The sequence below is a fragment of the Oncorhynchus mykiss genome, chromosome 10, assembly GCF_013265735.2.
Source record: "Oncorhynchus mykiss isolate Arlee chromosome 10, USDA_OmykA_1.1, whole genome shotgun sequence".
NCBI classification, from domain to species: Eukaryota; Metazoa; Chordata; class Actinopteri; order Salmoniformes; family Salmonidae; genus Oncorhynchus; species Oncorhynchus mykiss.
Genome location: NC_048574.1, coordinates 71,052,511 through 71,171,300, shown reverse-complemented (window position 1 = coordinate 71,171,300; position 118,790 = coordinate 71,052,511). Strand labels below are relative to the sequence as shown.

General features: G+C 40.7%; 2 protein-coding genes and 1 non-coding gene across 4 annotated transcripts; 2 read left to right on the top strand and 1 right to left on the bottom strand.

The window, feature by feature from the left end:
* Positions 1-49,547: 49,547 nt before the first annotated feature.
* Positions 49,548-106,602, top strand: LOC110533203 (methylcytosine dioxygenase TET2). Its single transcript, XM_036933838.1, has 10 exons — positions 49,548-50,384; positions 88,033-91,188; positions 91,288-91,378; positions 92,537-92,630; positions 93,227-93,435; positions 100,694-100,844; positions 100,964-101,053; positions 101,581-101,718; positions 101,934-102,291; positions 102,724-106,602. Exons 2-10 carry the CDS (start codon positions 88,077-88,079, stop codon positions 104,142-104,144), a joined length of 5,664 nt encoding a protein of 1,887 aa, XP_036789733.1. The 5' UTR covers positions 49,548-50,384; positions 88,033-88,076; the 3' UTR covers positions 104,145-106,602.
* Positions 106,603-108,867: 2,265 nt separating this feature from the next.
* On the bottom strand, positions 108,868-117,135 carry LOC110497315 (inorganic pyrophosphatase). Of its 2 annotated transcripts, none has more exons than XM_036933837.1 (12): positions 116,992-117,135; positions 113,777-113,841; positions 113,036-113,080; positions 112,865-112,918; positions 112,164-112,283; positions 111,503-111,589; positions 110,854-110,980; positions 110,234-110,361; positions 109,934-110,019; positions 109,635-109,704; positions 109,455-109,494; positions 108,868-109,297 (listed from the first exon to the last, which is right to left on the bottom strand). In XM_036933837.1, exons 1-12 carry the CDS (start codon positions 117,110-117,112, stop codon positions 109,269-109,271), a joined length of 972 nt encoding a protein of 323 aa, XP_036789732.1. In that variant the 5' UTR covers positions 117,113-117,135; the 3' UTR covers positions 108,868-109,268. The 2 variants fall into 2 exon arrangements, with proteins under 2 accessions (XP_036789732.1, XP_036789731.1); XM_036933836.1 differs by lacking the exon at positions 116,992-117,135 and adding an exon at positions 116,312-116,560.
* On the top strand, positions 110,407-110,482 carry trnaa-ugc. The gene has a single exon. It is a non-coding gene; the product is annotated as a tRNA-Ala (tRNA).
* Positions 117,136-118,790: the final 1,655 nt, after the last annotated feature.

Below are 118,790 nucleotides of genomic sequence, written 5' to 3'. Positions count from 1 at the left end.
ACACACACACACACACACACACACACACACACACACACCACCCTGTCATAGTACATACACACATGCACACACAGTTCTCCCCTAAAAATCATGGATGGATGAAGCATCTCTGAAGCAGACATGTCGGCAGCCCATAAAACAAACATGGGCAAAATGGAGGAGAGACTTGCTTGCTGCTCACGCACACTGCCGCATGTCACAGTTCTCTAATGAGAGGGCCTCCCTTTCCCCTCTTTGGAGAGCGCCGAGAGAGGTGCGAGGAGAAGCGAGAATTAATTGTGAGGGGCGATGCTGGCAAGCGAGGAGCAGATCATTACCACACGCCTCCTACCGGAGCGCCGCGGGCAGAGCACACAATTCCCATGATCCTACAGGAGGGATAGGATAGGGGGAGAGAGGGGGGGGGGGGGGGGGGGGGGAAGGGGGGAAGGGAAACAGAGAGAGAAATATACTGAACAAGAATATAAAAGAAACACACAACAATTTGAAAGGTTTTTCTGAGTTACAATTCATGTAAGGAAATCAGTCAATTGAAATAAAAAAATTAGGCCCTAATCTACGGATTTCAGATGACTGGGAATACAGATATGCGTTTGTTGGTCACAAATACCTTTAAGAAAAGGTAGGGGCGTGGATCAGCAAACCAGTCAGTATCAGGTGTGACCACCATTTGCCTCATGCAGCACGACACATCTCCTTCACATAGAGTTGATCAGGCTGTTGATTGTGGCCCGTGGAATGTTATCCCACTCCTCTTCAGTGGCTGTGCGAAGTTGCTGGATATTTTGGAGGGAACTGGAATACACTGTCGTACTCGTCGATCAAGAGCATCCCGAACATGCTCAATGGGTGAGTATGCAGGCCATGGAAGAACAGGGCCATTTTCAGTTTTGTGTACAGATCCTTGCGACATGGGGCCATGCATTATCATGCTGAAACATGAGGTGATGGCAGCGGATGTATGGCACTACAATGGGCCTCTGGATCTCGTCACAGTATCTCTGTGCTTTCAAATGACCATCAATGAGATGCAATTATGTTCATTGTCCATAGCTTAAGCTTGTCCCTACCATAACCCCACCGCCACCATTGGGCACTGTTCACAACGTTGACATCAGAAAACCGCTTGCCTACACGATACCATACACGCTGTCTGACATCTGTCAGGTACAGTTGAAACCGGGATTCATCCGTGAAGAGCACACAGCGTGCCAGTGGCCAACGAAGGTGAACATTTGCCAACTGAAGTCGGTTACAACGCCGAACTGCAGTCAGGTGAAGACCCTGGTGAGGACGACAGAAACGCAGATGAGCTTCCCTGAGACGTTTCTGACAGTTTGTTTTGTGCAGAAATGATTTGGTTGTGCAAACCCACAGTTTCATCAGCTGTCCGAGTGGCTGGTCTCAGACGATCCCGCAGGTGAAGAAGCCGGATGTGGAGGTCCTGGGGGTGTGGTTACATGTGGTCTGTGGTTGTGAGGCCGGTTGGACGTACTGACAAATTCTCTAAAACAGCTTATGGTAGAGAAATTAAAATTCAATTCTCTGGCAATAGCTCTCATGGACATTCATGCAGTCAGCATGACAATTGCACGCTCCCTCAAAACTTGAGACATCTGTGGCATTGTGTTGTGGGACAAAACTGCACATTTTAGAATCGCCTTTTATCGTATTTTTCCCAGCACAAGGTGCACCTTTGTCATGATCATGCTGTTTAGTCAGCTTCTTGATATACCACACATGTCAGGTGGATGAGTTGTCTTGGCAAGGGAGTCATGCTCACTAACAGGGATTTAAACATATAATTTGAGCACATCACTTGAGATAAATACGCTTTTTTTGTGCATATGGAACATTTCTGCGATATTTTATATCATCTCATGAAACATGGGACCAACACTTTACATGTTGCGTTTTATATTTTTGTTCCGTGTAGATAGAGAGAGCGAGACGAGGAGGTAAGCTCTCCCCTCTATGTGAGGGTAAATGGATGCTAAACTTCTTCAATGCTGAAATGAAGAAGTGAATAGTTAAACCATTATACTCTCCTTTGGACATGGAGAGAAGGTCCTAGAGACACAGTATAAGACATTAGGACACCCTGTCATTATACTCTCCTTTTGACACGGAGAGAAGGTCCTAGAGACACAGTATAAGACATTAGGACACCCTGTCATTATACTCTCCTTTTGACACGGAGAGAAGGTCCTAGAGATACAGTATAAGACATTAGGACACCCTGTCATTATACTCTCCTTTTGACACGGAGAGAAGGTCCTAGAGATACAGTATAAGACATTAGGACACCCTGTCATTATACTCTCCTTTGGACATGGAGAGAAGGTCCTAGAGATACAGTATAAGACATTAGGACACCCTGTCATTATACTCTCCTTTGGACACGGAGAGAAGGTCCTAGAGATACAGTATAAGACATTAGGACACCCTGTCATTATACTCTCCTTTGGACACGGAGAGAAGGTCCTAGAGACACAGTATAAGACATTAGGACACCCTGTCATTATACTCTCCTTTTGACACGGAGAGAAGGTCCTAGAGATACAGTATAAGACATTAGGACACCCTGTCATTATACTCTCCTTTTGACACGGAGAGAAGGTCCTAGAGATACAGTATAAGACATTAGGACACCCTGTCATTATACTCTCCTTTGGACATGGAGAGAAGGTCCTAGAGATACAGTATAAGACATTGGGACACCCTGTCATTATACTCTCCTTTGGACACGGAGAGAAGGTCCTAGAGATACAGTATAAGACATTAGGACACCCTGTCATTATACTCTCCTTTGGACATGGAGAGAAGGTCCTAGAGATACAGTATAAGACATTAGGACACCCTGTCATTATACTCTCCTTTGGACATGGAGAGAAGGTCCTAGAGATACAGTATAAGACATTAGGACGCCCTGTCATTATACTCTCCTTTGGAATTGGAGAGAAGGTCCTAGAGATACAGTATAAGACATTAGGACACCCTGTCATTATACTCTCCTTTGGACACGGAGAGAAGGTCCTAGAGATACAGTATAAGACATTAGGACACCCTGTCATTATACTCTCCTTTGGACATGGAGAGAAGGTCCTAGAGATACAGTATAAGACATTAGGACACCCTGTCATTATACTCTCCTTTGGACACGGAGAGAAGGTCCTAGAGATACAGTATAAGACATTAGGACACCCTGTCATTATACTCTCCTTTGGACACGGAGAGAAGGTCCTAGAGACACAGTATAAGACATTAGGACACCCTGTCATTATACTCTCCTTTTGACACGGAGAGAAGGTCCTAGAGATACAGTATAAGACATTAGGACACCCTGTCATTATACTCTCCTTTTGACACGGAGAGAAGGTCCTAGAGATACAGTATAAGACATTAGGACACCCTGTCATTATACTCTCCTTTGGACATGGAGAGAAGGTCCTAGAGATACAGTATAAGACATTGGGACACCCTGTCATTATACTCTCCTTTGGACACGGAGAGAAGGTCCTAGAGATACAGTATAAGACATTAGGACACCCTGTCATTATACTCTCCTTTGGACATGGAGAGAAGGTCCTAGAGATACAGTATAAGACATTAGGACACCCTGTCATTATACTCTCCTTTGGACATGGAGAGAAGGTCCTAGAGATACAGTATAAGACATTAGGACGCCCTGTCATTATACTCTCCTTTGGAATTGGAGAGAAGGTCCTAGAGATACAGTATAAGACATTAGGACACCCTGTCATTATACTCTCCTTTGGACACGGAGAGAAGGTCCTAGAGATACAGTATAAGACATTAGGACACCCTGTCATTATACTCTCCTTTGGACATGGAGAGAAGGTCCTAGAGATACAGTATAAGACATTAGGACACCCTGTCATTATACTCTCCTTTGGACACGGAGAGAAGGTCCTAGAGATACAGTATAAGACATTAGGACACCCTGTCATTATACTCTCCTTTGGACATGGAGAGAAGGTCCTAGAGATACAGTATAAGACATTAGGACACCCTGTCATTATACTCTCCTTTTGACACGGAGAGAAGGTCCTAGAGATACAGTATAAGACATTAGGACACCCTGTCATTATACTCTCCTTTGGACATGGAGAGAAGGTCCTAGAGATACAGTATAAGACATTAGGACACCCTGTCATTATACTCTCCTTTGGACATGGAGAGAAGGTCCTGGTGGTTGTGTATTAGTGGTTCTGGGCTGCTTATGAAACTACAGGAACAGACTATTAGATGACGGTGGATATGAGGCTGGATATTGGATTTGAACACTGTAATGGAGATGTAATACGCTATTAAGGAACACACACGCACACATTTTTCCTGCGTGGTTGAGTTTCATGGACGACCCTTAAAAAACCTCTCGGTACGTGACATCAGGTTGAATACATTGGACACATTGCCCTCTGGTGGCGTGTTGACACATTACTAATTCCTACACAACAGGATTCGGGAGCAGTTCCTATTCCTTGTGTAACTGCAAAAAGCACTCAACTCTATTCCCAAGCAATGGAAATGCAATTGACTCATACAATGCAGCATGTTGTTACTAGTGTAATACCAGTGTTAGTACATACAGCATGTTGTTACTAGTGTAATACCAGTGTTACTACATACAGCATGTTGTTACTAGTGTAATACCAGTGTTAGTACATACAGCATGTTGTTACTAGTGTAATACCAGTGTTACTACATACAGCATGTTGTTACTAGTGTAATACCAGTGTTAGTACATACAGCATGTTGTTACTAGTGTAATACCAGTGTTACTACATACAGCATGTTGTTACTAGTGTAATACCAGTGTTAGTACATACAGCATGTTGTTACTAGTGTAATACCAGTGTTACTACATACAGCATGTTGTTACTAGTGTAATACCAGTGTTACTACATACAGCATGTTGTTACTAGTGTAATACCAGTGTTAGTACATACAGCATGTTGTTACTAGTGTAATACCAGTGTTACTACATACAGCATGTTGTTACTAGTGTAATACCAGTGTTAGTACATACAGCATGTTGTTACTAGTGTAATACCAGTGTTACTACATACAGCATGTTGTTACTAGTGTAATACCAGTGTTAGTACATACAGCATGTTGTTACTAGTGTAATACCAGTGTTACTACATACAGCATGTTGTTACTAGTGTAATACCAGTGTTAGTACATACAGCATGTTGTTACTAGTGTAATAACAGTGTTAGTACATACAGCATGTTGTTACTAGTGTAATACCAGTGTTACTACATACAGCATGTTGTTACTAGTGTAATACCAGTGTTACTACATACAGCATGTTGTTACTAGTGTAATACCAGTGTTACTACATACAGCATGTTGATCTCAAACACTGAGCTGAAGCATTCAAGTTCATTGTAATGAACTTCCCACAGTAATTCATTTCATGCAGAGGACATATTGTTTCACACAGTATAAACACAAACTCACTTCAGGTGGACATTTGGCAAAAGTAGAAATGTTGCCATTAGAAATGGAAAGTTTGTTCCAAGTCAATCCAACGCACCTGCTGTTATTAGCAACAAATGCAATTCAAATTTTAATTGGGACCTATCTGTTACCACAAACCCAGTAACACATGACTCAGCAAAGACCGAACTCAGACATATGGCTACTAAAATGTAATTCCTAAAATAATAACTGTCAACACTTTACAACACATGTCATATTTGAGCGTTACACCATATTTCATAGAATTTCCCCCTTCTTAATATGAACCCCAGGTACATTTTGTTGAGCATTAAAGAAAACAAAAAAGAAAACAAATGAAGGAGAGAAAAAAATTATGGATGAGAGCCACACCTCTTTGATGGTGGGTTTAATGGCCCCATTCAGTGCTTTGCCTTTCTCAGGACTCTGCCAATTAGAGCTTCTAATGAGACGGGTTTCTGCTAGACCCCAGGGGAGGGTGGCAGGTCCAGGCCCATCACATTTGCACATGAAATCACTTAGGCCATGTCTCACTGAATAAAATATCCTTATGTTGGAGATCCGTCTCTCTCTCGGTTGGTCTCGCTCTCTCTTCCCGGTCGATCTCTCTTTCTCCCCCTGTCTCTCTTTCTCCCCCTGTCTCCCCCTGTATCTCTCTCTCTCTCTCTCTCTCTCTCTCTCTCTCTCTCTCTCTCTCTCTCTCTCTCTCTCTCTCTCTCTCTCTCTCTCTCTCTCTCTCTCTCTCTCTCTCTCTCTCTCTCTCTCTCTCTCTCTCTCTCTCTCTCTCTCTCTCTCTCTCTCTCTCTCTCTCTCTCTCTCTCTCTCTCTCTCTCTCTCATAAAAAAGCCCAACATTAGATGGGTGATTTGTTCGTTAAGCCAGGCAGTGACAGCGTTCACATCACATGCCCTTGCCTCCCTCGGCATAAAGACATTAGGCTAAAACGTTCCCTCTTTGCCAACAATCTCGTTCTGTGTTTTGAGCTCTCAGATGCATTCACTGAGTCAGGAAGTAAACAATCAACATGTATGTTCATTTTGAGACTTCTCATGTCACATATTCATGTTGTGTGGTTAAAGTCAGTGTATTAGGCATTGCCATATCGTGAATGTCTGTGATCACAAATCATCATCATTTACACTACCAGTCAAAAGTTTTAGAACACCTACTCATTCAAGGGTTTTTATACATTTTTACTAATTCCTACATTGTAGAATAATAGTGAAGACATCAAACTATGAAATAACATATATGGAATCATGTAGTAACCAAAAAAGTGTTAAATAAATCAAAATATATTTTATAATTGAGATTCTTCCAATAGCCACCCTTTGCATTCTCTCAAGCAGCTTCACCTGGAATGATATACCAACAGTCTTGAAGGAGTTCCCACATATGCTGAGCACTTGGTGGCTGCTTTTCCTTCACTCTGTGGCCAGACTCACCCCAAACAATCTCAATTTGGTTGAGGCCGGGGGATTGTGGAGGCCAGGTCATCTGATGCAGCACTCCATCACGCCCCTTGGTAAAATAGCCCTTACACAGTCTGGAGGTGTGTTGGGTCATTGTCCTGTTGAAAAACAAATGATAGTCCCACTAAGCCTAAACCAGGTGGAATAGCGTATCACTGCAGAATGCTGTAGTAGCCATGCTGGTTAAGTGTGCCTTGAATTCTAAATAAATCACAGACAGTGTCACCAGCAAAGCGCCCCCACACAATAACACATTACTACAGGATTCCATATGTGTTATTTCATAGTTTTGATGTCTTCACTGTTATTCTACAATGTAGAAAATAGTTAAAATGAAGAAAAACCCTTGAATGAGTAGGTGTTCTAAAACGTTTGACCGGTAGTGTATGTAAATTATAATTTGTGTGTTTGAGGATAAATGAGGGGAAGGGGGAGGTTGCATGAGTGAGTGTGTGTATGTGCCTAAATCATGCCTAACCACGTACCATTCTCCCCTGCGTTGCACACACACCTGAAATTGATCGTCAACTACTTTTCTCACAACATGTAGCCAACATGGGAAGCAGGAGCAAGGTCACATCCAAGGTCACACCACCATCAGCGCTGGGGTTTGGAGAGGGCTTTTGACATCAACATTCAGCTTCCTGTAGCGACACACACTGAATCACCAACCAACATACTTCTTCACCTCCTAAAGTGGCCTGTGACCTTAATTACTTAAAGCTACAATCCGGGACATGATCAGAATCCCAGATTGTACCTTTCACGCTGTACACGTCTACAGTGCCTTGTGAAAGTATTCGGCCCCCTTGAACTTTGCGACCTTTTGCCACATTTCAGGCTTCAAACATAAAGATATAAAACTGTATTTTTTTGTGAAGAATCAACAACAAGTGGGACACAATCATGAAGTGGAACGACATTTATTGGATATTTCAAACTTTTTTAACAAATCAAAAACTGAAAAATTGGGCGTGCAAAATTATTCAGCCCCCTTAAGTTAATACTTTGTAGCGCCACCTTTTGCTGCGATTACAGCTGTAAGTCGCTTGGGGTATGTCTCTATCAGTTTTGCACATCGAGAGACTGAAATTTTTTCCCATTCCTCCTTGCAAAACAGCTCGAGCTCAGTGAGGTTGGATGGAGAGCATTTGTGAACAGCAGTTTTCAGTTCTTTCCACAGATTCTCGATTGGATTCAGGTCTGGACTTTGACTTGGCCATTCTAACACCTGGATATGTTTATTTTTGAACCATTCCATTGTAGATTTTGCTTTATGTTTTGGATCATTGTCTTGTTGGAAGACAAATCTCCGTCCCAGTCTCAGGTCTTTTGCAGACTACATCAGGTTTTCTTCCAGAATGGTCCTGTATTTGGCTCCATCCATCTCCCCATCAATTTTAACCATCTTCCCTGTCCCTGCTGAAGAAAAGCAGGCCCAAACCATGATGCTGCAACCACCATGTTTGACAGTGGGGATGGTGTGTTCAGCTGTGTTGCTTTTACGCCAAACATAACGTTTTGCATTGTTGCCAAAAAGTTCAATTTTGGTTTCATCTGACCAGAGCACCTTCTTCCACATGTTTGGTGTGTCTCCCAGGTGGCTTGTGGCAAACATTAAACAACACTTTTTATGGATATCTTTAAGAAATGGCTTTCTTCTTGCCACTCTTCCATAAAGGCCAGATTTGTGCAATATACGACTGATTGTTGTCCTATGGACAGAGTCTCCCACCTCAGCTGTAGATCTCTGCAGTTCATCCAGAGTGATCATGGGCCTCTTGGCTGCATCTCTGATCAGTCTTCTCCTTGTATGAGCTGAAAGTTTAGAGGGATGGCCAGATCTTGGTAGATTTGCAGTGGTCTGATACTCCTTCCATTTCAATATTATCGCTTGCACAATGCTCCTTGGGATGTTTAAAGCTTGGGAAATCTTTTTGTATCCAAATCCGGCTTTAAACTTCTTCACAACAGTATCTCGGACCTGCCTGGTGTGTTCCTTGTTCTTCATGATGCTCTCTGCGCTTTTAACGGACCTCTGAGACTGTCACAGTGCAGGTGCATTTATACGGAGACTTGATTACACACAGGTGGATTGTATTTATCATCATTAGTCATTTAGGTCAACATTGGATCATTCAGAGATCCTCACTGAACTTCTGGAGAGAGTTTGCTGCACTGAAAGTAAAGGGGCTGAATAATTTTGCACGCCCAATTTTTCAGTTTTTGATTTGTTAAAAAAGTTTGAAATATCCAATAAATATTGTTCCACTTCATGATTGTGTCCCACTTGTTGTTGATTCTTCACAAAAAAATACAGTTTTATATCTTTATGTCTGAAGCCTGAAATGTGGCAAAAGGTCGCAAAGTTCAAGGGGGCCGAATACTTTCGCAAGGCACTGTATCTCCTGTCCTGATTAATCCTAGCCTTAAACTAGATCACCTGGTTTAACAAGGCTAGCAGAAGGCTGCTCTGATAGCTGATATCTATCCTCTAGTCTCCAAGATGATTCCAATAGGGGGTCGGGTGAAACCTTCCAGTTGTGCCCTGCTTGCTTCTGCCTGACAGGGTTAAGTGCCGTGGCCCATGTTGGTTCAGCAGTCCGTTCGGAGGGGGGGAGGAGGAGGGGGGGATGTGTTGACTGGTGAAAACAACATGCCTTGGAGCGTGTGTCGTGTGTGTCATGCTGGGCCAGGCCTGTATCAGGTGACGGGATGATTTCATGTCAGTGCTATCTGGTAAGACTGCCTCAGCTGTCACACACACACTCGCTAGTGGTGCAACGGATCACAAAACTCACGGTTCGGATCACGGTTTCGAGTCACGGATTGGATCATTTTTCGGATCAGCAAAACAAAAGAGAGACAAATATAATTTGCCTTCCATTTATTACGTAAAGAACACTTAAAGCAAGGACCTTTCAATGTTTAAATAACATCTTTAAATAAAATATTCAATACTCAATTGTTCAATTAAAGTGCAATATGCGGTGTGATACCTTCTTCCTCTGAACAAATAGCCTGTGTCCAACGTCATCAAACAAAAGTAAAGAAAAGAAAGCAAAGCAGACCTGAGTTTGAAACTTCAAATGATTATTCAAAAACATGACGATGTCTACATTGTCTGGGGAGAGGGTCGACCTCTTTGCAGTCACTATGTCTCCTGCCGTGGAGGACACCCTCTCACTAGGAACTGAAGTGTCAGGCACAGCCAGGTAGCGTCTTGTCATCATGGCAATGTGAGGGTATTTACACTCATTGTTTTTCCACCATGTTAGTGGATCACCCTCCAGTGGAACGCCAACCTTGCTGCCTTGTAGGATGACACCTCCTCTTTGATGGTGTTGGCAAACGTCTTGCCTGTGTCCTTTCCCGCAAAGGTCTAGGTGAGACAGGGACTTGAACCTTGGATCCAGTGCAGTAGATCTATGAAGGTAGTCCTGTCCGTTAGGGTGGTATCTGGGGGTTCAGGTCCTCTCTAATGGCAGCCTTGACATCTCTAGTGATGGTGCTGTCTTCCTCACTTGGGGCCATGGATTGTAAAATCCTTGAATCCTTGTTTTCACCCCATACTGAAGTGGGTGCGCGAGGGGATTTCCTAGCGTGGCTAAAGCACTTTCACCATATTTTTAACCCTTTGTTTTCCACAACAGAGTACGACCTCATGTCTGCAGTGATAAACATCCCAATATATTTGGTGATGGCTTTAGCCCGGTCTGATTCTGCTGCAAAGGGCTTAAATGCCGCGGTGAGAAGTTGTTGTCTCTTGGCTGAGTTGGCTCCCGTCACTGACACACCAGGGTGATGACGCTTTAAATGTGTGGCCATGCTCGATGTATTTCCATGATCATACCTAAACACCATAATACTGTTGTCCACCACCCTTCTCCCATCATCATATTTGACAGGGAAGCCAACATGCTCCCATACGAGAGACTTAAATGAAGCGGGAGGCTTTTCCAGTTGTTCAGCTCCTCCGCTAGCTCCATGTCTGTCACTGCTCTTTAGTCTTCTTTGCTTTTTGCTACGTGAGCATCCAGGATTGATTCGTTGGGATTCAACAGGCCCCGTTCACGTGAACAGTACACACAACTGCTGACATTTGTTTGTCTTTATCTTTTCACTGCAACTCTGCATCCAGATTTAGGGAATTGTTACCTTAAAAAGTAAATGTGGCAGTAGAACTGCATTTCACACTATGATTAAACTTTGCAATTGATCCGCGGTTCACATGCGTGCCGAACCGTGGGGATCGCAGATCAACTACGGTCTGTTACACCGCTAATGCTCGCACACAGACACTGACACACACACACACACACACACACACACACACACACACACACACACACACACACACACACACACACACACACACACACACACACACACACACACCAATATTGACACAGACACACATACACACACACCAGGCTACACCAGCTATAAGACATCTGCTGTAACCGACCAACAGCTCTGTTGCAGGCTGTTGCGGCAAGCATTCCAGACGGACCAACGTGATGAGCAACACTAGCCCAGTCATTGTTCTCGCTCACACAGAGAGGGTCTCTATTGTGTCTCTGTCTGAGCTGGGAACATTGGAAAGGTTTCTCAATATTTGAAGGTTCCTCAAAAGAGCAGAGGTCCCCTTATCGGAGTTATCATCACTAGGTATCGAACAGTAAATCTTTCAGAATAAAATACAATAAAATAGAATTCCTATTTTCTAGGTCCATAGAAATACAATTAAATTAATGGGAATGTATTTTCTAGGACTTATATTTCTATGGTCTAGCCTACCTATGAAGGGACTTACATTTTTTTTTCAATTGCTAACAAGCATCGGTCAATACTGAAGCCACTTTTTCAAAACTCTTCACACAGTCTGTATTACCAACATGCATCCTGGCCGAACAGATGATCTCACCTCCAAAACTCACTCAAACCACCAAAACACTTCATACATGTCTCAAAATAAGCTTGTTCGACCAGAACACAGGCCACAAATCTCACTCAGAAAGCAGACATTGTCACTCACAACACACTGACCTAAAAAACACAACAGGGAGCCTTACATGAATTATTAACTTTTCTCTTTGAAGTTAGAATGACTTTTCACATAGATCAGTATTTCATTATTGTGCCAATGTTGCGTCTAGGTGGTAGGTGTAGGAGTCAGGCGCAGGAGAGCAAGGATGTCTGAGAAGCGTGTTTTAATAAGAAAGCCTACCAACACAGGAATGGCACAATCAAAAGGTACAACACCTTCGACCACAGAGAACCCGTACAAACGCACAGAGGAACAAACACAGTTCCGACACTCACATACTTCAGAACCCATGAAAACAAATAACAGGAATACCGAACCGAGCACCTCACAATAAAAGACTAATCCCGCACAAACTTAGGCAGGCAACAGGTTACCATTATACATACAGAAATGAACCCAAATGAAACCAGGTGTAAAACAGAACCAACAACAAAACACACAGACAAGGAAAAAGGGATCGGTGGCGGCTAGTAGACAGGCGACGCCAACCGCCGAGCGCCGCCCGAACAGGGAGAGGAGTTACCTTCGGTAGAAGTCGTGACAATTACAGAATAAGAACAACACCTTTTCACTTTATTGACTGTACTAAACAGGAATGAATCAGAAATGTAGCAATTTGCTTCAATAGTCGTTATTTTTTCGATATCTTTGCATATAGTAATTTACTTGTGAAAAATTAAAAGTTCAAACAAAAGCAAATTCCTGAAATTCCAAGGCTGCAATAATAATGACAAGAAAAACATCAACAACATGTATAATATAACACTCCTACTGTACAGTACTGTGAGGGTTCTAGTTCTCATCAACATGTATAATATAACACTCCTACTGTACAATACTGTGAGGCTTCTAGTTCTCATCAACATGTATAATATAACACTCCTACTGTACAGTACTGTGAGGGTTCTAGTTCTCATCAACATGTATAATATAACACTCCTACTGTACAGTACTGTGAGGGTTCTAGTTCTCATCAACATGTATAGTATAACACTCCTACTGTACAGTACTGTGAGGGTTCTAGTTCTCATCAACATGTATAATATAACACTCATAATGCACAGTACTGTGAGGGTTCTAGTTCTCATCAACATGTATAATATAACACTCATACTGTACAGTACTGTGAGGGTTCTAGTTCTCATCAACATGTATAATATAACACTCATACTGTACAGTACTGTGAGGGTTCTAGTTCTCATCAACATGTATAATATAACACTCATACTGTACAGTACTGTGAGTGTTCTAGTTCTCATCTACATGTATAGTATAACACTCATAATGTACAGTACTGTGAGGGTTCTAGTTCTCATCAACATGTATAATATAACACTCTTACTGTACAGTACTGTGAGGGTTCTAGTTCTCATCAACATGTATAATATAACACTCTTACTGTACAGTACTGTGAGGGTTCTAGTTCTCATCAACATGTATAGTATAATCACTCATACTGTACAGTACTGTGAGGGTTCTAGTTCTCATCAACATGTATAGTATAACACTCCTACTGTACAGTACTGTGAGGTTTCTAGTTCTCATCAACATGTATAGTATAACACTCCTACTGTACAGTACTGTGAGGGTTCTACTTCTCATCAACATGTACAGTATAACACTCATAATGCACAGTACTGTGAGGGTTCTAGTTCTCATCAACATGTATAGTATAACACTCCTACTGTACAGTACTGTGAGGGTTCTAGTTCTCATCAACATGTATAATATAACACTCCTACTGTACAGTACTGTGAGGGTTCTAGTTCTCATCAACATGTATAATATAACACTCATACTGTACAGTACTGTGAGGGTTCTAGTTCTCATCAACATGTATAATATAACACTCATACTGTACAGTACTGTGAGTGTTCTAGTTCTCATCTACATGTATAGTATAACACTCATAATGTACAGTACTGTGAGGGTTCTAGTTCTCATCAACATGTATAGCATAACACTCCTACTGTACAGTACTGTGAGGGTTCTAGTTCTCATCTACATGTATAGTATAACACTCATAATGTACAGTAATGTGAGGGTTCTAGTTCTCATCAACATGTATAGTATAACACTCATACTGTACAGTACTGTGAGGGATCTAGTTCTCATCAACATGTATAATATAACACTCCTACTGTACAGTACTGTGAGGGATCTAGTTCTCATCAACATGTATAATATAACACTCATACTGTACAGTACTGTGAGTGTTCTAGTTCTCATCTACATGTATAGTATAACACTCATAATGTACAGTACTGTGAGGGTTCTAGTTCTCATCAACATGTATAGCATAACACTCCTACTGTACAGTACTGTGAGGGTTCTAGTTCTCATCTACATGTATAGTATAACACTCATAATGTACAGTAATGTGAGGGTTCTAGTTCTCATCAACATGTATAGTATAACACTCATACTGTACAGTACTGTGAGGGATCTAGTTCTCATCAACATGTATAATATAACACTCCTACTGTACAGTACTGTGAGGGTTCTAGTTCTCATCAACATGTATAGTATAACACTCCTACTGTACAGTACTGTGAGGGTTCTAGTTCTCATCAACATGTATAATATAACACTCATACTGCACAGTACTGTGAGGGTTCTAGTTCTCATCAACATGTATAATATAACACTCATAATGCACAGTACTGTGAGGGTTCTAGTTCTCATCAAAATGTATAGTATAACACTCATACTGTACAGTACTGTGAGGGATCTAGTTCTCATCAACATGTATAATATAACACTCCTACTGTACAGTACTGTGAGGGTTCTAGTTCTCATCAACATGTATAGTATAACACTCCTACTGTACAGTACTGTGAGGGTTCTAGTTCTCATCAACATGTATAATATAACACTCATACTGCACAGTACTGTGAGGGTTCTAGTTCTCATCAACATGTATAATATAACACTCATAATGCACAGTACTGTGAGGGTTCTAGTTCTCATCAACATGTATAATATAACACTCATACTGCACAGTACTGTGAGGGTTCTAGTTCTCATCAACATGTATAGTATAATCACTCATACTGTACAGTACTGTGAGGGTTCTAGTTCTCATCAACATGTATAGTATAACACTCCTACTGTACAGTACTGTGAGGGTTCTAGTTCTCATCAACATGTATAATATAACACTCATACTGCACAGTACTGTGAGGGTTCTAGTTCTCATCAACATGTATAGTATAACACTCCTACTGTACAGTACTGTGAGGGTTCTAGTTCTCATCAACATGTATAATATAACACTCATAATGCACAGTACTGTGAGGGTTCTAGTTCTCATCAACATGTATAATATAACACTCATACTGCACAGTACTGTGAGGGTTCTAGTTCTCATCAACATGTATAATATAACACTCATACTGTACAGTACTGTGAGGGTTCTAGTTCTCATCAACATGTATAATATAACACTCCTACTGTACAGTACTGTGAGGGTTCTAGTTCTCATCAACATGTATAGTATAACACTCCTACTGTACAGTACTGTGAGGGTTCTAGTTCTCATCAACATGTATAATATAACACTCATACTGCACAGTACTGTGAGGGTTCTAGTTCTCATCAACATGTATAGTATAATCACTCATAATGTACAGTACTGTGAGGGTTCTAGTTCTCATCAACATGTATAATATAACACTCTTACTGTACAGTACTGTGAGGGTTCTAGTTCTCATCAACATGTATAGTATAATCACTCATACTGTACAGTACTGTGAGGGTTCTAGTTCTCATCAACATGTATAGTATAACACTCATACTGTACAGTACTGTGAGGTTTCTAGTTCTCATCAACATGTATAGTATAACACTCCTACTGTACAGTACTGTGAGGGTTCTACTTCTCATCAACATGTACAGTATAACACTCATAATGCACAGTACTGTGAGGGTTCTAGTTCTCATCAACATGTATAGTATAACACTCATACTGTACAGTACTGTGAGGTTTCTAGTTCTCATCAACATGTATAATATAACACTCATACTGTACAGTACTGTGAGGGTTCTAGTTCTCATTAACATGTATAGTATAACACTCCTACTGTACAGTACTGTGAGGGTTCTAGTTCTCATCAACATGTATAGTATAACACTCATACTGTACAGTACTGTGAGGTTTCTAGTTCTCATCAACATGTATAATATAACACTCATACTGTACAGTACTGTGAGGGTTCTAGTTCTCATCAACATGTATAGTATAACATTCCTACTGTACAGTACTGTGAGGGTTCTAGTTCTCATCAACATGTATAGTATAACACTCATACTGTACAGTACTGTGAGGTTTCTAGTTCTCATCAACATGTATAATATAACACTCATACTGTACAGTACTGTGAGGGTTCTAGTTCTCATCAACATGTATAGTATAACACTCCTATTGTACAGTACTGTGAGGGTTCTAGTTCTCATCAACATGTATAGTTTAACACTCCTACTGTACAGTACTGTGCGGTTTCTCGTTCTCATCAACATGTATAATATAACACTCCTACTGTACAGTACTGTGAGGGTTCTAGTTCTCATCAACATGTATAATATAACACTCATACTGTACAGTACTGTGAGGGTTCTAGTTGTCACTCTCTCCTGCATTTGACCACAAGTTCTCATCAACATCACATCTTATTTCTTCTCTGGTGATGCATCTTGGAAAGTATCTTCTGGAATGTCTAAAACCAACCTGCAGTCTTCAGGAGAAGTGTCTCCACCCCCTGGCAGTCTTCAGGAGAAGTGTATCCACCCCCTGGCAGTCTTCAGGAGAAGTGTCTCCACCCCCTGGCAGTCCTCAGGAGAAGTGTCTACACACCCTGCCAGTAACTGAGCCTCTCTGTATTGTAGGGGCCAATGAGTGGTTTGTGTAACAGCAAACCATCCTTGGACAGTGCTGCACACATTATGATGTTAACTCCTCTCTGGCCTGGGACATCCACTCTCTGTCCAATCACATTTCTTCCCCTGCGGCGTGTTTTTGCCAGGTTTAATCCAGCTTCATCCACAAAGATGAATGTATGTTCAGTTTGCCTGGCTTCCATCTCCATTACTCTCTAAAATACAGTAAATCCATAGTTTTACAGTACTTTTAATTATGCATAGCTGTGTATGTACCCTGTTGGGTTATTGAACAGACATCTTACCTGGACATATTGATACCTGAATTCTTTCACACGTTCACCATTTCTCTCAAAGGGTGCAGTGTACAACTCCTCCCTCCTTATTTTATGTTTCTCTAGGACTCTGGCAACTGTTGTTGTGCTGACCATATTCACATTCCCAACAGTGATATTGTCTGCCAGCACTCTGTCCCGAATTTCCTGCAGTTTTATTGCATTGTTACCAATTACCATGTAAACAATGGCAATTTCCTGCACATCTGATAATATTCTGCCTCTCCCTCCTGTGGGAGGAAACATTGGGATCATACTGAAAAACACAAAACAATCAATATATTTCAAAATGTCAGTACATGTAGAAATGTGAACATACTGTATTGTACTGTAATATGTAGTTCAATTATCATTGAAGGATGCACATCTCACTGGGAAATTCATACTATTGATGAAACTGTTGAACGCTGCAGATTTGGTTACACTCTTCAACTGGCCTCTCTCAAAGAGAGACCATGGTTTACAACATGGTCAATAATTGTGGCCCTTGTCTCATCAGAGACCACCGCTCTTAGTCTTCCTCTCCTTTGTCCTCTATGCATTCTCCCTCTCCCTGTCACACTTCTCTCCCCACCAACCTGTCTCCCTCTCCCTGCCACTCTTCTATCCCCACCAACCTGTCTCCCTCTCCCTGCCACTCTTCTCTCCCCACCAACCTGTCTCCCTCTCCCTGCCACTCTTCTCTCCCCACCAACCTGTCTCCCTCTCCCTGCCACTCTTCTCTCCCCACCAACCTGTCTTCCTCTCCCTGCCACTCTTCTCTCCCCACCAACCTGTCTCCCTCTCCCTGCCACTCTTCTATCCCCACCAACGTGTCTCCCTCTCCCTGCCACTCTTCTCTCCCCACCAACCTGTCTCCCTCTCCCTGCCACTCTTCTATCCCCACCAACCTGTCTCCCTCTCCCTGCCACTCTTCTCTCCCCACCAACCTGTCTCCCTCTCCCTGCCACTCTTCTCTCCCCACCAACCTGTCTCCCTCTCCCTGCTACTCTTCTATCCCCACCAACCTGTCTCCCTCTCCCTGCCACTCTTCTCTCCCCACCAACCTGTCTCCCTCTCCCTGCCACTCTTCTCTCCCCACCAACCTGTCTCCCTCTCCCTGCCACTCTTCTCTCCCCACCAACCTGTCTCCCTCTCCCTGCCACTCTTCTCTCCCCACCAACCTGTCTCCCTCTCCCTGCCACTCTTCTCTCCCCACCAACCTGTCTCCCTCTCCCTGCCACTCTTCTCTCCCCACCAACCTGTCTCCCTCTCCCTGCTACTCTTCTCTCCCCACCAACCTGTCTCCCTCTCCCTGCCACTCTTCTCTCCCCACCAACCTGTCTCCCTCTCCCTGCCACTCTTCTCTCCCCACCAACCTGTCTCCCTCTCCCTGCCACTCTTCTCTCCCCACCAACCTGTCTTCCTTGATCCATGTTTCCAAAATAAATCATTCCGATGCCGTCCTCTTTTGTCTGTTTGGTAACGAGAATAAAAACAGGACATTTGGGTCGGCTTTCAGCTGAAACTGCAATCAGGTGTGTTTAGAATTATTAAATATTCTGCTGAGATTTTCCATATGTTTCAATCTGCTTACTGCAGAAATGCACGACATTTGCCATCGTTCTGTTTAGAATGTGTTTTTAACAGTTGTGGAAACTGGAGTATGAATGAGAAAAGAGTTGATGGATTTCGGAGAATGTGGTCATTGATGCATTTTGTGTGAAAGCAATGAAAAATTATTCCCAGTTTGGTCCACATACACTTCTGTTTTGCTGACTGTGTGAAGAGTTTTGACAATGTGACTTCAGTTTTGACTAATGTATGTTAGCAATTGAAAAACAACTGTGGTGATGGGTGTGATAGTGGTGGGTTTAGGACTGCCTGCTGTAGGGACAGTTGTTGGAGTGTGTGTGTGTGTGTGTGTGTGTGTGTGTGTGTGTGTGTGTGTGTGTGTGTGTGTGTGTGTGTGTGTGTGTGTGTGTGTGTGTGTGTGTGTGTGTGTGTGTGTGTGTGTGTGTGTGTGTCTGTGTGTGTGTGTGTCTGTGTGTGTGTGTGTGTGTGTGTCTGTGTGTGCGTGTGTGTGTGTGTGTGTGTGTGGTAACCTGGATGGTAATGTTGAATTAGGTTGTTGTTTGGTTGTTGTTTGGTCGGTATGGGGACCATGTAGGCTACACAGGGCTGCCGTGAGGAGATGTTGAATTAGTGTTGGGGCACAGACAGATGTCCAGGGCCAGCTGTCTGACTACTGCAGCACAGGGACACACTGTTTCCCTCTCTCTAGTCGGTTGAGATTTACACTCACAGATACTGTAGAGCAGGAATCCCCACCTGCCGGCCCGCGGGCTGAATTTGGCCTGCAGAGGATTTTATTTGGCCCTCTAAAATGTATATTTTTTATTATTTAATTGTTGAACATAAAAAACTGTAAAAACACCAGCAAATCAGCTCTAAGTGATTTTAATTTTGTAAATGTGTTCCAAAGTATTCCCACCTGTATTAAAGAGATATTTGTGTGTACAAATATTTGACCTAGAGATGTTGTGTGTACATGTGAAGTTTTACATGTATGTAGTTCTGTCATTGAGCTGTTCTTGTCAATGAATGTTCTGTAGTATTTCATGATTCATGATGTGTGGACCCCAGGAAGAGTAGCTGCTGCTATCACAACAGCTAATGGGGATCCTAATACAATACCAAATATATGTGATCGTATGCAAATGTGAGGTAGGTCTGATTTTTTTTTTGGCAAATATTATATCTGTTTGGGCCTAGAGGTCAATCTGCAGTCTACACATTTCTTGTAATTATGTTCCCGGCGCCCTGACCATCCGCTCAAGAAAAAAATCAGCCAGCGGCTGAATGTAGTTGATGATCCCTGCTGTAGAGAGACTCAAAAGATCTGGCGTTCTGTTCTTGAGCAAGCCACTTAACCCTACTTTCGCCAGGGTCATCGTCATTAGTGGCTGATCCCCTGGCCGTGATCCCACTCTCCGAAGGTATCTCAGGGGGAGTGAGATATGCAAAAAGACATTTCCATTTCACACTTCACACCTGTACAGGTTACCCACTTGTACATATAGTGAAACAGGACGATATAAGCACCCCTAATTATTATTCATATTATTATGACTATTATATACAGCACATAGCCAACATTGGAGCAATACCCTGACCGTGACTAAATCTGTCTCTGTTTTCAGTCTATTTGGTTGAACCCGTAGTCTCTCTCATGTGCATGTCAGGAGGGTTGGGAATACCATCAGACAAATAAACTAAATATTTTCCATTCACATCAAACAATAATGTTGTATTTGAGGTACAGATCCTTGAATTTCAAGGATCTAAATGGGAAATTTGTCCGACAGCCGTGGGGAAATGTCTATTTTTACATTTCCTGTGTGAAATTGGATGCATAACTATAAATATGGCTTTTTGGAATGAACTTTTTCAAAAGAAACGTTTTTTCCAGGAAAATCTCTCAAAAACAAAAACATAACATGACTCTATTACCTCAATCGACCTCGAACACACAAACATTTGTCAGGTCATTGTTATTGTTATTTATGGTCATCTGGAAACAGTAGGTCTGAGTTGAAATTATTGGTGAATATAACTGTTTACTAGAATCACAAGTCCACTATGTTGACATGCATAGTGGGAAGGAACATCTTGGATAGTGGATTGCTTGATATAATTAATATTACGCTAGGAAACCATGCAGAAACCACAGCCTGGGAATCTAAACGGTTTCACGATTGTTTCACCATTTCGTAGATTATAAACCACAGCTCAGGCATTTCACTTTGATGGACTGAAGGCTTTCATTATCTTGTTCGGCCAGTAGGGGGCGTCCATCCCTCCATTTCACATGACCATCTTGTCCCCAGTGATTGGCATGGATACCGTTCCCATAGTGCTGTTTGACATGACATGTCAACATATGGTCCTCATTAACTCCTGGGACCCTTGGAAATTCCCATGGTAACAAGCTATGCTGAAGAGCATTCTGGGAATTATCTGCAGTATTCTGAAAAAAGAAAGACAGCATCAGGTTTCTCTTCAGGGCAGAACTGTCCAAACCTAAATTGATTGGCTACTTGTATACCTAGCTAGCTTCCCTGATAATCTAGACTAGAGTTGACCAACAAAAGTGGAATGCGCTTTGATTAACTAATACAGTGACTGGCCAAACAAAGACAAATAACAGTCAATTATAATCAGCATACCAGCAGTGTGACATCTGGGCGGTGGGACCAGGAAGTGCCCCTCACGCTGTAATTTCAGCCATATAAGGAGTAGAAACAGTGCGGCTGGACTAATGAGCTAACTGACTGCAGGTGCCCACTAGGGACCCACTTATACCCAGTATTGACTGACTAAACCCCTCTCACTCTACCCAGCTTGCAGGTGCATTTGGATGGGATCGGGGCTAGAAGCTAAGGAATGGATCCGCCCGTGCCCATCTGCAAGGAATCCCAGAAGAGGTCCACACAGCCAGGCAACCAGCCTACAACCAACGCTCCCCCTACGACCCAGGTATGAGAACCACTAACTTCAGTAATCTACAGCCAGTTACATATGACATTTTAGTCATTTACCAGACGCTCTTATCCAGAGTGACTTACAGTAGTGAGAGCATACATTTAAATATTCTTTCATACTAATTCCCCGTGGGAATCGAACCCACAACCCTGGTGCCATTCTCTACCAACTGAGCTACGCGAGACCATAGGGGGCTTGCTCAACCGCTACCTGAATGTTGTGCTCCTAAACCCTGAATAGCTGCCTGCTTCTGGATAATTTGGCTTGGGGCTGTTGTGAAGGGTTTGAGTGGGATGTATGGAGGCATCATCGCGGGAACCGGCTCTAAATCCCTATTTGGAAGCAGCAGGTTGCCACGGGAACTCATTCCTGATCGGCCTCATCCCAACCCTGCTGTGCCCAATAGGGAACTCTGTCAATTATTAGATGACACACACCGCAGACAGCAAGGTGGTATAGATAGACAAAGACAAAAGGTGGAAAAACAACAACAAAACGAGAATGGCCACTAGCCAATTTCTTGATGAAAACATACTCAAAATGGAAAAGTGGCACTAGGTTCATTTGATCAACATTGATCAACATTGCTAGGGACAGATCAGAAATATAGCTGCAAAATAGCTCAATAAGATTAAACCCCCCCCCCCCCAGCTCCTTACACCCCTTACTGTGACTTAAGAAATTAGGCCATGCGAGATACACACTAACGACTCACCCTGGTCTTTTAAGATAACTGGAGGGAGGGATGGAAGAGAGGGAGGGAGGAGGGGACAGTAGGTGACATGTTGTCAGAGGGGATGCAGCAATCGGTCAGTTGTGTATTGGCTCAGGGGGAGCCTGACGTTGGGGAAGTGTGTGTATGTGTGTGTGTGTGTGTGTGTGTGTGTGTGTGTGTGTGTGTGTGTGTCTGAACACTCTAGGTGATTGTGTGAACTTCCACTGATGGCCTCTGAGAGCTGTCAGCTTCGGAGGCAATGACAGCACCTCTGAGGCCAAGTAGCACTTCTAGAGACACCCTAACCCCCTGCCTCGCTGGCTCAAGGAATTGTCCCTCACAGATCAACTCCTTGTAATGGCCTCCTTGGAGACTGCAGTTGTCTTACCCGTAGGTGCATGATCTTTAATATATTTATACGTGAGATATTGCTTTTCAACAGGAAAAGTTCAAAAATCAGTGGAGGACGTATTTAAGTCATTGTGGTACAGGCCGATTCCAGCTACTAACAAACATGGTTCAATTCACATGATCCACACACAACGTAGAGGTAGACTGTGAGAATAACTTCATACTAACCAACATCAACGGATGAGGTTTTGTTAAGTGTGAGTATATAACAAACTTGAGCTTTTCTTTACTCACAACAATCAAATTAGCAACATAATAATAAACCCTAACCCAATTCAACAACATAAAAGCCACAAAAACTCCATTCGGGGTGTTATGTCAACTCCCTTTAACCCCAGTATCCAGTAGCTCCAGTCCCCTCTGTAGAGGGCCTGTATGTGTGTGTCTGTGTGTGTCTGTGTGTGCCTTTATTTTGCTAAGCGGCGGTATAAAAATCAGCAGGACCACTGAGCTCTGAGTGCTGACCCCTTCATCCCTTCCCCCCTGTCCAACCCCTTCCACCCCCTTCCACCCCTCCACCCTGTCCAACCCCTTCCACCCTTCCACCCCTCCACCCTGTCCAACCTCTTCCACCCCGTCCACCCCTCCACCCTGTCCAACCTCTTCCATCCCCTCCACCCCTCCACCCTGTCCAACCCCTTCCACCCTTCCACCCCTCCACCCTGTCCAACCTCTTCCACCCCGTCCACCCCTCCACCCTGTCCAACCTCTTCCATCCCCTCCACCCCTCCACCCTGTCCAACCTCTTCCACCCCGTCCACCCCTCCACCCTGTCCAACCTCTTCCATCCCCTCCACCCCTCCACCCTGTCCAACCTCTTCCATCCCCTCCACCCCTCCACCCTGTCCAACCTCTTCCACCCCGTCCACCCCTCCACCCTGTCCAACCTCTTCCATCCCCTCCACCCCTCCACCCTGTCCAACCTCTTCCATCCCCTCCACCCTTTCCACTTTAGAAAAATGTTAGTTCTAATCCCACTCACCCATCTCCAACCTAATACCCACACAGTGAAGTTGAGGTGTGAATTCTCTCTGACAAGTGTGTCCATATCCCGATTGCCCCCCGGCGGCACGGGGTTGTTCACTTCACTCCTCCCTGTTTACGGATGAGGTGAGAGGTTTCCCCACTTCCAAAAAGGAGAAAAGAGGGAGGTAAAGGGGAATGGCAGTAGGGTAATCTGATGTTTATGATGCATTTACTGTAGCAGTAGGGTATTCTAATGCTTACTGTAGTAGTTGAGGGAATGAGCACAACATGCAGCTAGCTCTTTCTGGCCTCAGCGATGACAACTCACAACAAGCCTCAAACAGTAGGCCTACATAGATAATAGATAATTGGCTATATAGACGGGTGTTTTTTGTTGTTGCAGCAAACCGATGCAAGGCGTGCGCAACTTGGGGCAAAACAGACAGCTTTGGTTTAATATATTTCCTCTCCAAATGTTTCTTAAAAACATACACTTAACAAAAATATAAACACAACATGTAAAGTGTTGGTCCCATGTTTCATGAGCTGAAATAAAAGATCCCAGAAATGTTACACATGCACAAAAGCTTATTTCTCTCAAATATTGTCCACAAATTTGTTTACATACCTGTTAGTGAGCATTTATCCTTTGACAAGATAATCCATCCACCTGACAGGTGTGGCATATCAGGAAGCTGATTAAACAGCATGATCATTACATAGGTGCACCTTGTGCTGGGGACAATTTAAGGCCACTCTAGAATGTGCAGTTTTGTCCCACAACACAACACCACAGATGTCTCAAGTTTTGAGGGAGTGTGCAATTGGCATGCTGACTGCAGGAATGTCCACCAGAGCTGTTGCCAAATAATTTAATGTTCATGTCTCTACCATAAGCCGCCTCAAAGTCGTTTTAGAGAATTCGGCAGTACCTCCAACCGGCCTCACAACTGCAGACCACGTGTATGGTGTTGTTTTGCTGATGTCAACGTTGTGAACAGAGTGCCCCATGGAAGTGGTGGGGTTATGGTATGAGCAGGCATAATCAAAGTTGGTATGGTATGAGCAGGCATGATCAAAGTTGCAGGCAAAAACAAAGTTGCATTTTAATGATGGCAATTTGAATGCAAAGAGATACTGTGACGAGACCCTGAGGCACATTGACGTGCCATTCATCCGACACCATCACCTATTTTTTCAGCGTGATAATGCAAGAATTAACTAAAAAAAGCAGTGAAACTGGTTTTGAGGTCCAGAATTTGAGGGGTCGAACGAAGTACCATGAACTGGTCACTCAAACTTTCTCTGACCCGTGTGACCTGCCCCTGATTGGTTGCTAGTCACGTTGTTAGGGGGCAGGGCAGCCCCTCTGACTGTGCAGGCCTCTGTCTCCTCACGCCTCCTCTGAGTGGACTTCTGAGATGGAGTGCGTGCATAAGTGAGTTAATATTGTTTTTGTAACTTGTGTCCGTTTACAATTTACTGTTGGTAGCAGTTACTGATAATTGTTATCTTATCTAGCCTTGATCTATACAGTCTTAATGCAGCCATTTATATTTCTACAGTCCTTACAAATGGTATCATTGCTCTTGCATTGCTACTGCATTGGATGATTGCTCATGTAATGCTAGTTGTGTACAGCCTATTCATGACTGTTTATCTCCTGTATTACAGAACCAAATCCTTCCCACGTTTATTCCCTGTCTGTTGTGCGTGTATATGGGGAAATTCCACGGTGACAGAATAATGCTGCAACTCCGATTTTTCACTTTATAAACTCTGCGAGATTGCCACATTCCCCTCTGACCGGGGGAGGTGCTAGCAGATCACAGATCAGCCCAAATGGAGAGTTGATACCTTCAGTTACAGTTGTTGGTTCGCTGGCTAGTGAATATTTGCCATATTTGCGTAGGACGTACACTACATGACATAAAGTATGTGGACGCCTGCTCGTCGAACACCTCATTCCAAAATCATGGGCATTAATATGGAGTTGGTCCGTCCTCTGCTGCTACATCAGCCTCCACTCTTCTGGGAAGGCTTTCCACTAGATGTCGGAACATTGCTGCTGGGACTTGCTTCCATTCAACCATAAGAGCATTGGTGAGGTCGGTCACTGATGTTGGGCGATTAGGCCTGGCTCGCAGTCGGCGTTCCAATTCATCCCAAAGGTGTTCGATGGGGTTGAGGTCAGGGCTCTGTGCATGTCAGTTAAGTTCTTCCACACCGACCTCGACAACTCATTTCTGTATGGATCTCGCTTTGTTCACAGGGGCATATTATTAATGCGTTTCCACTGCTCCAGAGTCCAATGGCGGCAAGAACCATTTCATGAAGTTCCCTGACGAACAGTTATTGTGCTGACTTTGCTTCCAGAGGCAGTTTGGAATTCGGTAGTGAGTTTTGCAACCGAGGACAGGTGATTTTTTACTCGTTACGTGCTTCAGCACTCGGTGGTCCCGTTCTGTGAGCTTGTGTGGCCTACCAGTTTGCGGCTGAGCCGTTGCTCCTGGACGTTTCTATTTCACTTACAGTTGACCGGGGCAGCTCCAACAGGGCAGAAATTTGACGAACGGACGTGTTGGAAAGGTGGTATCATATGACAGTGCCACATTGAAAGTGACTGAGCTCTTCAGTAAGGACATTCTACTGCCAATGTCTGTCTATGGGGATCGCGGGACTGTGTGCTCGATTGTATACACCTGTCAGCAACGGGTGTGGCTGAAATAGCCATATTCACTCATTTGAAGGGGTGTCCACATACACAATACATACACATTGCATTCGGGAAAGTTTCAGACACCTTGACTTTTTCCACTTTACTCAGTACTTTGTTGAAGCAGCGATCACAGCCTCCAGTCTTCTTAGGTATGATGCTACAAGCTTGGCACACCTGTATTTGGGGAGTTTCTCCCATTCTTCTCTGCAGATCCTCTCAAGCTCTGTCAGGTTGGATGGGGAGAGTTGCTGCATAACTATTTTCAAGTCACTCCAGAGATGTTTGATCTGATTCAAGTCCGGGCTCTGGCTGGGCCACTAAAGGACATTTCGAGATTTGTCCCAAAGCTACTCCTGTGTTGGCTTGGCTGTGTGCTTAAGGTCGTTGTCCTGTTGGAAGGTGAACATTCGCCTCAGTCTGAGCACTCTGGAGCAGGTTTTCCTCAAGGATCTCTCTGTACTTTGCTCCGTTTATATTTCCCTTGATCCTGCCACCACCATCCTTAACCGTAGGGATGGTGCCAGGTTTCCGCCAATCAAGTTGTCGAAACATCTCAAGGATGACCAACGGAAACAGGATGCACCTGAGCTCAATTTTGAGTCTCACAGCAAAGGGTCTGAATACTTACGGAAATAAGGTATTTCTGTTTTTTATTTTTAATACATTTGAAAACATTTCTGAAAACCTGTTTTTGCTTTGTCAGGGGGGAAAAAGGGGGGAAAACAATTGAATCCATTTTAGGCTGTAAGGCTGTATAGTAGCAAAATGTGAATAAAATATCTGAATACTTTCCAATTGCACTGTATATGTAATGTAAGTCAAAACACCACAAAACAAGACATGGTACCAAGAAGAAGATACAACGAGCTGAAACAAGCCACCGCAATTCCCCACATGGTAGCTTCTTGTCATTGTTGCTAGCTATCTGACCGTTCAGAATGGTAACACCACACAGCCTTTTGCCTCTACGATGCACGCGAGCTTCATTTTTTGTTACGTTGTCAACCCACCCATCTATTAGGCAGGTTTGGAAAAGCATCACGTTTATAACCCAAAATCTTTAAATACAACAGCCTACATAAATATGGAAATCTGTGACCATTATCAAAGACATTTAATGCTTGACACAGGATAATAGGATTGTCTCAGTAAGATGACCTCAGTCTCTGAAAAGAAAGACAAGCTACAAAGACAGGCACAAAACATTCCCTCTCCTTCTCTCCCTCCCACTGCAGAATCCATCACACTCCTCAATATACACCCTCTATTCAATATTCACTTACTACCAAATTAAAGCACACGTCAATGCTGGATTCCTGGTAAGATTAAAAGGAATAACTACTTACAATTTATTTTATTACAATGTCATCAATATTTGATCAACAGTTGCTCTCTCTGGGGGGAAAAAGTGGACAGGCCTCCTCTTAATTGAAATCATGTGAAGCAACTGGATCCTATCATGACAACACCAGAGGACAAGTAGGTTGTCTAGATACACATTCCAGCACCACCTCCACAGTGAACCAGTTGAGGTATGTGGAATCCTCCTTCAGCAAGGCAGCTCAGGCTGCAAGCAAAGCCCCAGTCCCAGTCTCACTCCTAGCCCTAACATATCTGAGCCTCCCCCCCCCCCCACCGACCCTTGCCCCTGCCCCATGCCCCTCCCCCACGCTGTGTAAAGACAAATCTCCTTTCCTGCTCCAAGCCCTGAAACTATTGAGTCAACAAATGCCAACTAGAGACTGCAAGGCAGACAGGCAGGCAAGCCGTCAGGGCCGATGGAAGAAGGGGTGGAGTCTCTCTCTTTAATAAACCTGGATTAGAGCCAAAGGCAGATTATTTTCAGACAATAACCACCTGTTAAAATCAGCACAGGGACAAAAAAGGGAAGAATTTAACAGAGAGAGAGCTATAGAAGGAGGGACCGATGGCTCTCTAACATGTGGTTGGCTAAAGAGTGGCCCCTGGAAGGTATTTGGAATGACTTCAAGGCACTCATATGGGAATTCAATTGTGTGGATTTCTAGTATTTTTTCCATGGTGTACTATTCTGGAGAAATGTAATCAAGGCGCCAAATTTGGTTCCGATTCAGTTTTCTATTGTACTTTGAATTTTGTATTTGTATTTCTTAAGGGTCCCCATTAGCTGCACCAGCTACTCTTCTTACATACAATAAAACAATACATAACACAAGACATTATTACACACTACTCTACCATAACATATCTACAATACATAACACAATACATTATTACACACTACTCTACCATAACATATCTACAATACATAACACAATACATTATTACACACTACTCTACCATAACATATCTACAATACATAACACAATACATTATTACATACTACTCTACCATAACATATCTACAATACATAACACAATACATTATTACACACTACTCTACCATAACATATCTACAATACAATACATTATTACATACTACTCTACCATAACATATCTACAATACAATACATTATTACACACTACTCTACCATAACATATCTACAATACATAACACAACACATTATTACATACTACTCTACCATAACATATCTACAATACATAACACAAGACATTATTACACACTACTCTACCATAACATATCTACAATACATAACACAAGACATTATTACATACTACTCTACCATAACATATCTACAATACATAACACAAGACATTATTACATACTACTCTACCATAACATATCTACAATACAAGACATTATTACATACTACTCTACCATAACATATCTACAATACATAACACAAGACATTATTACACACTACTCTACCATAACATATCTACAATACAAGACATTATTACATACTACTCTACCATAACATATCTACAATACAACACATTATTACATACTACTCTACCATAACATATCTACAATACATAACACAAGACATTATTACACATTACTCTACCATAACATATCTACAATACATAACATTATTACATACTACTCTACCATAACATATCTACAATACATAACACAATACATTATTACACACTACTCTACCATAACATATCTACAATACAAGACATTATTACACACTACTCTACCATAACATATCTACAATACAAGACATTATTACACACTACTCTACCATAACATATCTACAATACAACACATTATTACATACTACTCTACCATAACATATCTACAATACATAACACAAGACATTATTACACATTACTCTACCATAACATATCTACAATACATAACACAAGACATTATTACACACTACTCTACCATAACATATCTACAATACATAACACAAGACATTATTACACACTACTCTACCATAACATATCTACAATACATAACACAAGACATTATTACACACTACTCTACCATAACATATCTACAATACAACACATTATTACACACTACTCTACCATAACATATCTACAATACATAACACAAGACATTATTACACACTACTCTACCATAACATATCTACAATACATAACACAATACATTATTACATACTACTCTACCATAACATATCTACAATACATAACACAAGACATTATTACACACTACTCTACCATAACATATCTACAATACAACACATTATTACACACTACTCTACCATAACATATCTACAATACACAACACAAGACATTATTACATACTACTCTACCATAACATATCTACAATACAACACATTATTACACACTACTCTACCATAACATATCTACAATACACAACACAAGACATTATTACATACTACTCTACCACAACATATCTACAATACAACACATTATTACACACTACTCTACCATAACATATCTACAATACACAACACAAGACATTATTACATACTACTCTAACATAACATATCTACAATACAACACATTATAACACACTACTCTACCATAACATATCTACAATACAACACATTATTACATACTACTCTACCATAACATATCTACAATACAACACATTATTACACACTACTCTACCATAACATATCTACAATACATAACACAAGACATTATTACACACTACTCTACCATAACATATCTACAATACAACACATTATTACACACTACTCTACCATAACATATCTACAATACACAACACAAGACATTATTACATACTACTCTACCACAACATATCTACAATACAACACATTATTACACACTACTCTACCATAACATATCTACAATACACAACACAAGACATTATTACATACTACTCTAACATAACATATCTACAATACAACACATTATTACATACTACTCTACCATAACATATCTACAATACAACACATTATAACACACTACTCTACCATAACATATCTACAATACAACACATTATTACACACTACTCTACCATAACATATCTACAATACAACACATTATTACATACTACTCTACCATAACATATCTACAATACAAGACATTATTACACACTACTCTACCATAACATATCTACAATACAAGACATTATTACATACTACTCTACCATAACATATCTACAATACAATACATTATTACATACTACTCTACCATAACATATCTACAATACAATACATTATTACATACTACTCTACCATAACATATCTACAATACAACACATTATTACATACTACTCTACCATAACATATCTACACTACACAACACAAGACATTATTACATACTACTCTACCACAACATATCTACAATACATAACACAAGACATTATTACACACTACTCTACCATAACATATCTACAATACACAACACAAGACATTATTACATACTACTCTACCACAACATATCTACAATACATAACACAAGACATTATTACACACTACTCTACCATAACATATCTACAATACAACACATTATAACACACTACTCTACCATAACATATCTACAATACACAACACAAGACATTATTACATACTACTCTACCACAACATATCTACAATACAACACATTATTACACACTACTCTACCACAACATATCTACAATACAACACATTATATAACACACTACTCTACCACAACATATCTACAATACAAGACATTATTACACACTACTCTAACATAACATATCTACAATACATAACACAACACATTATTACACACTACTCTAACATAACATATCTACAATACATAACACAACACATTATTACATACTACTCTACCATAACATATCTACAATACATAACACAAGACATTATTACACACTACTCTACCATAACATATCTACAATACAAGACATTATTACACACTACTCTACCATAACATATCTACAATACAACACATTATTACACACTACTCTAACATAACATATCTACAATACATAACACAATACATTATTACATACTACTCTACCATAACATATCTACAATACATAACACAAGACATTATTACACACTACTCTACCATAACATATCTACAATACAAGACATTATTACACACTACTCTACCATAACATATCTACAATACATAACACAATACATTATTACATACTACTCTACCATAACATATCTAAAATACAAGACATTATTACACACTACTCTACCATAACATATCTACAATACATAACACAATACATTATTACATACTACTCTACCATAACATATCTACAATACAAGACATTATTACATACTACTCTACCATAACATATCTACAATACATAACACAATACATTATTACATACTACTCTACCATAACATATCTAAAATACAAGACATTATTACACACTACTCTACCATAACATATCTACAATACATAACACAATACATTATTACATACTACTCTACCATAACATATCTACAATACAAGACATTATTACATACTACTCTACCATAACATATCTACAATACATAACACAATACATTATTACATACTACTCTACCATAACATATCTACAATACAAGACATTATTACATACTACTCTACCATAACATATCTACAATACATAACACAAGACATTATTACACACTACTCTACCATAACATATCTACAATACATAACATTATTACACACTACTCTACCATAACATATCTACAATACAAGACATTATTACACACTACTCTACCATAACATATCTACAATACAACACATTATTACACACTACTCTACCATAACATATCTACAATACATAACACAAGACATTATTACATACTACTCTAACATAACATATCTAAAATACAATACATTATTACATACTACTCTACCATAACATATCTACAATACAACACATTATTACATACTACTCTACCATAACATATCTACAATACAAGACATTATTACACACTACTCTACCATAACATATCTACAATACAAGACATTATTACACACTACTCTACCATAACATATCTACAATACAACACATTATTACATACTACTCTACCATAACATATCTACAATACATAATACAAGACATTATTACACACTACTCTACCATAACATATCTACAATACATAACACAAGACATTATTACATACTACTCTACCATAACATATCTACAATACATAATACAAGACATTATTACATACTACTCTACCATAACATATCTACAATACATAACACAAGACATTATTACACACTACTCTAACATAACATATCTAAAATACAATACATTATTACATACTACTCTACCATAGCATATCTACAATACAAGACATTATTACATACTACTCTACCATAACATATCTACAATACATAATACAAGACATTATTACACACTACTCTACCATAACATATCTACAATACATAACACAAGACATTATTACATACTACTCTAACATAACATATCTAAAATACAATACATTATTACATACTACTCTACCACAACATATCTACAATACATAATACAAGACATTATTACACACTACTCTACCACAACATATCTACAATACATAACACAAGACATTATTACATACTACTCTACCATAACATATCTACAATACATAACACAAGACATTATTACACACTACTCTACCATAACATATCTAAAATACAATACATTATTACATACTACTCTACCATAACATATCTACAATACAAGACATTATTACATACTACTCTACCATAACATATCTACAATACATAATACAAGACATTATTACACACTACTCTACCATAACATATCTACAATACAAGACATTATTACATACTACTCTACCATAACATATCTACAATACATAACACAAGACATTATTACATACTACTCTACCATAACATATCTACAATACATAATACAAGACATTATTACACACTACTCTACCATAACATATCTACAATACATAACACAAGACATTATTACATACTACTCTAACATAACATATCTACAATACATAATACAAGACATTATTACATACTACTCTAACATGACATATCTAAAATACAATACATTATTACATACTACTCTACCATAACATATCTACAATACAATACATTATTACATATTACTCTACCATAACATATCTACAATACAACACATTATTACACACTACTCTACCATAACATATCTACAATACAATACATTATTACATATTACTCTACCATAACATATCTACAATACAACACATTATTACATACTACTCTACCACTACATATCTACAATACAACACATTATTACACACTACTCTACCATAACATATCTACAATACAAGACATTATTACACACTACTCTACCACTACATATCTACAATACAAGACATTATTACATACTACTCTACCACTACATATCTACAATACAACACATTATTACATACTACTCTAACATAACATATCTGCAATACATAACATTATTACACACTACTCTACCATAACATATCTACAATACAACACATTATAACATACTACTCTACCATAACATATCTACAATACAACACATTATTACATACTACTCTACCATAACATATCTACAATACAACACATTATTACATACTACTCTACCATAACATATCTACAATACATAACACAAGACATTATTACATACTACTCTACCATAACATATCTACAATACATAATACAATACATTATTACATACTACTCTACCATAACATATCTACAATACAACACATTATAACACACTACTCTACCATAACATATCTACAATACACAACACAAGACATTATTACATACTACTCTACCATAACATATCTACAATACAACACATTATAACACACTACTCTACCATAACATATCTACAATACACAACACAAGACATTATTACATACTACTCTACCATAACATATCTACAATACAAGACATTATTACATACTACTCTAACATAACATATCTACAATACATAACACAAGACATTATTACATACTACTCTACCATAACATATCTACAATACAATACATTATTACATATTACTCTACCATAACATATCTACAATACAAGACATTATTACATACTACTCTACCATAACATATCTACAATACAACACATTATTACATACTACTCTACCATAACATATCTACAATACAAGACATTATTACATACTACTCTACCATAACATATCTACAATACATAATACAAGACATTATTACATACTACTCTAACATAACATATCTACAATATATAATACAAGACATTATTACATACTACTCTACCATAACATATCTACAATACATAATACAAGACATTATTACATACTACTCTACCATAACATATCTACAATACATAATACAAGACATTATTACATACTACTCTAACATAACATATCTACAATACAATACATTATTACATACTACTCTACCATAACATATCTACAATACAATACATTATTACATATTACTCTACCATAACATATCTACAATACAAGACATTATTACATACTACTCTACCATAACATATCTACAATACAACACATTATTACATACTACTCTACCATAACATATCTACAATACAAGACATTATTACATACTACTCTACCATAACATATCTACAATACATAATACAAGACATTATTACATACTACTCTAACATAACATATCTACAATATATAATACAAGACATTATTACATACTACTCTACCATAACATATCTACAATACATAATACAAGACATTATTACATACTACTCTACCATAACATATCTACAATACATAATACAAGACATTATTACATACTACTCTAACATAACATATCTAAAATACAATACATTATTACATACTACTCTACCATAACATATCTACAATACAACACATTATTACACACTACTCTACCATAACATATCTACAATACATAACACAAGACATTATTACATACTACTCTAACATAACATATCTAAAATACAATACATTATTACATACTACTCTACCATAACATATCTACAATACAACACATTATTACATACTACTCTACCATAACATATCTACAATACAAGACATTATTACACACTACTCTACCATAACATATCTACAATACAAGACATTATTACACACTACTCTACCATAACATATCTACAATACAAGACATTATTACACACTACTCTACCATAACATATCTACAATACAAGACATTATTACACACTACTCTACCATAACATATCTACAATACAACACATTATTACATACTACTCTACCATAACATATCTACAATACAACACATTATTACATACTACTCTACCATAACATATCTACAATACAAGACATTATTACACACTACTCTACCATAACATATCTACAATACAACACATTATTACATACTACTCTACCATAACATATCTACAATACAACACATTATTACATACTACTCTACCATAACATATCTACAATACAAGACATTATAACACACTACTCTACCATAACATATCTACAATACATAACATTATTACACACTACTCTACCATAACATATCTACAATACATAACACCAGACATTATTACATACTACTCTAACATAACATATCTAAAATACAATACATTATTACATACTACTCTACCATAACATATCTACAATACAACACATTATTACATACTACTCTACCATAACATATCTACAATACAAGACATTATTACACACTACTCTACCATAACATATCTACAATACAACACATTATTACACACTACTCTACCATAACATATCTACAATACAAGACATTATTACACACTACTCTACCATAACATATCTACAATACAACACATTATTACATACTACTCTACCATAACATATCTACAATACATAATACAAGACATTATTACACACTACTCTACCATAACATATCTACAATACATAACACAAGACATTATTACATACTACTCTACCATAACATATCTACAATACATAATACAAGACATTATTACATACTACTCTACCATAACATATCTACAATACATAACACAAGACATTATTACACACTACTCTAACATAACATATCTAAAATACAATACATTATTACATACTACTCTACCATAGCATATCTACAATACAAGACATTATTACATACTACTCTACCATAACATATCTACAATACATAATACAAGACATTATTACACACTACTCTACCATAACATATCTACAATACATAACACAAGACATTATTACATACTACTCTAACATAACATATCTAAAATACAATACATTATTACATACTACTCTACCACAACATATCTACAATACATAATACAAGACATTATTACACACTACTCTACCATAACATATCTACAATACAACACATTATTACACACTACTCTAACATAACATATCTACAATACAACACATTATTACATACTACTCTACCATAACATATCTACAATACATAACACAAGACATTATTACATACTACTCTACCATAACATATCTACAATACATAACACAAGACATTATTACACACTACTCTACCATAACATATCTAAAATACAATACATTATTACATACTACTCTACCATAACATATCTACAATACAAGACATTATTACATACTACTCTACCATAACATATCTACAATACATAATACAAGACATTATTACACACTACTCTACCATAACATATCTACAATACATAACACAAGACATTATTACATACTACTCTAACATAACATATCTACAATACATAATACAAGACATTATTACATACTACTCTAACATAACATATCTAAAATACAATACATTATTACATACTACTCTACCACAACATATCTACAATACAAGACATTATTACATACTACTCTACCATAACATATCTACAATACAATACATTATTACATATTACTCTACCATAACATATCTACAATACAACACATTATTACATACTACTCTACCACTACATATCTACAATACAACACATTATTACACACTACTCTACCATAACATATCTACAATACAATACATTATTACATACTACTCTACCATAACATATCTACAATACAACACATTATTACATACTACTCTACCATAACATATCTACAATACAATACATTATTACATATTACTCTACCATAACATATCTACAATACAACACATTATTACATACTACTCTACCACTACATATCTACAATACAACACATTATTACACACTACTCTACCATAACATATCTACAATACAACACATTATTACATATTACTCTACCATAACATATCTACAATACAACACATTATTACATACTACTCTACCACTACATATCTACAATACAATACATTATTACATACTACTCTACCATAACATATCTACAATACAAGACATTATTACATACTACTCTACCATAACATATCTACAATACATAATACAAGACATTATTACACACTACTCTACCATAACATATCTACAATACATAACACAAGACATTATTACATACTACTCTAACATAACATATCTACAATACATAATACAAGACATTATTACATACTACTCTAACATAACATATCTAAAATACAATACATTATTACATACTACTCTACCACAACATATCTACAATACAAGACATTATTACATACTACTCTACCATAACATATCTACAATACATAACACAAGACATTATTACACACTACTCTACCATAACATATCTAAAATACAATACATTATTACATACTACTCTACCATAACATATCTACAATACAAGACATTATTACATACTACTCTACCATAACATATCTACAATACATAATACAAGACATTATTACACACTACTCTACCATAACATATCTACAATACATAACACAAGACATTATTACATACTACTCTAACATAACATATCTACAATACATAATACAAGACATTATTACATACTACTCTAACATAACATATCTAAAATACAATACATTATTACATACTACTCTACCACAACATATCTACAATACAAGACATTATTACATACTACTCTACCATAACATATCTACAATACAATACATTATTACATACTACTCTACCATAACATATCTACAATACAACACATTATTACATACTACTCTACCACTACATATCTACAATACAACACATTATTACACACTACTCTACCATAACATATCTACAATACAACACATTATTACATATTACTCTACCTTAACATATCTACAATACAACACATTATTACATACTACTCTACCATAACATATCTACAATACAACACATTATTACATATTACTCTACCATAACATATCTACAATACAACACATTATTACATACTACTCTACCACTACATATCTACAATACAATACATTATTACATACTACTCTACCATAACATATCTACAATACAAGACATTATTACATACTACTCTACCATAACATATCTACAATACAACACATTATTACATACTACTCTACCATAACATATCTACAATACAATACATTATTACATATTACTCTACCATAACATATCTACAATACAACACATTATTACATACTACTCTACCACTACATATCTACAATACAACACATTATTACACACTACTCTACCATAACATATCTACAATACAACACATTATTACATATTACTCTACCATAACATATCTACAATACAACACATTATTACATACTACTCTACCACTACATATCTACAATACAATACATTATTACATACTACTCTACCATAACATATCTACAATACAAGACATTATTACACACTACTCTACCATAACATATCTACAATACAATACATTATTACATACTACTCTACCATAACATATCTACAATACAACACATTATTACACACTACTCTACCATAACATATCTACAATACACAACACAAGACATTATTACATACTACTCTACCATAACATATCTACAATACATAACACAAGACATTATTACATACTACTCTACCATAACATATCTACAATACATAACACAAGACATTATTACATACTACTCTACCATAACATATCTACAATACAAGACATTATTACACACTACTCTACCATAACATATCTACAATACATAACACAAGACATTATTACATACTACTCTACCATAACATATCTACAATACATAACACAAGACATTATTACATACTACTCTACCATAACATATCTACAATACATAACACAAGACATTATTACATACTACTCTACCATAACATATCTACAATACAAGACATTATTACACACTACTCTACCATAACATATCTACAATACAAGACATTATTACATACTACTCTACCATAACATATCTACAATACAACACATTATTACACACTACTCTACCATAACATATCTACAATACATAATACAATACATTATTACATATTACTCTACCATAACATATCTACAATACATAACACAAGACATTATTACATACTACTCTACCACAACATATCTACAATACAATACATTATTACACATTACTCTACCATAACATATCTACAATACAATACATTATTACACACTACTCTACCATAACATATCTAAAATACAACACATTATAACACACTACTCTACCATAACATATCTACAATACATAATACAATACATTATTACATACTACTCTACCATAACATATCTACAATACAACACATTATAACACACTACTCTACCATAACATATCTACAATACACAACACAAGACATTATTACATACTACTCTACCATAACATATCTACAATACAACACATTATTACACACTACTCTACCATAACATATCTACAATACAAGACATTATTACACACTACTCTACCATAACATATCTACAATACAACACATTATAACACACTACTCTACCATAACATATCTACAATACAAGACATTATAACACACTACTCTACCATAACATATCTACAATACAACACATTATAACACACTACTCTACCATAACATATCTACAATACAAGACATTATAACACACTACTCTACCATAACATATCTACAATACAACACATTATAACACACTACTCTACCATAACATATCTACAATACAACACATTATAACACACTACTCTACCATAACATATCTACAATACAAGACATTATTACACACTACTCTACCATAACATATCTACAATACAACACATTATAACACACTACTCTACCATAACATATCTACAATACACAACATTATTACACACTACTCTACCATAACATATCTACAATACAACACATTATTACATACTACTCTACCATAACATATCTACAATACAACACATTATTACATACTACTCTAACATAACATATCTACAATACAAGACATTATTACATACTACTCTACCATAACATATCTACAATACATAATACAAGACATTATTACATACTACTCTAACATAACATATCTACAATACATAACACAAGACATTATTACATACTACTCTACCATAACATATCTACAATACAATACATTATTACATATTACTCTACCATAACATATCTACAATACAACACATTATTACATACTACTCTAACATAACATATCTACAATACAAGACATTATTACATACTACTCTACCATAACATATCTACAATACATAATACAAGACATTATTACATACTACTCTAACATAACATATCTACAATATATAATACAAGACATTATTACATACTACTCTACCATAACATATCTACAATACATAATACAAGACATTATTACATACTACTCTACCATAACATATCTACAATACATAATACAAGACATTATTACATACTACTCTAACATAACATATCTACAATACAATACATTATTACATACTACTCTACCATAACATATCTACAATACAACACATTATTACACACTACTCTACCATTACATATCTACAATACATAACACAAGACATTATTACATACTACTCTAACATAACATATCTAAAATACAATACATTATTACATACTACTCTACCATAACATATCTACAATACAACACATTATTACATACTACTCTACCATAACATATCTACAATACAAGACATTATTACACACTACTCTACCATAACATATCTACAATACAAGACATTATTACACACTACTCTACCATAACATATCTACAATACAAGACATTATTACACACTACTCTACCATAACATATCTACAATACAACACATTATTACATACTACTCTACCATAACATATCTACAATACATAATACAAGACATTATTACACACTACTCTACCATAACATATCTACAATACATAACACAAGACATTATTACACACTACTCTACCATAACATATCTAAAATACAAGACATTATTACACACTACTCTACCATAACATATCTACAATACATAACACAAGACATTATTACATACTACTCTACCATAACATATCTACAATACATAATACAAGACATTATTACATACTACTCTACCATAACATATCTACAATACATAACACAAGACATTATTACACACTACTCTAACATAACATATCTAAAATACAATACATTATTACATACTACTCTACCATAGCATATCTACAATACAAGACATTATTACATACTACTCTACCATAACATATCTACAATACATAATACAAGACATTATTACACACTACTCTACCATAACATATCTACAATACATAACACAAGACATTATTACATACTACTCTAACATAACATATCTACAATACAACACATTATTACATACTACTCTAACATAACATATCTACAATACAACACATTATTACATACTACTCTAACATAACATATCTACAATACAACACATTATTACATACTACTCTACCATAACATATCTACAATACAACACATTATTACATACTACTCTACCATAACATATCTACAATACATAACACAAGACATTATTACACACTACTCTACCATAACATATCTAAAATACAATACATTATTACACACTACTCTACCATAACATATCTACAATACATAATACAAGACATTATTACACACTACTCTACCATAACATATCTACAATACATAACACAAGACATTATTACATACTACTCTAACATAACATATCTACAATACATAATACAAGACATTATTACATACTACTCTAACATAACATATCTAAAATACAATACATTATTACATACTACTCTACCACAACATATCTACAATACAAGACATTATTACATACTACTCTACCATAACATATCTACAATACAAGACATTATTACATACTACTCTACCATAACATATCTACAATACATAATACAAGACATTATTACACACTACTCTACCATAACATATCTACAATACATAATACAAGACATTATTACATACTACTCTACCATAACATATCTACAATACAAGACATTATTACATACTACTCTACCATAACATATCTACAATACATAATACAAGACATTATTACACACTACTCTACCATAACATATCTACAATACATAATACAAGACATTATTACACACTACTCTACCATAACATATCTACAATACAACACATTATTACATACTACTCTACCATAACATATCTACAATACATAACACAATACATTATTACACACTACTCTACCATAACATATCTACAATACAAGACATTATTACACACTACTCTACCATAACATATCTACAATACAACACATTATTACACACTACTCTACCATAACATATCTACAATACATAACACAAGACATTATTACACACTACTCTACCACTACATATCTACAATACAATACATTATTACATACTACTCTACCATAACATATCTACAATACAAGACATTATTGCATACTACTCTACCATAACATATCTACAATACAACACATTATTACATACTACTCTACCATAACATATCTACAATACAACACATTATTACACACTACTCTACCATAACATATCTACAATACAAGACATTATTACATACTACTCTACCATAACATATCTACAATACAATACATTATTACATACTACTCTACCATAACATATCTACAATACACAACACAAGACATTATTACATACTACTCTACCATAACATATCTACAATACAAGACATTATTACATACTACTCTACCATAACATATCTACAATACAACACATTATAACACACTACTCTACCATAACATATCTAAAATACAACACATTATAACACACTACTCTACCATAACATATCTACAATACAACACATTATAACACACTACTCTACCATAACATATCTACAATACACAACACAAGACATTATTACATACTACTCTACCATAACATATCTACAATACAACACATTATAACACACTACTCTACCATAACATATCTACAATACACAACACAAGACATTATTACATACTACTCTACCATAACATATCTACAATACAACACATTATAACACACTACTCTACCATAACATATCTACAATACAACACATTATTACACACTACTCTACCATAACATATCTACAATACACAACACAAGACATTATTACATACTACTCTACCATAACATATCTAAAATACAAGACATTATTACACACTACTCTACCATAACATATCTACAATACAAGACATTATTACATACTACTCTACCATAACATATCTACAATACAACACATTATAACACACTACTCTACCATAACATATCTACAATACACAACACAACACATTATTACATACTACTCTACCACAACATATCTACAATACATAATACAAGACATTATTACATACTACTCTACCATAACATATCTACAATACATAATACAAGACATTATTACACACTACTCTACCATAACATATCTACAATACAACACATTATTACATATTACTCTACCATAACATATCTACAATACAAGACATTATTACACACTACTCTACCATAACATATCTACAATACATAACACAAGACATTATTACATACTACTCTACCATAACATATCTACAATACAAGACATTATTACACACTACTCTACCATAACATATCTACAATACAACACATTATAACACACTACTCTACCATAACATATCTACAATGCAACACATTATAACACACTACTCTACCATAACATATCTACAATACAACACATTATAACACACTACTCTACCATAACATATCTACAATACAACACATTATTACACACTACTCTACCACTACATATCTACAATACAAGACATTATTACACACTACTCTACCATAACATATCTACAATACAAGACATTATTACATACTACTCTACCATAACATATCTACAATACAAGACATTATTACATACTACTCTACCATAACATATCTAAAATACAATACATTATTACATACTACTCTACCATAACATATCTACAATACAACACATTATTACATACTACTCTACCATAACATATCTACAATACAAGACATTATTACATACTACTCTACCATAACATATCTACAATACAACACATTATAACACACTACTCTACCATAACATATCTACAATACAACACATTATTACACACTACTCTACCATAACATATCTACAATACACAACACAAGACATTATTACATACTACTCTACCATAACATATCTACAATACATAACACAACACATTATTACACACTACTCTACCATAACATATCTACAATACAACACATTATAACACACTACTCTACCATAACATATCTACAATACATAACACAATACATTATTACACACTACTCTAACATAACATATCTACAATACATAACATTATTACACACTACTCTACCATAACATATCTACAATACAACACATTATTACATACTACTCTACCATAACATATCTACAATACATAACACAAGACATTATTACACACTACTCTACCATAACATATCTACAATACATAACACAACACATTATTACATACTACTCTAACATAACATATCTACAATACATAACATTATTACACACTACTCTACCATAACATATCTACAATACAAGACATTATTACATACTACTCTACCATAACATATCTACAATACAAGACATTATTACACACTACTCTACCATAACATATCTACAATACACAACACAAGACATTATTACATACTACTCTACCATAACATATCTACAATACAAGACATTATTACATACTACTCTACCATAACATATCTACAATACAACACATTATTACACACTACTCTACCATAACATATCTACAATACATAACACAATACATTATTACACACTACTCTACCATAACATATCTACAATACAAAATCAATAATAAAGCAAAATAACAACATTCAAATGTATGTGTGTGTAGAGTGCATGTTAGCATGTGTTTGCGAATGATGTGTGTGTCTCTTCACAGTCCGCGCTGTTCCGTAAGGTGTAGGTTTATCTGTTTTATAAAATCTGATTTTATTGTTTGGCTAAGTTACTTGATGTGGAAGAGAGTACCATGTAGTCACGGCTCTGTCTTGCACTGTGCGGTACCCAGAGTCTGTTCTGGATTTGTGGACTGGTGGCATGTCTTGTGGGGTATGTATGGGTGTCTGAGCAGTGTGCTAGTCATTTAAATAGACAGCTCAGTTTTTTTTAACATGTCAATCAATACCTCTCACAAAGACAAGCAGTGATGCAGTCGATCTCCCCTCCACTCTGAGCCAGGAGAGATTGACTTCAGTGGCAGTCGGTGCCATTTAAGATGAGGGAGGATGTTTTTTTAAATGAGAATGGCTTTATTTTTATTACAGCATATTGGATGACTGTCATTCATATTCTATTCACCCAGATCAATGTAACATCGATAGGTTTAGGCTACTACATCATACGCACATTTTCCCTATACCCATCATGAGGTTGCTACAACCTAGCCTATGAATGAAAGTTTACAACGTAGGTGCACACAGGTCGAGAGAAATGTGAGTAATCAAGGTGACAGACATTGACACATTCAATAGCGCCTTGCACACTCTTGCCTGAATCTACCTGTTTTAGGGTGTAATCATTAGTGTAACTGTTGCAAAGGAAACATTGAACGGTTCTATTTCGTTCTGTTCGTTAAATAACTTTTTCAACAGAATCGTCGGAATGAATAAACCCCTGATCACACGCAAACACAGTTTACTTCCATAGCAGCCACATACAAACAGCATGATCCCTTTGATCGTTGTATAATTCTTTCTCACATCTACGCACTCTCCTCCTCTCACCTTTTCCCCTCACTTATGGACTTCAGTGCAGAACACATCAGCTCTGTGACCTGGCAACAAAAAAAACTTTACAAGCAAAACCTTCATATCATAACCACTAACTGCTGCACTCAGCCTACACACACAGCCTACATCGGTGTCACCATATTAACATCATAGTCAACATGGCTACTAGAACGCATTGGTAAACCCAATACAATCATGCAGCACAGTGTACAGTCAGCAGCAAGCAGTCACACAGACAGGCTGCAGTGGCAATAAATTAATAAAACCAAAAGCTTACCTTGAGTTCCAGCGTTGGATAGCCATAGCCAGCTAGCTAACATAGCATCCCTCTCTGTTTAATCGGGATGTTTGAGTCGGCTAAACTAGCTAGCTGCATTCACTAACTAATTAAGTGTACAGTAGGTGAAAAAAATACAACTAAATATAGCTCTCTCTCGCTCTCTCTCGCTTCTCCTTAATTTTTTAAAGAAATTAATTTGTTCCAAACTATTCCAACTATTGTGTTTCTCTCTCTTTGAGTTAACTATTCACCACTGCAGTACTAGCTAGCTGTAGCTTATGCTTTCAGTACTATATTCATTATCTGATCCTTTGATTGGGTGGACAACATGTCAGTGCATGCTACAAGAGCTCTGATAGGTTAGATGACATCCTCTGGAAGTTGTCATAATTACTTTGTAAGTCTATGGAAGGGGGTGAGAACCAGGAGCATCCTAGGTTTTGTATTGATGTCAATGTACCCAGAAACTAACTGTCCTCCGGCTACACAATGGTGCTACCCTGCAGAGTGCTGTTGAGGCTACTGTATACCTTCATTGCAAAACAGTGTGTTTTAATCAATTATTTGGAGACGTGATTGTATTTAGGATAGTTTTATCTAAAAATTTGAACTTTTTAAAAATGTTTCACTATTTAAAAAAATAACTAATTCACTGAGGGTGGTCCTCCCCTTCCTCCTTTGAGGAACCTTCACTGATTGACATGCATATTATTAATGCTGGCTCTCCGTGTACATCTAAGGGCCATGCTGCTCTGTTCTGAGCCAATTGTAATGTGCCTATGTTCCTCTTTGTGGCACTTGTCCACATTAATGGACAGTAGTCAAGGTGAGACAAAACTAGGGCCTGTATGGCTTGTCTTGTTGATAGAGATATCAAGAAAGCAGAGCGGCACTTTATTACGAACAGACCTCTCCCCATCTTAGCTACCGTTGCATCAATATGTTTTGTCCATGACAGTTTACAATCCAGGGTGACGCCAAGAAGTTTAGTCTCCTCAACTTGCTCAATTTAGACATTATTTAGTTGAGGTTTAGGGTTTAGTGAATGATTTGCCCCAAATACAATGCTTTTAGTTTTTAAAATATTTAGGACCAGCTTATTTCTTGCCACCCATTTTAAAACTGACTGCAGCTCTTTTTAAGTGTTGCATTGATTTCACTTACAGTGGTAACAGACGTGTACAATGTTTAATCATCAGCAGACATAGACATACACTTAGTCATGGACTAAGTAGGCTGGTCTAGGTCTTATGTGGTGCCATTGCCTCTTCTTCTTGCAAAACAACGAAGCAAATAGGCCTAATGGGGAAAGATCCATACGAAGCCCATTTGCAAGCACTTCACCAACAGTATTTCAACACAAAACCTAGTGAATAGTTCTAAAATAAATCCTATAACTGCGATTTTACATTAATGCAAGAAACAAGTTTGCCGACTTCCTAATTTCTGGGTTATATCATGATGGCAACAGTCCAACACAGTTATTATGCTGACAGAGGGTAGGCGTAGTAGCTCATGGAAACAGTGGCAACTACTACATAACTGTCAGGGAAACTCAAAACAAAGCCCCTGGCTGGGTGGTGTGTTAAACAGTAGCAGCTAATTAAACGTCCTGACAGCCATGCTAGGTCCGTCCTCGTTTCTCAAATACCTCACAGAGCTGAATTTAGTATTTTTAAACATTCCCGCTCTCACACACCCTCTCCCTCTTTCTCTCTCCCTATCTCGCTCCCCTCTCTCTTTCTCCCCTCTCTCTTTCTCTCTCTGTCTCTCCGTCCCTCTCGCTCTTTCTCCGTCCGTCCCTCTCTCCCGCCGTCTCCCTCTCCCGCCCTCTCCCTCTCCCGCCGTCTCCCTCTCCCGCCGTCTCCCTCTCCCTCGCTACTAGCCCACGTGGCCAATGTCAACAGGAGGTGGGGCTCTTGGCAGACACATAAAGAAAAAGATGCTGCTGCCTGTATGAATCCTTTCAAAGGTTAGTGTTGTCTTACGCCTGCTCCAAAAATGAGCCTGCATTACAGCCAAGGCATGCCAAAACAAAACCCAGAAGAAGCATTGGAAATGAGGGCAGGGCTCGACTCGCGTACTCTGAAGACGAAGCTAACTGTCTTGAGAGACTGAGTGGAAGAAGCAAGTCTCCAAGGAGTTGTAAAGAAGCCACGAGGCAATAGGGGAACTCCTGCGACCTATGACAGCTTGAGAAAAACTGATGAAACCGAAAGAAGAACCAGGAAGTCAAGACTGAGAGAGGGGTGGGGGAAAAATCCCCCTAGAGCTCGGCATGAGTTTCCTTGAGACACACACACACACACACACACACACACACACACACTCTTCCTGTCTGACTAAAGGAAGGGGGGAGTGCGCCACCCTCCTACTCTCCAATCCTCTGTTTCTCAGACAGACAGATAAGCTCAGAAAGCTTGTAGAGTCAGTTTAAAGGGATTGGACGGCGAAGCGGAACCCATGTCCTGTCACTGTGCAGATCCAGTCCGCTGCTTGGGGCCAGCCGTAGTCATAGTGTGCACTATTGTGTGCGGCTGAAGGAGAAGAAGGGAAAAAAAGGGGGAAAGAAAGACCAGGCCCTTTGTGTGGTGGAGGGACTCACCAGGAGAGAGGTTTTCTCATTACTTTAGCTTTGCCAGCAAGGCAAGGCAAGGCAAGACTCTACCACTGACACACACATACACACCGAACACACACACAACGAACACACACACACACACACACACACACACACACACACACACACACACACACACACACACACACACACACACACACACACACACACACACACACACACACACACACACACACACACACACACACACAACTTGTCTACACGGCGTGCTGGCTGGCTGCTTCTCTGCCAGTTACATATGTGTGGCACTCAGAGTGGCCAACAGGGACACACCACCGACCGACCGGGCTTCTCCTCCTGATGATAAGAGTCGACGTTGACGTCAGAGACTGGCCCCATGAATATTGATGTTGGAGGATAGTCCGTTTCATAGAAGAACAGAAGGAAGCAAGATGGCGGCCCTTTAGGATTTGTTAAAGAGGAGATCCAGACGGTTTGTTGGAATTTCTACACAGTGGAGGGACGTAAAAAGAGGTAAGGCTCAGCTCCGTTTGTTTTTGGCACTCGTTGTCCTTCTCCTTTTGACCTTTTGTTGGTCTTTTCGGTGGCTCTGTGGCTTAGTACAAGGCATGCTAATGTTCCCCCAGCAAAAGCATGAGCTAGCTAAATTAATAAGGTGGGGGATATTAGATAAAGCTTCTCCTTCCAACATGGCTGACAATTTTCTTTTTCTCTTTTTTTGCTAGTTGAAATAGAGGGATCTCAGTTTTTTTTTGCCTCTGATGTTGGTCAGTGGACGCTCAAGTAGCCTTAGGAATGTGTCTAGTGTAGAAAATGGAGACCTTGTTCAGTACTTTTCTTGAGGCATTATGAACAAGGCAAATCCCTCTGATGTTCAGTGCAACAGAGACGCAGCTAGCTCCCAGTTGAAAAATATATCTCATCTCTAAACTGGTAATTGTCCTTATTTTGATGTTTTATTTGAGTGCTTTGTTTTCCAGGGAAAATATTGTGATTTTTCTTCTGCAAATCTATCATAGAGAAGGACTCTTTAACCAGAAGTCATTCATGCAGTCAGTTTCTGTCCTTTTTTCTTTGTGGTCTCACGGTTGTGTTCTTGTGTTGATTATTGTCTGCTATGTTCAAGCTAAAAAGATGGATTGGGTCTAATTTAGAACATCACTAAGACTGTAGTGCCTGGGAAAGAGAGCTGGGAGCGGGGGAGAGTGTAGCTAGCTTCTGGCTTTGTGCATCCTGTGAATCAGCTTTCATTGCATTCACCGGTGAATGACAAGCAGACACAAAGGCAGGCCAGCACAGTCCAAGGAGTGGAAGAGAGAGAGAAGAGAATTGTGGTGGATAGCAGAGGGATGATGAGGTCAGAAGCTTGAAAGGATATTGAAACTCAATCCGATCACACCATTAGCTGAACGACACAAGAATTGGAATCCTGGAAGCAGGTCTTTTCCGAAGGTTGAAATAGATTTTTTTCCCAACAAATATGTCTCCCAGAAGTTGACTCAGTTCTGTTACACCATGAAGTCACCATGAAAATGTTAAGAATCCAGCAATTGAACAACAACAACTATAATATAACATTTTAGGACATGTTAGCTTTGCATTATGAAAACAGTTTTCCTACTGTTTTACATATTCATCATTTAACACATAAAATTATATATGTTGCCTTTTGTCTGAGATAATGTGTCTGGGCAAACCACATGTGCTGCCATGCAAGAAGGCAGCAGACAGCACCTTTAATAAACAGATTATTGTCAAAACAAAGGCAGTAATGGAGGTGTTTCTAGCATTTACTCGATCTCAATTTGCATTTATGTTTTACTGATGAACAGACATGATTCGATATTGTTGACATTTGTTTTTGTCACAATTTGCCTAATTTTGTCATGTATTTATTTGACACACATTTACTTGAATTGAAAATAAAACTAACTGAGGCACATCAGCATTAGCTAGCTAGACAATCAATACATAGCTATGCTATGCTAGCTGTCAGATACAGTACTAACGAATAACAGGGATTCCTACACACATCCAAGCTACACTAACCAAGATGACTGGTTTTATTAGTCCAACACCTCTCTTCTCTTGAACAAATGAGTTGCTAATGGAGCGTGTTGCTTTTCTGTTATCTTTGCTGAATTTGCTAACAGGCCACATTTAGGATTAGCATCATAATGAGCTACTAGAATATTACACAGATAAAGGCCTGCTATCTTTTGCCCTTATTTGTGTATTCCGGCTTGTGTATTGCGCTGGCCCTGCATGCACTTTCAATCGGTGGTCATCCCACAATAGCAGCTAGCAGTAGTAGTTTGTGTGAAATGCAAAGTAAGGCATGCCTGCCCAGGGGGAGCACAGCACAACAAGTGGCTACTAATGAGCTGTTGTAAATAAACACCACAGCCAAGGGGAGGTGCACGGTGCAGAGGCTAACATATACTAATGCTAGAACAATGAAGGAATCTCAGCCAAGTGCTACAAACTAATATCACCTGTGATAGCTTGGAATGCCAGGGTAAATGTACTAGGCTAAAGCTAGCCTAACGGGGTGAAACATATTGGAGGGAACTGCAGTTGTGTTCAGCAAAAATGTCAGTTGCTTGTCAAACGGGCCTCGAGGACAACCGTCAAAGCTAATCTAACTATTTGAACTGTTGATTAAGGCAAGTCTTCATCTGCTTTTTAGTCAACTCCACCATATAAAGTCAACAGAGGATTTTAAAAAATATATATATATCTTTACCACTATCGACAAACTAAAATGTTCCTCCGTGACATCAGAGAACAGAGAGCAATATTTAAATATTTACAGTTGAATTATATTTTGAAGAAGGAATCAAAAGCTTTCGATGCAACAATGGCAGCGTGGCTCCGGCTCTGTTTTGATTTGGTAAGCATGGTCAGTGACTGCACAGCGACAACCAATCTCGTAACGTAACTAGGGGAGTGCACCGCAGTCCTCCATAGTTCTCCTGAAGTTTGTTTTGACTGGATGAGGTAGTATGCTGTTTTTTTATGTTTTGAAATGAATTGTGCCATTTGAGGCTCATTTGCCCCAGATAAGATAATGTAGAGAAATAGGCCTTGAGTGAAAAATAATTCTACTTGATTCATATTGGAGCTGTATGCTTATCCTAAGCTAAAGGATAAGACTAGCTTTATTTTGTAGTGGATCAAACAGCTGCAAGCCAGTATTGGAGGATACATGGACTTTGTCTTTGAGTTAAGTGTCTTCCTTGAGTTGTTGACTGCATTTCTCAGTAAGTAGACTGAATGCAATGCACGTTGCACTGCTTACATCATTGATACTGCAGAATGTTAGTCGAGGAAGACATTTTTACTTCAATGGGTACATTAGATGGTATCAGACAGCAAGATTGCTATACAACAGTTTGTTTCTCAACTTCTATCAAAAGATAATAGTGTTCTATCATCAGTACAGATATAAAGCGAGACAAAAAAGTCAAAGTTGATACTTCATTTATGGGTAAAATATTGTGCCCAAAGCAAGGACTAGATTGTGTAATTTTAGCACAGAAGGAGGCCTTTACACAAGACAGGAGTCACTTGGCAAGCCAAGATATTGTCTTGAACACACAACCTCCATTTTCCCTTTGTGCTGTTTTCATTAGCACCACATGTGTTGTTACATCAGCATTGGAAAAAGGCACCATATCTGAGCCACACATCCTAGTAGGGAGAATGTCAACACATGGTGGCTAGAGGAGGAGGAGGGGGGGGGGGGCAGTCCAGTCAGAAAGATCAATCACAAGAATGGACATGTCTGTTCTCATCAATCCACACCCACTGATAAAGCTGGGTATGGTTGGACTACTCCTCTTGCTTCTTCCTCTTTATGTTATCTAAGGGAGAAAAGACAATATCAAGCTTTGGGGGTAAGAATGTCCAGTGGTTTCAGTCTCCATGGTTTCTGCAACAATGCTGTCCATTCACAATGGGCAGGGTTTTACCTCTGACCTCCAACCGCAGGCCACGCATCACATTTCGACCCCAAAGGCCACGGTAACCCTGCTGCAGAGAGTGGAACAGGTTAAGAGACATGCAATGCCTCTGTGTAGCTACCAACCTGGCTCTGTTGATCACGTTCCTCCTCCTCAGACAAAATGGCGACATACTGTGTCTCATATTGACCTCTGGAGATATTGATTTAGCTCTCTGCTGCTCCCAGCCTCGATAGTTGAAGAATCGTGGTAAAACTTGCAATCGGTTATTATTGCCTTATTACATGAGTGTATTGGATGCAATTTCTTTATGTCATTCAATGTGCATGGCCTTTACTTTCAACATGCATGTTGTCCAGAGAGTCTACTTTATGATTTACATTATAACCTCTAGATTGTCTCATCACAAGGCATTTAGGTTGTGTTCAAATGAGTCACTTCTAGCTTTTCAGCTTCTATGGTGTGTGTTTCTAAACAATATTATGAAAGAGTTTCATTTCCCAAAAGATCACCCAGCATTTCTGTCCTCGTTTGGCATTTGACTGTTGGTATAGAAACCACAGTTCTTCTTTTTGGCCCTGCCCTGGTTGTTACTCATCGCTAGAATTACACAATTATCTTCTTCCTGCGATTAAGCAACTCTACCCACTACAGAACACCTCTCTCTCTCGCTCTCTCTCTCTCATTTAAGGGCTTTATTGGCATGGGAAACATATGTTAACATTGCCAAAGCAAGCAAAGTAGATAATAAACAAAAGTGAAATAAACAATAAAAATGTACAGTAAACATTACACTCATATACAGTGTTGTAACTCTCTCTCTCTCTCTCGAAGAGGCCTTGGCCCTTCTATTCGTCTGTCTGTGTTTTAATTATGGCTACGTTTTGGAGTGATACGGCTGTCTTGTTGAGACTAAGTGGCACGGGCCGACCAGAGGGAGTGTTCTTTTGGCCCTTGAAGTGTGTATCGATGTCAGCCGGTTGGGGTTTACCTCAGGGGTGAGTAGACCTGCCGGTGAGGGCACAACTAGGACAGGACTCCCTTTCCGGTCTCCACGTGAGTGTGAGCACATGGCCGCCACTGTTTACAAACACCATCCAGGCATTCCAGAGTAGACCTCGTTACGTAACAGCGAGCAGCATCTCTTCCCCGTTCCCGCCACTCGGCCGCTCCTCTCTGCTCCTAAGATATTTGAACGCTGCCATCGGTCCCCGACACCACCACAAGCGAAAGGAAGGGGGGAGGCGGAGAGGTGAAGCGAGTGAGCGAGAGACGAAGATTGACGCTGGCCAAGGTAGTGTCTGGAAAGCAGAACATGGCAACGCTAAAGACAGCGTCAGCGTCTCTCTGAGCTCCCGCCACGCTGACAGCAAAGACTCCAGAGCACGTGAACGCCTAAATAAGCCTACACACCAGTACGGCTGGCTCCAAGCTAGTAATTGAACTAGAAGCATGCTATCTGTTTTCATACCGTGTTGCAATATTCAGTCCAAAGATCAAAACAAAGGTTATGAGAAACGGGTATTCAGTTTGCCCAGCGCATGGAATGACTAGGTGCTTTTCTTGTAATTACTCACTGGTTGTAACTTTTACTGGTTGAGCCTTTCTCAGATGAATAAAGGAAAGAAGTTTACTGTGGCTGAAGTCATGGCAGAAATGAAACCCCAAAAAGCGGAATATTGGAGTATCAAACACACACTTCTGAAGGCGTTTAGATTAGTTTCACTTTAATATCTCCCCTTCCGAGAATCTTTCGTGTTGGTTTCCTCTATGTTGCCTTTTGATGAGGCAGACTATTTGAAGAGGTGCCAATTCATTGGCAAATGTGGTTTTCTAAAATCTGGGGGATATTTACTATTACCTGCTGTGCAAATGGCAAACCAGTTCATTTTCCCTTTGTCAAGAATGTAGAGTAAGTCAAAACCACCACGTGACTGAGTGAGTGGAGTTGCCCTAGCATTGCCTTCCAACTCCAAATATAGCCAAGCTGGGTAGAGTTCTGACTAGGTCTGGTTGGCAAAGTTTAGAGAGTTCGGGGTTAGATAAAACAACTGAACACTACACAACAGTGTCTAAATCCAATACAGATATAAAACAGCGCCAGGGGGAATTTGTTTTCATCAAAGACCAGATTTTAGACTGTAGTTCTCATGAATTAATGCGTGTGTGTGTGTGTGTGTGTGTGTAAGATTGATCCAGTGTAACTCGACAGGGGTGTTGTGGTGGTGATACAGTATGGTTGACTACTAGCTGTCTGATACAGTATGGTTGACTACTAGCTGTCTGATACAGTATGGTTGACTACTAGCTGTCTGATACAGTATGGTTGACTACTAGCTGTCTGATACAGTATGGTTGACTACTAGCTGTCTGATACAGCATGGTTGACTACTAGCTGTCTGATACAGTATGGTTGACTACTAGCTGTCTGATACAGTATGGTTGACTACTAGCTGTCTGATACAGTATGGTTGACTGCTAGCTGTCTGATACAGTATGGTTGACTATAACTGTCTGATACAGTATGGTTGACTACTAGCTGTCTGATACAGCATGGTTGACTGCTAGCTGTCTGATACAGTATGGTTGACTACTAGCTGTCTGATACAGTATGGTTGACTACTAGCTGTCTGATACAGTATGGTTGACTACTAGCTGTCTGATACAGTATGGTTGACTATTAGCTGTCTGATACAGTATGGTTGACTATATCTGTCTGATACAGTATGGTTGACTATAGCTGTCTGATACAGTATGGTTGACTACTAGCTGTCTGATACAGTATGGTTGACTATTAGCTGTCTGATACAGTATGGTTGACTATATCTGTCTGATACAGTATGGTTGACTACTAGCTGTCTGATACAGTATGGTTGACTACTAGCTGTCTGATACAGTATGGTTGACTACTAGCTGTCTGATACAGCATGGTTGACTACTAGCTGTCTGATACAGTATGGTTGACTGCTAGCTGTCTGATACAGTATGGTTGACTACTAGCTGTCTGATACAGTATGGTTGACTGCTAGCTGTCTGATACAGTATGGTTGACTATTAGCTGTCTGATACAGTATGGTTGACTACTAGCTGTCTGATACAGTATGGTTGACTATAGCTGTGGTTTCTAACATGCGAGTGTGAGTGTGTGGAGAGCAGCAGTACACACACACACACACACACACACACACACACACACACACACACACACACACACACACACACACACACACACACACACACACACACACACACACACACACACACACACCTCATCAAGATGCTTGGCTAGTAGTTGCCCTAAGAACAACCCAACCACAAACCAGCAGAGTTAGGGTGAGAAGCTAAGGGTCATAGCTATGGGTCAAAACCCATCCAAAGTGTGAAGGAGGTCAATCAATTAACTCAAAAAGTTGACTCTAAGGACACAAGGGAGAATCAGATATCTAGAGATCTGAACCCAGAATGTAGGGGTGTAATTGGATAATCAAAGTGTTCCTTTTAAGGCCAATGGAGAAGGATGAAAGCATTTTACTGTCAAAGCACCGAGCTGCACAATCTGCATCCGGATCTGGGATTTTTTTTTTAAAGGTTAAGATCTGAAAATGTATCTCCATAACTAATGCTTTCATTAGTGAGTCGCATGATCTGAAGAGGAACCCAATCCTCCCCCCATGACTGAGGAATCCACACAGGGACCACATATAAACAACTGCTTCTTCTGAGACTGTTTGCCTTCATCTAAAATGTACTGAATATTATTATTATTATTATATTTGACTGCAAGAATTGGTTTAAAAAAGAAATCAAATGCGACTGTACATAGAGTTAGCTAGAGGTAGTCAGTCGGCTGTACCTCTGCTCCAACACTGGTATTTTTCATCCTATAGCTTGTTCTCCATCTTCTTTTTAAAAAGTTAGTAAATGTTTTTTTAGCACTTTTATTTCCCTGACTGATTAAAAACTCATTTGCTCATGCTCTCTATTGTCTTACTGCAGCAGACAGAGTATACTGAGCAATATGTTTCAAACATCAAATCTCAGTATCGAAGTCGCAATGCATATAGAATCGTGAGAATCGCATACATATCGTATCGGCACCTAAGTATTGTGATAATATCATATCGTGAGGTCCCTGGCATTTCACACGCCCTACTAAAAATGGCTGTCAGGTAAAGTGGCTTCTCCCTCCCCCTGTTGTCTACACAGGGAGCAGCATGGAGCACACAAAGACAGCTGGTCCTGAATGTCATTCAAGAGCATAAACCTTACCCAAGGCCATACTTTGCATTGAATGACATCACTAACTTCTTCTGAAGGCTCATAGCGAACAGCCTAGCCCAGCCTCAGATATGAGGTTTCCTCAGTGGAATGTGACCGGTGCGGCAGCTGGTGCTTCTCCTTTCAATCCCTTCCCCCTCTCAATGTCAAGGCTGTTTGTTTTTCATGCAGACGTGCGTATTTACATTGCGGAAAAAGTCTGGTTCAGCAGGTTTTGGAGGTTTTAGCAGCGGCGGCCATCTTTGTTTTTTGATTCCCTTGGTGGAGTGAATTGTTGTGTCCTCCCCTGCTCTACTGATTGAATAATCAACCCTTATCTACACCACACCACAGTCCTTTGGTTAGTCTTCCAGGTGTGTTTGACTATAGGCCTACAGGCCAGGGAAGGCATTCACAGTGAAAGGAACAACAGTCTATATGTACAGCTATGCACAGTAACCTACTAAACGGCCTGATAGTAGTGCAACATGATTAATGATTCATATAGCTCTTTGAGTCATTTAAATGAATGAGAGTGACATAAAAAACTATATATGGGTGTAAGAGAAATGGCACGGTAGGAAAAATAAATTCATCTGCCACTTGATTAGTGGTGCCTCAATGTCCTTCTCTGGGAACCTTAATTCGTAGAATGCATCCCTCACTCAGAGTGATTTGTGATCCCGCTGCTTCCATATAAGGAGAGGGAGTCACGTGCCTCATGTCAGTTGAGTGTAGGGAAAAGAGGGACCATAGCAACACTCGTTTAGGTCAGGCTGCTTGGAAACCAATGTGGTGGAAGGATATCAATATTTTGCCAGCTGAGCTCAAACAGTGGAGAACATCACTCATATTTCTCATTCACTTAGGTCCAGGTGAACGCACTGCATTCATGCTATGGATGTAACCTAACATAATGCCTATAATTTAAATGATATTACTAAAGTATTGTGTAACACATTGTTATTACTACACAAGAGCAACTTAATGTTAAATGTTACCAAGAGAAGAGATGTAAAATGACTGGCCTATTTGTTATTGTTGTTTTGTGTGCAACTACTACATATTTTAGATAGGCCCCTAGTTCTCATGTGTCGTTCATACAGATCAGCCCTATTCTATTTAATGATAAGATCTGTTGAGAAGGCGTTTTGGGTTTTGGATTCCTCCACTGCCATGTGTGTCTAATGTTATGATTTCCTTTTCATATGTTTCCCTGCACCCTGTTTACTGTTCACTTCCCCTTCCTGTTTAAAGGCACATCCCCTTCCTGTTTAAAGGCTCCTCCCCTTCCTGTTTAAAGGCACCCTGGGTTGGATTTGGATCGTTCAAACAGAAACAAAGCATTTGTTAAATAAATGTTCCAGTGAGGTGAGCTAAGTATACTGCCAGGTCTGGGGGCTTGCAGAATAGAAACATTGGGATCCCTCATAAGTTGGCCTAAAAATGACATACGTTTTTCGCTTCATGATAGATGAGTCTTGGGTCAGTGAGTAAAGATGCTTTCAGTCAAGTGTAACAGAACAATCATATAAGGTATTCAATTCCATTTTTATTTAAATCATTAACAGCGATTGCTCACAAAAGCGGCACCAACAGTGCTACAGTGCAAGGCAGCATACAGTCAGCAAGGTAATACTAAACCACCGTCTAAATATGGAGTTCCACAGCAACACTGGGAGAAAAGAGCTGTTGAAATGTAGTATATCTCACTATTATGAAATGTAGTATATCTCACTATTATGAAACGTAGTATATCTCACTATTATGAAATGTAGTATATCTCACTATTATGAAACGTAGTATATCTCACTATTATGAAATGTAGTATATCTCACTATTATGAAATGTAGTATATCTCACTATTATGAAATGTAATATATCTCAGTATGTTGAAATGTAATATATCTCAGTATGTTGAAATGTAATATATCTCAGTATGTTGAAATGTAATATATCTCAGTATGTTGAAATGTAATATATCTCACTATTATGAAATGTAGTATATCTCACTATTATGAAATGTAGTATATCTCACTATTATGAAATGTAATATATCTCACTATTATGAAATGTAGTATATCTCAGTATGTTGAAATGTAGTATATCTCACTATTATGAAATGTAGTATATCTCACTATTATGAAATGTAGTATATCTCACTATTATGAAATGTAGTATATCTCACTATTATGAAATGTAGTATATCTCAGTATGTTGAAATGTAGTATATCTCAGTATGTTGAAATGTAGTATATCTCACTATTATGAAATGTAGTATATCTCACTATTATGAAACGTAGTATATCTCAGTATGTTGAAATGTAATATATCTCAGTATGTTGAAATGTAATATATCTCAGTATGTTGAAATGTAGTATATCTCAGTATGTTGAAATGTAGTATATCTCACTATTATGAAATGTAGTATATCTCACTATTATGAAATGTAGTATATCTCAGTATGTTGAAATGTAGTATATCTCACTATTATGAAATGTAGTATATCTCACTATTATGAAACGTAGTATATCTCACTGTTATGAAATGTAATATATCTCAGTATGTTGAAATGTAGTATATCTCAGTATGTTGAAATGTAGTATATCTCAGTATGTTGAAATGTAGTATATCTCAGTATGTTGAAATGTAGTATATCTCACTATTATGAAATGTAGTATATCTCACTATTATGAAACGTAGTATATCTCACTGTTATGAAATGTAATATATCTCAGTATGTTGAAATGTAGTATATCTCACTATTATGAAATGTAGTATATCTCACTATTATGAAACGTAGTATATCTCACTGTTATGAAATGTAATATATCTCAGTATGTTGAAATGTAGTATATCTCAGTATGTTGAAATGTAGTATATCTCAGTATGTTGAAATGTAGTATATCTCAGTATGTTGAAATGTAGTATATCTCAGTATGTTGAAATGTAGTATATCTCACTATTATGAAATGTAGTATATCTCACTATTATGAAATGTAGTATATCTCACTATTATGAAATGTAATATATCTCAGTATGTTGAAATGTAGTATATCTCAGTATGTTGAAATGTAGTATATCTCAGTATGTTGAAATGTAGTATATCTCACTATTATGAAATGTAGTATATCTCACTATTATGAAACGTAGTATATCTCACTGTTATGAAATGTAATATATCTCAGTATTTTGGACATGAAACAAACTGCTTTCACCAAAACAGTTCATGCAGCTCCAAGCTCCAGCAAACCAAAAAAAGAAACTAAAAGAAGTCTGGTTTTGAGAAAACAGAAAATCAAAATGGCCGAACACTACCATAGTAGCTACAACCACAAATGTGGCTTTCTATCGATCCACTCTGAGTAGGATCAATGAGTAAAGCACATGTACTCCCTGCCAGTGCAGCTTTTGTCCACTCAGCCGCTCTCCGGTTAATGTTTAGAGCAGATGGCTTCAGTGCACTAATAAGGTGGTCGCCATGGCTACCGTGCACTCTGAAAGAAATTAACTTTGCGGCGCACAACAGTTCATCAAGTTTAGTCAGATATATTGACTGTGGCGCAGAGACAAAGGGAATGGTGGATGGTTGGTGTAGAGGGAGGCAGAGGGGTTGGAGAGTGTGCTGTGTGAGGTTGGGTGGGTTGTGAAGCATGTTGCCGCTTTACACAGTTTACACACACACACACACACACACACACACACACACACACACACACACACACACACACACACACACACACACACACACACACACACACACACACACACACACGACACACGACACACGACACAGGGCTTTATCTGCATAGCAGCTTGGTGTGCACAGGTCAATAACACATGCTAAGCCGTGCAGGGTCAGGGCCAGTCCGGGGTGACTGAGTCTCCCATGATCCTGGGTCAGTTGGTTCAGAGGGGTAAACCCCAAGGTTACACATTTCCAGTCCAGTCTGGGCTAATGATCAACCCCAACCTATCAGCATAGACTTCTGTGGACCTGGATATGGGAGGACAGGGCAATGCAGTCAATGCATATTGACGCCATTGAAAACCAGCACAGAGATGATATGTACCACTAACATTGGTTGCAGTATTAATAGAAAATTATAACTGTGTTTCAGGATCAAATCTAAGGCTTGGGTTTTATTGCTGCCGTCAACTATAAGAAACTCTGACGTCAGTAAGTAAGCCACTCAGCAAGAGTCAATCCAAATGAAACGCACAAGTGGTGCTTCCCTGATAGGAAGACAACAGTACAAGGCAAGATTGTGTAGCTGGGCTTGACTGTTTGGATCATCTCAAAAGGTATATTGCTACAGAACAAACAAGGCTAATGCTAGCGGAGCAGATCTAACTGTAAGCACACCACACAGCAAATAGTACGGTTGTTGTATAATGACTTGTGGCAGTTTGCGTGTGCAGGGCTTGCAAATGATCCAGTCATACTTCCTGCTTAGCGAGTTGTGTGAGATCAGGGCAGAAGTGGATGGGAAAGGATGGACCCAACCCACAACCAGAGAAAAAGCCAGTCAGACAGGTTATCATTGACATCTGTGTCAGTGTTTGCATCCTGAATGGAACCTTATTCCTTATGTAGTGCCCCATAGGCCTCTGGTCAAAAGTAGTGCCCTATATAGGGAATAGGGTGCAATTTGGGACGCATCCAGTATAACCAGGTATTTGATGAAAAAGTAGCTATAGAGACTTTTCACAGTCACCACAGAGTCATCAGAGTGACGCTCATATTTCAATCTGAATTTGAGACATCAAAAAAGTCTGACTTATAGTGCTGAGCGATTAACTGCTATTTCTGTTATTTTTAATTTGTTAAACAACTAATTGACCAATACCGGTTAAATTATTGGAATTACATTTCGTTAGTTTTTTTTCTGTGAGCTCAATGGCACACATTGCAGTTTCTCTAGAGATAAATCAGATCCAGCCTGAACTGTGCGATATAGAAGGGAGTTGTAGTTTCCAACAGGCTAATATTCCACAGAGTTTAGCACATACAACGTGGTAATTAACTACAGTGACCATAATCCATTGTGCATCTACTTGTCCGGTCTGTGTACTATCGTGAGGGGATGTAGAGAGCAGCAGGTGATTTGTGAGGTATCTCTACCTGAAAATGCATGATCAAAGAGATTGATAGTTGGTACTCAGCAGTCATACAAGTATGCCTTATGGACATTGAACAACTACTAAAATAGTGATTTTGTCAGACAGCATAGGCCGCAGCTCTATCGAGATGAGATGACTTGGAATGAAATAAAGTCATCAAATAAAACAAATGTATATATTACAACTGAAATATTTGATTGAAGTAAAGTAATGTGAATAAATGATAGTAAACAAGTGATAAGCAGTAATGGGCGGTCACTACCATCACGGGACTTTTATTCATTGTTTTGTTCTGTGTTGTCACAGCATTCAACTGAAATTGAAAACAGTGATACTTTGTTAATAATCGAACTGAAACCGAACCGACCTTACCGAGTCTGACAAAGTCGGACTTCCGATGTCTCGTTGTATTGCTCTGTCTCTACAGATATTCAAATGAGCCCTATTCACTAAACGCACCACTGAAGTCGAATTTGAAACACATTGTGTGGACGAAACGCTGATGAATAGATGCCAAAGCACAGTTGTGGAGGTAACAGAGGCCGTCCATTAACTCCCACTGTACACTACAGAGAGAGGAGCACAAATACCTCAATGTGAATCGGTACCACAGAGAAACAGAGTGCCACATCTGCCTTCAATTAGACTATGTGAATTGTGCGGAGGCAGAACCAGGCTCGGGCACCTCTTTTAGGAGGTTGGGGGTGTACTTTGCAGAGGCAGGCCCCTCATTTATGGGGTTGAGGGTGTATGGTGCAGAGGCAGGACCAAGCTCGGGCCCCTCATTTAGGGGGTTGAGGGTGTATGGTGCAGAGGCAGGACCAAGCTCGGGCCCCTCATTTAGGGGGTTGGGGGTGTATGGTGCAGAGGCAGGACCAAGTTCAGGCCCCTCATTTAGGGGGTTGGGGGTTTCTGGGATGAAATTACAAACAGGAGTGGGTGAGGTGTGTTTGAGGTCATCTATTAGTGTAGATCCAAGGAAAACATTTTAGGAAGGGTATTACCGTGTATGTTGATGTCATTTGAGCCAAAGTACTGCGGTAAATGCAATGGTATTACATACAAACAGGCTGCCTTTAAACTAGGTTACAGTTTAGCCTAGTTTGAAGATGTCATGATGTGTCTCTCTTAGTTCTATTGAATATTACAGTATGTATAACAAACTCCTAAAATGTCTGAGGAGTTTTTAAAAGGTGCATGAACATGTGCATAGTTTGTATTCTTATTTGCATTGGAAAATACATCCACTAGATGAGATTGAACAGTCTGCAGAAACAGAAATGGATTCCACAGCCAGTTGAGGGAGAGACACAGAGAGTGAGGGAGTTCAGTGCTCTAGGGCTCCAGAGGCAAGTCATGTGACACACCCTGCCTTTATCGTGTCATAATCTGGTGATTAGGCCTGGACTGCAGGCACCAACAGGAAGCTGTTCTGTTGCAGAGGAGAATGTTAAATCTAACCCACCTCAAACCAAACCAGAGACAGGAGCGAGCGCCGACGAGCTAGACTGTACACTACAATGTACACATTTGAGCTTCTCGTTATTACGTTTCTAGACTCTTTCACCTCAGACAGGGAAACCGCATGGTTATAAAAGAGAATGTCAAAACGAACCCACCTTATACCAGAGACACGAGAGAGAACGCTAGAGAGAACTGCTTAAGTTGAGATATTCAGTTTCCAGAAAAGAATATAAACTATTATACTCATTCTGTAAAACACCACACTACTGCTATTTCTCCAAATAAATGTGATAAACTTTGCCAGCAATGTAGCCCTTTTGATTCAACTTCAGACATTTTCCACTGGAAAACAATTTGATCTGTTAATCTAATATCCTGTGTATAATGTACATGATATCCATCTTATAACAGAGAGAGTCAGCCATGGGGATAGCTAGCTACAGATGTTGGATCTTACTTTGCCTAAATGAATCCCTCTGTACATGGAATAGTCGACTAAGGGAAATCAACACCTTCTGTTAAAAGGGTCTGCTAAGCCTTTGGTCTTTAATAATATGTACCCATTGATTCCTGAAGAATGTAACTTAGAAATGCTTCATGAGCTTTAGTTCAACTGTCGTATCCGATCAGAACCCAAAATATAAGCTTGGTTTACTCCAAACCAAGTAAAACGTAAACAAACACTATACAGCCTGAAAACATGGTTAAAACTATAGTTTGTATATCATGGATGGTCGGTACTTTCATCCATAGCTCAGTCTATGAATTTGAGAGTGGTTACATTTCTCCAGCCCCATCCCTCAACTTGTTACCGAAACGAGCGAGGACAACTTGTTACCGAAACGAGCGAGGACAACTTTTTACCGAAACGAGCGAGGACAACTTGTTACCGAAACGAGCGAGGACAACTTGTTACCGAAACGAGCGAGGACAACTTGTTACCGAAACGAGCGAGGACAACTTGTTACCGAAACGAGCGAGGACAACTTGTTGTTATTGTTTAAACTACTGATACATGCTTCGACTGGATTCATCTTTTGTCGCTGAGAATTCCCCTGTACCGCAGGAAATGTAGATTAGCTTTGTGATTTACAGAAATTCACTGAAAAACACATTAATACAACTTGATATCTGTTATTCACTGTTTATTAATTCCTTGTGTCACTATTTCCATGTTTTAAAAAAAATCTTTAACTGTATTGTTGGCAAAGAACCCGTAAGTAAGAATTACACTGTTAGTCTACACCTGTTGTTTACTAAGCATGTGACAAATACAATTTGATTTGATTTAGTAACAGTATTGCACTTTCCATGTAGCCTAACAAAATAGCTAAACCAACGATCAAGAAACATTACGGACTAAACGTTCAAATCCTGTTGTTGCAGGATTATTTTGCTGTGACAATTATAGGTCTAATTAAGATCCTACATCTGTACTCTGATCCAAATGTACTGCAAGATTATGAACCGTCTCATTAAACTGGTTTAATTAAACTCTCACCCTACGAAGTCCGGAACCTGCTGGTTTTCTGTTCTACCTGATCATTAATTGCACACACCTGGTGTACCATGTTTAAATCAGTCCCTGATTATAGGGGAACAATGGGAAAAAAGCAGTGGAACTGGCTTCGAGGTCCAGAGTTTGAGAGCTTTATATCAATAAACCTTTTAAGGCCATTCATTTTTTGTGTAAGGCAACTAATACATACATTTTGCAGAATTTTGCAGGATTTACACTACATAAACAAAAGTATGTGGACAACTGCTCGTTGAACATCTCATTCCAAAATCACGGGCATTCATATGGAGTTGGTCCCCCCTTTGCTGCTATAACAGCCTCCACTCTTCTGGGAAGGCTTTCCACTAGATGTTGGAACTTTGCTTCAGCCACTAGAGTATTAGTGAGGTCGGTCACTGATGTTGGGCGATTAGGCCTGGCTCACAGTCAGCGTTCCAATTCATCCCAAAGGTGTTCGATGGGATTGAGGTCAGAGCTCTGTGCAGGCCAGTCAAGTTCCTCCACATCGATCTCGATAAACCATTTCTGTATGGACCTTGCTTTGTGCACGGGGGGCTTTGTCAAGCTGAAACAGGAAAGGGCTTTGCACATTCTTTTGCCACGAAGTTGGAAGCAGAGAATCATCTAGAACGTCATTGTATGCTGTAGCATTATGATTTCCCTTTACTGGAACTAAGGGGCCTAGCCCGAACCATGAAAAACAGCACCAGACCATTATTCCTCCTCTACCAAACTTTAAAGTTGGCACTATGCATTTGGGCACGTAGCGTTCTCCTGGCATCCACCAAACCCAGATTTGTCCGTGGGACTGCCAGACGGTGAAGCGTGATTCATCACTCCAGAGAAAGTGTTTCCACTGGTCCAGAGTTCATTGGTGCAGAGTTTTACACCACTCCAGTCGATGACTGGCATTGCGCATGGTGATGTTAGGCTTGTGTGCAGCTGCTCGGTCATGGAAACCCATTTCATGAAGCTCCCGACAAACAGTTATTGTGCTGACATTGCTTCCAGAGGCAGTTTGGAACTCGGTAGTGAGTGTTGCAACCGAGAACAGATGATTTTTATGCGCTGCGCGCTTCAGCACTCGGCGATCCCGTTCTGTGAGCCTGTGTGGCCTACCACTTTGTGGCGTTTACACTTCAAAATAACAACACTTACAGTTGACCGGGGCAGCTCTAGCAGGGCAGAAATTTGATGAACTGACTTGTTGGAAAGGTGGCATCCTATGACGGTGCCACGTTGAAAGTCACTGAGCTCTTCAGTAAGGCCATTCTACTGCCAATGTTTGTCTATGGAGATTGCATGGCTGTGTGCTCGATTTTATACACCTGTCAGCAACGGGTGTGGCTGAAGTAGCCTAATCCACTCATTTGAAGGGGTGTAGTTTGACCATTTTATTTCTGCAGGTTTGAAGAAGGAGCTAGATGCCCACATAGACATTCCTTGTTTTAATAGCAACTAAGGAATGCATATGTGTTACAAACTCATTTTACAACATCATTGAGTGACTTGAGACAAACACCAATTAGTTCCAGTGAGGAACCTTCCCTTTCTCCTCTATTCATATGTTGATGTACCCCTCTGTAACATCAGAAAAGGTGAAACGTTGAGAGGGGGAGATTCCTATCCTAACAGATAGGAATCAGCAACGGCCTCTGGTCACTGGGACACCTGATCTAAAGACAGGGGACACAGGGTAAAGACACAGACACAGCAGCTTAGTTTAGCAGCTTTTTCTTGGGAATATTTTCAAATGTATTTAAATTCATATCCAAATATTTTTGTATTTTTTCTATTTCACCTTTATTCAACCAGGTAGGCCAGTTGAGAACACCTTTATTCAACCAGGTAGGCCAGTTGAGAACAGGTTCTCATTTACAACTGTGACCTGGCCAAGATAAAGCAAAGCAGTGCGACACAAACAACAACACAGAGTTACACATGGAATAAACAAATGTACAGTCAATAACACAGTAGAAAAGTCTATATACAGTGTGTGCAAATTAGGTGAGATTAGGGAGGTAAGGCAATAAATAGGCTGTAGTGGCAAAGTAATTACAATTTAGCAATTAAACACTGGAGTGACAGATGTGCAGAAGATGAGTGTGCAAGTAGAGATACTGGGGTGCAAAGGAGATTTTTTTTTTAATAAAAGTATGGGGATGAGTTAGTTGGATGGGCTATTTACAGATGGGCTATGTACAGGTGCAGTGATCTGTGAGCTGCTCTGACAGCTAGTGAGGGAGATATAAGTCTCCAGCTTCAGTGATTTTTGCAATTCGTTCCAGTCATTGGCAGCAGAGAACTGGAAGGAAAGGGGGCCATATGAGGAATTGGCTTTGGGGGTGAACAGTGAAATATACCTGCTGGAGCACGTGCTACGGGTGGGTGCTGCTATGGTGACCAGTGAGCTGAGATAAGGCTTTACCAAGCAAAGACTTATAGATGACCTGGAGCCAGTGGGTTTGGCAATGAATATGAAGCGAGGACCAACCAATGAGAGCATACAGGTCACAGTGGTGGGTAGTATATGGGGCTTTTGTGACAAAACGGATGGCACTGTGATAGACTGCATCCAATTTGCTGAGTAGAGTGTTGGAAGCTATTTTGTAAATGATATTGCCGAAGTCAAGGATTGGTAGGATAGTCAGTTTTACGAGGGTAAGTTTGGCAGCATGAGCGAAGGAGGCTTTGTTGCGAAATAGGAAGCCGATTCTAGATTTAATTTTGGATTGGATGCTTAATGTGAGTCTGGAAGGAGAGTTTACAGTCTAACCAGACACCTAGGCATTTGTAGTTGTCCACATATTCTAAGTCAGAACCGTCCAGAGTAGTGATGCTGGACGGGCAGGCAGGTGTGGGCAGCAATCAGTTGAAATGATTGTGAATTGAAGGGGAAATGCAGCCACAGTGATTGGATATACTGTTCTTGAATGGACTATTCACTCCATTGTTTGATTTCTGGTTTGTGGAAAATGTATACCAAGAATATAAATTTATCTTTTACATTTTTGCATATTAAAGTCAGATCCTTTAGCCTGACTAGCCAGCCACATCCACTACCATTTCCTCTCCATAATGAGTCTGGATTTGCTTTCCTCCCCGACGTCTTGTAGAATGCGAACACATTCTGAACATTCTCATTGGTCCCAGAAACCGATGGGTTGGGCCAGAGCCTGCCTTCACGGATCATGAATCACGTCATTGGCTTTGATAATCTGATTGGTTAGAGACTTCTACGATGGCAGTTTCATACTGAATGTATGGAGTGACCGATAGAGCAGTGGACGTCGCCAGGCAACAGATCCTTGAACATGAGCAGGTCGTAGTGGAGGTGAGGGGAATATGCTGCCTACTTCAAGTAAGTAACTTGAGCTTTTTCAGCATTGTACAGTCAGGAAGAAGAAGTGTCCTGAGCATGAAGTTTGTGCTTGTAGATCGCTAGACTGCTCTAAGCAATCTGTGATCTGATTTCATCTGAACCAAACTGGCTGCTTTGATGTCGCTGATGGAACTGGCGTCAACATCCTTCCCTATTACACCCCCCTCAGTGTAACGCTCTCGCTGATGCTACATTCTCATTTCATTCATGCAGAAGGATGGAGTATTGCTAGTGTACTGTGTCATCCAGGCACCGATCCCAAACACTGAGAACACAGTGGGAGCCTCCAACAGGTAGGTCTGGTATACCAGCAGTGAGTCTACATGATTCTGCTTCAGACAGAGAGTAGGAGAGTAGGTGGGGGGGGGGGCTGCCTAACCATTTTAATTTCAGATTCAATGAGTTACAGGCGTTTGGAGAAAAAAGAACATTGCACTATTCCATGCAGCATGCAAATGTTTTGGGAGAAGAGCCAGCCGCTCACATGTTGAGAGAGAGAGAGAGGAGGCATGGGTGACCATCGGAGGTGCATCATGGGATTCTGCGACAAGCACATGTGACACAACTCACAAGTGTGAGGTGGTTTATCGGTCACACAGTGAGATGGCCTTGTGTGAATGAACATCTGTCCCCCAAAACCTCCAGCACACTGGGTCCAGAGCAGATCTCAGATCGGTCTCCGATAGTCATTATGATCTTAAAGGTCAAACTTATCCTGGCAGGCGGTATCGGAGCATCAGGGCTCAGACCAACAGGTTCAGAGACAGTGTCTGCCTCTAGGCCATAAAACTGCTGAACAACTAACCCCTGGCTTCCCACCCACCTGCCAACCACCTGCACCTTAAGTTGACTCGCACTGACTCTCTGCACACCCTCTTCAACACACACACACACACACACACACACACACACACACACACACACACACACACACACACACACACACACACACACACACACACACACACACACACACACACACACACACACACACACACACACACACACACACTATTTTGTAATACCATAGAGTTTTGCTACTCTACCCTGCTGCTCAGCAGGTCACTATTCACTTTTTACTTCATTACAGTGCTCATACCCCTTGACTTATTTCACATTTTGATGTTACAGACGGAATTCAAATTGAATTACATTTTTCTTTTCTTTTTTCAGTCATCTACACACAATACCCAATAATGACAAAGTGAAAACATGTTTTTTGAGAATGAAATACAGAAGTATCTAATTTACATAAGTATTCACACCCCGAGTCAATACTTTGTAGAAGCACTCTAGGCAGCGATTACAGCTGTGAGTCTTTTTGGGTAAGTTTAAGAGCTTTGCACACCTGGATTGTACAATATTTGCCCATTATTCTTTTGAAAATTCTTCAAGCTCTGTCAAGTTGATTGCTGATCATGGCTAGTCAGCCATTTTCAAGCCTTGCCATAGATTTTTAAGCCAGTTTAAGTCAAACTGTGACTAGGCCACTCAGGAACATTCAATGTAGCCTTGGTAAGCAACTCCAGTTTAGATTTGTGTTTTAGGTTATTGTCCTGCTGAAAGGTATTTTTGTCTCCCAGTGTCTGTTGGAAAGCTGAACCAGGTTTTCCTCTTGGATTTTGACTGTGCTTATAGCTGTATTCTGTTTATTTTTATCCTAAAAAACTCCATAGTCCTTGCTGATGACAAGCACACACATAACATGATGCAGCCACCACCATGATTGAAACTGTGAAGAGTGGTACTCAGTGACGTGTTGGGTTTGCCCCAAACATAACACTTTGTATTCGGGACAAAAAGTAAATTTCTTTGCCAAACATTTTACAATATTACTTTAGTGCCTTGTTGCATTTAGAATGCATGTTTTGGAATATTTCCTTCTTTCCAATCTGTCATTTAGGTTAGTATTGTGGAGTAACCACAGTTTTGTTGGTCCATCCTCAGTTCTGATATCACAACCAATAAACTCTGAAACGATGACCAATGACCATTGGCCTCATGGTGAAATCCCTGAGCAGTTTCCTTGCTCTCCGGCAACTGAGTTAGGAAATACACCTGTGTCTTTGTAGTGACTGAGTGTATTGATACATCATCCAAAGTGTAATTAATAACTTCACCATGCTCAAAGAGGCATTGGAAAACCTCCCTGCTCTTTGTAGTTGAATCTGTTCTTTAAATTCACTACTCAATTGAGTAACCTTACTGATAATTGCATGTGTGGGATACAGAGAAGTTAGAAACAAATATACACAGGCAGATAGGAAAGCTAAGGCAAACAGAAATGTGCATATTGTAGTACAAACTCAAAAAAGTTATGGGACACTGTAACGTCCATGGAGAATAAGAGCACCTCCTCCCAGCTGCCCACTGCTCTGAGGCTAGGAAACACTGTTACCACTGATAAATCCACTATAATTGAGAATTTCAATAAGCATTTCTCTACGGCTGGCCATGCTTTCCACCTGGCTACCCCTACCCCGGTCAACTGCCCGGCACCCTCCACAGCAACCCGCCCAAGCCCCCACCATTTCTCCTTCACCCAAATCCAGATAGCTGATGTTCTGAAAGAGCTGCAAAATCTGGATCCCTACAAATCAGCCGGGCTAGACAATCTGGACCCTCTCTTTCTAAAATTATCTGCAGAAATTGTTGCAGTCCCCTATTACTAGCCTTGTTTACCAACTACTTCTCTGATAGAGTTAAGTGTGTCAAATCGGAGGGCCTGTTGTCCAGACCTCTGGCCGTCTCTATGGGGGTACTACAGGGTTCAATTGTCGGTCTGACTCTCTTCTCTGTATACATCAATGATGTCGCTCTTGCTGCTGGTGATTCTCTGATCCACCTCTACGCAGATGACACCATTCTGTATACTTCTGGCCCCTCTTTGGACACTGTGTTAACTAACCTCCAGACAAGCTTCAATGCCATACAACTCTCTTCCGTGGCCTCCAACTGCTCTTAAATGCAAGTAAAACTAAATGCATGCTATTCAATCGATCACTGCCCGCACCTGCCCGCCCATCCAGCATCACTACTCTGGATGGCTCTGACTTAGAATACGTGGACAACTACAAATACCTAGGTGTCTGGTTAGTCTGTAAACTCTAATTCCAGACTCACATTAAGCATCTCCAATCCAAAATTAAATCTAGAATTGGCTTCCTATATCGCAACAAAGCATCCTTCACTCATGCTTCCAAACATACCCTTGTAAAACTGACCATCCTACCAATCCTCGACTTCGTCGATGTCATCTATAAAATAACCTCCAACAATCTACTCAGCAAATTGGATGCAGTCTATCACAGTGCCATTCGTTTTGTCACCAAAGCCCCATATACTACCCACCACTGCGACCTGTACACTCTCGTTGGCTGGCCCTCGCTTCATACTCGTCGCCAACCACTGGCTACAGGTCATCTACAAGTCTCTGTTAGGTAAAGCCCCACCTTATCTCAGCTCGCGGGTATATCTCACTGGTCACCCCCAAAGCCAATTCCTCCTTTGGTCGCCTTTCCTTCCAGTTCTCTGCTGCCAATGACTAGAACGAACTGCAAAAATCACTGAAGCTGGAGACTCATATCTGCCTCACTAGCTTTAAGCTCCAGCTGTCAGAGCAGCTCACAGATCACTGCACCTGTACATAGCCCATCTGTAAACAGCCCACCTATCTACCTTATCCCCATACTGTATTTATTTATTTATTTATCTTGCTCCTTTGCACCCCAGTATCTCTACTTGCACATTCATCTTCTGCACATCTACCATTCCAGTGTTTAATTGCCATATTGTAATTACTTCGCCAGCATGGCCTATTTATTGCCTTAACTCCCTTATCTTACCTCATTTGCACTCACTGTTTGTAGATTTTTTGTTTTATTTTTTCTACTGTATTATTGACTGCATGTTTTGTTTATTCCATGTGTAACTCTGTGTTGTTGTATGTGTCGAATTGCTATGCTTTATCTAGGCCAGGTTGCAGTTGCAAATGAGAACTTGTTCTCAACTCGCCTACCTGGTTAAATAAAGGTGAAAAAAAAGAAAAAAAGATGGGGTAGTCATTCAAAAATCATGTTAACCACTATTATTGAACATGGAACGAGTCCATGCAACTTATTATGTGATTTGTTCAGCACGTTTTTACTCCTGAATGTATTTAGGCTTGCCATAACAAATTAGTTGAATAGTTATTGACTCAAAACATTTCAGTCATGTTTTATTATACATTTCTCAAATTCCCTACAAACAGAATTCCACTTTGACCTCATGGGGTATTGTGTCTAGATTAATGACACAACATCTCAATTCAATTACATTTTTATTCAGGCTGTAACAATACATTTTTGTGAATACCTTCTGAAGACACTGTATTTAGGCTTGCCATAACAAAGGGGTTGAATACCTTCTGAAGACACTGTATTTAGGCTTGCCATAACAAAGGGGTTGAATACCTTATGAAGGCACTGTATTTAGGCTGGCCATAACAAAGGGGTTGAATACCTTATGAAGGCACTGTATTTAGGCTTGCCATAACAAAGGGGTTGAATACCTTATGAAGACTGTATTTAGGCTTGCCATAACAAAGGGGTTGAATACCTTCTGAAGACACTGTATTTAGGCTTGCCATAACAAAGGGGTTGAATACCTTCTGAAGATTGTATTTAGGCTTGCCATAACAAAGGGGTTGAATACCTTCTGAAGACACTGTATTTAGGCTGGCCATAACAAAGGGGTTGAATACCTTCTGAAGGCACTGTATTTAGGCTTGCCATAACAAAGGGGTTGAATACCTTCTGAAGACACTGTATTTAGGCTTGCCATAACAAAGGGGTTGAATACCTTCTGAAGACACTGTATTTAGGCTGGCCATAACAAAGGGGTTGAATACCTTCTGAAGACACTGTATTTAGGCTGGCCATAACAAAGGGGTTGAATACCTTCTGAAGACACTGTATTTAGGCTTGCCATAACAAAGGGGTTGAATACCTTCTGAAGACACTGTATTTAGGCTGGCCATAACAAAGGGGTTGAATACCTTCTGAAGACACTGTATTTAGGCTGGCCATAACAAAGGGGTTGAATACCTTCTGAAGACACTGTATTTAGGCTGGCCATAACAACGGGGTTGAATACCTTCTGAAGACACTGTATTTAGGCTTGCCATAACAAAGGGGTTGAATACCTTCTGAAGGCACTGTATTTAGGCTGGCCATAACAAAGGGGTTGAATACTATCTGAAGACACTGTATTTAGGCTTGCCATAACAAAGGGGTTGAATACTTGACTCAAGACTCATCTTTTCATTTTTTATTCATTTGTAAAAATGTCAAAAAGCATCATTCCAGTCAATATAATGTGTGGATTCATTCCAGTCAATATAATGTGTGGATTCCAGGAGGCCGTAAAAGAGTCCCAGTAAAAAATGAAATAGTTCATATTTCACGACAAAGAATCTAGTACTTCAGAGCCTGGTATTATTTTGCAACTTAGATGTCAGAATAAAACTTGCAAAGAAAGTAGCACATTTTTCCATTAATCGTCCAGGTCCTGTATTTTATAAAGTGTCTCAGAGTGCTGATCCAAAACAAAATCCACTTAATGTTTATTCGTCAGGATACAATGAAATGCTTACTTGTCATTTTTTTATTTGTTTAAAGGCATAGTTGGGCTTTGTCGTACAATGAAACACGAGTTCTCTTATTACCAACACCGTATTACAGTGTTTAGGTTCCAGGGATCCAGAGCGGATTACCATTGAGGCACTACCCCATGGACCGAATAAACTCAGTACACTTGGCATTACGCTGCTGTAATACTTGTAGTACTCGTAACACTAACAAATAACTATGCTGTTACTGTAGTAACTGCAGTGTTACTACTTAGCTATAAGAGCTTATTGTAAAGTGTTACTTTGCATTACAGCAACTTATTGTAAAGTGGTACTTTACAATACAATCAATTTATTGTAAGTTGTTACGTTACATTACAGCAACGTAACGTAAAGTAATCAACATACGAGGACTCTTGATTACTCACTTGGTTGTTTGCATGAGGAAGAGCTAGTTGGACTCTGGAGTAATGTAGCGAAAAAGGGAGGGGGGGTCGTGTGGGGAGCTCCGCATAGCAAGCGAGTCTTCCAGTCTATATTTATGTCAGGGATTTAAACCGCTGTAGCACGCCAGTCATCTGACCCAATTACAGCTCGGACGGGAAGCCAATGATTTGGTGTCACTCAAGTCCTACAGCTAGTGTGCAGCTTGAAACCAGCCCAGCGCTGCCTGGCTAGACCAGAGGGAAGACAGTACAGTAGAGCCAGTCTGTTATTCACAGGGGTGTACTGGTGAAGTAACAGAACATCTCTTTGTGAAAAGATGAAACATTTGCATTAGACAAAGACTACATTTCAACGTTAGACTGTCAGATGTACAGTAATTTGTGAAAAGTGTGTGTGCATGCATTTGTGTGTGTGTGTGTGTGTGTGTTGCTTGGTTCAGTATGAGGTGAGAGGTCAGTCCCACTCTAAATATTGAGACAACTTCTAATTGGACCCCATTGTGGTAATGGTGCATAGAGACCATGTTGTTCACATAAACATGTAAATATGTGAACCAGCTAAAGTGCTTGATAAACATACGGTCCGGTGTAGTTTGAACCAGACATGCTGTAGTACTGGAGTACTATACTAATGAGTTAACAAAGGTCCTGTTGTGACTGAGTTGTTGGCCGGCTGTTTCAAAAGTGCCCTGGGCTGGTCAGTGGTCTACCTTGTGATCCCCCCCCCCCCCCCCCCCCACACACACACACACACAAACACAGTAATTATAAAGCATTAGGGTGAAGAACGGAAGAAAGAGGGAACGAGACCGAGAGAAAGAAAGAGAGAAAGAGAGAAAGAAAGAAAGAAAGAAAGAAAGAGAGAGAGAGAGAGAGAGAGAGAGAGAGAGAGAGAGAGAGAGAGAGAGAGAGAGAGAGAGAGAGAGAGAGAGAGAGAGAGAGAGAGAGAGAGAGAGACCATGCCTGCAGAGACTTGAACGCTTGAAACATCTGGGTTACAAGTACAACATCTATGGTCCAAAATGGCATGTGTTAATTCTCTAGTCTTTTTAAATGTCCACCTCGACTGATACTGTACAACAAAGGTATCTGAAACCTCAATCACCACATTGACTGAAGGAAAACGTGACAACAGAAAATCAAAAACTGGGCAGACAGACAAACACGCCACATTTGTTCACCCCAATGTGTTCTTAATCACATGGCCTGGCATTACATTTCACTACGTAGGTGTTTGGCACATTTAAACGAGGAAATCCAAGTGGAAATAATAAAAACACAAGACAATAAAACACTAAGAAAAGTTACTTTGGAAGTGCTGGATTTGTAATCCAGTTTAACAAGGTTGGCAGTGACTCAAACGTTTCCCCAAAATGTCCAGCCTCTATGGAAGCGTGCTCCCCATTCATATCGACAGACAGGAACATAGTTAAGCAGCTATTGGCGACAGAGGGGAAACATACACTTGAGATAATGGCTTATTTTCGGGACCATTCTGGGACAAAGAAAAAGGTGCTTGACGGCCGGGGTGTGCATCTGATTTACGAGTCCTTCTTGAATATCTCCAGCTCTGGGCCTGTATTCACAATGCCTTTCAGAGAAGGAGTGCTAATCTAGGATCAGGTCGCCTCTGTCCATATAATAATATAAATGATGATCTAAAAGGCTAAACTGTTCCTGGATCAGTACTCTGAGACACTATATATACAGTCCTTATACCCCACCAGTGTATTACACACCGGCCCATTCTTCCTCAAGGCCCACATTATTAGTGAAGAAATAATGATATTTCCGGGCTAAAACCCGACTTTAGACAGGCCCACTGGGCTAACGATGGACCAGCCCCTCTGGCATTTGTCAGAATTGCCCTACATGTTGAGTCTGTATGTTGAGTCCATCTCTGACCCCCACTATTGCCCAAGTCTGAACCTGAGACCAACTGAGACATGGTCCTTCTAGCGGCTGTCATTATCCGTGAATGTCACGTACGGCTGCCAAGTCGACTGCCAATAGGCCCTGTCTACTAACGCACCTCTCCTATTGCTGCTGCTCCCTCTCTCTCTGAAACTACAAAAACACAATGTGTGTCCACTGCAATGCACTTTGCTGCACTTAACTCTCGTTGAAAGAGACATGGATTATTTCTTGGAGGGAAATGTTGAGATTATGACATAACGAAAGAGCATTAGGGTCGAGATAAATGTCTGCCAAGCGTATTTTGGAGAGTTTTTGTGTCAGTTAAATTCCAAAATGAATCACTCATTTCATTGAATAGGCTACTAAGGGAAACCAACAACTTATGTTAAAGGGGGAAACTGCAGTTGCTACATGTTTGGATATATAAATTCATTATATGTACCCATCGATTCTTACAGAATTTGACTTAGAAATGCCTCAAATTTAGTTCCACTATTTACCCTGTCAGAACCCAAAATATAAGCTTTTTTTACTCCAATGTTTGTTAACTAAATAAACGCAAACAAACACTATATAGCCCTATAATATTGTTAAGACTATCATTTTGGACGGTCAGTCCTCTGTCTACAAATTTGAGAGTGGTTACATTTCTCCAGTCCCATCCTTCAGCTTTTTACCGAAACAGGAGCGGGGAGGACACTTTGTAATTGTTTCAACTGCTGAACGCCGCTTTAAGTCATGTGTTGACCATGACAAAACAAACAGTCAGTAGGCCTAGTACAGTAGCCTAGTACAGTAGCCTAGTACAGTAGTACAGTATTGTTCCTACATAACTAGTACAACATCTGTAATCTTCTCCTGTCGGAATAAGTCACACAATCCTTACATTTAGTGCTTAAAATGTCTTGTTCATTACAGTTGCATGCTCGTCCCTTTGCCAGTGTCCTGAAGTGATACTGGTGCGCACACTGTCTACATTGTCTAACAGCAATAACCAACTGTTGTCAGTATCAAACCCCTTACCCTCAGGCATAAAGGGATACTGCAACAATCTGGCAATGCTGGCAAGATTCTGGTAGTTTTGCGAGCCAATACTAACTGGCGTTAGCGCAATAACTGGAAGTCTACAGGTACGCTAGCATACGCTAGAAAACCCAGCACACAATCAACAATATTAAAACAAAAGGCACACACCATTGGAGGGACAAAGGCACCTAGCTCAATTTGAATTCCATTTTAAAGGTAGACTCAGCGAATGATGTTGCCACGAGTGGCACCGCAGATATTGAGATGAGCGAGATGCAACGCTTAGTTCTCCCACAGTCACACACAGTGTCTGTGGTGCACGGTGCACGGGTTCGCTTCAGGCTGTTACTGTGTGGTAGCCACACCAAAACAGTGGAGAAGTTGAGCCTCGCGCTTTAACGCTCTTAGATGTTGCGGAAATTGACCCACTATGCTGTTTGCTTTCTGCATCAACATCATATTGCTGAGTCTACCATGGTGAAGAGCAGTCATTAATAAATAAATAAATAAATAATACATAATTGACCCACTATGCTGTTTGCTTTCTGCATCAACATCATATTGCTGAGTCTACCTTTAAAGAAAGGGAGTCATTTAATGAATAACAAACCTAGCTTTTCCCTGGTGGGCATTAGGAACTGGAGAGGGAAATTTGAAATAGATCAAACGCATCAGTAATGTGAAGTTCTATCAGGCATCTTCAGTAAAGCTCTGTAACACAATGGATTCCAATAGAAATATATGTTTGTTGTTGACACTGGTTTCTCAAATTATGCAGAAGACTCCTGAGCTAAAATAGGAAGACTGTGAATCATTCCTTTTAATTAGCAGTACATAGAATGCAGCCAATCTGTCCCTATTGTTTTGGAACCCGGCACAGTCAACATTGGACATTTTTCTCAGTGCATGCGCTTGTACAGCACTCAGCTGGGATCTTTGGCTTTGTTATCTGTGTTCTCAGAGAGAGAGTTTTTTTTGTGTCGTTGTGGGTGTATCCAACTGTGACAAGCAGCTCAGCTCTGCTCGGCAAACACTAAACTTTGGAGCGGAGTCCCCGAGGATCTGGAGCGAAGCCGCACACTGACTTCCCCAGTGGGAGGCTGGGCGCCATGGGCTGGGAGCAGATCGCTGATAGTGCTTTACCTCTGACTTAGTTACTGATTTACACACTAACTCCATAGAGGGAGACTAAACAAAACAAAGTCACATGGGACTTTTTTTCACCAAGTGGACCATATTTTTTGTCTAATTCTTGTCTTTTGGGTTCATGAAAAGACAATACCTATTAGGCATTCATTAATTCTCAGTCTGGGTATGTTGAAGTATTTTGGAGCCCATATGTGAAGCTATCTAACAAAGAGGGTTCCCCCATGCTGGACAAAGGGACGTTGTCACTTCTGATTATGATGGCGGAGGGTGAGAGGGGACGCCCGTAGCACGGTACATCCAGCGGTGTCTGAAAGGGATTAGCTCAGCAATACGCATGCACACACACATGCACACACACATGCACACACACATGCACACACACATCAGCAGCTTGCTGGAAGACTCGTCATCTTTAAGGGTCCCAATAGCTCCTCAGTCTGAGTGGAACTAAATTAGTCAGATCAGCTTTATTAATGGCTGCTCTTCACCATGTGTTTCCAGCATCATAACTAAGGACATGCACTCTAGAATAGATGGTCAATACCAGGGATCGTCAACTACATACAGCCGTGGGACGGTTTATCCTGAGCGGATGGTCAGGGAGCCAGAACATAATTGCAAATAATTCGTAGACTGCTAATTGACCGCAAGAAACCCAAACAGATATAATATTTGACTAAAACATAATAATTTCAAGCTTTGCTTACATTTGTATACAATCACGTGTCTCTCTATTATGAATGAGAATACTTTGGAACAGATTTCCAAAATTAAAATCACGTGGAGATGATTTGCTGGTATTTTTACAGTCTTTTATGTCCATCAAAAATAATTAAATAAATTTGCTCAGAAAAATTGTGGGACCAAATAAAATCACCCGCGGGCCAGATTCAGCCCACAGACCACCAGTTGAGGAACCCTGGCATATTGTTTCATTCAGGATATCGATGCGTGTCATATTCTGCTTATATTCCTATTTAGTCACGACTATGGGCCATTCAGGCTAAGACAAAGCTTACTTGTCCAAGGCATACTTACTTACTCAAGTCTTGACAGCTATTGATTGTTTATTGATAGTTTACTAGAAACGGTTTTGGAAATTAAATAATTGTAACTCGCAAAAGGGACTGTTTCACGAATAGCTATAACGTATAGAACGTTCCACCACTCTCCGTTATCATTTTATTTTCATTGTCGACCTGATCCTGAGACATACTCAGTCTTAGAGTAGACAATAGACATCTTACTCACAACAACAACTTTATACTCAAACTCGGAGCTCAGCTCGGGGCATTTTCACGTCACGTGAGACAAATTCAACATCAGAACTTGGGGGCATGTTCACGTCACGAGAGACACGACCAGAGTGGATTGGATGTTAACCTGAGAATTCCCATTGCCCTACCTCTCCCTCCTCCTCCAGTTGGTCTGTCACCTCTGTTGTGACAGGGAGAGTGACAGGGAGAGCAGCACCCTGTTTTGTCCTTGCAGGCTGGCTCGTTAGTGTGTGATTTATCACTCTAACACCGGGGGTCTGGTGCTGAGGTGGTAATGTCCTGGAGGGATGACACACAGTCTCAGTGAGGGACATTGTTAATGCCCAGCCAGCTATCCTGCCCTGAGTTTCACCAGTCTGAGTTTATTGTTGTTTCCCAACATCCCTAGCTGTGTATGGCCGCTTTCCATGTTGTCTGTTGTCTGTAGCTTGTGAGGTGCAACACTTTGTTGCTTTTATGAATTTTGTCTTGCTGCTTTTTGTTCTATGTTGCTCTGTCTGTATGCTACGTCTTGCTTGTCCTATGTTGCTCTGCGTGTGCTCACTGCTCAATGATTGTCTATATTGTAATTGTTTTTAATAACCTGCCCAGGGACTGCGGTTGAAAATTAGCCGGCTGGCTAAAACCGGCACTTTTACTGAAACGTTGATTAACGTGCACTGTCCCTGTAAAAATAAAATAAACTCAACAGACATTGCAACTGCATAGCTGGAGGGGGCAAACATGAGTCATAATGGCTTGATCTGATCGCCTCTAGTTAGTGGACGAGTAACTTTTTCTGTAAAAAAATGTCTTTGTATTGTGACTAACAGAAACTGTAGGAGTAGAGGACAGCAGGTTAGGCCAGTTGAATGAATACCTGAGCCGACATGGTGAAAAACCTGTCAATGTGCCCTTGAGCAAGGTACTTAACCCTAATTTGCTGTAGGGGCGTCATACTACTACAGCTGACTCTGCAAAACAACATTTCACTGCACCTATCCTGTGTATGTGATAATAAAACATATTTTTTCTCACTAAAGGGTAAAAAAATGGGAGTGCTGGAAGCACACTACAGTGTGAACCTTATGACCCCCGGCATAGAAGTCAAAAAAACTTTCCATCTAGACTTCGGGTATGATGAATTACGTTTTTCCTGTCAGTCTGCCCCAGCAGGTGCCCCATTTAAATTCTTCCCTCTCAGAAACTTATACAAACTGAACTGTACCCCATGCACTCCTTTTCCTGCCAGACACACGGAATATAGCACATGTGGAGCTGAATCGATTACATATGAGCTTTTTCTACATACACTCATATCCCTTTCTCCTCTCGACCTCAACCTAGTCTGTACTGAGCTGTAGCCAGCACATCGTATCTACTATCAGTCAACCCTTATTTTAGACAGATAAATAGATAGCTCTCCATACATCAATATGTGCATTAGTAGATTTTTGATACACAGACATACAGTATGCACACACAACTTTTCTCACTGCTGTTTTTAGTCTTCTCTTGCCCTAATGGAGTTCAGGCTTGGGGGGGGGGGGGGGGGGGGGGGGAGAGAGGGAGAGAGAGATATGACAGCTTCTCTTGCATGATTATAAGCAACTGTAATGGCCTCCAGATCATCAACCCCACTGACTTGGTGTGCACGTGCACAAACACAGACATACACACTGTGCCAAATGAAACATACCACGCAGCCACTGCTATTTATTATTACATCTCCTTTTCTTCTCCACCAGTCTTCGGCTTCATATAGATCTGAACGCTTTTTAAGGGAGGGAGAGAGTTTTCATGGGAATCTAAAGCTGGATCCAATTATGTTTTTCAAAGGTTGGGGACCATGTTTTTCTTATCGGACCGTGGCGGTTTCGTTCTAGAGGCCCCTGCACTGAGCTCCATGCACGAAAGGACATGATTTAGTGGCCCTCAAACACAAATTTTTGCTGACATGAGTTTTGAGAGCTTTAAAAGTCACGGACATACCGGTAGCGTTTGCCAGCCAAGAGTACTTAGCACCTCTGAATATATTGCCAGCCGTAATTTGCAAACTGATTCTACATGTAGAACAGGACAAAATGTCAGCAGTCAGATGCACACCAGCGGTCCCTGAAACACACCGCGCCGAACAAACTGCAGACAAACAGCAGATCATCATTCCGTGCGGTGTGTGTGGTCCCTAAGAGAACAGAGATCTGAGGAAGTCCGCGCCTGCAATCATCAATGATGAAGGGAAAGGAGAAGCGAAAGAAGCGAAAGAAAGACAAAAGGAAGCCATCTTAGACTATTGAGATACAGCCCTGTGTCCACCACACCATGCACGACCACCCCTCGTCTTCCACGTCCCATAAATCTCAGCGGCAGGATGACAAGGCTCTAGTCAATAGCAGCAGACCTGCCCTGACAACAGTCTCGGTTGCCCTAACCCTTTTCCTAAACTTAACTTAATTGCCCTAACCTGCCACGTTAATTCTCCTAACTTGCTATGAAAAGTCACTTCTGCTAGTCAAAAGCAGCAGACCTGTCCTGAGAACAGTCTTCGTTTCCACTAATGCGATACAGCATACACCTCAACGGCGGGATGACAACCCTCTCCCAGCTTAATGGCGCTGTCGACAAACATTAGAAGCCCACCGCGTCAAACTAACCACCGAAACTCTCTTTCAGTGATATTTTACAGAAAAGTCCGTTCCTTTTTGAGCCGCGGCCGGCTCTTCCTTGAGACATCTGCAGAGGAGTTGCTCATAATTATGATGGATTAGACTGTGGCTGGATTCTGGCCCTGGCGCGCTGTAATTATTTCGCAGATGCTGTGGATGTTACATGCATTAATAATGGCGTGTGGCAGACAGAAATCAATGCCATCGCTGGAATCTCTATTTGCTTCCCTGGGGGGGTTGGGGGGGGGGGGGGGGGGGGGGGTGAAGGGGAAAGGAGAAGAGTGAAGGTTCACAGTATTGCTCTTTCACTCTCTCTTCTTGGAGAGAGATGCCTCCCTGCATCACAATGCAATACAACCCTCAACAGCCTTTAACTGGCTTCTCACCTAGCTACGATAGGCCCGTTGGTGTACAGTAGCTCTGAAACCCTTCTCTGAAATGTCTCCGCACAAGGACATACTGTAATTATGCTACATCAGCATAATTTGCCTGCTGAAAATTTGACAAAGACTTGGCTGTGTTGATGTTTACTAAGATGGTGATATTGCGGTGCAATGGGCAGGACAAGTCAGCATTGTTGTCAAGTCACAACAGACCAGAATGACTCAAAGGGGGTGAGATGTGGTGTGTGAGCACTGCAGGGGCCGACTCATATTATAATATGAGAATCAGGCATCTTATTTCCTGCCTATCCAGTGTTATCCGATCGTGACTCCGCCGTGATATCATCGCTTGACCTTGTGAACAATAGACAGCCCAGAGTGAGAACTTAGTTGACTGTCTGTCACAACGGCCTAACCAAAGGTCATGGATTTGATAAGCGTAAACTCAATCAAATCCATAATGTAATTCTATATCTGCGACTGCCCAATCGTCCCTCTAGGTGTCCTCTAGGAGTTTTGCATTAACTCTATACCTCTAATCCCATATGATAAAGTTCATAACTACAGTATAGGACAGAGTAGACTATCTGTCTTGGCTACCAGGGACTCACACCTCTGTGGAACCAGGGTTATACTATCCAGAGTATGGCCTTACTGACATGACAATATGGAGGGGAAAGCCAAGTTCCCTATAAGACAGTTGGCCTCAACCACCCCTCGTACAGGTAACTGCCAAAATAAAGGAAACGCCAACATACTGTCTTTGATGGGGCTCATTTACTCAAGTGTTTCCTTTGTTCTGTCAGTTACCTGTAAATTACAATGAGGCAGAAGGTGAGGAATAGCAGTGCTAAACAGCCGACGCATAGCAAGCTCTTTTCCCATCTACCACCTGTAATATTACCAGCCTCCTTTCCCCGCCTGGCTCTAACGTCAACATTACAGAAGGAGAATATCGTTGTTACATGATGCAGCCTCAGTCATGTTTCAACAGTTTGAAAAATGTGGAACTCAGCATTGATGTAATAAATATATACAGAACTACAATATAAGCCCAATGTGTAGTTATAGTTCATATGAGGAAACCAGTCAATTGAAATAAATTCATTAGGCCTTAATCTAGCGGCGGTAGGTAGCCTAGTGGTTAGAGCTTTGGGCTAATAAAACCAAAGGTTGCTAGATTGAATCCTTGAGCTGACAAGTTAAAAATCTGTCATTCTGCCCCTGAGCAAGGCACTGTTCCTAGGCCGTCATTGTAAATAAGAATTTGTTCTTAACTGACTTGCCTAGTTAAATAAATAATGTATTGATTTCACATGAGTGGGAATACAGATATGCATCTGTTGGTCACAGATACCTTAAACAAACGGGCCTCAGGATCTCATTATGGTATTTCTGGGAATTCAAATTGCTATCAATTAAACACAATTGTGTATGTTGTTCACAGCTCATGCCTGCCCATACCCCCACCGCCACCAAGGGGCACTCTGTTCACAACGTTGACATCAGAAAACTGCTTGCCCACACGACGCCATACACATGGTCTGCGGTTGTGAGACCGGCTGGACGTACTGACAAATTCTCTTAAATGATGTTGGCGATGGCTTTTGGTAGAGAAATCAACATTCAATTCTCTGGCAAAAGCTCTGATGGACATTCCTGCAGTCAGCATGCCAATTGTTTATGTGGCATTGTGTTGTGGAACAAAACTGCACAATTTAGAGGGGCTTTTTATTGTCCCAGCACAAGATGCACCTGTGTAATAATCATGCTGTTTAATCAGCTTTGTGATATGCCACACCTGTTAGGTATCTTGGCAAAGGATAAATTCTCCTAACAGGGATGTAAACAAATTTGTGCACAACATTTCTGTGAAATAAGCTTTTTGTGCATATAGAACATCTCTGGGATCTTTTATTTCAGCTCATGAAAGATGAACCAACACTTTACATGTTGCATTTATAATTTTGTTCAGTGTATATTCATATTTACTATACCTGCAACAAATATATTTAATATACCTTAAAAGTGATGATACAGAGGTTTTGTATAATTTCAGCCAGTAGTTTTTAAATTAGCGCTCATGAGACAAAACGGGTCCCCGAAAATTGTGCACAACGTCATCCATTTTGTATGATATGTTACGAATTCCAATTCGTACAAAACATTACACATTAAATGTGTAATTACACGTGAATGCTTAAGATCCCATTCATTCTCTTTTAAGAAATATACATTTTTTCTTCCACATTGTATGAAAAAAGGTACCAGTCCTCAGCAAACAATGGAACAAAACCTATTCCCCACCCTCTCCTTCAAGAAAAGGGCAGTGTCATCTTATCCTCCAACAAGTCATTCTATAGCATAAACTCCCAGCGTGTAGCAGTTAATGGAATGAGGTCAGTGTCTAGCCATGTGATCAGACACATGCACCCCTTTGTTTGATACAAGTAGCATCTGCCTGAGAAGAAAGAGGCATGGTGGAGGAGTAGAGGAGCCGTTGGTATGTCTCCTCTCTCTCTCCCTCCACTCTTCTGTAAACATGCTCGGCTGCTTCTAGCTGTGGAGAGAAGCCTCACTCGCCAAGCTGAGCCCCAAAGACAGCTGCTCAGGTTCGGAGCTGTGTGCTGTGTCGTGAATATGCTGCGCACGCAAAGAATGCTGCAAGCTGCCTCTGGCTTTTCTTTCTTTATTGAGACACCTTCCTTCCTGGAGCCGTCTCTCTATATCGAGACAGAGACAGTTTCTAATGCCTCGTTGCGTCGGGGGTGGGGGGTTGGGAGAGGGGGGTGAATGTGCATCATTTGGTCGTGTTTTGTCTCCCCAATAATGTTTTGCCTGAGAGAGTCTGTCTCAGACAAGCACTCATACTGCTCAGGCTGCCAATGTGTTCGTGAGAGTCTGAGTGCCAAGGGGTTCATGAGTGTCTAAAAAAAAAGCAGCACATTCAGAATATATATTCCTCAACTTCACTGGCGTTTCTCTCATCAGGTACAGCATAATGGGCGTAGACTGGGAATATTATGCATCTGGCCTCGTGGTATTTTTACATTTAGCTCGGTTGACTTAATGCACTTCTAAGGGAAATGGAGCTGATTGTATTTCACCATCTCTGATTTCATAAAGGCAGAAACTCATAGGACAGTATTACAGAAAGTCTGACCTCCTTTTTCATAAGTAAAAATGTTTCAACCGCACTGGTTCCCACACTGTGTGTGTGTCTCTCCCTGCTGACCCGGCACATTGTCCTGGGATAACCTTCCCCCAGCACTCTTATTTCTCTCCCTGCTTGCCACCCAGTTGAGGATCATTTAATTCTGTGCCTTCCTTCATGTCGCATAACTGATATCCACTCAGAGCCAAGTGTAAACATATTACTCCCCAGACTCAACTCTGTGACCCAGGCTGGCGATGATTTCAGACTCAATCACTGTTTCCCGCCACTTTATTTAACTACTCAAGACAGTTACGAACAAATTTTTATTTACAATGACAGCCTAGGAAGAGGGGGTTTACTGCCTTGTTCAGGGGCAGAACGACAAGTTTTTACCTAGTCAGCTCAGGGATTCGAGCCAGCAAACTTTTGGTTACTGGCCCAACGCTCTAACCACTACGCTACTTGCCGCCCCCATGCAAAGTGTCGCCGCCCACATGTGTTTTGTCCTGTGTTTATAAATACATCCAATTACATTCACTTTAGGAGAGAATGTGTGTTTTTTCCCTTTCGTTTCGAACTAATGTGATGTTACAGGAAAGTGGAAACTAGTGATGACATTTGACAAATCATAGGATGGTTGTATAAAAATAGCCTATCATCATAAAATACCCATTTCCACCTTAATTCAGGATCAGTGCTATATGCACCATTCACATGTTTTGTTTAAATGTGTAATCTTACCTTATGGTTACACATTTAAGGGACTGTTCGTCTGTTGTTTCTGTATTTCATGGTTAGTAATACCTCTCTCTCTCTCTCTCTCTCCGTCTCCCCTGCAGGACGCACAGAGGGCAGCCCTGTGGATGGACTCAGAGCAGGCCAGATGGAAACAGAAAAGGCCAGCCAGGAGACGGAAGAAAGTCTGATACTAGCACAACTCAGCGCCGCCACTCAACCAGACAACCTGATCACCGCCAAGCTCCAAAATGGCACCCAGTCGCCGGAAGGAGCCCATCAGCAGATCAACGGGGATGGAAACTGGAACCTTTACAACAAGGCAGGGGTCATCAACCCAATGAAGAGACACAGGGAGAACTGCAGCAGTCCTGCCGGAGTGCAGGGACTGTTCGACCAAGGCTCTTATAACATGATCAATGGCGGGGATCTGAAGCATGCGCTCTGTGACCAGTCCTTACTGGGCCTTCACCAGGCCAAGAAACTCAGATCGGATTTGGAGATTAATGGAGGGGATGGAGAGGAGATGTGGGACAAAAAGGATGGTGGGGACATCATGGACGATTTCCCGGAGTTGACAAAGCCTGGGGAGTTTGACTGCGATGGGACAAGACTGGATAAGAGAAACTGTAATACTTTCTCAAACGGAGGGGATATTTTCTCACTATCGAGGAACAAGCAAATAGCTAACGGTGCTACAGTGAGCCCCAATTCCATTGAAGGCACACCTGGTGACCTTCTAGAGAAAACTCTGTCTCAGTATTACCCAGAACAAGTGTCCATCGCAGCACAGACGGGCGTGCAGGAGTTTCAACCGGAGGTGGGGTTGGTCGACGACATTAGCTCACTCACCAACGAACTCCCTGAACTGCCCGAACAAGTCACGACGCAGTCACCTACCTCTCTTACCTCAGGGTTCCCTCCCATTTCAGCCCAGATGCCTGCCTCTGAGAAACATCAGCTGACTGGGGTATCAGACCCTAAAGGGCAAGGCAGCAATGGATATAACAACTCAGCCGCCCCGTATATTGTGAATGGGTATTCTAACAGTTACAGAGGAGAGCACCCGCAACAGCAGCCCGCTGACGGCTCGCAACATCAGAACAACCCAGAGGGCATTTACAGGAAACCTAACCAGGAGTTTAACCATCAGAACTCTTTCCCGAGCCCTCTAGAGCAGAGCACTCCGCTGCAGACAAAAGAGGCCATTGGGTTCGGCCCCGGCCCTTTCCCCAGCACAGGCATGGGGCAGAGTGAGGGGAGGCGCCGGCAGCAACAGTATGGGATGCAGCAGCAGCAACAGCAGACAGGAAACCCCTGTGGAGCTGACTCTACGGGCCCCCAGGGCTCCATGGGCCCAGCCTCCCTGCCCAGTAGCAGTGAGCCTGGACCCCAACGCTCCCATCAAAACGGGATGATGAAAGACACAACCCAGCAGCAGCAGAGAGGAGGAGCAGATCCCGGTTGCCCTAATTCCCAGATGGGCTGGATAGATCTAAACTCCCGGGGTCAGATGCTGGAGCCCGACTCAGCACGGAGGTTCCAGACGGGGGGACAAAGCTTCGACGTAGGACCCACCGGAGGGGCCTACCAGCAACAGCAGCCGCGGCCGGCCCAGTCTCCTCACCAAGCGTCTCCTGCCCAACACAACACTGCCCCAGAGTGGCAGCAGCAGGCCGACTCTAAAGGCCCATCTCACATGCACCAACAACAGTGTAATCTTCCTCCTCAACAGCAGCCACATACACAACACATGCATCAGCAGCAGTGTAATCTTCCTCCTCCTCAACAGCAGCAGCAGCAGGGGGAGAATTGTTTTCGAGCCCCCATGCAGCCAGAGCACTTATGCGAAGGCGACACAGATCTAGAGGAAATACTATCACCTAGCTTTTTGCAGCCGCCACAACGTCCACAACATCAACAGCAGCAGCAGCGCCCGCTGTCCCATCCATCTCAGTACGACGGACAGCAGTCGGTCAACGCACCCCAGTCACAGGACCCCAACCAGGGCACGATGGACGGTCAACAGCTGCTGAACAAACTCAAGCTGGAGGACTACATCAGGCTAGAGAAGAAGCTGAAATCCCCTGGTGGAGGCTACAGAGGTCAGGGTGGTCAACCTCAGCCTGGGCACCAGCAGCAGATACAGTCTATGATGAGAAACAACCCTGGGTACAATCCTGTAGACCCCTCTCAGCCCAACGACGCACAGCAGTCCCAGCAGGCGTCATGGAGACACAGCAGCAGTAATACCATGGAGATGGAGATGGAGCTGGAGATGAAGCAGCAACAACAACAGCAGCACCAACAACAACAGCAGAGGCAGTACACTCCAAGCCCCGGACCCAAGCAATACTCCCACCAGCAGCAGCAGCCGCCCCACCTCCGACAACCACACCCCAACCACATGGACTTCCCCCTTACCCAGACCCCCCCACAACCGCTACCTCACTTACCACACGGTGCTTTAAACCAGCAGGTGTCTGCACAGCAACAGCAGATTTATCCTAAAATGGAGCAGAATCAGCAGGAGTCTTGTGCCCAGTTCCAGAGGGGGGGGCCTCCACCCCTGGGACACGGGGGCCCCCAGGGGGACTTCCAGAGGCACGCGGCCCTGCGGATGCATCTTCTACAGAGGCAGTCTGAGCGGGAGTCTCTGGGTCCCCCTCATCCACAGACCCCTGTAGATTTCAAGCACGGCGTCCGGCCCATCAAGATGGTGAATGGGCCGCGGTTCGAACACCCTCACCACCAAGGGCCTGGACCACCTCCCTTGATGCAGCATCAACAGCAGGGCCGGGAGATGGGTATGGTAGCGGGGGGCATCCAGGTCAAGCAGGAGTACAATCCACAGCCCCAGACGTCGTGCTGCGGTGAGCGGAGCCAGAGCAGCTCCCAGCGGAGCATCCTAGCCACCATGGAGCAGACTCTCAGACAGTATCAGCTTTCGCCAGTCTTTGACAGGAAGTCCCTCGTCATCAGGTCACCGAACAAGGTCAAGGTGGAGCAGTCTGGCGCTGTGACGGTGCTCTCGACCCACGCAGACCTGGACGGTGGGTCGGGTGGGATGGAGGACATGGGGATGGGGCGCCCTGGCTCCAATGGGCTGAAAAGACCCCACCTAGACTTCACCCCCAAGCAGGAACCCCTGCTCCAGAGTTTTATGAATTCCCCCATGAAACTCTTGGATACTCCCATTAAAAACCTATTGGATACTCCTATCAAGACCCAGTATGATATCCCTTCCTGCCACTGCATGGGTGAGTCACATTTCATGTCTGTCTTCACACACAGATTATTTGTCGGTTGATGTCTAATTTGGGTATGGGGGGGTTGTGCCTTTCTTTGTTTTGATACAGAGTCCATCAGTGAGAAGGACGAAGGGCCGTATTACACTCACCTGGGCTCCGCTCCGAATATCAAGGCCATCCGTGACATCATGGAGACAAGGTGGGTTGTTTTATCCCACGTCATCCCACATAATACAAAGGAACAGGTTTTTCTATACACAATTACTGAATGTGTAACTTTTCAATGTTTCAAACAAACGTTTTAACGGTCACTTTCTCACACGCAAATAAACCATAGGAACAGGTACTTCTGTGCACAATTACTGAGCTTTTCATGGTTTCAAACAAACATTTCAACTCAAGCTTTCTCACACCAGAGCCATTTTGGGATCACTTTCTGGTCACATGACCTCCATACTTAGAGTAAAAGTTTCCTGATTATACCACTCACCAGAATTCAACATGGTGGCATATAAATCATGACATGGATATGACACGTAGACATTCCATTAGTATGTAACCTGGGAATACGTGCATCAAGTTTGTATTTGTTCCATTCCTGTTACATTTGTGATCCTCTGTAGCTGTGTGACTGTGGTCCTCTGTAGCTCAGTTGGTAGAGCATGGCACTTGCAACGCCAGGATAATGGGTTCGATTCCTGAGACCACCCGTACGTAAAATGTGTGAATGTATGCTGCTTTGGATAACAGTGTCTGCTAAATGGCATATATCCAATGATGTACATAACCCCTGGATTGCTGATGCTATTGAGTAACACAGCCTGCTCCCCAGTAGGAGCAGGCTGTGTTAGGAAAGAATGGAATTCTACAGTGTTTTAAGGACAGAATTACATGTGTTTTGTTGTTGTAGTGGGCAGTAACATTAGTGAGCTCTAAAAATTATAAGTTAAGGAAAATGTTATATTTCTATATTTGTATGTTTAGGTCACATCATATAATTTAAAAGTATGCATTAAGTTGTCTGTAATAGAATAAACATGACAAAAACAAAATGTTGACATTAATATTGTAAACATTAATAAAAAATAAATATTATTTACAGCGGTGGGAGAGTGCCAAGATGGAGGCACTGTGTATCAAGTGTATGTGTATATATATATATCATGGCATATATCATATATATCACATTTAATGTGGAGACGTTACAATCAGAACGCTCTGTAACGTTGTACACTTCTGAACAAACCCCATATTTACAACCACACTTAACAAACGTTGTTCATATTCTCATTTTATTGCCGTACACTCTTCTGTTACTATATCACATCTACTCTAACTATCATCCTTGCTTTTGAAGGTCTGGGCTAACTGGCAGTGCCATCAGGATTGAAAAAGTGGTGTACACAGGCAAAGAAGGGAAGAGTACACAGGGATGCCCCATTGCTAAATGGGTAAGTGTGAATGAAGCATGACAATATCTCCGAAATTCATTTTTTTTTATGATTATCACACACCAGATAGGTGCAGGGAAATGTGTTGTTTTACAGGGTCAGCCATAGTAGTACAGCACCTCTGGAGCAAATTAGGGTACTAAAATCGAAATATATGGAGGAATCACTCTGAATTGGGGATGCTGTAATGTGTACCTTCCATACTTTGATCAGACAGTAATGGTTTAAGAATAGAGTTGAAGTCATGGGTGGTGGTGGCATCTTAATAAGAGGTTCCTTTCCTTCATCAAGGGCACATCGATAGATTGTTCACGTTGTCGACTAGGGTATTCGAACCAGGGACCTTTCGGTTGCTGGCCCAACACTCTAAACGCTAGGCTACCTGCCACCCAATAGGGATAGCCAAAATTAGAATCGAGGATTGGTATTTAGAGCAAAATGGTCAATTGTAAAAACGCACCAGATTGTAATTTGAAGGGAATCTTTACTGTACTATCTCTCTGTGATCTCAGACCAGATGCCTCTGGGAAAAAGGCACTTCATCTCAATGAGATTTACAATCAAATAAAATAAATCAAGACATTGGTGTGTTCCAGGTGATCCGGCGCGGCAGCGTGGACGAGAAGCTCCTGGTGCTGGTGCGTGAGCGGGAGCGCCACAAGTGCGAGGCGGCGTGCATCGTGGTGATCATCCTGATCTGGGACGGCATCCCCACCACCATGGCAGACCAGCTCTACATGGAGCTCAGCGACACTCTGACGAGACACGGAGCCCTCACCCAGCGACGATGTGCCATCAACGAGGAGTAAGGGCATTTGCCTCTAAAATCGTCATTTCTAATCAGGGGCGCAACTTTCACTGGGGACGGGTGAAAGTGGGGACGGGTGGAATGTGATCCTAAACGAGGCAATGGTGTGTTTTAGGACTATGCGGGCGCCTCCGAGCGGTCGGGTACACTGTTTGGAGAGTTTAAACTAAAAAATAGAAATTGTGTACCGCCCACTTCTTAAACGAAAGTTGCGCCCCTGCTTCTAATCATACCATACATGTGTTTCGACAGCTGTACCAGCTGCGCACACATTTTCTTAACCTTTTCTAATTTTAGTCATATTATTTGTTTGACACGGACAAAGTGCAATAATCCAAGACATTACTGAGGGGGACTGCAACCACATTGTGCTACTTTTTGCTATGCAAATAAGTAGTACACTTAAAACAGGAAGACCACCTCAGGAGAATAAGTTTTTAATTCAAATGTACAACCAGTTTAAAATTAAGGAAGGCCTGTCTGTGACCAACAGATGCATATCTGTATTCCCAGTCATGTCAAATACATAGTTTCATTTATTATTTCAATTCATTTATTTCAATTGACTGATTTCCTTATGTGAACTGTAACTGTAAAATCTTAGAAATTGTTGCATGTTGCGTTTCTCATTTTGTTTTAGTGTACAACTTCATGATTATAATACCTGAAAACAAACTAAGGTAGTAGAGTTATGATAGGGGATATATAATAACAATACCTGCTTAACTGACGACCAGGCATGACACACACTAGCTGGGCATTTGGTCAGATGATACACCATAATTTCAAAGGCCAGCTTGTCCCGGTCCTGATACCAATGAACAGAACAGCTCATTCACACACTCCCTTCTGTTGTCTCCTGGTTAGCTTCACTTTACAATACCCTAAACCCTATCTGGGATGAGTTACCTGGTGGTGAATTATTGATAGTTGAAGGCTATTCAACCTAACCCCTGATGAGAGGAAGTGATCACACTTATCATGTCATAGCGTTGTTTGTGACAAAGATTGCCCAAAGCTGGTCCATCAGAATCATCCTAAACTCAGTCAGTTAGACATTCTATTGCATTATCCCTCTGTGTCTAGCCTGGTCTCAGATCTGTTCGTGCTGTCTTGCCAACTCCTATGGTCATTTGTTGGCATGACAATGACCATTCACAGGAGTTGCCAAGACAGCACAAACAGATCTGGGACCAGGCTAATCCATGTATAACATAGCTAACTAATTTAGTTCTCCAAAGCGCTGTGTACGTGGCTACACTCTGTCAGGTAGAACATCTTGTTCTAGTCAATGCACACAATGACTGCATTAACTATTCTACTGGCAACGAAAACATGCGGTCTCTCCTTCACTGCAGCCGAGGTGAGTAAGACATTTAAACGTGTTAACCCTCGCAAGGCTGCAGGCCCAGATGGCATCCCCAGCCGCGCCCTCAGAGCATGCGCAGACCAGCTGGCCGGTGTGTTTACGGACATATTCAATCAATCCCTATACCAGTCTGCTGTTCCCACATGCTTCAAGAGGGCCACCATTGTTCCTGTTCCCAAGAAAGCTAAGGTAACTGAGCTAAATGACTACCGCCCCGTAGCACTCACATCCGTCATCATGAAGTGCTTTGAGAGACTAGTCAAGGACCATATCACCTCCACCCTACCTGACACCCTAGACCCACTCCAATTTGCTTACCGCCCAAATAGGTCCACAGACGATGCAATCTCAACCACACTGCACACTGCCCTAACCCATCTGGACAAGAGGAATACCTATGTGAGAATGCTGTTCATCGACTACAGCTCGGCATTCAACACCATAGTACCCTCCAAGCTCGTCATCAAGCTCGAGACCCTGGGTCTCGACCCCGCCCTGTGCAACTGGGTACTGGACTTCCTGACGGGCCGCCCCCAGGTGGTGAGGGTAGGCAACAACATCTCCTCCCCGCTGATCCTCAACACTGGGGCCCCACAAGGTTGCGTTCTGATCCCTCTCCTGTACTCCCTGTTCACCCACGACTGCGTGGCCACGCACGCCTCCAACTCAATCATCAAGTTTGCGGACGACACAACAGTGGTAGGCTTGATTACCAACAACGATGAGACGGCCTACAGGGAGGAGGTGAGGGCCCTCGGAGTGTGGTGTCAGGAAAACAACCTCACACTCAACGTCAACAAAACTAAGGAGATGATTGTGGACTTCAGGAAACAGCAGAGGGAACACCCCCCTATCCACATCGATGGAACAGTAGTGGAGAGGGTAGCAAGTTTTAAGTTCCTCGGCATACACATCACAGACAAACTGAATTGGTCCACTCACACAGACAGCATCGTGAAGAAGGCGCAGCAGCGCCTCTTCAACCTCAGGAGGCTGAAGAAATTCGGCTTGTCACCAAAAGCACTCACAAACTTCTACAGATGCACAATCGAGAGCATCCTGGCGGGCTGTATCACCGCCTGGTATGGCAACTGCACCGCCCTCAACCGTAAGGCTCTCCAGAGGGTAGTGAGGTCTGCACAACGCATCACCGGGGGCAAACTACCTGCCCTCCAGGACACCTACACCACCCGATGTCACAGGAAGGCCATAAAGATCATCAAGGACATCAACCACCCGAGCCACTGCCTGTTCACCCCGCTATCATCCAGAAGGCGAGGTCAGTACAGGTGCATCAAAGCTGGGACCGAGAGACTGAAAAACAGCTTCTATCTCAAGGCCATCAGACTGTTAAACAGCCACCACTAACACTGAGTGGCTGCTGCCAACACACTGACACTGACTCAACTCCAGCCACTTTAATAATGGGAATTGATGGGAAATGATGTAAATATATCACTAGCCACTTTAAACAATGCTACCTTATATAAATGTTACTTACCCTACATTATTCATCTCATATGCATACGTATATACTGTACTCTATATCATCGACGGTATCCTTATGTAATACATGTATCACTAGCCACTTTATACTATACTATGCCACTTTGTTTACATACTCATCTCATTTGTACATACTGTACCCGATACCATCTACTGTATCTTGCCTATGCTGCTCTGTACCATCACTCATTCATATATCCTTATGTACATATTCTTTATCCCCTTACACTGTGTACAAGACAGTAGTTTTGGAATTGTTAGTTAGATTACTTGTTATTACTGCATTGTCGGAACTAGAAGCACAAGCATTTCGCTACACTCGCATTAACATCTGCTAACCATGTGTATGTGACAAATAAAATTTGATTTGATTTGATTTGATTTGGCAGCATCTGTCTCCATCTGTCTCAACCCGTCTCAACCTGTCTCAACCTGTCTCAACCTGTCTCAATCTGTCTCAACCTGTCTCAACCTGTCTCAACTGCTCCAACAGGAGGTGTAATGTCTGCACTCTACAGGAGTGCATGTGTAATGGCGTAGCGTGCCATTTCAGCATGATGTAATGTCATTCACCATGTCATCAAACAACTGCCGATAGTATACTATGAATGCACCCCCTGCTAGCCAAAATCGACATGCTATTTTCCTTTTACCATGTTGTTCACATAGGCATGGGACATAAGACGGACAGGTTTAACTGCAGGTTTCCGATGTAATTTTTCACTGCTAGGCTGACTCATAAGTAAAAGTTCTAGGAGTTTCTTTGTGTGCTCGAAACTACACTTTCCCACTGGGAAGCGATGATTAGCTCCTATATAAATCTCACTTATCCATACTTACATATTTGCAATTACAATTATATTTGACTTAAGATATTGGGAGTATACAGTTGAAGTCGGAAGTTTACATACACTTAGGTTGGAGTCATTTTAAAACTACTCCAAATGTCTTGTTAACAAACTATAGTTTTGGCAAGTCGGTTAGGACATCTACTTTGTGCATGACAAAAGTAATTTTTCCAACAATTGTTTACAGACAGATTATTTCACTGTATCACAAATCCAGTGGGTCAGAAGTTTACATACACTAAATTGACTGTGCCTTTAAACAGCTTGGAAAATTCCAGAAAATGATGTCATGGCTTTAGAAGCTTCTGATAGGCTAATTGACATAATTTGAGTCAATTGGGGGTGTACCTGTGGATGTATTTCAAGGCCTATCTTCAAACTCAGTGCCTCTTTGCTTGATTTTCATGGGAAAATCTAAATAAATCAGCCAAGACCTCAGAAAAAATAAATACAAATAAGAATAAAGCCAGACTACGGTTTGCAACTGCATATGGTCACAAAGATCGCACTTTTTGGAGAAATGTCCTCTGGTCTGATGAAACAAAAATACAACTGTTTGGCCATAATGACCATCATTATGTTTGGAGGGAAAAGGGGAACGCTTGCAAGCTGAAGAACACCATCCCAACCGTGAAGCACGGGAGTGGCAGTATCATCTGGTGGGGGTGCTTTGCTGCAGGAGGGAGTGGTGCATTTCACAAAATAGATGGCATCATGATGAAGGAAAATCACTTAGAATAGAAGCAACATCTCAGGACATCAGTCAGGAAGTTAAGTTAAAGTTAAATGGGTCTTCCAAATGGACAATGACCCCAAGCATACTTCCAAAATGGCTTAAGGACAACAAAGTCAAGGTATTGGAGTGGCCATTACAAAGCCCTGACCTCAATCCTATAAAAAATGTGTGGGCAGAACTGAAAAAGTGTGTGCGAGCATGGAGGCCTTACAAACCTGACTCAGTTACACCAGCTCTGTCAGGAGGAATGGGCCAAAATTTACCCAACTTATTGTGGGATGCTTGTGGCTACCCAAAACGTTTAACCCAAGTTAAACAATTTAAAGGCAATGCTATCAAATACTAATTAAGTGTATGTAAACTTCTGACCCACTGGGAATGTGATGAAAGAAATAAAAGCTGAAATAAATCATTCTCTCTAATAATATTCTGACATTTCACATTCTTAAAATAAAGTGGTGATCTTAACTGACCTAAGACAGGACATTTTTAATTTGATTAAATGTCAGGAATTGTGAAAAACTGAGCTTAAATGTATTTGGCTATGGTGTATGTAAACATCCGACTTCAACTGTACGTAATAAACCTTTTTTTGGAATGGTAACCGTACCACCTGGTATTTGGAAATGTATAAATTCACAGGAATGTGTTTGATTAAATATTTATTAAATATTTATACACAGGATTTAAACCTATGACAATAAATAGTGGGTGTTGATTAAGGGTTTTGACAAATGTACTTCTAGGAGGGAGCACTTGGTAAATCTAGCATGGAGTTTTATGAATAGCATTCAATGAGTTGTTCCTCTTGTCCTTGTTGTTAAAGAGTACGTGTGCCCGGTATAAAGGAGTTGTTCCTCTTGTCCTTGTTGTTAAGGAGTACATGTGTCTGATATAAAGGAGTTGTTCCTCTCATCCTTGTTGTTAAGGAGTACATGTACCTGATATAAAGGAGCTGTTACTCTCGTCCTTGTTGTTAAGGAGTACATGTGTCTGATATAAAGGAGTTGTTACTCTCGTCCTTGTTGTTAAGGAGTACATGTGTCTGATATAAAGGAGTTGTTACTCTCGTCCTTGTTAAGGAGTACATGTGCCTGATATAAAGGAGTTGTTACTCTCGTCCTTGTTGTTAAGGAGTACATGTGTTTGATATAAAGGAGTTGTTACTCTCGTCCTTGTTAAGGAGTACATGTGCCTGATATAAAGGAGTTGTTCCTCTCATCCTTGTTGTTAAGGAGTACATGTACCTGATATAAAGGAGTTGTTCCCCTCATCCTTGTTGTTAAGGAGTACATGTGTCTGATATAAAGGAGTTGTTCCTCTCGTCCTTGTTAAGGAGTACATGTGCCTGATATAAAGGAGTTGTTCCCCTCGTCCTTGTTGTTAAGGAGTACATGTGTCTGATATAAAGGAGTTGTTCCCCTTGTCCTTGTTGTTAAGGAGTACATGTGTCTGATATAAAGGAGCTGTTCCTCTCGTCCTTGTTAAGGAGTACATGTGCCTGATATAAAGGAGTTGTTCCCCTTGTCCTTGTTGTTAAGGAGTACATGTGTCTGATATAAAGGAGTTGTTCCTCTCGTCCTTGTTAAGGAGTACATGTGTCTGATATAAAGGAGTTGTTCCTCTTGTCCTTTAAAAAAAAATGGTACACAACATTGAGAGAAATAAGCTTTTTGTGCATATGGAACATTTCTGGGATTTTTACAAACACTTTACATGTTGCGTTTATATTTTTGTACAATAGCATGGACTATTGGTTAGAGCATTGGGCCAATAACCGTAACGTTGCTAGTTGGAATCCCAGAGACGACAAGGAGAAAAATCTGTTGATGTGCCTTTAAGCAAGGCACTTAAGCTTAATTGCTCTAAGATCGTGGTTGATAATGGCAGACATTGGCCATGACCTCACTCTCATAGGATGTCTCAGGGAGAATTAGCATATGCAAAAAAACACATTGCCAATACACACTGTATGTGTGAAATAGGACAAATATAAGCTCCCAACAAATATACTGAACAAAAATGTTAATGTAAAGTGTTGGTTTCATGAGCTGAAATAAAAGATCCCCTAAATGTTCCATATACACAAAAATCGTATTTCTCAAAAGTAATTGCTCAAATTTCTTTACGTCCCCATTTGTGAGCATTTCTCCCTTGCGAAGATAATTCATCCATCAGGTGTGGCATATCAAGAAGCTGAATAAACAGCATTATCTTTACACAGGGTCACCTTGTTCTGGGGAGAATAAAAGGCCACTCTAAAATGTGCAGTTTTGTCACACAAGAACAATGCCACTGATGTCTCTAATTTTGAGGGAGCGTGCAATTAGCATGCTGACTGCAGGAATGTCCACCAGAGCTGTTGCCAGAGAATTGAATGTGGATTTCTCGACCTTACACTGCCTCCAACGTCATTTGGAGAATTTGGCAGTATGTCCAACCGGCCTTTCAACCGCAGACCACATGTAGCCATGCCAGCCCAGGACCTCCACACCCGGCTTCTTCACCTGCAGGATCATCTGAGGCCAGCCGGGCAGCTGATAAAACTGAGGGTCATTTCTGTCTGTAATAAAGCCCTTTTGTGGGGAAAAACATTCTGATTGGCTGGGCCTATGCCCTCCCAGGCCCACCCATGTGAAATCCATAGATTAGGGTCTAATGAATTTATTTCAATTGACTGATTTCTTTATAAGAACTACAACTCAGTAAAATAGTTTAAATTGTTGCATGCTGCTTTTATATTTGTGTTCAGTATAATTCTATAACAGAGTTATTCCTCTCATCCTTGTTGTTTAGGAGGACGTGTGCGTGCCAGGGGCTGGACCCAGAGGCTTGTGGCGCTTCCTTCTCCTTCGGCTGTTCCTGGAGCATGTACTACAACGGCTGCAAGTTTGCAAGGAGCAAAATCCCACGCAAATTCAAGCTAACTGGGGACGACCCGAAAGAGGTGAAGCATACAGAACATAATGTATTAATAAACATATTTATTTACTGTTACTCTAATTATGCATTGCCAGTCATCAAAACAAAGCTACACTGAAATAATGTGTTTTGCTTCTCTATCAGGAAGAAAGGCTGGAGCAAAATCTTCAGAATCTGGCAACCCTAATGGCCCCCACATACAAAACCCTGGCACCAGATGCCTATCAAAATCAGGTAAGGATTTCTGGGCAACGTCCATTTATAATACTGCCAGACATTTTACATGTATAGCATTAAATCAACATTAACAACTCAACACAAGCTTTAAAAAAAATCTTACCCATAATTCATTTAAAGGGGGCCACATCCCCAACAGGAGCATATAAATGAAATTATTCATTAGCTTGAACAGTGATTAGTTTCATTTAGTGATACTGATTTTTATGCTCGTAACATAAACCCTAGTGGAATCCATGTCTTCTCTTTGCACTGAGGGTCGTGTTAAATTGGGCACGACGTAGCATAATGTTTTGCAACCACAGACGGAAATCTGTGTGTTCAGTGGATTGTACCTCCATTTTTCAAAACATTTTCAACTGAACACAAACCTGGTATTTCTGTGACATACTGGTACTTAACCCAATAACCCACATTCTCAACGCCAGATAGAACCACTTATCTACACTAGTACAGTGACTCGCCTGAGGAATGACGCCACCTGTCTGCAGACAGTGACTAACTCCCATATTGTTCATCCACAGGTGGAACATGAGCAAAGGGCGCCAGACTGCCGTCTGGGAAAGGGGGAGGGGCGACCGTTCTCCGGGGTCACCGCCTGTATGGACTTCTGCGCTCACGCTCACAGAGACCTCCACAACATGCAGGGGGGCAGCACTGTGGTAAGCCAACATCTAAATATGACAGAGCAAAATGTCAACACAGTATCAAGTGTTTTCATTTGCTAAAGAAAACAAACAAAAAAATACTGCAATAATCAGAAGATGCCTCTTCCCAGTGGATATTCAGATATAAATAAAATAACACTAGTCAAAACATTTGTAAAATGCAAACAGAGCCCTCAAGCTTGTCTCTTCCCACCCACCATCTATCCCAGGTGTGCACGCTAACCAAGGAGGACAACCGCCAGATCGGGAAGATTCCGGAGGACGAGCAGCTCCATGTGCTGCCCCTTTACAAGGCCTCACCAACGGATGAATTTGGCAGTGCAGAGGGCCAGCAGGAGAAGATCAAGACGGGCGCCATCCAGGTGCTCAATGCCTTCCGCCGCCAGATCCGCATGCTCTCCGAGCCTGCCAAGTCCTGCCGGCAGAAGAAGCTGGACGCCAAGCGGGCTGCCGCAAGCAAGAATGCCGGGGGACCGGACACGCCTTCGAAGGCAGAGAAAGCCCTACAGGCCAAGCTGAAATCTAGTAGCACTTATGAGAGCATAGCTCAGAGCACTCCTGGGACAGGTGGGTGGAGATGTACACAGTGTAGCAGGGTTCAGACACAAGACGCTAATGTAGGAGGACTATAGTGATATTTTAGAATAGAAGACACAGACGATACTGTTGTATAATGACTGGTTATATCGTACACAGTCAGTCTACAGTATTTCTTAGCATTTTATATGTTATGCTTAAGGCCCTGTGTTTTGTCACATGACTTGGATTTGAATCTTTAATTTCAAGCTTTTTCATCAAACTGTCCCATTTTATGTCAGATGGTGCACCACCATCCTCAGACAATTGCTTCATTTTTGGTGTAATTCTAATTTCTGGAAAATACTTAAAATAAAGATAAAAATCTAGGTCATGTGACATGATCACCCAAAACAGCGGGCCCTAGTTAAGCTGCCTGTTTCTAAAACGTGAAAACGTGTTTCCATCGCTCTCTTCTCCCAGGTCCAAATCCAGGCGCCATGGGAACGACCCCCCAGCCACCAGGTCAGCCACCAGGTCACCCCCTCGGCACCCACCTCCAGCAACTCCAGCACCAGAACGCCCTTCACGCCTTCCCTGGATCCCCCCATCCAGCCAGCCCCTACGCCGGCTTCCCCAACCACCCTTTTCAAAGCACTTCCAAGCCAGGTAGCATGTACCCCCAGCCACCAGCCTCAGCAAGCCCTTACCCCTCCCCTTTGCACATACCCACCTCTTACATGAATGGGTCGAATCCACCAAGCTCTTATCCCAGCCCCATGACTCCAGGTAGTCCCTACCCGGGTTACCAGTGTAACGGAGGTTCGCCCTTAGACAACTACCACCCTTACTACACCTCGAACCCAAAGCACCTGGACATGTACCGGCAACAGAGGCCAGGAGTGCTTTACCCCGACATGCAGCAGCAGTATGGTGCGCACCAACGCTATGGGGTCAACTACCCTCCGCAGTATGGTGAGCCCGGTTTACAGATCAATGGTTACAGCAACTGTAGCAGCATGAGGTCTGGCATCCACCCCATGAGCCCCTACGGTCCCCCCTCGTACGGTCCCAACGGTGCCCCCGATGCCCAATACCTGGATGCGCTCTCCAGGCCGCCCTCAGCCCACCACCCAGGGCTGGATTATGCAGCAGCAGTAAGCAAAGGCAATCAGTTTGGTGGGTACCCCAATCCCTACCTCTCCCAGAGCACCAAAATGTTCCCCCCGGGCGGCCCCCAGGACCCTTTCTGTATGCAAGTCAAGACCGAGATGGGTCTCCAAAGCCCGTGCATGACACCCACGCAACCAGGTTTCCCAGGGCTCCCCAACGAACACCTGCACGGGGGTTCCCCCATGATCAAGCAGGAGCCCAGGTCGGGTCCGCCAACGCCCACCACACCCAAGGAGAAGCCGGCCATGTGGTCCGACAACGAGCACAACTTCCTGGATCCGGAGATCGGTGGGGTGGCTGTGGCGCCCAGTCATGGCTCCATCCTCATCGAGTGTGCCAAGCGGGAGATGCATGCCACCACGCCACTAAAAAACCCCAAACGCAACCACCCCACTCGCATCTCCCTGGTGTTTTACCAGCACAAGAACATGAACGAGGCGAAGCACGGCCTGGCGCTGTGGGAGGCCAAGATGGCCGAGAAGCAACGGGAGAAGGATGAGGACGCCGAGAGGACCGGGGCCGAGGGCGCCACAGTGACGCCCAGCAAGAGCACTAAGAAGGGAGCGAAGAGGGAGCACCCGGAGCTGTCAGAGCAGCAAGGGGAGCCGCCGTACAAGCGCTTCATCCAGACCCTCATGGAGAGGTCCATGTCGTGCACCACAAACACCTACGTCAACACGTCACCCTACGCTTTTACCAAGGTCACAGGGCCGTACAGCCGCTTCATCTAGACAAGAGATATTCATACTGTTCTGTAGGGTTCACTCACGAGGAATAACACTGAGAATTAAAACTCACGGTGCTACACTGACGGTGCTATCTTAAAACCTCAAGCTGAAGCACCACTAGCCTCAAAACACAGAGCATCCTCTCTCTCCTGACTGCAAGCAACAGTGTCAGAAGAACACACAGCGTGGGTGGAGAAGGAACTTGATCAGTTGGAAGTCGTACCATGTTATAGAGTACATCAGGTTTGTCACCTCTTGAAAGTTCGGACCTTACCGATTGGTTGGTTGACCCCCCTCTACTAAGGAAGTCTTGAAAGTTCGGACCTTACCGATTGGTTGGTTGACCCCCCTCTACTAAGGAAGTATTTATTGTCTGGTTACTTTTACAAGATACACACTGTTAACGTTTCTCGGGTGCTTTGCAGGTCCAGTACATCAGGACTTCTATATTTACTGGAAACAATGTTTCTTTTGGTGGCTTTAATTTTCTAATTAAGCGTTTAAACATAGTTTTTTATATATATAATCTTGACATACTGTAAAAAAACACTGAACTTTGTGGACACACCACATTAACGGTGCTAAAAGTGGAGTGTGTCTTTATGATACCGTTTTGTTCAAACGTCTTCATGTTTGAACCAAATCAGTTTGCATAGATAAACGCGTTTCTCCAGATGATTTGTGTGAAAATGGATGAAACTGAAAATACTGTACAAAATCGACAAAATATCAGCAAAAAAAAAGCACTTTTGATATTGAAGGTGAAATATTTTGATAATACCTTCAGATCAGATCATTGGTGCAAAAACGTCTACAGTTACAACAAAGGAATTATTTTCAAGACATGAAATTGATAGATTTATCACAAAAACTTGATTTAAATTACTGTAGCCTACCTGTATAACAGTAAGAATATCATGCCAATCGAATTTGTACATTTTACTTCCTGGTGCTTTCAGTTTCACAATTGTTACCATGTCCTTTACATTGTAAATGGAGCCATTCTAAAAGGGTGCATTTTTAGACGGTAATGTTTGAACAACAAAACATGTGATTCTGGCATATTCTCTCAAGGGTTATTTACTTTGTCAGCAACTGTTTCAGAGTTCTTGACCACAGGTTCACAGAAAAAAACTGAATTGTGCATATATTACGTGTTGTCATGCGACTGTTGTGTTTTGTGAACATGTTCCTTTACCTTTCTTTGGTGTAGGACATGAAACAGGGTTAGCTCAAATGTCAGTTTCACGGTTTCGAAGGCAGCTGGCTTGCTGTGGTTGATCTTTAAATAATTGTAATCTAGTTGTACGATAAAAGATTAGATTTGTACAGTAAATTAATTACTCTTTTTTTTAACGCTTTAGGATTTGAGTGTTGTAAAGAAAAAGTTATATTTCTTTGGGTTTGAACTGATTTTAATGACATATGGTGCTACTCAACCTGCTATGTGAACACATAATGTGAGACCCTAAGGGCGTTGAGAAGGCTAATGAATGATGTACAGTTAAAGTACCTACTTGCCATATACCTCAGAACTAGTTTGGCAATATTACAGGAGCATGACACAAAGGCATTTCTTTCTCCTTCCTTTGTTGTCACTTTCAAAAAAAAGTTAACTACAATAACAGACTTCAGGCCACCACCAAGGCTGAGTTCATTGCTTACTGCTTTCTTCATGCTCGATCTACTAGGAAGAATTACTTGAACTTTAAGCTTTGATATAATAGCAAAATCAGGGATATTTCAACTCATTTCTGTACATTCATCTAGTTTTCCTCTCATTCAGCGATTTGCCTCCATCTTGAATCCCAATGAATTACTTAAGAGTACCAGTCAGAAGTTTGGACACACCTACTCATTCAAGGGTTTTTCTTTATTTTTATTATATTCTACATTGTAGAATAATAGTAAAGACATCAAAACTATTGAATAACACATATGGAATCATGTAACAACCAAAAAAAGTGTGAAAAAAATCAACATATATTTTATATAGCCACAATTTGCCTCGATGACAGCTTTGCACACTCTTGGCATTCTCTCAACCAGCTTCATGAAGTAGTCACCTTGGAATGCACTTCAATGAACAGGTGTGCCTTGTTAACAATTGTGGAATTTCAATATTATGATAAGAACAGCTCAAACAAGGAAAGGAAAATGACAGTCCATCATTACTTTAAAACATGAAGGTCAGTCAATCCGGAAAGTTTATTCAAGTGCAGTCGCAAAACCATCAAGCACTATGATGAAACTGGCTCTCATGAGGACCGCCACAGGAAAGGAAGACCCAGAGTTACCTCTGCCGCAGAGAATAATTTCATTAAGAGTTACCGGCCTCAGAAATTGCAGCCCAAAAAAATGCTTCACAGAGTTCAGGTAACAGACACATCTCAACATCAACTGTTCAGAAGAGACTACATGAATCAGGCCTTCATGGTCAAATTGCTGCAAAGAAACCACTACTAATGGACACTAATAATAATAATAATAATAATAATAAATAAGAGACTTGCTTGGCCCAAGAAACATGAGCAATGGACATTAGACCAGTGGAAATCTGTCCTATGGTCTGATGAGTCCAAATTTGAGAGTTTGGGTTCCAACCGCCATGTCTTTGTGAGACGAAGAGTAGGTGAATGGATGATTTCTGCATGTGTGGTTCCCACCATGAAGCATGGAGGAGGATGTGTGTGCCAACAATGGCTCAGCATATGTTGGAACTCCTTCAAGACTCCTTCAAGACTGTTGGAAAAGCATTCCAGGTGAAGTTGGTTGAGAGAATGCCAAGCGTGTACAAAGCTGTCATCAAGGAAAAGGGTGGATACATTGAAGAATCTAAAATATATATTTTGATTTGTTTTACACTTTTTTGGTTACTACATGATTCCATGTGTTATTTCATTGTTTGTCTTCACTATTATTCTACAATGTAGAAAATAGTAAAAATAAAAGAAAAACCCTTGAATGAGTAGGTGTGTCCAAACTTATGACTGGTACTGTATACACACACCCTTAAAGTCACCGGCACATCTGAGCTAACAGGTAACAGTTGAGATGATAAAAAAGAAGAAACCTGCACACTGCTCTTGCTAGAATCACCGCTCTTAAGCTTTACGTATCGGCCTCAAGGCTTGTCAGAGCTTTCGTCAGAACCATCTGATGAAGGCCTTGATACTGATATGTATAAAGCTTAATAAAGAGCAGTGATACTAGCAAGAGCAGTGTGTGGGTTTCTCCCCCCCCCCCTCATAAATACACACACTTAAAAAACAGAAAACTAAACTTTATCAGCAAAGATATGGCATTGACGACCTGCGTTTTTCTTTTTTGTACTTATTCTTTAGCTAGTAGATTGGTGGTATACTTATGCTTTAGCTAGTAGATTGGTGGTATACTTTTGAAGTAAATTTGAACATACAATATGCACTGAATTGATTAAAGGGAAATTATGGCATTGACAAGGTAAAGAGCGATGCGGTCGCTTTTACTGTGAGGCAAGACCAGGGCAGTTATGATGCTAGATGACGCACATCTGTGTGCCTGTGTATAGTTTAATAGTGAAATGTATTTATAACCACTAAACAATTATATTACGATTATCTCTCTCCATTTGATTTGAATGATATATGATGAGGCAACGGTTATTTCTGAGTGACAACCCCCCCACTCTAACATTTATACTATCGTTTTCCCAAAGCACTTCCTTTCTTTTCAGAAAAAAAAACAATGTAATAAAATATTACAAAACATTTTATTTAAGATAAGAAAATCAGTAGATTATTGTAAATGTGTTTAAAATAAATTATGCCACATTGTACATACCATGTGTTTGTATTACGGAAATACAATTGTTGATTTTTAATAACAACCTACTATTGTAATATGTTAAAAGGTGTAGGTTTCTTGTAATTTTGTCAAATGTACCCACGGCCCATGTTTCTATCAGCAATCTTCTTTCAAATCTATCGTTTAGTCTTTTCCAGGTTCACAGGACGTTCAGTTAAGATAATGTTCCTGGGTTTTGTAGATTGCCGCACTCACTGTCAAAAAACAGCAATGTTTACAGCTCTAAGGTTCCTGTTAGCTAAAGTCACTTAATAGTTTTTTGTAAAGGATTGCAGTTTCTGTGAAAAAAAAGAATAGAACATTCTAATGTTGAATTTCAGTGTACAGGACCCAGCGACAGTAGCAGGTTGTGGTTGTGAAAAGGAGTGTCTGAGACATAGCGGGTGACGAGCATAGCCATACTTGAAAAGCTTCAGAGTGTTGGAGTGTGATTCAACATTACTTGAATGACTTTGAGCTTGACTAACGCACGAGAGTGCACAGCTCTTATGTTAAGCTAGCAGTTTAATATACACGTGTTGGTATTTCTGCTGTTCGAGACACTAAAATTTTTTAAATGTTTTGTTATTTTCTGCCTCCGTCTTTTTTTGTTACTGCTTCCCTTGTTCCCCTTTAAGGTTGGTATGCTAAACATGGAATTAAGAATGTTATAATGCTGTAAGTATTGTAATGTACTGAATGCAGTTTATTTGAAAGCTGTTTATGATATCATTCCTGATATTGCTGAGATGTGGGTGTTTTTAATAAAATTTATATTTATTTAAAGCACGTTTTAAGTTTCACATCTAGTTGTCATTTGAATTTGAGTGGTTCAAATATTTATTTTGGTCTGCATGTTTGTGAGTGGAAATGTTGTTGATGTCAATCGAAGGCACCACCATGCGTCTCACACCTGGAGGCTTTTATTTATCAAAAGAAGGTGGATCGAACCATTGGATACCTTACAAAGAAAACTGTGCAAATGTACTTTTCGAATTGAGAAATTATGAATATCAAAGAATGTTTTCTTATTTCAATAGCATACAACCCATTACTGAAATGCACTTTGGCACTTTTAAATAAAATACAACAGGCCTGTCTGTCTGTACAAGAACATCAGTCTCAAACATAATGCAATAAAACATGATATAATCATTTACAAATTTAGATGGGAATAACCAAATCAGCTGAATACTAAAACATTTGCAGTAACAATAGAAACAAATACAGTACTTGAAGTGCTTCATTTGAACATTGGACAAAAGTTCTCCGCTTTTTACGTCGCAGGACTTCAGTCCAGAATCACTTGGAAAGGAAATGCCACTTGTCCACTGTAACAGACAATAGTGGAGATCAATGTGACATTAAAAAAGGGAACGTAATATAGACACATATAATATGAATATATGTATTTCTTATTTCTTGTCAATTCAATCATGTGGCTAAAATGGGTCTCATTGTCAAGCAAGTCAGTCACTTGATACATACCTTCTGGAGGTACAGGAAGTGCCTCGCCACCCGCAGGAGCCTAAGGAGGAAACACAGGATATGATGTCACAAGACTATCAGATCCAAACGTGATACTAAGAATGCTCCTGACGACATTGCTTGAAAACACAAAGCTTAGTTGTAGTTACAGCACACACAGAGCTGAACTGATATTCTCACCAATTTGACCACATTGCAGGCGTCCTCCCCAGTGAATTTGAAAGGGCTCTCGCAGACAGAGACGTTTTTACTGTTGTTAAAGAAGAAACTTAGGTCATTATCAAGCAACACACAAAAATCAAGAACATATAATGCAGGCTTATTGTAATTCCATAAGGGGGGCTGGAGGGCTATTAGCTGACCGACCACATGAGCAGTGTATTATGTGTAACGTAGGATGAAACACACACACACACACACACACACCCCCTAGTGGGCTAACACACCCTGCTGGGATAACACACACACACGCTCCTCACCAATCTATCTCGCCACCATTAGTCTGCTTCTGCACCAGTGCCCTCCAGTGCTCGTGAGTGGACTTAATGACCTCCATAGCAAAGTCCTAAAGAGGAGGAGGAATGGAGGGAGACAAAGGACAATAGAGAGAAACTAATAATTTGCTATCCCTGGGGAAGGGAATGCACCATCAGAGTCCCTCCTATTAAAGTAACTACCATGGCACTGGACTAGAACACTTTCAGGACAATAGTACGACACATACCAGCTATTATGCTTTAATATATAGTATGTGGCCCTAATGGAGAAACTCTATGTACCTTGTCTTTGAACTGTCCATTGAACGCAAACTGGTTTTCGGGCTTGCCGTCTGGCACCTTGTATTTTTTAAACCAGTCGACCGTGGCCTCCAAATGACCCGATCTGCTCTTACGGACATCCTCGATACCTGAGGAGAATACAAGGGAGCACACTGTGATTCTAAACATATGCTGGTCCTGTGTGGCTCAGTCGGTAGAGCATGGTGCTTGCAACGCCAGGATTGTGGGTTCGATTCCCACGGGGGACCAGTATATGACAAATGTGTACACTCACTACCGTAAGTCACTCTGGATAACAGCGACTGCTAAATTACAAAAATGTAACACACTAGGTTAATGGATACTGTGCTACAGATAATTTGTCTAAGGCTGGGTTTACACAGGCAGGCCAATTCTGATCATTTTTCCACTAATTGGTATTTTGACCAGTCAGATCCAATCTTTAGACATCAGATCATGTTCAAATCTGATTGGTCAAAAGACCAGATTTTTTTTTATAGCACTAATTGGATTGAATTGGGCTGCCTGTGTAAACGGAGCCTAATATGTGTTCGACGTGTTTAAAATGTCTACTACAGCAGTGATGTTCTGAAGTACTGTAACAAGTTCCTAAGACTGACTGTTAAGGCTGGGGGCCTCTGGGTCGTCAGCGTTGATGGCTATCAGCTTCCAGTCTGTCTCTCCCTCGTCGATCATGGCCAGGACCCCCAGCACTTTCACCTGGATCACCTGACCTGGGGAACACACCTGCAGGACACCGATAAGAAGACAGACAACTCCTCAGGTAAAAGTACAATATACATGACATGTTATACATTAACATGTATTACATTATACGTTCCACGAGTTACTTTATATACATATTATAATCTGGGTGGTTTAAGCTCTGAATACTGATTGGCTGACAGCCGTGGTATATCAGACCGTATACCATGGGTATGACAAAACATTTATTTTTACTGCTCTTATTACATTGGTAACCAGTTTATAATAGTAATAAGGCACCTCTGGGGTTTGTTGTATATGGCCAATATATCACAGCTAAGGGCTGTGATATATATACTCTGCGTTGCGTCGTGCTTAAGGACCGCCCTTAGCCATGGTATATTGGCCATATACCACGGCTCGTCTGGCCTTATTGCTTCATTTTAATATGTCTAGACACATATTGCTGGTAAATGAACTATTAACTGACTTAATTAACTTTCATACATACAAGTAATGTTATTATTCTTGGATATGACTTAGCCAAAGTCTAGATCGTCTTACTAGCGTGCCGATTTCGCAGACGTCTATGGGGTCGTTGTCACCGCAGCACTTGGTGTCCTTGTCTGTGTGGTTCGGGTCTTCCCATGTCTGTTTCAACACGAGAAGAGACAGCACTAACAACATTCTCCCTGTAAACACTGTTTGTATACCGTCATTTCGAACATCGTGAGATGAACTGTCAAATTTGTTGAGCCGACCACAGTGCATCATTCTCAGCCAGTGGGGAGAGCAGCAGACAATAATAATAAGTAATGGGAAAATCAATGATGTCCGCGGGGCAGGCTGCTTAATGCACTCGTATATGAAAACGCTCAGGGCCACACGCTGTGGATTTCACCAACAAGACCCATTTTATGAATTGTGAAGTGTTTTCCATGTATCCGCCTGTATTAGTCATTCACTTTGGCCAAATCAATACTGCCGGAGGATGAAAGAAGAAATGCATTACTGGCAGTCGAGTTTCCACTGAGACGTTCTAGTGTTTCCGCTGAAGGACTAGCGAATAGGGTTAACAATGGGATAGATGTCCATTTAGAATCTCTCCAGTTGTTGATTTTGTTCAACTCTGGAAGAAAACAGAGGGATGGTGAAATACGTAACATGACAGAAGGATGATCAACTCCGTAACGCAACAGCAGGATGATCAACTCAGAGGTCTCACCTGTGGGAGCGCCCCGTAGTTCCAGATGTAACCTTTATGAGGAAACACGTTGGCCACGTATCGGAGTTTGCCCTTCTTCATATCCTGCTTGATTGGGTTCAGTGGTTCCTTGGTTGCAATCTAAAAGAAAGATGCATAATTAACACACGATGACAGTCTAAACTTGGGTCAGCAGTTTACCATCTTGAGACAGTGACATCAGAAGGGCGTCCATTTTAAAATCCTCATAAAATAAATAGTACCCACAAACCCAGTTTGCACTTTCATTCTCCTCTACTATTCCATCAGCTGCCACTGCTGGAGACTGTAAGATGACCTTTCCATCAACTTTCAAAGTTCACACAGCTCCAGCTCTCTCTCACTCTGCCTGAAGTGCTTAAATATCATTAACAAGTTGCCTGGTGCAAGGACATCATTATAAATTAAGGGAAGATGATATTTATAGGACCTTTCTTTTTAAGACAGATGCATTATTAATCTATTGTCTGGCTGTTTCTAGTCAGAGACCAGTGTGCTAACATGTCAGAAAGCTCTCAACGATGTTTGGATCAGTCAATGAGGGACAACAAACCTCGACGGACAAAAGTCGACCGTCTTTCTTTATGTCGGTGGTTGTCTCAGATTCTCATGTAATTTGGACACACCATAGTATTAGATTAATACTTAAAGAAACATTGACAGGCTCCCGAAACAATACTTGCCTCCATTTTGGCATTGGACCATCGAGGCACCTCCACAACCATGTTATACAGAACCTGTAAAACAAAATATGAACTATATCAAAGATAATATAATCAGGGCGTTCAGCATTCATTAAAGAGATTCAATTGTTTTGCTTAGTTTGTAGTAGAGATGTCAGCATGAGCAAATACCTCATTGTCATTCTTCTTCAGTTTTTTAGATGGCACATCATTTTCCTTCAGTAAGACACAAATGACATTAATAATAAAGACATATTTGGTAGACCTACACAATATCTGACATCACGTACGAGGTTCCAGACACTAACAGTAGACTGCCTCACAGGAAAAATACCCAGCAAGTGAGGTGCTACAAAATGGCTAGACATTTGCAGGTCACCTTACTATTGACAAACCCGCTGAGAAGTATGCGTAACCTTTACATATTCAATAAACATATTTCTTTGTCAGATAAAATCATGCTTTTTCAAAGATTTTCTGTCTAAGCCAGGGGTGTCAATCTCATTCCAAGGACGGCCGAGTGTCTGCGGGTTTTTGTTTTTTCCTTTCAGTTAAGACCTAGACAACCAGGTGAGGGGAGTTCCTTACTAAATCAGTGACCTTAATTCATCAATCAAGTACAAGGGTGGAGCAAAAACCCGCTGACACTCAGCCCTCCTTGGAATGAGTTTGACACGTGTTCTTAGCACTTGAAAGCACCAAAAATCAATGACAATGTATGTGGTTTCTGTTTGAAAATGCCTGCCTAAAAGGTTCCATACTCACACCCATTATAATTTCCACATGCAAAAAGGAAAAATGGAAACATTGACTCGTTCCTTGCACCACATAGACCGGTTTCATAAAAGCTACAACAACCAAGTAAGAACAGAGCCAGATTGAACAAAATGTGTAGCACCATCGAGAGCATACCTGATCTCCATTGGCGATAAGTGGAATATCATGAAAGGGAGAGATGTATTTCCCGTCAGAGGTTTCTAGAAGAAAACAGAAACACATGCAAAGTAAATTGACTGACGTACTGTAATCATTCTCAAACCTTTCTGGAACTGTTGGTATACCGCAAGTGCTTGATGCAACATCTATAGTGTTACTAGGTGCCAGTGGCAGTCGGTGCCATTTAAGATGGGGAGGATTTTTATTTATCAGTTAATAACAAATTCTTATTTACAATGATGGCCTACCCCGGCCAAACCCTAACGACGCTGGGCCAATTGTGCACCGCTCTATGGGACTACCTATCAGGGCCGGATGTGATACAGCCTGGAATCGAACCAGGGTATGTAGTGACGCCTCTTGCACTGAGATGCAGTGGCACTCGGGAGCCTGACATTTTTTAAGGATGATTTTTTAAAATTTTATTAACATGGCCTTTTCTATTAGAGCATATTGGATAACATCGATAAGTTAGGCTATACATGACTCACACTTTCCCTGTGATGAGGCTGCTACAACCTAGCCAATGCATAAAAGTTTACAACGTATATCATTTTCAGTAATCAAGGTGACAGACAGTGACACATTCAATCCCACCTTGCCTGCATCTAGCTGATCTAGGGAATAATCATTAGTCCAACAGTCACAAATGTGTTATTTTTATCCACGTTCCGTTTGCTTCTATTTAAGAAATTATTCAACAGAATCGGCGTAATGAATACACCCGATCACACAGAAACAGTTCACTTTCACAGCGCCCACATAAAAGCAGCATGATCCCATTGATGTTTTATATATATGTATATAATTCCTTCTTGTAACCATCTCCTCCTCTCATCTTTTCCCTTCGCTTATGGACTTCAGTGCACAACAAATCAGCTGTCTGTGACCAGGCAAAAAAAATATTTCCAAGCTAAACCTTCATATCATGACCACTACAACCGCTACACACAGCCTACATCCTTGTCATGTCACGTTCAACATAGTGGCTAGAACTAACGTGTTAGTAAACCTGCTAGCTACAATCATGCAGTACAGTGTACAGTCAGAAAGCAGTTTAGCAGTTACACTGGAGGATGTACCCAGAGGAGGATGTGAACTAGCTGTCCTCCGGCTACACCATGGCGCTATCCTACAGAGTGCTGCTGAGGCTACTGTAGACCTTTATTGCAGAACTGTGTTTAAAAAGTAAATTATTTGGTGACATGTGAACATATCTAGCATAATTATCTAGAAATGGATAACTTTAATGTTTCACTATTTTTATTGAAATTCCCTGAGGACGGTCCTCCCGAGGAGCTTCCACTGGTAGGTACAGAAAATGTAAGGCCCCTACACAGAAAAATGTAGCAATGCAATAGTGTTCCACTTTAACACTTCAAAAAGGTTAACTACACCCCTTTTCACCCACATTTTCATTATAATACCAGTGTCAACGTGTGAAAACTGAGCATTTCTACATTTTGTAGGAAAAAAAAAATATATAAAGTTAGTTCTACCTGATGACATGATCAAAAGTTCATATTTGCAGTGATGTGAGGAGCAATAAAATATCCTCTATTGGAAAATCACTATTTTACTTTTAAATCCTACCCTGTGATGTCACAGAGAAGTATTGTTTTTGGACCTTTCTTCTTATCTTAAAGCACAGGTCATAGTAACACACTGTTTCACATGTAGAAACGAGTTTGGTGATGGAGATGTTGAACATGGCAGAGTTGCCCTTTAAGTAACATTTTAAACCGACAGGTGTGACCACTCACTCGCTCTCTGTAAATGAGTGTATTTCTTATCAGGAGGAGTTCACACTAAAGACAACATGCCCTACCCCCTCAATGGTTATAACTGTCAGACGGGTGACACTGACCTATATGGACAGAGGTCCACAAAGCAAATTTAAAACGGAATACCCCATCAATGTCTTCTGCAATGAAAACATTCAATGGGGTCCTGTCTTTAAACCTGCCATTGTTAATGTCACACTGGAGCACATTTTAACAACCCATATATACCATAGAAAGAAAATAGTATTTCAAATTGGACTTAATTATATATCAGTCCTGTACTTGTAATGTGACAGCCTACCAGCTAGACCGTATAAAAAGCGAAAACGGATGACTTTGTGGCGACTTGTAACAAGTCTCCAAAGACAGAACACGTGACAAAGGTAAAGGGAACAGCAACATTGTAGCCACCAAAAACACGTCCTTTCAAAATTCAAGAGCTCTGTAATTGGAAAGTGTTGCAGCTAATAGTATTTAAATGTAGCGTTAATCCAACAACATGTTAGACCTATTATTGTGGGTGTTTTTCAGTCAGAACACGGCTCACAACTTGAAATGTGTCGAATGCAACCATGCCACGCGGCCATAATTGTAAATTACCAAACCAGCTGTGAAATATGTATCCTTAGCTAATACCGTACTATTTACCCTAACTAACGGTCACGTTTTGGTCGTCGGTGAAGGAATGAGCTACCATGTCTTGCATGGTGGTAGGCTAATAACTTACTAAAATATATCCTGTAGTCAGAGGAGTTCGGTCGTCCTCGCTCTTCGGTTTGATAATGCATCGTTTTTATCAGATATGAGGTAATTGCTTGTGTGACAAGCTCGCTTTTAAAGGCAGTATGCGAACCAAGAAATGCCGATGTGTACCATAGCGAAGAGCGCAGAAGCATGATAGTGGCTTCTTTTCATTTAGTTCCTGCTTCCCGTTGAGTATTTCCCCACGTCGATGCTGCGTTGCTCCTGAATGTGTTCCTACCTTATCGTTTACCGCCCCCTATCTTCAGCCAAGGTCATTCCTCAAGGGAAGGAGAACATGGAAGACGGAGACCTTTGCCAAAAGAAAATGGCTGACATCCATTAATGGGAGAATGTAGACTTGTCTTGTGTTGGTCGACGTGGCTTTATCTGTTGATGTGTTGAATCACATTTTTGTTCGTAATAGCGAATACAGTGCAGCCAAGACAACCCCTGTTTAACATTACATACATGGGCACTAATTGGGCCCAAATACTCAAGCAATCACTTTCTCATCCTCAAGTGATATGTGCAGCTATTGACAAACAATTGATGATTGGTGGTATTACCTTATTTTTCTTTGATTACAAAGATCTCTTCAACAACAAAAAGAATATGACTATTTATGACACACTACATGACCTTTGGGAGGTGCTGAACTCTGACCTTGGCGGGGGCTTCTTGAGGTCGATGTCAGAGTAGAGGGCGAGCTCACTAAGTTGTTCCTGTGTAGCATGAAAACGTTATGCAGGTTGGCCCTGTTCACCACCATCTTGGAAAAGGTCATAGACTGATATTAATAAAAAAATATATGGGCTAGAAAATTTTTAAAAAGTACAATAAAAAATACAATTACAGACATGGGGTCTTCATTACGCCGATTCTGTTGCAAAACATTTGTTTTTTCATAGTTAGGCTACTAATTACACATTAAGTGGGTGGTTCGAGCCCTGAATGCTGATTCGCTGAAAGCCACAATAGCAATATGGCACTCGGGGGTTTGTGCTATATGGCCAATATACGGCTAAGAGCTGTATCCAGGCACTCTGCATTACGTTGTGCGTAACAACAGCCCATAGCTGTGGTATATTGGCCATATACCACACCCCCTCGTGCCTTTGCTTAAATAACACATTCATACCATTTCATTCCACAATGGTAGTTTCTTAGGCTATATTGTAGGCTAATGTCCAGTTTTCCTTTAAAGCTGTGACACTGACAACTCAAGACCTTCAAATCCCCAGCAGCCAATCTTCTAGCTGTCTAATCTGCCCACTAGTTTCTGAACCTCCTTCAAGTGACGGGGTCCTCCTTATGGCCACCATAGTAACGGCCCTATCTGGCTTTGTAGCGCCCTAACTTTTGTGTTTCTCATCTCTAGCACATGCTGAATGGTGTAATGGTTCTGGATGCTAGTAATTAAGCTGGCGAAGCCACAGAGACCAAAGTCCTTATCTGCTGTTTTTGTGCCCAGCGAGCGTTCTTCGATAAACAAACACCCACACCAGCCATTTCATTGTTTCTCCCTCCCCTCAGTCTTCTTTTATTGTCATATTGCCTCTGCAGGTTGTTCAAACAAAAGATGCACACATCAGTGCTATAAACACCAGCGGGCGGTGGGCTAAGCTGCACCCGTCCTTGGTTTGAAATCTCAAAGTGTATCCATGTTCATAAATAGACTATTGACGTACACAAACACAATCACACACATACATACACAGATATGGACAAAGTAGTCCCTTTTCAGGTTTAGAAGAAGTGACTGCTAAATGCTAACTACTGCTCACATAAGCTGGTAGCATAGCTAGCATAGAGAAATCGGTGGTGGTAATGCAGTTCATTGGTGACGATGACATGAACATGTATTGGGGTTGACATCCATACAAGTATTATACACTGATTTATACCTCAATATAGTGTGAAATACACATGTAAACAATAGCCTAAATGTAGGCACATTTTGCTGGGGGGCAATGAGGAGATGTGGGATCTTTCCCCACACGTTTCCATGGCATTTCCATTGTTCTGGTCGAGTTCCATTGACCTCTTTACCGCATTTATTGTGTGTTTTATCTTGAGTTTGTGTGTTTGTTTGTATAGGGAGATGTGACTCACTTCTTGACAATCCCTTTCTCTCATGTGTGAAGTCATTGTAGCCAGTCTATCTTTGAGCAGCATAGCAGCCCCATGCCAAGCCGGAACCTCAGTCCACACCCACGGTTACCTAACTTCCACAAGCTCCCCCAGGGCATGTGAACTTCAGCAGACTGAACAGGCTTGGCACACAAGGGGAAAGTATTATTCTGGACTAAAAACATGTCATTCAACCTGATGTGTAATATTTACTATGTGTATTTGAATACTCTGAGTCGACGTTACAGTGCATTTTGTAACTTTAGTGTAGGTCACTGTGTTGACCTTGATTAAAAAAATAAGTCAAGTGATTAAATATCATGCATGTGCCT

Bases quoted from the DNA above. Each gene is read 5' to 3' on its own strand.
- LOC110497315 (XM_036933836.1), bottom strand. From the start codon at position 116,480: ATGCTTCTGCGCTCTTCGCTATGGTACACATCGGCATTTCTTGGTTCG. The intron at 113,842-116,311 runs GTAAGTTATTAG...GTTTTCTTCTAG, and splicing joins TGACTACAGGATATATTTTA to AAACCTCTGACGGGAAATAC. The intron at 111,590-112,163 runs GTGAGACCTCTG...GTGTTGAAACAG, and splicing joins ACTACGGGGCGCTCCCACAG to ACATGGGAAGACCCGAACCA.
- LOC110533203 (XM_036933838.1), top strand. From the start codon at position 88,077: ATGGAAACAGAAAAGGCCAGCCAGGAGACGGAAGAAAGTCTGATACTA. The intron at 100,845-100,963 runs GTGAAGCATACA...CTTCTCTATCAG, and splicing joins CTGGGGACGACCCGAAAGAG to GAAGAAAGGCTGGAGCAAAA. The intron at 101,054-101,580 runs GTAAGGATTTCT...GTTCATCCACAG, and splicing joins CAGATGCCTATCAAAATCAG to GTGGAACATGAGCAAAGGGC.